Consider the following 144,179-nt stretch of genomic DNA (forward strand, 5'->3'; position numbering starts at 1 on the left):
TTCATTGAGGTTAACTCAGAACTGGTTATTTTCCAAAGAACTTAAGGCTATAGAGCAAATAAAAGATAGCAAAACATCTAATATTACATGTAAAGTATTTCTTCATCATGGTACTAGGCAATAATTGAGTATATATGACTAAAGTGCCTCTATTCTTCCTGCAGAATTTCTTTTTCCAGCTTTAAATAAACCTCTAATTTTAGAATAGTTTTACATTTGCAGAAAAGTTGCAAGGATAGTACAGCGAGTGCCTGTATACTCTTGCTCATCTTTTCTTTTTTCACCTTACATTATTATGGTACATTTGTCAGAACCAATGAGCCTATGATGATACATTATTAATTAAACTTCTTATTTTATTCAGATTTCACTAGTTTTTTTCCCTAATCTCTCCCCACCCGAGTCCATCCAGGATACCATACTATATTGACTTGTTGACTTGTCATGTCTTCTTGGTTTCTCTGGGTTTTAACAATTTCTTAAACTTTGTTTATGATGACCTGCCAATTTGGGTTATTAATATTAATATTAATATTGTAGAATGTCCCTCAATTTTGGTTTGCCTGATGTTTTTCTCATTGTTAGACTGGAGTTATATGCTTTAGGGATGAAATCACAAGATAAAGAACTGTTTCAGCCCTTCATATCAAGGGTACATATCAAGATGACTTATTACTGATAGTGTTTAACCCTGGCTAAGATAGTATTTGCTAGTACTTTCTATTGTAAAATTATTTTCCCCTCTCTTTCTAAACTGTGCTCTTTGGAAGCAAGTCACTAAACATAACCCACAGGTAAGAGAATGGAGAGTTTTATTACATCTCCTTGAAGAGGGAATATTTACATCAACTATCTAGATTTCATGGAGATTTATTTCTTCTCCCCTGGTCCCTTGCCATTAGTATGGATTTATGGACATTTATTTATACTTTGGGTTATAATGTGATATATTCCAGCCTTGGCCACTGACTTTACATTCATCTTTTATATTTTTTGGCTCAGTCTTGTACTTAGTCATTTCTTCAAGGAGCTCTAGTTTCTTTTATTGGGGAATGATATTAGAAATCAAAATCTGAGTGCTGCATCTATCTATAGAATTTTGGTCTGATAGTGTCAGGCCAGTTCCTGGACGTCAGGGGATCTGCTTTTCTTGGTCAGAAGCATCCTTGGCATTTTTTTTGACTGTCAACTAAATACAAGCAATAATGAAACATGGTTATTATTGAAACGAATGTAATTTTTATATACTTGGCAGAAAGTGTGCAAAATCAGCAGGGGCTGGTCTCCTTACACTCTACATGGATCCTGCTATACCTGGAAATCTTTGTTTAGTTTAGCAAGTTACAGTTTTTATAAATATTAACAAATTGCAGCACTTCAGATGGGACTAGCAACATTCATAAAGTTTGGAAACTGCATTATCAGAATGTAATTAGAAAATGATGAAATTAACTGTATATTAGATCTGAAAAGGCATGGAGTAGATATCAGAGATGGTTCCTGTGATATAAAATGGACTCTGGTGCTCCAGGAGGTAGACCAAGGACCAGAGGAATTTAAGTTATTCACCTATTACTTACTGGTTTTCACCAGGAGGCACTAACTACATTTTAACCAAGGAATGAACTCCCTCTTTACTGAGTTTTTTGAAGCCATTTTATCCGTGTTCACTGAATTCCATAATTTTTATTCTTGTTTTTCTTTTAATTTAGTTGATTGGTAAAAGTTTCAGTCTGAAAGCTTATCAAGCACAAATATCTACACTAAGAAATATTACTGCTCTCTATCAACCTATATTTCTTTAGCAGTTTGGCTACTAGATAATTATGTGCCCTGTTTTACCTCCTCCCTACCTAAAGGGTAAAGTCTACATTGCAGTGGAGAGGTCCATAGATATCAAAGATTATCTTGATGACAATCCTAATCAATCTGGAGATATCAGGTGTACTATATACAAAAAGTTATATGCAAGCAAGTCATATCAATTTAATTTCTACACCTTGATTATGTTTATGTCACAGTATGTATGCTTCATAATTCTGGAGAAAGTCAATCACTATTATGAAATAAACAAATCTGAACTATTTTTACATTTTGTCTGTGTTCAATATTACTTACATAATATTCAGTTAGCTGATAAATCTTCTGATTGAATTCAAAACTTTACTGAATTGCAGAGTTCCAGGTAAAGCCAACCATTACATTTACCCAATAATTAATTGGTGAGGTTTTGATGACAATAATAAAGGAAATATGGTGTCTACTTTATCCTTGGTGAACTTAGAGAGTCTGGGGGAAGGAGCTTATAGTTTATAAAATGGGGAAGAGATTCACTGTTCTCTGACATGGACACTTCATGGACACTTTGATTCTAGGTATATCTGAGGCATGCCTAAGCTGTGCCTGGTGCTTTTTGTGTGGGCTCCTCATCATGTATGCCCCTATCCACATCCATTCTTGCATCTCATTAATTCTCCTTTAGATAGAATCTTTTTTTCTGAGGGATTTCTGTGCATTCTTATCTCTTTTCAAGGGTGATGATAATTGAAAAAAAAAAGATTCTAGAGAGAACAAAACTCACTGATAATATCTACTCCTGTGGCCACAGGGAACTGGACAGTTAGGACAGGGTGAGAGACCACCAGCCAAAGGTGAACTGGTAACTCATTCTTACCAGAGCAATAATGATCTCCCCTCACAAGTAAGATAATAAAAAAACATTCTAAAGGAATGTGAGGTAGGAGAAGATACGAGAAGGAAAAGGAGGAGTAAAAAAGAGGCCCACTGCAGTGATAGGGCCTGCTGTTATGTGGTCACGTAAGTGGAATGTATGCATCTCTTCCCAATTCTGCATTCAACAACATCATGTTAGTAGCTTGACCAACCATGGCTGGTTATAGTAGAGTATTTACAGGGCTGGGGCTGTAGTTTAGTGGCAGAATGCTTCCCTAGCATATGTGAAGCACTGGGTTCAATACTTAGCAATGCATAAAAATAAACAAAATAAAGGCATTCTGTCCATATACAACCACAAAAAATATTTGAAAAAAAGAGTATTTACACCATGCAAGTTGGCAAATACTACTAAAGAGGGCTTTTTCACCAGAGAAAACCAGTCATCATAGCTTTACCATTACACTGCTGAGTGTCATATGTACCAAGAATGTAGACTCAAATTCCAGTTACTTTCTTGCTTAAGAAAACAGGTTTTTCTCTCTCCTAGTCCCAGACATGAACTCAACTTTGTGGATTTTTGGCTGGAGGAGTAGTTTAATAGGGATTAAGACAAGAGATGAAAACCTCATAATTGCATTCAGGGACATGGATACTTGGCTCTATGCCCACCATTATGGTATCTACCACTTATTTATTTATAAGATAACTCCACCATCAAAGGAAGGAACACACTCCCCTCTATCTTTTCCTTCTCCAATACAGAAGAGGAGGACTATTAGACTTTGATTTGCATATTTACAAATTAAGAGTAAAACCGTATGTATTTTTATTTTTATTTTCACTGTTTGATTCACAACTAACATTTGCTTTTTATAACAGATAAAACTTGTGTTACTTTGACCAACATATTTGTTGCTGCCCAGTATTTCTATACACTTCTGATAACAGTACCTAAATTCTCTACTCTATCCATATATGTTGATGGTATCTGCCTACTTCTGGCTCTGCGATAGGCTGTACTCAGATCTGATCAAATTTATAGTAAATTGTTCAAGAGTGGACATGTGACAAATCAAAGGTCCCAGAATGCAGAAGCAGTTGTGGAAAATTGCTGAGAAACAGACATATATTCTTCTCCCCTGGATACGAACCTGAGAGAATGTAAGCCAGGAGTTGCTAGAAGATGATGCTACAAATACACTGTCAGTCCTAGATCCAAAAAAGCTTGCAGTCTAAATGACTCCCAGATTTGATAGGTACAGACCCTACATAATTTTTTTTTGGCTCAACTATTTAGAGTAGTTCACATGCAAGCAAGAGTCCTAGTAAGCTATGTTTACAATTTAAGTTAAGAGAATTAGCAGTCTTTCCAAAGAAATTGATGATAACTTTTCTGATATTATGCTGATGTTTTCAATAAAAATAAATTATATGGCCTTATTTTTATTTATAGAGTGTTTTACTAAATACTATAAATTATATTAAAATATTTGTTTAGCATATAAATATACTAAAATATTTATTCTAAAATATTTGCTTTACATTTGTGTATAAAGATATATTTAGCTAAAATTAGAAGTAGAATTTATTTCATAGACTCTTAAGTATGTTAGGAAGGAATACTCTTGTTTTGCCCATTCCCAATTTTAATTGCTTTCACCCTCTGCAATGCTCCTCCGCGAATAGGCAGCTTTTTAAGAGCTAAATCTGTATCAGCCAGAGGTCCTCCGAGTAATCGGACAGGAGTGCTTTCCACTGTTACTACCCCACCAGAGGGCACCTAAAAAAAGCAAAAGGTAAATATCTAGAGTCTGTTTATAAAATTTTCAATAAAAGAAAAACCCAGTCATCCTTTGGAAAAGATACAAAATGTAAATATAAGTAATTAGGAGGCAGTATGACATTGTGGAAAAGATAATGGCTTTGGAGCTGGAAAAAGTGGGTTTGAATTCTTCTGTTGCTCATGAGCTTTGTAATTGGTGGCAGATTATGTCCAAATGAGGTCACCGGGAACAGTGGCATATGACATGAATTTACTTGTCAGGCTAAGTAAGTACTGCACATTGCCTGTCAAAAATATGTAAAGATATACAATGACTAGTTTTGGTAGAAATTTCATAGGAAACTAAGAGGGCTGGATCTGCTCTAAACCAGTACTTGGAGATAAATGAAATGTACCTTAATGGTGTGAACATTTGAACAGCAGAAAAAAAAAAAGATAAAAAAAAGAAAAAGAAAGATTCCATAGAAATAACATTTTGGGACCCTAAATTTAATATCTATTAAGCAAAAGAAGTGGATAAAAGTAATCTTACCGTTGTGTTAAGGCCTTTAATAACTGTCCGATGAAGTATTGTGTTTTGTGGTTGCCCTTTGTATTTAGAGGATTCTATAGCCTTTTCCTGAAGCCTTTTTGCTTTCTGAAGATTTTTAAATTAGAAATAAAATGCTATTAATTGCTATTGAAGCATTAACTATGGTAGTTATAATAAAGACACAAAGTACATTAAATTCTGTTTAACTCTTTGAATGTTTATTAGGCGGCCCTGGGATCAACATTTACTCATTTAGACCAAGAAGACAGTTACTACTGAGGGTTGAATACTTTGCGCATTGAAGAAAACACCATGCATCTAAAAAACACTCTGGTTATTTCCAGAGGTACTGGTCATATGTAACCAAGGAATAAAAAAATGTCCTGAGGAAATAAGATTTAGTTTGATATAATATAATAAGCTATTATTAAATAGTACAATTTATAACTTACTAAATTTATATCAAGCTATGCACATTTCGAAATATGTTGAATAAATATAACTCAGAATAATTTCAAATATTCAGAATAATATAAATTATATAATTTGTTGCAATTACATTCAAGCTCAATATTAGAGGTACTGACAGGTGAAATGTGAGGATATAAGGTCACAAATGATCAACAGGAAAGGAGTTTCTTGTCATTAACTCTTCTTAAAAATACAAGCAGTTTTGAGGATATTTTCAAGTAAAGTTTGGAAGAACTTTCAGTGAAAGGGGGATAATCTGGGACTCAGATCTTATTTTTAACTTATGTTTTGCTATCTTACTTTTCCTGTATTTTCATGGATTAACTAAATATTTACCAATTTCATATCTACAGGAAGAACCAGGACACTAAATATAAGTATATTAAAGATATTAATGAAAAATATAGGAAAAAAATAGACATTTTTATAATGCATGGTGCGTCTCACAAATGTCAAGAGAACAATTAGCAGTGTAAAATTTTTAGATTGGTTTCTAGTTAAAGTAGCTTATCATATTTTTTTCCAAAGGGATATTTATCTCAAATTCCCATTTAAACTGTAATATGTTTCTTTTGGTAATCACAGAGGGGAAAAGCTCTTTGCGAAGAGGGTAAATCAGAACAGTTACTTTTTCTGTTCTTCACTCAACTTTTTACGGAAAAGAAATAATTGAATAAGAAGGTTCAGAATGGAAAGTAGAGCACATTTCTTCAGCTCATTCCTGTCTATCAGTGGTTTTACAAAGGCCAAGAACACCACCCTTAATTCCCCCTGCTAAACCAAATGAAACTCAGAGTAGCATCACCTGTAGCTGTGAAAAGGCAGTTTCAAGCTAAAATGCATACAAGCACCTAATAGTGTTGGTATTCTATAGAAAGGTAACCAGGAAAAAGTAAATAACTATTCACTTCTGAAAAAATTCTGTTCTTAAGAGTTGGTTATTTGTTCTATACATGATAAAACTTAAAAATCCTACCTTTAGTGTTTTAGCATTTGATGTTCTAGCCAGAAAATTTTCCCATGATTTATTAGCTAGGTCTCTTTGCTTGTGAGTAGCTTGTATCTGAAATGAAAAAGGTAAGGGGGTTTCAGTTTCTATGAAAGAATACCAAAGGGCTTGAAAGCATCTATTTGGAAGGAAGCACCTACCCTTTGCTAAAGTAAATTTTAAGGCCCATTAGCAAAAGGATTAGAATATTCATAGTACTTAATTTTAAAAACAAAACTCTTAAAATGAAAAAAAATCTTTTACTCATATATGGCTAAGGTTTAAACCGCTTTCCATGAAATGTAATGCAAAATTGCTTTTTTTAAAAACAAAATAAAAAATAATCAGCAAGATTGATTGTTTTACATGATTGCCATTTGTTTTTGTTTTTAATTTTTTTATTGGTTGTTTAAAACATTACAAAGCTCTTGGCATATCATATTTCATACATTAGATTCAAGTGGGTTATGAACTCCCATTTTTACCCCAAATACAGATTGCAGAATCACATCGGTTACACATCCACCTTTTTACATAATTGTGAATTGTGCTGCTATAAACATAGATGTGGCAGTGTCCCTGTAGTACACTCTTTTAAGATCTTCAGGGAATAGTCCAAGAAGGGCAATAGCTGGGTCAAATGGTGGTTCCATTCCCAGCTTTCCCAGGAATCTCAAACTGCTTTCCAAATTGGCCGCACCAATTTGCAGTCCCACCAGCAATGTACAAGAGTACCCTTTTCCCCACATCCTCGCCAGCACTTGTTGTTTGACTTCATAATGGCTGCCAATCTTACTGGAGTGAGATGGTATCTTAGGGTGGTTTTGATTTGCATTTCTCTGATGGCTAGAGAAGGTGAGCATTTTTTCATGTACTTGTTGATTGATTGTATGTCCTCCTCTGAGAAGTGTCTGTTCAGGTCCTTGGCCCATTTGTTAATTGGGTTATTTGTTATCTTATTGTCTAATTTTTTGAGTTCTTTGTATACTCTGGATATTAGGGCTCTATCTGAAGTGTGAGGAGTAAAAATTTGTTCCCAGGATGTAGGCTCCCTATTTACCTCTCTTATTGTTTCTCTTGCTGAGAAAAAAACTTTTTAGTTTAAGTAAGTCCCATTTGTTGATTCTTGTTATTAACTCTTGTGCTATGGGTGTCCTATTAAGGAATTTGGAGTCTGACCCCACAATATGTAGATCGGATCCAACTTTTTCTTCTATCAGATGCAGAGTCTCTGATTTGATATCAAGCTCCTTGATCCATTTTGAGTTAACTTTTGTGCATGGTGAGAGGAGGGGATTCAGTTTCATTTTGTTGCATATGGATTTCCAGTTTTCCTAGCACCATTTGTTGAAGATGCTATCCTTCCTCCATTGCATGCTTTTAGCCCCTTTATCAAATATAAGATAGTTGTAACTTTGTGGATTAGTCTCTGTGTCCTCTATTCTGTACCATTGGTCCACCCGCCTGTTTTGATACCAGTACCATGCTGTTTTTGTTATTATTGCTCTGTAGCATAATTTGAAATCTGGTATCACTATACCGCCTGATTCACACTTCCTGCTTAGAGTTGCTTTTGCTATTCTGGGTCTTTTATTTTTCCATATGAATTTCATGATTGCTTTATCTATTTCTACAAGAAATGCCATTGGGATTTTGATTGGCATTGCATTAAACCTATAGAGAACTTTTGGTAATATCACCATTTTGATGATGTTAGTTCTGCCTATCCAGGAACAGGGTATATTTTCCCATCTTCTAAGATCTTCTTCTATTTCTCTCTTTAGGGTTCTGTAGTTTTCATTGTATAAATCTTTCACCTCTTTTGTTAGGTGAGATTGATTCCCAAGTATTTTATTTTTTTTTGAGGATATTGTGAATGGGGTGTTTTTCCTCATTTCCATTTCAGAAGTTTTGTCGCTGGTATACAGAAATGTCTTTGATTTATGCGTGTTGATTTTATATCCTGCCACTTTCCTGAATTCATTTATTAGTTCTAGTAGTTTTTTTGGAGACCCTTTTGAGTCTTCTAGGTATAGAATCATGTCATCCGCAAATAGTGATAATTTAAGTTCATCTTTTCCTATTTTTATGCCTTTAATTTCTTTCGTCTGTCTAATTGCTCTGGCCAGTGTTTCAAGAACTATATTGAATAGAAGTGGTGATAGAGGGCATCCCTGTCTTGTTCCAGGTTTTAGAGTGAATGCCTTCAATTTTTCTCCATTCAGAATGATGCTAGCCTGAGGCTTAGAATAGATAGCTTTTACAATGTTGAGGTAAGTTCCTGTTATCCCTAGTTTTTCTAATGTTTTGAACATAAAGGGATGCTGTACTTTGTCAAATGCTTTTTCTGTGTCTATCGAGATGATCATATGGTTCTTATCTTTAAGTCTATTGATGTGGTGAATAACATTTATTGATTTCTGTATATTGAACCATCCTTGCATCCCAGGGATGAATCCTACTTTGTCATGGTGCACAATTTTTTTGATGTGTTTTTGTATCCGATTCGCCAGAATTTTTTTGAGGATTTTTGCATCTAGGTTCATTAGAAATATTGGTCTGTAGTTTTCTTTCTTTGAGGTGTCTTTGTATGGTTTCGGAATCAGGGTGATGTTGGCCTCATAGAATGAATTTGGCAGAGCTCCCTCTTTTTCTATTTCCTGAAATAACTTGAAAATTATTGGTATTAATTGTTCTCTAAAGGTTTTATAAAACTCCGCTGTATACCCATCTGGTCCTGGGCTTTTCTTGGTTGGTAGTCTTTTGATTGCTTCTTCTATTTCATCCATTGATATTGGTCTGTTCAAATTGTGTGTATCCTCCTGACTCAGTCTGGGCAAATCATATGACTTAAGAAATTTATCGATGTCTTCACTATCTTCTATTTTATTGGAATATAGGTTTTCAAAATAATTCCTAATTATCTTCTGTATTTCTGTAGTATCTGTTGTGATGTTGCCTTTTTCATCCCGTATGTTAGTAATTTGAGTTCTCTCTCTTCTTCTCTTCGTTAGCATGGCTAAGGGTCTGTCGATCTTATTTATTTTTTTGAAAAACCAACTTTTAGTTTTGTCAATTTTTTCAATAGTTTCTTTTGTTTCCATTTCATTGATTTCCACTCTGATTTTAATTATTTCTTGCCTTCTGCTACATTTGCTGTTGTTTTGCTCTTCCTTTTCTAGGGCTTTGAGATGAAGTGTGAGTACTCATTTATTTGTTGGTTTTTTCTTTTTTTGAGGAATGACCTCCAGGCGATGAATTTCCCTCTTAAAACTGCTTTCATTGTGTCCCATAGATTCCGATATGTTGTGTCTGTATTTTCATTTGTCTCTAAGAATTTCTTGATTTCCTCCTTTATGTGTTCTGTAACCCTTTGATCATTCAGTAACATATTGGTCATTTTCCATGTGATGAAGTATTTTTCCTTCCTTCTTTTATCATTGATTTCCAGTTTCATTCCATTATGATCAGATAAAATGCATGGTATTATCTCTACCCCTTTATATTTACTGAGGGTTGCCCTATGGCATAATATATGGTCTATTTTTGAGAAGGATGCATGTGCTGCTGAGAAAATAGTATATCCACTTGATGATGGTTGATATATTCTATATATGTCAGTTAAGTCTAGGTTATTGATTGTGATATTGAGTTTTATAGTTTCTTTATTCAACTTTTGTTTGGAGGATCTGTCCAATGGTGAGAGAGGTGTATTGAAGTCACCCATAATTATTGTGTTGTGGTCTATTTGATTCTTGAACTTGAGGAGAATTTGTTTTATGAACGTCGCAGCACCATTATTTGGTGCATAAATATTGATAATTGTTATGTCTTGTTGGTGAATGGTTCCTTTTAACAGTATATAATGTCCTTCCTTATCCCTTTTGATTAACTTAGTCTTGAACTTGATTTTATTCAATATGAGGATGGCCACCCCTGCTTGCTTACGAGGACCATGTGCATGGTATATTTTTTCCCAACCTTTCACCTTCAGCCTGTGTATGTCTTTTCCTATCAGATGTGTCTCCTGGAGGCAGCATATTGCTGGATTTGTTTTTTTAATCCATGTTACCAGCCTATGTCGCTTTATTGGAGAGTTTAAGTCATTAATGTTTAGAGTTACTATTGATATATGGTTTGTACTTCCAGCCATGTTTGATTATTTATCTTTTTTTTAAATTTAGTTTGTTTCTCCATGATTAGCTTTCCCCTCACCCTCTGTCTTTACCGAGGCACTTCCCACTGATGGTTTTGGTTATTGTTTTTAATTTCTTCCTCGTGTAGTGTTTTGCTCAAGATGCTTTGCAATGAGGGTTTTCTGGCTACAAATTCTTTTAACTGTTGTTTATCATGAAAGATTTTTATTTCATTGTCATACCTGAACCTTAATTTTGCTGGATACAGAATTCTTGGTTGGCATCCATTGTCTTTCAGTGTTTGAAATACATTGTTCCATGACCTTCTTGCTTTCAGCATCTGTGATGAAAAATCCGTTGTTAACCTTATTGGTTTACCCCTGAATGTAATCTGCCTCCTTTCTCTTGTAGCTTTTAATATTTTCTCTTTGTTCTGTATATTGGATATCTTCATAACAATGTGTCTTGGCATTGGTCTACTGTGATTTTGTATGTTCGGTGTCCTGTATGCATCTTCAATTTGTATATCCGTTTCCTTTTTTATTTCTGGAAAGTTTTCTGTAATTGTTTCATTCAGCAGGTTACTCATTCCCTTGGTTTGAGTCTCTATACCTTCCTCTATCCTGATGACTCTTAAGTTTGGTTTTTTTATGTTATCCCATATCTCTTGGATATTTTTCTCGTGATTTTTTACCAGCCTTTCTGAGTTGGCTAGACTCTTTTCAAGATGATATATTTTGTCTTCATTATCTGACGTTCTGGCTTCTACTTGCTCCACTCTGTTAGTGATACTCTCAATTGAGTTTTTAATTTGGTTTATCGTTTCCTTCATTTCTAGAATTATTGTTTGATTTTTTTAATAATCTCTATCTCCTGATAAAGATGCTTAACTTCTTCTTTTATCTGTTTATGTAATTCATTCTCAATGTGTTCTTTCACTGTTTGAATTTGCTGTCTCATCTCCTCTTTAAGGTTCCATCCCATCTGTCTAAGGTATTTCTTAAGTTCTTTATTTGACCATTTTTCTGATGACTCTAGGTCCTCCTGAATATTTAGGCTGTCCTGCATTGTTTGTACTCCTTTTCTTCCTTGCCTTTTCAAGTTGCTCATGTTACTTCTTGTTCTGTTAGACTGCTGAGTAACTGTTTACTCCCATAAATTTATTTGATGCTTGGGAGGAAAGGTATTAGAAGGGAAGGAAAGAAGTCACTGTCGCCGCTGGTTTCAATGAAGCTTTCTCCTCCGCCGCAGTCTGGTGACGTCAGTTCTCTGCCATGGTGGTATCCCATGCAAATGGCGACAGTTCGTTCCCTTTGCCGGGTGACCAATGCAACGGGTAGGTTCTGACTGGCTCTCCCAAGCCCCGTTTCAATCCTGTGGCCACTGCCTATGAAGGCTCAGTTGGCATTAGCCTCCGTAGGTTCAGAAGGGCTGACCAGTTGTTTCAGCGGGATCATTTAGTGCTGACTCATAGCAGTTTGTCTTCTTTATATGTCCTAGGCTTCCTTGGTTCTCCTGTCCTCTTCTCTTTCCTTCTCTCCTTCCTGCGTACTTGACTAGGCCCAGGAGATGATGATTGCCATTTGTGAAGATAGATTATAATCCACAGTCAACTAAATACATGATTTAACAGCAAATTCACAGGGGAAAATAAAGAAATTCCTGCTGGCCACTGATAATTAGTTTAGTCAAAAATATATTGGTGAAATTATTTTTAATATATGACTGCAACAAGACAAGCAATTTTGCGAGAGCACTGAGTTTGTTGTGTTAATGAAGTCTAGGGAAGGAACTACTAACCAACTGCAAAGTATATAGTTCTCAAAAGGCTATTCATTGAACATATAATCAGAGGACACAAGTCCTTGGTTGCTATACATTATACTATGAAGATTAAATTATGAGCTGGGCATGGTGGTGCATACTTGTAATCCCAGCAATTTAGGAGGCTGAGGTAGGAGGATCACAAGTTCAAAACCAGCCTTAGAATTTAGCAAGGCCCTAAGTAACTTAGTAAGGCCCTGTCTCAAAATAAAAAATAAAAACAGCTGGGGATGTGGATCACTAGTTAAGCACCCCTGGGTTTAATCCCTGGTACCAAAAAAAAAAAAAAAAAAAAAAAGAAAGAAAAAAAGAGATTAAATTATGAACCTAAGAATGGTTAATTAAATAACTGCTAAAAAATGGGATCAGAACTATGATAATAAGTCAATAATAATCAGTAAGTCAACAACATTTAGTTAATATAGCAAATATTCTTCTGTTTGAAAGAAGTAATGATAAATAGGTGACATAAATAAATTCCAATTCTGCTGCTCCATTTCAGAGAAAATAAATGGGTTAAATGGCAGCATTTATGCAAAAAAGTGAAACAAACAAAAAACTCCCAGCAAACAAAACTTTCAAGCAATTGGTTGTATAAAATGGAATGGAATTTAAAGACGAACCCATACAGAGTTCCTACAGCTGTAGATGTTAACATTTAATAGGCTACATGGAAAGGGCAGGCAATAGAAAACACTTTGGAAATCACCTTAAGAATTTCAAATATTTAATTGTAGCTACAAAGGATCACAAAGAAAAGTGGGGAATCTACATCATCTTTGTATCTGTGAATAATTTAATTTAAATAATCACTTACTTGCTCAAAAACACATGATGTGTTCAGTTTTTGGAAAAGTGGCTATTTTTCTGACAAGTCTTTTCTGATTGAGTCAGAGAACAGTATACCTCAGGATTTACAGCATGAATGCTCATAGCAAGCATTCTGCACTGTAGTGAAGGTGAAGCTGATGGACTGATAAACTGATAGTTGGCATACCATTAAGGGCCTATCAGAATGAGAGATAGGGCCAACACAAGTTACAGATAAACTATCAGATAGAATTTGTTAAATGTATTCATTTACATAGGCCACAATCTTTGTAACCTTGTTCAGCACTTCAAAAATGAAATTGTTTCAGATATCTCTTTGCCTTTTAAAAATGTATAAATCAAATTATGTTAATTATCCATAAAATGTCATTAAAATAGTAATTGGATCTAAAACTCTTAAGTCCATGATTTCTTTTAAGAACAAAGACACTGAAAATAACTATGAGGAAAAAAAAGGCTAAAACAATCACAGTAAGTATGTATCCTAGGAATAACTTCCTCTAGTTTATACATTGAAATTAATATGTTGTGCCTCAATGGTATTGTGGCTTACTTTTGCATATACTTTTTGTTCACTTTGTGCATCTTGGCGTGCTTGGCTTTCAATCATCTCATTTTGCAGAGAAACCACCATCTTTCCAATATTTTCTGATGCTGTTGTAATACCTTCCAAAATTTTTTTATCTGCAGTGACAGGTCTTAACTTTTCTAATTTTATTTCTTCATATATTTCATTCCATATTTCCCCAATCTGTTGTAACAAAGTTTAACAGAGTTAAATTAACCAAAAATAAATGATATAATTTTAGGTAACCCTTTATGTGGATGTTCACTCCTATTTTGCTAACCCTTAAGCTTTCCCTAACTTACCTCTGGGGAATAAGTTAAGTGCTTTGGGAATGATTCAGGGCACCAGTTATGTTTGAGTACTCAGAAGTAGTTTACCAAATATTTTTTATGATTCAATGTGTTCATGGAATGGGCTGCACCACTTATGGCTTATAATTATTTTGTTTTCACAGCTGCAGAAACTGATGACTTATTCTCATCTATTTAAATTATTGCTGCTTTCCTCCCTAAAACCCTGAACTGAAGGCTAGGTCAAGCTGAACTTATAGGAACAATCTGGGGACTTCTGGGACACTAGAGCAGATTCAACTTGAGGAATTGGGCCCTGCCCCTCACCTCCTCACTAAAGTAAAGTATAACTGAATCTTAGACTTTTAATTATGTGGCTCCATATGCCCAAAGCTCCATCTCATATTCTGTGTTGTTTAGAAATTAATGTGCTTCAATATATTTAAAACTAGAATAAAACTTATGTATCTAAGATAGGAATACAATTCAGTTTTACTTTCATTTTAAGATACGGATTTATTAATTCACAACATTCAATACATAATACTGCTGGGTGCAGTGGTGCACACTTGCAATCCCAGCTACTTAGAAGGCTCATGCAGGAGGATCGAAAGTTCAAGATCAGCCTGGGCAAATTAGAGAAACTATGTTTCAAAAATTAAAAAAAAAAATAAAATGAAAGCACTGGAATGTAGCTTAGTGCACAAGATGCTGGGTTCATTCACAGTTACCAAAAAACAATGCAAAACCAACTACATTAGCATATAGTACTAATAATATCAGTATAAGGCAAATGTTTACTTAATAAGATTTTTTTCAAACTTCAAAAACATTTATTGACTGATTAAAATATAACCAGTAAAATAAGCATCCTAATATCTTTTGAGATTTGGTCATGATATAAGCTAATAATAAATGAATACTTTGACAAGCATTAATAAGTAATAACTTATTAATCCTAATGCTCTTCAAAGAGAAGAAATTATATTAGTAAACTTCTGTCAGGCTTTTGAATAGCTCTATGTCAGTAATATCCATCTTCTTTTATAAGCTAATAGTTCCATGAAATTTCATCCCTTGAGGGAAATAACTAATGATATGTTTCAACAGTATCAGATGCAAAACAGGAAATAAAAAAAAACCCAGCAGAGATGACTGCTCACAGCTATGTATAGATATTTTATTTCCCAATTTATTTTTTGACATAACAAACACACATTTTAATAACAGTTATTAAAACAGTACTTACTTTGAAATCAAGGTATCTATGTATGATACAGAGAGTGACAAAATCTTCAGCAGATAGGCCAGGTAAATTTTCAAAATCTAAACAAAGTTTATAAATAGAAAATTACTTCAACAGAGCAAGTGACTTCAAGATGCATATATGTGTCATAAAAACGAATGCAAACATTTACGTTTGATTTCCTAAAAAAGTTTTTCCTGTGTCAGTTCCTCCTACAACATGACCTCTGCCAGGTGATCCTAGTCATTAGCAGAGAAATTATTCTTTCTGTTTTGTGGTCAGACAATGATAGTTTACTTTCAGAAGCTGAAGAGTGAAGACATCTTCCTTAACAAGAAGCAAAGACTTTAAAAAAAACAACTTAGATGATTCTGAATGCTAATGTTTAAGCCTAATCATCTAGACTAAGCCCTTAATCCAGGCTACACACTGGAATTGCCTGGGAAAATTTAAAATTAAAATTTTTAATGCTGGGGGTCCCACATCCAGAAATTCTGATTTATTTGTTCAGTGTTGGAGCCTAGGCATTGAGGTAACAATGGAACATGCATGCATTTGTGTTAAAGGGAATTTTGAAAAATGAGTTCCAAAGCAAAATCTATGTGCAGTCACACTCAGTATAACAGAAAGGTTCTTGCAAATTTGAGGAACAGCTTCTTACCTAGTTTGCCCAACACAGCATAAATTTTTGCTCTGATATTCTCTGCAATATCCATAACTGCAACTGATGGGCAGTTGGCGGGCAGTGGCATGATTTTTTGCTCTTCTTGAAAACTAGTAAATAGAGGTTTCTTTGTATCTAATAATTGGAAACCATGAAATAAAAAAAAATTGTAAATAAATTCTTGAGACTTTGATCTAACCAACATAAAATATATAAAAATACTATAGTGATTACACTTAGTTACTTTTTTTAAAGCACAATCAGTAATTTCTTCCCTACTCTGTGACAAAACATAAACCTTCTATTTGTATTATTTATGTGAAATACATAAACTTTACATAATTCCTTTTTAAAAGTGAAATTTTTATGTAAATAACTTGGAAAATTTTGAGATCCAGAAACTGAATATCAGATTAATGATGATGTAAACGATTTCATTTTTGGTTTCTAATACTTTGTTGTAAATATAAATTTTATTTTATGATGTTATAGATCAAAACTCAAATAACAAAAATGGGTCAAAGATAGAAATCACCAGAAGTGGAAATATTATCACCTAAAAATAAACAATAGGGGCCTGGGGTTGTGGCTCAGAGCGCTTGCCTAGTTTGTGTGAGGCACTGAATTTGATCCTTAGCACCACATAAAAAAATAAATAAACAAAATAAAGGTATTGTGCCCATGTACAACTAAAAAAAATTTTAAAAAATAAACAAATAAGCAATAGGGGCTGGGGTAGTGGCTCAGTGGTAGAGTGCTTGCCTAGCACCTGTGAGGCACTGGGTCTGATTCTCAGCACCACATAAAAATACATAAAATAAAGGCATTGTGTTCATCTATAACTAAAAATATTAAACAATAAAACATTACTAACAGTTTTGACAAAACTATAGTTAGAAACTAAAAGTATTAAAAGTTATAATATAGCGTTAGAGAATATAAATGAATTGTAAATTCTGATGCTGTTAACCTCATCATTAAAGTATAGTAATTAAAACTTTGAACATTTATTTTCATTTAGAAAATAATTTCTTCACATAAAAAGTAAATTGTATAAACTTTAGAGTACAAAATGCTACAAAGATTGTTTTCAGACACTACTTATATCCCCAAATTTTATTGGTAAATAAAATATTACTGGATCTATTTGTAAAATCAGAGAACCCAGGGCTGGGTTTGGGGCTCAGCAGTAGACAGCTCACCTAGCACATGCAAGGCACTGGGTTAGATCCTCAGCACCACATAAAAATAAATAAATAAAATAAAGGTATTCTGTCCAACTACAACTAAAAAAAGAAAAGTATTAAAAAAATCAGAGAACCTAGATAAGCTTCTTTAGGAAGTAATGTTAAAGAAAATATAGTTAAATACCATTTTTTGTTTTTTTTTGTTTTTTTTACACAATGGATAATTTATTTCTTTAGTTTTTTCACATGCATTTGATGAACTAATCTTCTTGAAAAAAACAGACTGTATGTTATAATTATGAGCAAAAATCAATCTTTTTTACTTTTTTTTCTTATGATCTCTTTTATTTTAGAGACTGCCTAATATAAGATGATAAGTTTATTAAATCATGGCAAATTTGAAAACATATACTGAAAGACATGGTTATTTTAGACTTACTGATGTGGGTATATACATGACTGCATGACCAATGTAATTCTGTAACCTGTACACTCAGAAAAATGAGAAATTATATCCCATCTGATTCAAAGGTATGATATGTCAAGATCATTGTACTGTCATGTGTAACTAAGTAAAACAAATTAAAAAAAACCAATAGGTGCATAAATACATTGTGTGTTGATAGTTTTAAAAATTCACTTGGCTTTTGGGAATCTCTTTTAAGTATTTTAAAGATCAATTTTAGGTATGGAAATACCATTTTTTAAAAAAAATTCTATAAATATATGAACCTCCTACTAGTTTACTTGCCTTTATTCCAATCATTCAGAATTTAGAATAGCAATTTCTTTAAATACTTGCGAAAAGAACTTTAGAAAGTGTGTAAGTCCTCATATTTCACTATACCTTTTAAAGATCCCTTTTTAAAAATATACATCTAATTGCTTCTTCTAACAATTACAAAACACTTACCAATGATCTTCCCATTTTTATCTCGTTTTACTCCTAGTTCTTTTTCTTCCTTTCTCCACAATTTAATTAAAAGACTAGCAGCTGTCTGATCCTTCTTCCCTCGCCAAGCATTGACATGAGCCGAAGTTTTGGGATTATCACAAAATTCAACCATTATTCCAAGTATTAGGTTACAAAATTTTTTTTGGTTTAACTGTGGTAAGGAAATAGAAAAGATAAAACATTGCAATAAATATTAAGAATGATTGCCTTAATTAAAAAAGATAAAACACTTTTAAGTTCCTTTTCAACTCAATTTCCTGTTAAGAGATACCTATTTTAATGAGTGTTTTCAAATATTAGAAATTGAAAAAGATAAAAAGAAAAAAAGATTTACTATTATTCTGAAGTAGCCATAATCACATGTCATGGCCAAAAATGTATTAATTTGATTGAACTGGAAAAGGGAGAGTGTCAAAAAATAAGTGAAGATGTTCATTTAAAGTGAAGCAAGGTCAGCAGTGACATGGTCCACTGCAATTACATGATCTTTCCATTTTACATGCTTTATTAAGCTTTAAAAAGATTTATTATTAGTGATAATCTCTTTGTTATCAAGAGAACAACTGATGGTAACTAGGTAAAAAATCTGAAAATAAAAAATGTGATATAACTTTGTATTTTAACAATTGTATCCATAAAAAGTGTATTTAAGCATTCGAGAAAATGTTCTTGTTACCAACCATATTTCATAGCAACATTTAGGTTAGAAAATTCCATTAAGACCAATGGCCTCCACACAGTAATTTTCCTATGTGACTTTGTTTTTGGTTCCAGGGATTGAACCCGGGATGTTTAGCCACTGAACCACAATGCTAGCCCTTTTTGTATTTTATTTAGAGACTGGGTGTCACTGAGTTGCTTAGGGCCTTGCTAAATTGCTGAGGCTGGCTTTGAACTTGTTGATACTCCTGCCTAAGCCTCCCAAACCGCTGGGATTACAGGCGTATGCCACCGTACCTGGCTCCCTATTTTGTGTTGATTAACTTTACAGAATTCTGCTAGCAGAATAGAGAAAAGGAAATATAACTTGTTTTGAGTTTGCAACATAATTAGTTTTCATTTTAAAAAGATAATAATATTACCTGCAAAGGTTATTATGAGTTATATGAGACTGCTTGGCACACGATAAGCTCTCAATAATATTTAAACATTATTAGTTATTATTATTACACACTGAATAAATATTTTAGCAGAACTGCATCAAGCAGAACCCTTAACAGCATTCTTTTTTTTTTAATTTCTTATACTTCATTTTCAGGAGAAAGGCAATGTCAAAGGTTGAAGTTGAAATAAAAATTAAATAATATTTATTATTTGTAATGAACTTTATTGGTTCAATGCACATTAAATAAAATCTAATAATATTTATAATAGCAAACAAATAGCAATAATATGTGTCAGGAACTGTTTTAGCCAATGTATTTATGTATATGCATATATGCAGGCACATTCACTAGAATATGCATGGGCACACACATATACACAATATAACTCATTTAAGCCTTCCAATACTGTGCTGATTGTTATCCTTATTTTATAAAGACATAAAAATGGAATTATTAGCCAATTTTCTTTTAGGGTCATGAAAGGTCACAAATAATTCTAGCATGTTTGTTTTAATCAAAGTAGGTTTATTATACTACTAATAAAATCAAGAATGGTGACAATCATAGATAATGACATTGCTAGAATTCTACATGAGACTCTCTCTCAAAATTTCTCTAAATAGAATTGTAATTTTCCTCCTATATCATTTTGACTATGAACCCCATTTAAAATGAATCTAGGATTTAGGTTTATATTCTTCACAGTTGCTTGATGGCTTGATGGTGACTATTTACTGGAAGGAAGGTTTACTATGCTCACTCCTGCTCATCCTGCAAAATGGTGGTTTGTGACACATCAGACTTCCTCATATCACCTCCTAACTACACAGCACTCGGGTTTGATTCCCCAGCATTGCAACAAAAGCAGCAGCAGCAGCAGTAGCAACAACAACAACAATAACAACTCTTATCTTTGTCTTGTGGCTCTTAAATATAATACTATGAGAAAAGCTAGAAGTTATTGATAAAAGACTAAATTTTGATAAGAGTCTAACTTTTTACATATTGTTTCTCAGCAGGTGGATGGTGTGCAAAGAAATAAATTTTCTGCTTATATGTATTTGGGAATACTAATCTAAGTAAACTGATTTCTTAACTGGAGACATTTTCAGAAGCTTTAATATGATAGTGCTTTATGAATCTACAGGAAGGTTTCTGTTTAAAAACAATGTATTGAATATAATTTGGGGGTATGTTTCTTTACAAAATAGTGTTCTGTGGTATTTGGTTTGGGAAAAAATCAATAAAGACATATTTAATATTTGTTTTACAGTTGTTGTAACCATACTTACTGCCAATACATCCAAAAGGAGAAAAATACCTTCCTTTTCAAGAAAGTAATCTTCTGAAGAATAACATCCCAAAATGCAGCACCTTAAATTAAAAGCAATTCATTTGATAAAAATTTATTATTAAATTCCAATTTGTAGAACTTTCTATCAAAGCATTTTCAAAGAATATTTAATATTTTTCTTCATTCCCTAAATCAAATAGTTAATACTTTTACTTAAAAATAGAACTTTGAAGAATCCATATGAATGTAGTTTAATTTCAACTACTTCTTAAAACCAAAAACAATCATTTCTTCTTTATAACTGCCTATTTCTTTTCTGCAAGTGCAACATTCTCTTTTGCTTTCATGAAATGACTCGTTCTTAAAGTTCTCCTCCAGGGCTATTTTTATAGCTTTCTTCAGTGGGGAATATGGGCTGAATAATCTGCTGGTGCCAGTGGTGGTGGTGGTCAATAGTAACAAAGACTAACCTCCGCTCCTCTCGGGCATTGCAAGCTTGCTGGGATCACCTCCCTGTGTCCCCTTCCTAACTCTGGCCCCCTCTTGAACATAGGGGACCCTGTTTCTACTGCTTATTTCATGATGATGTTGTTGGGGGTAAGGTAGGGGAGCTGATGCCCCAAATGCCAAGAACTTGACCTCTTCCATTTAAGCAGTAGGTTTTATTTATCACCTCTGCGATGGCCAGACATTTAGCCAGTTAGTTTGTGAGGGTGATTATGAATGAGATAAAAAGTTCAAGTAGCATGAATAAAGCAGATGTCCCTCCTAATGTGTATCTTTATCAATTAATCAAAAACCTACATAAAATACAAAGTGTGAGTAAATGGGAACTCCTCTGCCTGACTGTTGAGTTGGCACATAAACCCTGAGACTCAAACTAAAAACTTGCTCCTCTTAGGGAGGAGCCAGGGCCTAAGTCAGGGCCTAAGCCTGGCAAGCTTTATGACTGGAACCTAGAACATTGGCTCTCTTGGTCCTCAGGTCTTCAATCACCAAACAGAACTACACACCAGCTCTCCTGGGTCTCCAGCTTGCAGACATTCTCCCCCAGCTTGGGACTTTTCAGCTTTCATAATTATGTGAGCCAATTCCTTAAAACAAATCTCTTTTATATTATTCTATTGATTCTGTTTCTCTGAACAACTTAGACAATATCTAAATGCAAAGGATCAAAAAATACTAACACACTACTGACCACTAGAATAAACAGAGAGGCTAAAAATAGAGGCAAGATATAAGAATAATGTTGTATAAATAACAGTGAATCATTCTGCTTTTTTTAGACTAGGCCAATGTGGAGTGGGTTTAAATCAGAAAAACAAGGATTTAATTTTAGATAAAAAAGTGGTTTACTGTTTGAGTGATGAATGAGATTACTTTCCAAAAGATATTGGTGTGATTTTTGGACTATCTTAAAGAAAAAGGCATAGCATAAGATATCTGTGTGGTGTGGTTTTTTTTTTTATTATTTTATTGTTGGTTGTTCTTAATATACCATATTTCACAGATTGATTCGAGTGTGTTATGAACTCCCATTTTTACCCCGTATACAGATTGCTGTGTCACATCAGTTACATTTCCATTGATTTACAAATTGCCTTTCTAGTGACTGATGTATTCTGCTGTCTATCCCATTCTCCACTGTCCCTTCACCCCTCCCCTCCCCTCCCCTCCCCTTCTCTCTTTCCACCCCCTCTACTATAAATCGTTTCTTCCACTTCTATAATTTTCCTCCTACTCCTCCTTTCCTCTTATATGTAATTGTGTATAACCCTGAGGCTCACCTTCCAATTCCATGCAATTTCCCTTAACTCTCACTTTCCCTCCCGCCTATCATCCCTGTTTAATGTTATTCTTCTTCTCCAGCTCTTCGTCTCTACCCTGTCCTTGGTTACTCCCCTTATATCAAAGCAGACATTTGACATTTGTTTTTTAAGGATTGGCTAGCTTCACTTAGCATAATCTGCTCTAATGCCATCCATTTCCCTCCAAATTCTATGATTTTGTCATTTCTTATTGCAGAGTAATACTCCATTGTGTATAAATGCCACATTTTTTTAATCCATTCATCTATTGAAGGGCTTCTAGGTTGGTTCCACAATCTTGCTATCGTGAATTGTGCTGCTATGAACATCGATATAGCAGTGTCCCTGTAGCATGCTCTTGTTAGGTCTTTAGGGAATAGACCGAGTAGGGGAATAGCTGGGTCAAATGGTGGTTCCATTCCCAGCTTTCCAAGGAATCTCCATACTGCTTTCCAAATTGGCTGCACCATTTTGCAGTCCCACCAACAATGAACAAGTGTACCCATTTCCCCGCATCCTCGCCAGCACTTGTTGTTGTTGGACTTCTTAATGGCTGCCAATCTTACTGGAGTGAGATGGTATCTTAGGGTGGTTTTGATTTGCATTTCTCTGACTGCTAGCGATGTTGAGCATTTTTTCATGTACTTGTTGATTGATTGTATGTCCTCCTCTGAGAAGTGTCTGTTCAGGTCCTTGGCCCATTTGTTGATTGGGTTATTTGTTATCTTATTATCTAATTTTTTGAGTTCTTTGTATACTCTGGATATTAGGGCTCTATCTGAAGTGTGTGGGGTGTGGTTTTAAGGAAAGAAAATTGTTGTATATAGCTATAGATTTAATTTTCTTATACTGTGATTCTACCTAACTTGATTATAGTAATACTTACCAAATGCTGTCCAATGTACTAAAAAGAAGCACATTATAGCCTAATCCACTCTGTATCTTCTTGGGGTCTGTTTTCATTACATGAAGAACTATATCTACTCCTTCAGTTCCAAAAATTTCCTATTTAAGAAATTTGTTAAAAATTATTTCTTGAAATAAAAATGTGATCTCTTCCTCCCAACTTCACCCTGTCCCCTGAAATTACTTTTTATCATGTAAATATTGTTAGCAACACTGTTTGGAAAATAGTATATTTAATATGATTAAAAAATTATACTCATTTGTTCTCAGGAATTTAAGACAGATTATTCTAAATCATTTTAAGAGAGGATATTAATCAACATACCAATTTAATATCCCTTTATATTTTTTATTCTCTCCTCTTTTTATAAAAATAAACCATGGTGGGGGGCTGGGGATGTGGCTCAAGCGGTAGCGCGCTCGCCTGGCATGCGTGCGGCCCGGGTTCGATCCTCAGCACCACATACCAACAAAGATGTTGTGTCCGCCGAGAACTAAGAAATAAATATTAAAAAAAAATTCTCTCTCTCTCTCCTCTCTCACTCTCTCTAAAAAAAAATAAAAATAAAAAATAAACTATGGGGTGCTCTCCTTGAGAGCTGTCTAGAACTCAGATGAATACTAGATAGTAATAACTATCATAGAAGATTTTAAAATGCTCCCAACAGAAAAATTACTATATAAATAGTAGTTAAATCTTTAATAATGTATATAAAATTACTACCATTTAATAGTTTTCCTTTACCAATTACTTTTCTCATTACCTTGTTCTATTCTATTCATAAGCAAGACTATGAGTCTGTTTCTAAAAGAGTATAGGCACATGGTATAGGCATAAGAATACAGGTTTGGAGAATCAAGGTTTGGAGCTAAAATTACATTCACTATTTCTGTTGCCTCTTCCTAAAATCACTCTATCTAAACCTTCATAATTTTTGATTTTTATATTTTTAGTTTCATCTATTGTTATTTAAGCTGTCAAGTTCTAAAACTCAGAATTTATTGTGTAGCTAAAAGAGATCAAAGGAAATCAAGCTCCTATTCTAACTTTTGGTTTGAGGTATGAACCTAATTCAAACTTCCAAATAACATGTATAACAAAACAGTTCTCTGTAGAAAATTGGCAGTTTCTTATAATGATAAAGATACAACATTATGTTTATCAATTTTACTGCTACGTATTTACTCAAGAAAAATGAAAGAATTATATGCACAAAAAAGACTCATTTAAGACTTTTCATTAAAGCTTTATTCATGATGCCCCAAAGGAAACAACCCAAGTTTCTATCAATAAGGTAATAAATAAAAAGGTTTAGATATATTCATATAATAGGATATTATTCTGTAATAAAAAGAAATGAACTACTGATATATTAAACAATATGTATATATTTCAGAAATATATATGTTATTTCTTTGGGATGACAGAAAGCAGACATAAAAAAGTAAATACTGTGTGATGCCACTCCTATAAAGTTAAAGAATAAATGAAACCGATATACAGGGATATAAATCAGAACACTGGTTGTATGGAGGTGCATGAGGGGGATGGCTACTAAAGGGATAAGCAATTTTTATAGGGAGATGGAAATATTAAATGTTTGAATTAGAGTATTAGAAATAAACCTAATGAAATATATTTAAAATCTGTATATTATATTGTTTGTAATTAATTATAAAGAAGAATACTAAATTAAACCAAAATATTAAAAAAAGAAAAATATTTTAAAGAATTCATATGATTGGGAGATCTCAACAAAATTTTGATTTATAGGATACATACCTTCCTTTGAATATGGTGTTCACAAAGTCCAGATAAGATAAGTAATATATCAGACTGAATTTCTAAAATAATGGCCTCTTCCTTTTCATTAGTCTTACTTATAATATTTTTAAAGATTCCTGGAATGAAAAAAATTTAAAAATGTAAAGTTATTGCATACCATATTTTCATTTTATTCAGTTAATATTTGGAAATTCTTCCAAAAATCTTATTCAGCTAGAGAAACTATTTTAGAAGGGCCTGTTTTCATTGCATAGAAACCTAGAAGCTGTAGACAGAGGGTAATAAATGGACTACTTATGCTCTCAATACAACCAATCAGTAGCCCACCTGCATAGATTTCCTATTTATACACATATAAAAGCCCCACACATACATAGAATGTCTCAATACAATCATTAGTCTCACATATATAGAAATTCTAGTACAGAATTAATAGTGTCGCTAAAAGATGCCCTAACAACTTGATACTTTACCCAACACATTTTGTTTAAAAATATGTAGAATTTTAGCTAGACACAATGGTGCACTCCTGTAATCCAGCAACTTGGGAGGCTGAGGCAGGAGGATCGTGAGTTCCAAAGCCAGCCTCAGCAACTTAGCAAGACCCTAAGCAACTTAGCAAGACACCATCTCAAAATTTTTAAATAAATAAATAAATAAAAGGACTGGGGTTGAGGCTTAGTGGTTGAGCACCTCTGGGCTCAAATCCTGCTACCCAAAAGAAAAAAGTATGTAGAATTTCATGAGATAGAAATTAATACTTTTGCAAATATATGACCAAAATATCAAGATTATAGTTTGCCTCATCTCTTCCTCTTCTCATGGTTTATAGAGCCAATTTTTTAAAACAAACATAGAAGATCTAAGGATGTTTTCTGCTATTTTTTAATATGTAATTTTTTTAGTTGTAGATAGATCTTTATTTAATTTAGTTATTTTATGTGCTGAGGATCAAACCCAGACCCTCACACATGATAGGCAAGTGCTCTACCACTGAGCTATAGCCCCAGCCCTCTGTTATTTCTTGCTGCTTCTCCTCAACTTTAGGTAAATGAATTCTATGTCCTTTAAAAACTCTTCCCACCTAATCAAAACTGAAAATTACTTTAAAAACCAGACATTAATACTGATAAAATGACATTCAGAATAAAATTTTGCCTCAAACAGGAATTTCCTTTATGGCTTAAATATTGAACCAAAGTAATTTTTCCTCTGTTAAAGGGATGACTGTCTTTAGTAGGAAGGTATAGAACTATGTTTCCAAAGAAATCACAGCTACTACCATAGATGGCTCCAAGCAGCTATTGTTGGACCTATGAGGATGAATTACAGGTGTGGCCTCAGAACCTCTGGAAGACAGCTGAACCTGCTGGAGGGCCAGTGCAGGGACATGCCATGAACAGAAGGGCCTAAATTCTGTTATCAGGATATCCTGTAACTGGCTGGCCACAGGTCTGTTATTCTTTTCTTGATTATCTCATTCTCTTTCCTATTGGGGTATAGTCCTATAACTTTCCCCATGATCTGTAACACACAGTACATTTATACTGAACTATTTTCCTCATATATACTACCCTTCGAGTCCCTGCCTTTATTCTCTCCTTATTCTATTCTAAATCATTCTATTTTTTCCAGGCTTTTCTTCCTAAAACACAGAATTATATATGTAGCCTCATCTGATCAAAATCATTAAATTATTCCCAGGAAGGATGAAGTTCAAACTCTGTTGTCTACCACTGTAGCTCAGTGGTAGAGCACTTTCCAGCTTAGTCCCTGACTATACAAAATACCTTATCTCACAGCATTTGTCTTCACAAAACTTTAGCTCTACTTAAACTATTTCTGAACACATAACTATGCACATTTCAGCACTATGTCTGTCCATGCTATCTCTCTGCTGAAAGACCAACCTTTGTTTTAAATCTTGAAACAAACTTTACTCTCATAGGCTCCTATTAAGCCTGCCCAATCTTGAAAATTACCCATTCATCTTAGTTTCTGTGATATTTTCTCTTTATACTACTCATTAGGTACCTAAATTGATAATGCAGGGTAACACATGCTTTTATATTTTGCTTTCATCAGGGACAAGATCCCCAGTGTCCTCATTTATACATGTCTGTAATCCCAGTGTCTACACAGAAAGTATATTTACATAGAAATTGCATTCATAATGCAATTACTTTTTTTTTGCTATTGGGGATTGAACGGGGTTGCTTTGTTACATCCTGAGCCCTTTTTAAATATATATATATATATATATATATATATATATATATAATTTTGAGACATTGTCTTACTAAGTTGAGTAGGACCTTTCTAAATTGCTTTGGCTGGTCTCAAACTTGCAATTCTCCTACCTCAGTCTCCCAGGTCACTGGTATTATTGGCATGCACCACTGTGCCCAGCTTAATTACTATTTTTTTGATCATGTTACCACTACAAAGCCCTGTTAGATTAAAAAAGACAAGTTTACTGCCTCCTAGAACTCACGTGATAAAGATAAGCTTCTTTTTAGATAAAGGGAAAAAGTTCTACTAAGAGAAGAACTCTTATTATTTGCTTTCTTTTTCCATAATCCATTCCTTCAGCCCAGGTAGGATTAAGACTTCTTCCTATATATGCAAAACTGTACTTCCTGTTAGGTTGGGGCCTTAATATTGAAATTTGCACAACAGCATGAACATGGGTGTGATAAAAATAAACTTTCAAATTTGGTCATCTTAGGCAAATTTTTAAATATTTTTGCTTAGTCCCTTTTTGGTATATTCCTTTATCATTACTTGCATTATAATTGGAGGGCACCAGTGCTCTCCAGTAATGATGGATATGAAGGTACTTTATGAGAAGAAGGTTTTGAGTAGGCATTTATAATTAATCAACATCCATCAGGGCTATAGTTTGGATCTTGAATGTCTCCCAGAGGTCCATATATTGAGGACTTGGTCCTAAGCCTGTGGTGTGACCGACTGGGAGGTGCTGGAACCTTTAGGAGGTAGTGGAACCTTTAGGAGGTGGCCTGATGTAATGAAGTTAGGTCACTGGGAGGCCTGCCATTGAAGTTGATATTGAAACCCTGGCCCCTTCTTTCTCTTCCTAGTCACCAGGAGATGTGCAGCTTCCTCTGCCAAGTGTTCCTACCATAATATATTGCCTCTACAGGCCCAGAAGCAACAGATCAACTGACAACAACTGAGACCTAAGAAATCATGAGCCATACTCAACCTTTGCTCTTTATAAATTGATTTATCGCAGGTATTTGTCACAGTAAAGGAAAGCTAATTTAGCAGATTATAGTTGTCCATCTGTAATTTTGAATGATTGGTTCCAGAATTTGCTGGGATCCTAAAATCCTTGGATGCTTGCATTAAATGTTACAGTATTTGCATTAAAACTATGTGTATCTTGCTGCATACTTTAAATCATCTCTAGATTACTTATAATCCCTAATACAATGTAAATGCTATGTTTGGGGAGTAAAGACAGTTGTTGTTTGGGGACTAATGACAAGAAAAAAGTCTGTATATGCTCAATGCAGACATAATTTTTTCTTTTTTGAGTTAAGAGATATTTGTCATCCTCTAGCTGGGGTTCTAATCCTAATGTCGCAGTAGAACATTTAGAACATCACATAAATGATATTTTCTGTCACTGACTTGAGTATAGACAGCATGAGTAGAATTTCTGGATCATTTAGAGATTAGAGAGATGATGCTAGTTTTCTTCCATGGTGATTATACAAACTCATACTCTTGCCAGAAGTATACTATGGGTTCATTTGCCCCAAAACTCACTAACAATGCATATTCCAAAAACTTTAATATTTGTTAAGCTTAAATTACGGAAAACAATATACTATCTCCTTGAAATTAAACATCTATTCTCATGTTTACAGGATATCAGGGATTACTCTTCTGTGAACTGCTTAGTAATGTCCTTTATTTTTTCTAGTAGGCTATTTTTATTATTGATTTATTGAGGTTTCTATTTAGGAAATCATCTCTCTCTCTCTCCCCCCCCCCCAGCCCCCGTGTGTGTGTGTGTGTGTGTGTGTGTGTGTGTGTGTGTGTTGTAATAATACCCAGTTATTCAGGAGTTTTATAATCTAATATTCTTTACAAATGCATTTTAATTACAAAATATTTGAGATAATATTAATTTAAGAAGTACTATAAGAAGTTATGCTAAATATTATTAATCTTAATTGGTTTTGTTTTTTAAGTTGTTTTTATTTATTTACTTGTTTGTTTGTTTATTTATTTATTTTGTGGTACTGGAGATTGAATCTAGGGCACTGTGTTTGCTAGGCAAGAGCTCTACCACTGAGCTACACCTCAAGCCCTGATAATTGCATTTTAACAACTATTGGTGCTATGGAATGTTTGTGTCCCTCCAAAATTCATCTTGAAACTAAATCTTAAAAAAAATTTATTTTAGTTGTTGATGGACCTTTATTTATTTTTACTTATTTATATGCAGTGCCGAGATTCAAACCCAGTGCCTCACACATACAGGGCAAATGCTCTACAACTAAGCCCCAACCCCAGTCCCTCAAAACTAAATCTTATACTATAGTATTAAGTACTAGTACATTTGGGAGTGATTCAGTACTAAGGACTCCTCCCTGGAGAATGATATCAAATGTCTTATAAAGGATACTTCACACAGCATTTTCTTTTTACCTTTATGCCTAGCATCTTGATCTTGTACTTTCCAGCCTCTAGAATTGTTAGAAGTGAATTTGTTCTTTATAAATTATCCAGTCTTAGGTATTTTGTTATAGCAGCACAATCCACCAACTATTCCTGCGGCTTCCTATTTTTCTTTATTTTGCAATTTTCTATACTTTGTAATATTTATATGAAGATACAATGTTTCATGAAAAATAATGTATTTTACACAAAAGACTCTATGGTAACTATGTGGCTATTCAAAGGAGGAATGAGTACTGATTCATTTTAGAAGGATCTGTTGAATGTCAATTTAAAGATGGGAAGAGTTTCTTGCTTAAAGGGTGTGTGTGTTCAAGGTCCAGTTAAATTGAACAGTGTTGGTGGATGGGGGAATTCCTTGGGAGGGTGGGAAGTTAAAGTTTCAGATTGGATATTAAATGGGTCACTTTTAATTTCTCTAATTTTCAGAGTCAATGATTGATGGTGGACTGGGATGATTACAACCCTAGAGTAGAGGAAAAAGTCTGGTATGAGATGGATTTGTATTCATCCTACCCAATTTGAGATAAATGAATCTTCTTTTCTTGGTTGTTTTGTGTAAGAGCTGGTCTTGGTTGTAGAAGGGGCACCTAAGGGTATTGTTGGGAATAACCAATGATTAGTCACATTAATTTCACTATAATGATGAGAACAGGATAGAGCTCTGATAGTGGTTAGTCCTAGCAATGAATGGGGCTTAGGGGTTTCGGATTTGGCATACATCTCACCCCACATTCTCACCATCCTAACTCAAGATCTTGTGAGGAAGAGGACACACTTAAGGGGAGGAGGGACTAAAGCAACTCGTTTTGGATCATTGCTTCTGGGGTTTGGGCACAGAAGACAGACTTAAACACAGTCCAAAGGATATGCCAAGACTGGAACCCATGGGCAATATACAAGTATAACAGGGACTTGTCGACGCCTTCCTTGCTTCTATTGAAGGCTAGAGAAAACTCTTCCCAGAGTTAAAGGTATATTTAGGTGGTAGGGAGGGTATGTTTGTGCGCGTTTTAGTGTTAGTAATTTAAACGGTGCTTAGTTGGAGGTGAGAACCCTTCCTGGACGATTAAGACTGTTAACAGGTCCCCACACTTTGCAGAGTTTTTCTTTGGATAGAATAGGGGTGGTGGCTGGGTGCAGAGAGAGAAGATAGCTTGGGAGTGTTGACTGACTACTGCCAAGATGGATATTCTCAGCAAAGAGAAAGAAAACAGGAGACAGGAAGAAAGACCCTGGGGCTTTAAGTGCAGCAGGAGCGGCAGGAAAGGCAAGGGTGCTGCACGTGGCGAGCCCGCTGGTCCAGGGTCTGGTGGTGGCAAGGTGAGGGCGGGGCCTCGGGAGCGTGGCCACCCACTGGTGCCCCGTCGCAAGGTCCCTAGAAAAGAAGCGCGGTTCTGGCTGCGATTGGACTCCGGAGCTGCACGCGGCTGGAGTGGACCCACAGCGCAGCTTTCCGCTAGCGGAGGCTCCCAGCGCCCAAGCGCCGCGCCGCCGAGAGGGTTCCCCAGAGCCACTGGGCGCCGGCGAGCACTCCAGGCAGGTCTCCGAGCTAGGTCTCCCGCCTTTCGCCTGGCTCCGGGGGTGGGTCCTGAGACCTCGTTCCTCCAGAGTCCGAGGCTCCGCGTCCTCCCAGTGAGGAGCAGCTCGCGACTGGACACCGACGAGAGGTACTCGATTTCCGCGCGGGTTCTCTTTTTTGCGTCCCAGAGAGGCGACACAGGGCGGAGGGTGCTGGTCGGGAAGCTAACCTGAAATCCAGGAGGAAGAAAATTCGTCGATCCCACCTCTCTCTTTTTAGAACTCAAATCATAAACTGGCCACTGTCAGCTCAGTTTGAGGAATCTGCACAATTTTCGAGGGGTAAAACGACCTGAATATTCTGTTTAACTTTGTTTCGTCTGTTTTCTCTTTGACCTAACTTTTTGGAGGGAGGAGGTGGAAGGCAGTGAAGGAAAGGAGGCGAGTCCTAGGGTTCTGGATCTGCTGTCCTCCCTCCAAGTCTCTGAGCTAGCTGTCAGGGTTGTATGCGGTCAACGGCATTTTTAAAGCCAGCTTGGAAAATAGTAGCTCTGTAGCAATTCATTGCCAACTTAGTCCTTGTTTTCCACTTATGTGCTTAGTCCGAGTTACTGAGCGATCAATTGGCAGGAAAACTTGTGCAAAGAAGCATTAGAAAATGTCAAGATTTTGCTAAACCTAAGTGCCTTGCATCATCTCATACTAGCACATGTCTACCTTGGTTTTCATGCTCCTTTATGTATGCATGTTAATCTCCAGCCAGCTACTGAACAACCTAAGAGAAGCCACAGATTCACCAGGCATTTATCTTTAATTAAAAAATGGAAGCAGCAGTACCTTTGAAACTTAGAATGGTGTTTGAGAGATCCAGTATCATTTCGATTAATAGATTTGTAACAATTGGATTAAAAAATAACTCCCTGTGGTTACACATAGAATGAATGGACTGCATTTTGATCCACTGACTTAAAATGTATTCTGGTAGGAGCCTTCAATAGGGTGAGAAGTTGCCAAGCCATATCACTGAGCATTTTTATTAATCTGCAAAGGGAGAAGGTTTCTTCCAGATGTAAAAGTAAGGAAATGAACCTACCACATCTTCATAAATGTGTTGGCTTTCAATGGCTCCCAAAGACTGTTTATCAGAATCTTGTATCAAGTTGAATTGTAAAATCCTTTCAAAGAAAGGTCTAAAAATCAGCAACTTAGAGGAAAACCAAGAAATACACAGAATTTGGCTCTATCAAAAATATGCTCACTTATTTATAATTTTTTAAGTTTAAATAGATCACTGAGTAATTGAATAATTTTCTTATTAAGTTAAAATATCCCCCCTCATATTTTTTTTTATATAGAATATGGGTTCTGCCACAAGAAGATGGTTCTACCTACTCGGCTGCATTATGCTGATCAATCTGGTTAATGCTGACTTTGAATTTCAAAAGGGAGTGCTTGCCAGTGTCAGCCCAGGGATCACAGAAGACATTGATCTCCAGTGTTGGAATGCTTGCTCTTTGACATTGATAGATCTCAAAGAACTCAAGATAGAGCACAATGTGGATGCTTTCTGGAATTTCATGTTGTTCTTGCAGAAATCCCAGCGGCCTGGACATTATACTGTCTTCTTAAATATAGCTCAGGATTTTTGGGACATGTATATAGACTGCTTGCTTTCAAGGTCTCATGGAATGGGCAGAAGACAGGTGACACCTTCCAAGTATAGTTTTCCATAGAAAATACAGGAGGTAATTTAAATGTGCATTTAAGAGAGTAGCAGTTTAGCTTTATTAAAAATTAAATATCTCATCCTTCTGATTTTTTTCAAGTTTATCAGACAAACTAGCAAATTTGACATGTTTAGCTTTTTCCTAATAAGGGTCTTTAATGTTCATTTTTATTGATTTTTATATTATTTAGAAATCACGAGAGCTCTGATATATAAATGTTTGATTCTAAATAATGTTGGAATATAATACAGTTTGATAGATCATTGAAACTATTTTATTTTCACCTACAAATAGCTTATAACATTGTAATTATTCATATTAAATTAATTGATGAAGTTTTAAACACCAGACATACTTTGTCTTTTTAAATTACTTTTTTTCAATAAGGTTGTACAAAAGAATAGAATCTCATGAGTAATATTAGAACAAATACTAATTTATCCTTTCTAATCTTACAGGATTGGATTTTATAAAATGTGAGTTTTACATTTAAGTGGGAAAACACAGAAAATACCTCAAACAAGATGCCACCAAATGAAAGCTTAAATATGTCAGTACTTGTGAGGTCAAATATTTCCTATAGTTATTATCAAGATTATAATTTCTAATTCCTTAATTTTGAAGGTTATATTTTTTTCTGATGTGCAATTGCTTTTTTGATATTATCATTCCCCTCTTTTCAGGTACTTTGTCAATTCTTTTTTATTTAGAAAGCATCTTTGTAAAGTATCTTTGTTTTAAAGAAAATGCTACTTAAAATGCAAATGTGATATATGTTTTAATAGTAAATGTAATAAAATTGTAACCAATTTTATAAGGTATTTTATACCTTAATATTGACTTTAAAATTGTGCCAAAATTAATTCCAGTATTTTCCTAAAGTGTAATATTTAATTTTGATGTAATGTACCATGTGGCTTCTAAAATGTGCATTTCCTCATCTTCTCTTATATATTAAAATATTTTTCTATGCATTAAGGACTAAAACCATTTTCCTTTTTATTGTCTGAACTTTTAAAAAAGAACAAAAACAAAAAGGCAGTAAGGAATTTAATTTTAGTAGAGTGCAGTTTATAGAATTTTTTCTAGGTGTTAGCTCAGTTGATTTTTATATTACTATTTATAATTTACATTTTATTCCAAATGGATATGAAGCTTTATCATGAGATAATTCTAAGTAGGAACTTATAATGATGGGAAATGGCAATAAGAAGTTAATAATATGCAGTTATGGTTTAGATTAATACTTTGATTACCTTTGGTAAGGGGTACCTACAAATTTGGCCCTAGTTACTTACTTTTCAAAGTGAAGAGGGACTTATGCACAGTTTCAAGATTCACTTGTTTACAAAAAACAAAACCACACATTCAGGAGAAGCCCAGTCTTTCCTAGGACTAAGAACCAATAGAAATCTGTCCTATTGGTTTTTATAAAGGCTATCCTAGTGTAGAGCACTATTATCAAGTATCATTATAATGACAGATCTCGTCTATGCAAGCTGAATAGGTACACCAAAACCAACAAAATATGAAAATTTTAAAACAGCAAAAATAATACTGAATAAGTTTATAACTATTTGATAGTTTGACTTGATTCAATAATAAACTTTGATATAAAGGAGGGGGCATTTTCTGAATTATGGATCACCCTGAAATTCCAATGAAGTTACACTAGAGTATACTAGCAGTTTTGTACACACACAAATGAGTGCACACACATTTCACACTTTATAAAAACCAATAGGTTATGTGAACCCCAGGCTAACAATCTTCAATGTTAATGAATAAGCTGACTTCATGGATTTCAGGCATTCTTTTAAAAATGCAATTCCACATAACAAAGCATTGCATAGTAACTGGGTAGCAAATAATATAAGATTGTAGGTCTAATAAAGTCCTATATTGAAAATATTTTATTTTACCAATGAATGGTGGATCCCTAAGCTGAAAAAATCAACTGGTTGGAGAGCAGGTCCAATGTTCTCTTAACAACGACCAGACACATACCCAAGAAGATGCATAAAATTTATTTCCTACAGGTGGGCTAAAGAAGTACCTAGAGGCACAGTATCATGATTTTCCTTAGAAAATAATTTGCTTTTATAACCTGTGGGCAGATGATTAAAACTCAGAAGTTTAGTACCATAAATCAAGACTGTATTTTTTACCTAAAACTGTCCAATCAGTTGTCATCATTTGCTTATAGTTACATAATTTTATTGCATCAATCATAAAAGTTCTACCTTTAATCAATAAAATTAATAGTTAGCCTTCCAAGCTAAATTAGTTACAAATGGTTTCCTGGTTCTCCTAATTTAATATAATACTCTACTGTACTGGACTGTTAAAAATAATGACTGCTGCTAAAATATGCATTCTGTTTTTAGAACAGTTCATCTTAAACCTTTTTGACAGTGATTGGGTATGTTAAAATTCTTTCCAGTTTCTGGTACCAATCTTCCCATCAGTTTATATAAAATCTTATCTTTTTGTTTACCCTTCATTCATTCATCAAATATTCAATGAATTTGAGGAAACATTGGTGAGCAATCCAAACATAATCCTTGATATTCCAAGTAGTCATTGAGGTGGGATGAAGGTAGGGGTAGAGAAAGATAATGTAACTAATTAAAAAGCAGTTTTATGATGGGCATGGTGGTGCATGCCTGTAATCCCAGCAGATCTGGAGGCTGAGGCAGGAGGATCGCAAATTCAAAGCCAGGCTCAGTAGCTAAAGTGTGTCCTTGAGCAACTTAGTGAGACCCTGTCTCAAAATAAAAAATAAAAAGGGCTAGGGATGTGGCTCAGTGGTTAAGCACCCATGGGTTCAATTCCCAGTATACAAAAAAAAAAAAAAAAAAAAAAAGGCGGTTTTATGGATTTCAAATGTAAGTTTACAAAGGAGGTGCCAAAAGATTTTGGGTGGAGACCTTATCTATTTTTATTTTGCCTTATTCAAAATCTGACTGGAACAGTTAAGAGATCTTAAAAATACCCACCAATTCTTGTAGGGTTTTTTTTTTTTTTTTGAGGGTGGTGGTGGTACCTGGGATTGAACTCAGGGGCACTCAACCACTGAGACACATCCCCAGCCCTATTTTGTGTTTTATTTAGAGACGGGGGTCTCACTGAGTTGCTGAGGCTGGCTTTGAACTCGTGATCCTCAGCCTCTTTTGAGCTGCCGGGATTATAGACATGCGCTACTGCGCCCAGCCTTGTTTTACTATATAGTGAAAACTCAAATCAGTTCCACAGCTTTGGGTTTATGCAGAATTCATTGAGGTTAACTCAGAACTGGTTATTTTCCAAAGAACTTAAGGCTATAGAGCAAATAAAAGATAGCAAAACATCTAATATTACATGTAAAGTATTTCTTCATCATGGTACTAGGCAATAATTGAGTATATATGACTAAAGTGCCTCTATTCTTCCTGCAGAATTTCTTTTTCCAGCTTTAAATAAACCTCTAATTTTAGAATAGTTTTACATTTGCAGAAAAGTTGCAAGGATAGTACAGCGAGTGCCTGTATACTCTTGCTCATCTTTTCTTTTTTCACCTTACATTATTATGGTACATTTGTCAGAACCAATGAGCCTATGATGATACATTATTAATTAAACTTCTTATTTTATTCAGATTTCACTAGTTTTTTTCCCTAATCTCTCCCCACCCGAGTCCATCCAGGATACCATACTATATTGACTTGTTGACTTGTCATGTCTTCTTGGTTTCTCTGGGTTTTAACAATTTCTTAAACTTTGTTTATGATGACCTGCCAATTTGGGTTATTAATATTAATATTAATATTGTAGAATGTCCCTCAATTTTGGTTTGCCTGATGTTTTTCTCATTGTTAGACTGGAGTTATATGCTTTAGGGATGAAATCACAAGATAAAGAACTGTTTCAGCCCTTCATATCAAGGGTACATATCAAGATGACTTATTACTGATAGTGTTTAACCCTGGCTAAGATAGTATTTGCTAGTACTTTCTATTGTAAAATTATTTTCCCCTCTCTTTCTAAACTGTGCTCTTTGGAAGCAAGTCACTAAACATAACCCACAGGTAAGAGAATGGAGAGTTTTATTACATCTCCTTGAAGAGGGAATATTTACATCAACTATCTAGATTTCATGGAGATTTATTTCTTCTCCCCTGGTCCCTTGCCATTAGTATGGATTTATGGACATTTATTTATACTTTGGGTTATAATGTGATATATTCCAGCCTTGGCCACTGACTTTACATTCATCTTTTATATTTTTTGGCTCAGTCTTGTACTTAGTCATTTCTTCAAGGAGCTCTAGTTTCTTTTATTGGGGAATGATATTAGAAATCAAAATCTGAGTGCTGCATCTATCTATAGAATTTTGGTCTGATAGTGTCAGGCCAGTTCCTGGACGTCAGGGGATCTGCTTTTCTTGGTCAGAAGCATCCTTGGCATTTTTTTTGACTGTCAACTAAATACAAGCAATAATGAAACATGGTTATTATTGAAACGAATGTAATTTTTATATACTTGGCAGAAAGTGTGCAAAATCAGCAGGGGCTGGTCTCCTTACACTCTACATGGATCCTGCTATACCTGGAAATCTTTGTTTAGTTTAGCAAGTTACAGTTTTTATAAATATTAACAAATTGCAGCACTTCAGATGGGACTAGCAACATTCATAAAGTTTGGAAACTGCATTATCAGAATGTAATTAGAAAATGATGAAATTAACTGTATATTAGATCTGAAAAGGCATGGAGTAGATATCAGAGATGGTTCCTGTGATATAAAATGGACTCTGGTGCTCCAGGAGGTAGACCAAGGACCAGAGGAATTTAAGTTATTCACCTATTACTTACTGGTTTTCACCAGGAGGCACTAACTACATTTTAACCAAGGAATGAACTCCCTCTTTACTGAGTTTTTTGAAGCCATTTTATCCGTGTTCACTGAATTCCATAATTTTTATTCTTGTTTTTCTTTTAATTTAGTTGATTGGTAAAAGTTTCAGTCTGAAAGCTTATCAAGCACAAATATCTACACTAAGAAATATTACTGCTCTCTATCAACCTATATTTCTTTAGCAGTTTGGCTACTAGATAATTATGTGCCCTGTTTTACCTCCTCCCTACCTAAAGGGTAAAGTCTACATTGCAGTGGAGAGGTCCATAGATATCAAAGATTATCTTGATGACAATCCTAATCAATCTGGAGATATCAGGTGTACTATATACAAAAAGTTATATGCAAGCAAGTCATATCAATTTAATTTCTACACCTTGATTATGTTTATGTCACAGTATGTATGCTTCATAATTCTGGAGAAAGTCAATCACTATTATGAAATAAACAAATCTGAACTATTTTTACATTTTGTCTGTGTTCAATATTACTTACATAATATTCAGTTAGCTGATAAATCTTCTGATTGAATTCAAAACTTTACTGAATTGCAGAGTTCCAGGTAAAGCCAACCATTACATTTACCCAATAATTAATTGGTGAGGTTTTGATGACAATAATAAAGGAAATATGGTGTCTACTTTATCCTTGGTGAACTTAGAGAGTCTGGGGGAAGGAGCTTATAGTTTATAAAATGGGGAAGAGATTCACTGTTCTCTGACATGGACACTTCATGGACACTTTGATTCTAGGTATATCTGAGGCATGCCTAAGCTGTGCCTGGTGCTTTTTGTGTGGGCTCCTCATCATGTATGCCCCTATCCACATCCATTCTTGCATCTCATTAATTCTCCTTTAGATAGAATCTTTTTTTCTGAGGGATTTCTGTGCATTCTTATCTCTTTTCAAGGGTGATGATAATTGAAAAAAAAAAGATTCTAGAGAGAACAAAACTCACTGATAATATCTACTCCTGTGGCCACAGGGAACTGGACAGTTAGGACAGGGTGAGAGACCACCAGCCAAAGGTGAACTGGTAACTCATTCTTACCAGAGCAATAATGATCTCCCCTCACAAGTAAGATAATAAAAAAACATTCTAAAGGAATGTGAGGTAGGAGAAGATACGAGAAGGAAAAGGAGGAGTAAAAAAGAGGCCCACTGCAGTGATAGGGCCTGCTGTTATGTGGTCACGTAAGTGGAATGTATGCATCTCTTCCCAATTCTGCATTCAACAACATCATGTTAGTAGCTTGACCAACCATGGCTGGTTATAGTAGAGTATTTACAGGGCTGGGGCTGTAGTTTAGTGGCAGAATGCTTCCCTAGCATATGTGAAGCACTGGGTTCAATACTTAGCAATGCATAAAAATAAACAAAATAAAGGCATTCTGTCCATATACAACCACAAAAAATATTTGAAAAAAAGAGTATTTACACCATGCAAGTTGGCAAATACTACTAAAGAGGGCTTTTTCACCAGAGAAAACCAGTCATCATAGCTTTACCATTACACTGCTGAGTGTCATATGTACCAAGAATGTAGACTCAAATTCCAGTTACTTTCTTGCTTAAGAAAACAGGTTTTTCTCTCTCCTAGTCCCAGACATGAACTCAACTTTGTGGATTTTTGGCTGGAGGAGTAGTTTAATAGGGATTAAGACAAGAGATGAAAACCTCATAATTGCATTCAGGGACATGGATACTTGGCTCTATGCCCACCATTATGGTATCTACCACTTATTTATTTATAAGATAACTCCACCATCAAAGGAAGGAACACACTCCCCTCTATCTTTTCCTTCTCCAATACAGAAGAGGAGGACTATTAGACTTTGATTTGCATATTTACAAATTAAGAGTAAAACCGTATGTATTTTTATTTTTATTTTCACTGTTTGATTCACAACTAACATTTGCTTTTTATAACAGATAAAACTTGTGTTACTTTGACCAACATATTTGTTGCTGCCCAGTATTTCTATACACTTCTGATAACAGTACCTAAATTCTCTACTCTATCCATATATGTTGATGGTATCTGCCTACTTCTGGCTCTGCGATAGGCTGTACTCAGATCTGATCAAATTTATAGTAAATTGTTCAAGAGTGGACATGTGACAAATCAAAGGTCCCAGAATGCAGAAGCAGTTGTGGAAAATTGCTGAGAAACAGACATATATTCTTCTCCCCTGGATACGAACCTGAGAGAATGTAAGCCAGGAGTTGCTAGAAGATGATGCTACAAATACACTGTCAGTCCTAGATCCAAAAAAGCTTGCAGTCTAAATGACTCCCAGATTTGATAGGTACAGACCCTACATAATTTTTTTTTGGCTCAACTATTTAGAGTAGTTCACATGCAAGCAAGAGTCCTAGTAAGCTATGTTTACAATTTAAGTTAAGAGAATTAGCAGTCTTTCCAAAGAAATTGATGATAACTTTTCTGATATTATGCTGATGTTTTCAATAAAAATAAATTATATGGCCTTATTTTTATTTATAGAGTGTTTTACTAAATACTATAAATTATATTAAAATATTTGTTTAGCATATAAATATACTAAAATATTTATTCTAAAATATTTGCTTTACATTTGTGTATAAAGATATATTTAGCTAAAATTAGAAGTAGAATTTATTTCATAGACTCTTAAGTATGTTAGGAAGGAATACTCTTGTTTTGCCCATTCCCAATTTTAATTGCTTTCACCCTCTGCAATGCTCCTCCGCGAATAGGCAGCTTTTTAAGAGCTAAATCTGTATCAGCCAGAGGTCCTCCGAGTAATCGGACAGGAGTGCTTTCCACTGTTACTACCCCACCAGAGGGCACCTAAAAAAAGCAAAAGGTAAATATCTAGAGTCTGTTTATAAAATTTTCAATAAAAGAAAAACCCAGTCATCCTTTGGAAAAGATACAAAATGTAAATATAAGTAATTAGGAGGCAGTATGACATTGTGGAAAAGATAATGGCTTTGGAGCTGGAAAAAGTGGGTTTGAATTCTTCTGTTGCTCATGAGCTTTGTAATTGGTGGCAGATTATGTCCAAATGAGGTCACCGGGAACAGTGGCATATGACATGAATTTACTTGTCAGGCTAAGTAAGTACTGCACATTGCCTGTCAAAAATATGTAAAGATATACAATGACTAGTTTTGGTAGAAATTTCATAGGAAACTAAGAGGGCTGGATCTGCTCTAAACCAGTACTTGGAGATAAATGAAATGTACCTTAATGGTGTGAACATTTGAACAGCAGAAAAAAAAAAAGATAAAAAAAAGAAAAAGAAAGATTCCATAGAAATAACATTTTGGGACCCTAAATTTAATATCTATTAAGCAAAAGAAGTGGATAAAAGTAATCTTACCGTTGTGTTAAGGCCTTTAATAACTGTCCGATGAAGTATTGTGTTTTGTGGTTGCCCTTTGTATTTAGAGGATTCTATAGCCTTTTCCTGAAGCCTTTTTGCTTTCTGAAGATTTTTAAATTAGAAATAAAATGCTATTAATTGCTATTGAAGCATTAACTATGGTAGTTATAATAAAGACACAAAGTACATTAAATTCTGTTTAACTCTTTGAATGTTTATTAGGCGGCCCTGGGATCAACATTTACTCATTTAGACCAAGAAGACAGTTACTACTGAGGGTTGAATACTTTGCGCATTGAAGAAAACACCATGCATCTAAAAAACACTCTGGTTATTTCCAGAGGTACTGGTCATATGTAACCAAGGAATAAAAAAATGTCCTGAGGAAATAAGATTTAGTTTGATATAATATAATAAGCTATTATTAAATAGTACAATTTATAACTTACTAAATTTATATCAAGCTATGCACATTTCGAAATATGTTGAATAAATATAACTCAGAATAATTTCAAATATTCAGAATAATATAAATTATATAATTTGTTGCAATTACATTCAAGCTCAATATTAGAGGTACTGACAGGTGAAATGTGAGGATATAAGGTCACAAATGATCAACAGGAAAGGAGTTTCTTGTCATTAACTCTTCTTAAAAATACAAGCAGTTTTGAGGATATTTTCAAGTAAAGTTTGGAAGAACTTTCAGTGAAAGGGGGATAATCTGGGACTCAGATCTTATTTTTAACTTATGTTTTGCTATCTTACTTTTCCTGTATTTTCATGGATTAACTAAATATTTACCAATTTCATATCTACAGGAAGAACCAGGACACTAAATATAAGTATATTAAAGATATTAATGAAAAATATAGGAAAAAAATAGACATTTTTATAATGCATGGTGCGTCTCACAAATGTCAAGAGAACAATTAGCAGTGTAAAATTTTTAGATTGGTTTCTAGTTAAAGTAGCTTATCATATTTTTTTCCAAAGGGATATTTATCTCAAATTCCCATTTAAACTGTAATATGTTTCTTTTGGTAATCACAGAGGGGAAAAGCTCTTTGCGAAGAGGGTAAATCAGAACAGTTACTTTTTCTGTTCTTCACTCAACTTTTTACGGAAAAGAAATAATTGAATAAGAAGGTTCAGAATGGAAAGTAGAGCACATTTCTTCAGCTCATTCCTGTCTATCAGTGGTTTTACAAAGGCCAAGAACACCACCCTTAATTCCCCCTGCTAAACCAAATGAAACTCAGAGTAGCATCACCTGTAGCTGTGAAAAGGCAGTTTCAAGCTAAAATGCATACAAGCACCTAATAGTGTTGGTATTCTATAGAAAGGTAACCAGGAAAAAGTAAATAACTATTCACTTCTGAAAAAATTCTGTTCTTAAGAGTTGGTTATTTGTTCTATACATGATAAAACTTAAAAATCCTACCTTTAGTGTTTTAGCATTTGATGTTCTAGCCAGAAAATTTTCCCATGATTTATTAGCTAGGTCTCTTTGCTTGTGAGTAGCTTGTATCTGAAATGAAAAAGGTAAGGGGGTTTCAGTTTCTATGAAAGAATACCAAAGGGCTTGAAAGCATCTATTTGGAAGGAAGCACCTACCCTTTGCTAAAGTAAATTTTAAGGCCCATTAGCAAAAGGATTAGAATATTCATAGTACTTAATTTTAAAAACAAAACTCTTAAAATGAAAAAAAATCTTTTACTCATATATGGCTAAGGTTTAAACCGCTTTCCATGAAATGTAATGCAAAATTGCTTTTTTTAAAAACAAAATAAAAAATAATCAGCAAGATTGATTGTTTTACATGATTGCCATTTGTTTTTGTTTTTAATTTTTTTATTGGTTGTTTAAAACATTACAAAGCTCTTGGCATATCATATTTCATACATTAGATTCAAGTGGGTTATGAACTCCCATTTTTACCCCAAATACAGATTGCAGAATCACATCGGTTACACATCCACCTTTTTACATAATTGTGAATTGTGCTGCTATAAACATAGATGTGGCAGTGTCCCTGTAGTACACTCTTTTAAGATCTTCAGGGAATAGTCCAAGAAGGGCAATAGCTGGGTCAAATGGTGGTTCCATTCCCAGCTTTCCCAGGAATCTCAAACTGCTTTCCAAATTGGCCGCACCAATTTGCAGTCCCACCAGCAATGTACAAGAGTACCCTTTTCCCCACATCCTTGCCAGCACTTGTTGTTTGACTTCATAATGGCTGCCAATCTTACTGGAGTGAGATGGTATCTTAGGGTGGTTTTGATTTGCATTTCTCTGATGGCTAGAGAAGGTGAGCATTTTTTCATGTACTTGTTGATTGATTGTATGTCCTCCTCTGAGAAGTGTCTGTTCAGGTCCTTGGCCCATTTGTTAATTGGGTTATTTGTTATCTTATTGTCTAATTTTTTGAGTTCTTTGTATACTCTGGATATTAGGGCTCTATCTGAAGTGTGAGGAGTAAAAATTTGTTCCCAGGATGTAGGCTCCCTATTTACCTCTCTTATTGTTTCTCTTGCTGAGAAAAAAACTTTTTAGTTTAAGTAAGTCCCATTTGTTGATTCTTGTTATTAACTCTTGTGCTATGGGTGTCCTATTAAGGAATTTGGAGTCTGACCCCACAATATGTAGATCGGATCCAACTTTTTCTTCTATCAGATGCAGAGTCTCTGATTTGATATCAAGCTCCTTGATCCATTTTGAGTTAACTTTTGTGCATGGTGAGAGGAGGGGATTCAGTTTCATTTTGTTGCATATGGATTTCCAGTTTTCCTAGCACCATTTGTTGAAGATGCTATCCTTCCTCCATTGCATGCTTTTAGCCCCTTTATCAAATATAAGATAGTTGTAACTTTGTGGATTAGTCTCTGTGTCCTCTATTCTGTACCATTGGTCCACCCGCCTGTTTTGATACCAGTACCATGCTGTTTTTGTTATTATTGCTCTGTAGCATAATTTGAAATCTGGTATCACTATACCGCCTGATTCACACTTCCTGCTTAGAGTTGCTTTTGCTATTCTGGGTCTTTTATTTTTCCATATGAATTTCATGATTGCTTTATCTATTTCTACAAGAAATGCCATTGGGATTTTGATTGGCATTGCATTAAACCTATAGAGAACTTTTGGTAATATCGCCATTTTGATGATGTTAGTTCTGCCTATCCAGGAACAGGGTATATTTTCCCATCTTCTAAGATCTTCTTCTATTTCTCTCTTTAGGGTTCTGTAGTTTTCATTGTATAAATCTTTCACCTCTTTTGTTAGGTGAGATTGATTCCCAAGTATTTTATTTTTTTTTGAGGATATTGTGAATGGGGTGTTTTTCCTCATTTCCATTTCAGAAGTTTTGTCGCTGGTATACAGAAATGTCTTTGATTTATGCGTGTTGATTTTATATCCTGCCACTTTCCTGAATTCATTTATTAGTTCTAGTAGTTTTTTTGGAGACCCTTTTGAGTCTTCTAGGTATAGAATCATGTCATCCGCAAATAGTGATAATTTAAGTTCATCTTTTCCTATTTTTATGCCTTTAATTTCTTTCGTCTGTCTAATTGCTCTGGCCAGTGTTTCAAGAACTATATTGAATAGAAGTGGTGATAGAGGGCATCCCTGTCTTGTTCCAGGTTTTAGAGTGAATGCCTTCAATTTTTCTCCATTCAGAATGATGCTAGCCTGAGGCTTAGAATAGATAGCTTTTACAATGTTGAGGTAAGTTCCTGTTATCCCTAGTTTTTCTAATGTTTTGAACATAAAGGGATGCTGTACTTTGTCAAATGCTTTTTCTGTGTCTATCGAGATGATCATATGGTTCTTATCTTTAAGTCTATTGATGTGGTGAATAACATTTATTGATTTCTGTATATTGAACCATCCTTGCATCCCAGGGATGAATCCTACTTTGTCATGGTGCACAATTTTTTTGATGTGTTTTTGTATCCGATTCGCCAGAATTTTTTTGAGGATTTTTGCATCTAGGTTCATTAGAAATATTGGTCTGTAGTTTTCTTTCTTTGAGGTGTCTTTGTATGGTTTCGGAATCAGGGTGATGTTGGCCTCATAGAATGAATTTGGCAGAGCTCCCTCTTTTTCTATTTCCTGAAATAACTTGAAAATTATTGGTATTAATTGTTCTCTAAAGGTTTTATAAAACTCCGCTGTATACCCATCTGGTCCTGGGCTTTTCTTGGTTGGTAGTCTTTTGATTGCTTCTTCTATTTCATCCATTGATATTGGTCTGTTCAAATTGTGTGTATCCTCCTGACTCAGTCTGGGCAAATCATATGACTTAAGAAATTTATCGATGTCTTCACTATCTTCTATTTTATTGGAATATAGGTTTTCAAAATAATTCCTAATTATCTTCTGTATTTCTGTAGTATCTGTTGTGATGTTGCCTTTTTCATCCCGTATGTTAGTAATTTGAGTTCTCTCTCTTCTTCTCTTCGTTAGCATGGCTAAGGGTCTGTCGATCTTATTTATTTTTTTGAAAAACCAACTTTTAGTTTTGTCAATTTTTTCAATAGTTTCTTTTGTTTCCATTTCATTGATTTCCACTCTGATTTTAATTATTTCTTGCCTTCTGCTACATTTGCTGTTGTTTTGCTCTTCCTTTTCTAGGGCTTTGAGATGAAGTGTGAGTACTCATTTATTTGTTGGTTTTTTCTTTTTTTGAGGAATGACCTCCAGGCGATGAATTTCCCTCTTAAAACTGCTTTCATTGTGTCCCATAGATTCCGATATGTTGTGTCTGTATTTTCATTTGTCTCTAAGAATTTCTTGATTTCCTCCTTTATGTGTTCTGTAACCCTTTGATCATTCAGTAACATATTGGTCATTTTCCATGTGATGAAGTATTTTTCCTTCCTTCTTTTATCATTGATTTCCAGTTTCATTCCATTATGATCAGATAAAATGCATGGTATTATCTCTACCCCTTTATATTTACTGAGGGTTGCCCTATGGCATAATATATGGTCTATTTTTGAGAAGGATGCATGTGCTGCTGAGAAAATAGTATATCCACTTGATGATGGTTGATATATTCTATATATGTCAGTTAAGTCTAGGTTATTGATTGTGATATTGAGTTTTATAGTTTCTTTATTCAACTTTTGTTTGGAGGATCTGTCCAATGGTGAGAGAGGTGTATTGAAGTCACCCATAATTATTGTGTTGTGGTCTATTTGATTCTTGAACTTGAGGAGAATTTGTTTTATGAACGTCGCAGCACCATTATTTGGTGCATAAATATTGATAATTGTTATGTCTTGTTGGTGAATGGTTCCTTTTAACAGTATATAATGTCCTTCCTTATCCCTTTTGATTAACTTAGTCTTGAACTTGATTTTATTCAATATGAGGATGGCCACCCCTGCTTGCTTACGAGGACCATGTGCATGGTATATTTTTTCCCAACCTTTCACCTTCAGCCTGTGTATGTCTTTTCCTATCAGATGTGTCTCCTGGAGGCAGCATATTGCTGGATTTGTTTTTTTAATCCATGTTACCAGCCTATGTCGCTTTATTGGAGAGTTTAAGTCATTAATGTTTAGAGTTACTATTGATATATGGTTTGTACTTCCAGCCATGTTTGATTATTTATCTTTTTTTTAAATTTAGTTTGTTTCTCCATGATTAGCTTTCCCCTCACCCTCTGTCTTTACCGAGGCACTTCCCACTGATGGTTTTGGTTATTGTTTTTAATTTCTTCCTCGTGTAGTGTTTTGCTCAAGATGCTTTGCAATGAGGGTTTTCTGGCTACAAATTCTTTTAACTGTTGTTTATCATGAAAGATTTTTATTTCATTGTCATACCTGAACCTTAATTTTGCTGGATACAGAATTCTTGGTTGGCATCCATTGTCTTTCAGTGTTTGAAATACATTGTTCCATGACCTTCTTGCTTTCAGCATCTGTGATGAAAAATCCGTTGTTAACCTTATTGGTTTACCCCTGAATGTAATCTGCCTCCTTTCTCTTGTAGCTTTTAATATTTTCTCTTTGTTCTGTATATTGGATATCTTCATAACAATGTGTCTTGGCATTGGTCTACTGTGATTTTGTATGTTCGGTGTCCTGTATGCATCTTCAATTTGTATATCCGTTTCCTTTTTTATTTCTGGAAAGTTTTCTGTAATTGTTTCATTCAGCAGGTTACTCATTCCCTTGGTTTGAGTCTCTATACCTTCCTCTATCCTGATGACTCTTAAGTTTGGTTTTTTTATGTTATCCCATATCTCTTGGATATTTTTCTCGTGATTTTTTACCAGCCTTTCTGAGTTGGCTAGACTCTTTTCAAGATGATATATTTTGTCTTCATTATCTGACGTTCTGGCTTCTACTTGCTCCACTCTGTTAGTGATACTCTCAATTGAGTTTTTAATTTGGTTTATCGTTTCCTTCATTTCTAGAATTATTGTTTGATTTTTTTAATAATCTCTATCTCCTGATAAAGATGCTTAACTTCTTCTTTTATCTGTTTATGTAATTCATTCTCAATGTGTTCTTTCACTGTTTGAATTTGCTGTCTCATCTCCTCTTTAAGGTTCCATCCCATCTGTCTAAGGTATTTCTTAAGTTCTTTATTTGACCATTTTTCTGATGACTCTAGGTCCTCCTGAATATTTAGGCTGTCCTGCATTGTTTGTACTCCTTTTCTTCCTTGCCTTTTCAAGTTGCTCATGTTACTTCTTGTTCTGTTAGACTGCTGAGTAACTGTTTACTCCCATAAATTTATTTGATGCTTGGGAGGAAAGGTATTAGAAGGGAAGGAAAGAAGTCACTGTCGCCGCTGGTTTCAATGAAGCTTTCTCCTCCGCCGCAGTCTGGTGACGTCAGTTCTCTGCCATGGTGGTATCCCATGCAAATGGCGACAGTTCGTTCCCTTTGCCGGGTGACCAATGCAACGGGTAGGTTCTGACTGGCTCTCCCAAGCCCCGTTTCAATCCTGTGGCCACTGCCTATGAAGGCTCAGTTGGCATTAGCCTCCGTAGGTTCAGAAGGGCTGACCAGTTGTTTCAGCGGGATCATTTAGTGCTGACTCATAGCAGTTTGTCTTCTTTATATGTCCTAGGCTTCCTTGGTTCTCCTGTCCTCTTCTCTTTCCTTCTCTCCTTCCTGCGTACTTGACTAGGCCCAGGAGATGATGATTGCCATTTGTGAAGATAGATTATAATCCACAGTCAACTAAATACATGATTTAACAGCAAATTCACAGGGGAAAATAAAGAAATTCCTGCTGGCCACTGATAATTAGTTTAGTCAAAAATATATTGGTGAAATTATTTTTAATATATGACTGCAACAAGACAAGCAATTTTGCGAGAGCACTGAGTTTGTTGTGTTAATGAAGTCTAGGGAAGGAACTACTAACCAACTGCAAAGTATATAGTTCTCAAAAGGCTATTCATTGAACATATAATCAGAGGACACAAGTCCTTGGTTGCTATACATTATACTATGAAGATTAAATTATGAGCTGGGCATGGTGGTGCATACTTGTAATCCCAGCAATTTAGGAGGCTGAGGTAGGAGGATCACAAGTTCAAAACCAGCCTTAGAATTTAGCAAGGCCCTAAGTAACTTAGTAAGGCCCTGTCTCAAAATAAAAAATAAAAACAGCTGGGGATGTGGATCACTAGTTAAGCACCCCTGGGTTTAATCCCTGGTACCAAAAAAAAAAAAAAAAAAAAAAAGAAAGAAAAAAAGAGATTAAATTATGAACCTAAGAATGGTTAATTAAATAACTGCTAAAAAATGGGATCAGAACTATGATAATAAGTCAATAATAATCAGTAAGTCAACAACATTTAGTTAATATAGCAAATATTCTTCTGTTTGAAAGAAGTAATGATAAATAGGTGACATAAATAAATTCCAATTCTGCTGCTCCATTTCAGAGAAAATAAATGGGTTAAATGGCAGCATTTATGCAAAAAAGTGAAACAAACAAAAAACTCCCAGCAAACAAAACTTTCAAGCAATTGGTTGTATAAAATGGAATGGAATTTAAAGACGAACCCATACAGAGTTCCTACAGCTGTAGATGTTAACATTTAATAGGCTACATGGAAAGGGCAGGCAATAGAAAACACTTTGGAAATCACCTTAAGAATTTCAAATATTTAATTGTAGCTACAAAGGATCACAAAGAAAAGTGGGGAATCTACATCATCTTTGTATCTGTGAATAATTTAATTTAAATAATCACTTACTTGCTCAAAAACACATGATGTGTTCAGTTTTTGGAAAAGTGGCTATTTTTCTGACAAGTCTTTTCTGATTGAGTCAGAGAACAGTATACCTCAGGATTTACAGCATGAATGCTCATAGCAAGCATTCTGCACTGTAGTGAAGGTGAAGCTGATGGACTGATAAACTGATAGTTGGCATACCATTAAGGGCCTATCAGAATGAGAGATAGGGCCAACACAAGTTACAGATAAACTATCAGATAGAATTTGTTAAATGTATTCATTTACATAGGCCACAATCTTTGTAACCTTGTTCAGCACTTCAAAAATGAAATTGTTTCAGATATCTCTTTGCCTTTTAAAAATGTATAAATCAAATTATGTTAATTATCCATAAAATGTCATTAAAATAGTAATTGGATCTAAAACTCTTAAGTCCATGATTTCTTTTAAGAACAAAGACACTGAAAATAACTATGAGGAAAAAAAAGGCTAAAACAATCACAGTAAGTATGTATCCTAGGAATAACTTCCTCTAGTTTATACATTGAAATTAATATGTTGTGCCTCAATGGTATTGTGGCTTACTTTTGCATATACTTTTTGTTCACTTTGTGCATCTTGGCGTGCTTGGCTTTCAATCATCTCATTTTGCAGAGAAACCACCATCTTTCCAATATTTTCTGATGCTGTTGTAATACCTTCCAAAATTTTTTTATCTGCAGTGACAGGTCTTAACTTTTCTAATTTTATTTCTTCATATATTTCATTCCATATTTCCCCAATCTGTTGTAACAAAGTTTAACAGAGTTAAATTAACCAAAAATAAATGATATAATTTTAGGTAACCCTTTATGTGGATGTTCACTCCTATTTTGCTAACCCTTAAGCTTTCCCTAACTTACCTCTGGGGAATAAGTTAAGTGCTTTGGGAATGATTCAGGGCACCAGTTATGTTTGAGTACTCAGAAGTAGTTTACCAAATATTTTTTATGATTCAATGTGTTCATGGAATGGGCTGCACCACTTATGGCTTATAATTATTTTGTTTTCACAGCTGCAGAAACTGATGACTTATTCTCATCTATTTAAATTATTGCTGCTTTCCTCCCTAAAACCCTGAACTGAAGGCTAGGTCAAGCTGAACTTATAGGAACAATCTGGGGACTTCTGGGACACTAGAGCAGATTCAACTTGAGGAATTGGGCCCTGCCCCTCACCTCCTCACTAAAGTAAAGTATAACTGAATCTTAGACTTTTAATTATGTGGCTCCATATGCCCAAAGCTCCATCTCATATTCTGTGTTGTTTAGAAATTAATGTGCTTCAATATATTTAAAACTAGAATAAAACTTATGTATCTAAGATAGGAATACAATTCAGTTTTACTTTCATTTTAAGATACGGATTTATTAATTCACAACATTCAATACATAATACTGCTGGGTGCAGTGGTGCACACTTGCAATCCCAGCTACTTAGAAGGCTCATGCAGGAGGATCGAAAGTTCAAGATCAGCCTGGGCAAATTAGAGAAACTATGTTTCAAAAATTAAAAAAAAAAATAAAATGAAAGCACTGGAATGTAGCTTAGTGCACAAGATGCTGGGTTCATTCACAGTTACCAAAAAACAATGCAAAACCAACTACATTAGCATATAGTACTAATAATATCAGTATAAGGCAAATGTTTACTTAATAAGATTTTTTTCAAACTTCAAAAACATTTATTGACTGATTAAAATATAACCAGTAAAATAAGCATCCTAATATCTTTTGAGATTTGGTCATGATATAAGCTAATAATAAATGAATACTTTGACAAGCATTAATAAGTAATAACTTATTAATCCTAATGCTCTTCAAAGAGAAGAAATTATATTAGTAAACTTCTGTCAGGCTTTTGAATAGCTCTATGTCAGTAATATCCATCTTCTTTTATAAGCTAATAGTTCCATGAAATTTCATCCCTTGAGGGAAATAACTAATGATATGTTTCAACAGTATCAGATGCAAAACAGGAAATAAAAAAAAACCCAGCAGAGATGACTGCTCACAGCTATGTATAGATATTTTATTTCCCAATTTATTTTTTGACATAACAAACACACATTTTAATAACAGTTATTAAAACAGTACTTACTTTGAAATCAAGGTATCTATGTATGATACAGAGAGTGACAAAATCTTCAGCAGATAGGCCAGGTAAATTTTCAAAATCTAAACAAAGTTTATAAATAGAAAATTACTTCAACAGAGCAAGTGACTTCAAGATGCATATATGTGTCATAAAAACGAATGCAAACATTTACGTTTGATTTCCTAAAAAAGTTTTTCCTGTGTCAGTTCCTCCTACAACATGACCTCTGCCAGGTGATCCTAGTCATTAGCAGAGAAATTATTCTTTCTGTTTTGTGGTCAGACAATGATAGTTTACTTTCAGAAGCTGAAGAGTGAAGACATCTTCCTTAACAAGAAGCAAAGACTTTAAAAAAAACAACTTAGATGATTCTGAATGCTAATGTTTAAGCCTAATCATCTAGACTAAGCCCTTAATCCAGGCTACACACTGGAATTGCCTGGGAAAATTTAAAATTAAAATTTTTAATGCTGGGGGTCCCACATCCAGAAATTCTGATTTATTTGTTCAGTGTTGGAGCCTAGGCATTGAGGTAACAATGGAACATGCATGCATTTGTGTTAAAGGGAATTTTGAAAAATGAGTTCCAAAGCAAAATCTATGTGCAGTCACACTCAGTATAACAGAAAGGTTCTTGCAAATTTGAGGAACAGCTTCTTACCTAGTTTGCCCAACACAGCATAAATTTTTGCTCTGATATTCTCTGCAATATCCATAACTGCAACTGATGGGCAGTTGGCGGGCAGTGGCATGATTTTTTGCTCTTCTTGAAAACTAGTAAATAGAGGTTTCTTTGTATCTAATAATTGGAAACCATGAAATAAAAAAAAATTGTAAATAAATTCTTGAGACTTTGATCTAACCAACATAAAATATATAAAAATACTATAGTGATTACACTTAGTTACTTTTTTTAAAGCACAATCAGTAATTTCTTCCCTACTCTGTGACAAAACATAAACCTTCTATTTGTATTATTTATGTGAAATACATAAACTTTACATAATTCCTTTTTAAAAGTGAAATTTTTATGTAAATAACTTGGAAAATTTTGAGATCCAGAAACTGAATATCAGATTAATGATGATGTAAACGATTTCATTTTTGGTTTCTAATACTTTGTTGTAAATATAAATTTTATTTTATGATGTTATAGATCAAAACTCAAATAACAAAAATGGGTCAAAGATAGAAATCACCAGAAGTGGAAATATTATCACCTAAAAATAAACAATAGGGGCCTGGGGTTGTGGCTCAGAGCGCTTGCCTAGTTTGTGTGAGGCACTGAATTTGATCCTTAGCACCACATAAAAAAATAAATAAACAAAATAAAGGTATTGTGCCCATGTACAACTAAAAAAAATTTTAAAAAATAAACAAATAAGCAATAGGGGCTGGGGTAGTGGCTCAGTGGTAGAGTGCTTGCCTAGCACCTGTGAGGCACTGGGTCTGATTCTCAGCACCACATAAAAATACATAAAATAAAGGCATTGTGTTCATCTATAACTAAAAATATTAAACAATAAAACATTACTAACAGTTTTGACAAAACTATAGTTAGAAACTAAAAGTATTAAAAGTTATAATATAGCGTTAGAGAATATAAATGAATTGTAAATTCTGATGCTGTTAACCTCATCATTAAAGTATAGTAATTAAAACTTTGAACATTTATTTTCATTTAGAAAATAATTTCTTCACATAAAAAGTAAATTGTATAAACTTTAGAGTACAAAATGCTACAAAGATTGTTTTCAGACACTACTTATATCCCCAAATTTTATTGGTAAATAAAATATTACTGGATCTATTTGTAAAATCAGAGAACCCAGGGCTGGGTTTGGGGCTCAGCAGTAGACAGCTCACCTAGCACATGCAAGGCACTGGGTTAGATCCTCAGCACCACATAAAAATAAATAAATAAAATAAAGGTATTCTGTCCAACTACAACTAAAAAAAGAAAAGTATTAAAAAAATCAGAGAACCTAGATAAGCTTCTTTAGGAAGTAATGTTAAAGAAAATATAGTTAAATACCATTTTTTGTTTTTTTTTGTTTTTTTTACACAATGGATAATTTATTTCTTTAGTTTTTTCACATGCATTTGATGAACTAATCTTCTTGAAAAAAACAGACTGTATGTTATAATTATGAGCAAAAATCAATCTTTTTTACTTTTTTTTCTTATGATCTCTTTTATTTTAGAGACTGCCTAATATAAGATGATAAGTTTATTAAATCATGGCAAATTTGAAAACATATACTGAAAGACATGGTTATTTTAGACTTACTGATGTGGGTATATACATGACTGCATGACCAATGTAATTCTGTAACCTGTACACTCAGAAAAATGAGAAATTATATCCCATCTGATTCAAAGGTATGATATGTCAAGATCATTGTACTGTCATGTGTAACTAAGTAAAACAAATTAAAAAAAACCAATAGGTGCATAAATACATTGTGTGTTGATAGTTTTAAAAATTCACTTGGCTTTTGGGAATCTCTTTTAAGTATTTTAAAGATCAATTTTAGGTATGGAAATACCATTTTTTAAAAAAAATTCTATAAATATATGAACCTCCTACTAGTTTACTTGCCTTTATTCCAATCATTCAGAATTTAGAATAGCAATTTCTTTAAATACTTGCGAAAAGAACTTTAGAAAGTGTGTAAGTCCTCATATTTCACTATACCTTTTAAAGATCCCTTTTTAAAAATATACATCTAATTGCTTCTTCTAACAATTACAAAACACTTACCAATGATCTTCCCATTTTTATCTCGTTTTACTCCTAGTTCTTTTTCTTCCTTTCTCCACAATTTAATTAAAAGACTAGCAGCTGTCTGATCCTTCTTCCCTCGCCAAGCATTGACATGAGCCGAAGTTTTGGGATTATCACAAAATTCAACCATTATTCCAAGTATTAGGTTACAAAATTTTTTTTGGTTTAACTGTGGTAAGGAAATAGAAAAGATAAAACATTGCAATAAATATTAAGAATGATTGCCTTAATTAAAAAAGATAAAACACTTTTAAGTTCCTTTTCAACTCAATTTCCTGTTAAGAGATACCTATTTTAATGAGTGTTTTCAAATATTAGAAATTGAAAAAGATAAAAAGAAAAAAAGATTTACTATTATTCTGAAGTAGCCATAATCACATGTCATGGCCAAAAATGTATTAATTTGATTGAACTGGAAAAGGGAGAGTGTCAAAAAATAAGTGAAGATGTTCATTTAAAGTGAAGCAAGGTCAGCAGTGACATGGTCCACTGCAATTACATGATCTTTCCATTTTACATGCTTTATTAAGCTTTAAAAAGATTTATTATTAGTGATAATCTCTTTGTTATCAAGAGAACAACTGATGGTAACTAGGTAAAAAATCTGAAAATAAAAAATGTGATATAACTTTGTATTTTAACAATTGTATCCATAAAAAGTGTATTTAAGCATTCGAGAAAATGTTCTTGTTACCAACCATATTTCATAGCAACATTTAGGTTAGAAAATTCCATTAAGACCAATGGCCTCCACACAGTAATTTTCCTATGTGACTTTGTTTTTGGTTCCAGGGATTGAACCCGGGATGTTTAGCCACTGAACCACAATGCTAGCCCTTTTTGTATTTTATTTAGAGACTGGGTGTCACTGAGTTGCTTAGGGCCTTGCTAAATTGCTGAGGCTGGCTTTGAACTTGTTGATACTCCTGCCTAAGCCTCCCAAACCGCTGGGATTACAGGCGTATGCCACCGTACCTGGCTCCCTATTTTGTGTTGATTAACTTTACAGAATTCTGCTAGCAGAATAGAGAAAAGGAAATATAACTTGTTTTGAGTTTGCAACATAATTAGTTTTCATTTTAAAAAGATAATAATATTACCTGCAAAGGTTATTATGAGTTATATGAGACTGCTTGGCACACGATAAGCTCTCAATAATATTTAAACATTATTAGTTATTATTATTACACACTGAATAAATATTTTAGCAGAACTGCATCAAGCAGAACCCTTAACAGCATTCTTTTTTTTTTAATTTCTTATACTTCATTTTCAGGAGAAAGGCAATGTCAAAGGTTGAAGTTGAAATAAAAATTAAATAATATTTATTATTTGTAATGAACTTTATTGGTTCAATGCACATTAAATAAAATCTAATAATATTTATAATAGCAAACAAATAGCAATAATATGTGTCAGGAACTGTTTTAGCCAATGTATTTATGTATATGCATATATGCAGGCACATTCACTAGAATATGCATGGGCACACACATATACACAATATAACTCATTTAAGCCTTCCAATACTGTGCTGATTGTTATCCTTATTTTATAAAGACATAAAAATGGAATTATTAGCCAATTTTCTTTTAGGGTCATGAAAGGTCACAAATAATTCTAGCATGTTTGTTTTAATCAAAGTAGGTTTATTATACTACTAATAAAATCAAGAATGGTGACAATCATAGATAATGACATTGCTAGAATTCTACATGAGACTCTCTCTCAAAATTTCTCTAAATAGAATTGTAATTTTCCTCCTATATCATTTTGACTATGAACCCCATTTAAAATGAATCTAGGATTTAGGTTTATATTCTTCACAGTTGCTTGATGGCTTGATGGTGACTATTTACTGGAAGGAAGGTTTACTATGCTCACTCCTGCTCATCCTGCAAAATGGTGGTTTGTGACACATCAGACTTCCTCATATCACCTCCTAACTACACAGCACTCGGGTTTGATTCCCCAGCATTGCAACAAAAGCAGCAGCAGCAGCAGTAGCAACAACAACAACAATAACAACTCTTATCTTTGTCTTGTGGCTCTTAAATATAATACTATGAGAAAAGCTAGAAGTTATTGATAAAAGACTAAATTTTGATAAGAGTCTAACTTTTTACATATTGTTTCTCAGCAGGTGGATGGTGTGCAAAGAAATAAATTTTCTGCTTATATGTATTTGGGAATACTAATCTAAGTAAACTGATTTCTTAACTGGAGACATTTTCAGAAGCTTTAATATGATAGTGCTTTATGAATCTACAGGAAGGTTTCTGTTTAAAAACAATGTATTGAATATAATTTGGGGGTATGTTTCTTTACAAAATAGTGTTCTGTGGTATTTGGTTTGGGAAAAAATCAATAAAGACATATTTAATATTTGTTTTACAGTTGTTGTAACCATACTTACTGCCAATACATCCAAAAGGAGAAAAATACCTTCCTTTTCAAGAAAGTAATCTTCTGAAGAATAACATCCCAAAATGCAGCACCTTAAATTAAAAGCAATTCATTTGATAAAAATTTATTATTAAATTCCAATTTGTAGAACTTTCTATCAAAGCATTTTCAAAGAATATTTAATATTTTTCTTCATTCCCTAAATCAAATAGTTAATACTTTTACTTAAAAATAGAACTTTGAAGAATCCATATGAATGTAGTTTAATTTCAACTACTTCTTAAAACCAAAAACAATCATTTCTTCTTTATAACTGCCTATTTCTTTTCTGCAAGTGCAACATTCTCTTTTGCTTTCATGAAATGACTCGTTCTTAAAGTTCTCCTCCAGGGCTATTTTTATAGCTTTCTTCAGTGGGGAATATGGGCTGAATAATCTGCTGGTGCCAGTGGTGGTGGTGGTCAATAGTAACAAAGACTAACCTCCGCTCCTCTCGGGCATTGCAAGCTTGCTGGGATCACCTCCCTGTGTCCCCTTCCTAACTCTGGCCCCCTCTTGAACATAGGGGACCCTGTTTCTACTGCTTATTTCATGATGATGTTGTTGGGGGTAAGGTAGGGGAGCTGATGCCCCAAATGCCAAGAACTTGACCTCTTCCATTTAAGCAGTAGGTTTTATTTATCACCTCTGCGATGGCCAGACATTTAGCCAGTTAGTTTGTGAGGGTGATTATGAATGAGATAAAAAGTTCAAGTAGCATGAATAAAGCAGATGTCCCTCCTAATGTGTATCTTTATCAATTAATCAAAAACCTACATAAAATACAAAGTGTGAGTAAATGGGAACTCCTCTGCCTGACTGTTGAGTTGGCACATAAACCCTGAGACTCAAACTAAAAACTTGCTCCTCTTAGGGAGGAGCCAGGGCCTAAGTCAGGGCCTAAGCCTGGCAAGCTTTATGACTGGAACCTAGAACATTGGCTCTCTTGGTCCTCAGGTCTTCAATCACCAAACAGAACTACACACCAGCTCTCCTGGGTCTCCAGCTTGCAGACATTCTCCCCCAGCTTGGGACTTTTCAGCTTTCATAATTATGTGAGCCAATTCCTTAAAACAAATCTCTTTTATATTATTCTATTGATTCTGTTTCTCTGAACAACTTAGACAATATCTAAATGCAAAGGATCAAAAAATACTAACACACTACTGACCACTAGAATAAACAGAGAGGCTAAAAATAGAGGCAAGATATAAGAATAATGTTGTATAAATAACAGTGAATCATTCTGCTTTTTTTAGACTAGGCCAATGTGGAGTGGGTTTAAATCAGAAAAACAAGGATTTAATTTTAGATAAAAAAGTGGTTTACTGTTTGAGTGATGAATGAGATTACTTTCCAAAAGATATTGGTGTGATTTTTGGACTATCTTAAAGAAAAAGGCATAGCATAAGATATCTGTGTGGTGTGGTTTTTTTTTTTATTATTTTATTGTTGGTTGTTCTTAATATACCATATTTCACAGATTGATTCGAGTGTGTTATGAACTCCCATTTTTACCCCGTATACAGATTGCTGTGTCACATCAGTTACATTTCCATTGATTTACAAATTGCCTTTCTAGTGACTGATGTATTCTGCTGTCTATCCCATTCTCCACTGTCCCTTCACCCCTCCCCTCCCCTCCCCTCCCCTTCTCTCTTTCCACCCCCTCTACTATAAATCGTTTCTTCCACTTCTATAATTTTCCTCCTACTCCTCCTTTCCTCTTATATGTAATTGTGTATAACCCTGAGGCTCACCTTCCAATTCCATGCAATTTCCCTTAACTCTCACTTTCCCTCCCGCCTATCATCCCTGTTTAATGTTATTCTTCTTCTCCAGCTCTTCGTCTCTACCCTGTCCTTGGTTACTCCCCTTATATCAAAGCAGACATTTGACATTTGTTTTTTAAGGATTGGCTAGCTTCACTTAGCATAATCTGCTCTAATGCCATCCATTTCCCTCCAAATTCTATGATTTTGTCATTTCTTATTGCAGAGTAATACTCCATTGTGTATAAATGCCACATTTTTTTAATCCATTCATCTATTGAAGGGCTTCTAGGTTGGTTCCACAATCTTGCTATCGTGAATTGTGCTGCTATGAACATCGATATAGCAGTGTCCCTGTAGCATGCTCTTGTTAGGTCTTTAGGGAATAGACCGAGTAGGGGAATAGCTGGGTCAAATGGTGGTTCCATTCCCAGCTTTCCAAGGAATCTCCATACTGCTTTCCAAATTGGCTGCACCATTTTGCAGTCCCACCAACAATGAACAAGTGTACCCATTTCCCCGCATCCTCGCCAGCACTTGTTGTTGTTGGACTTCTTAATGGCTGCCAATCTTACTGGAGTGAGATGGTATCTTAGGGTGGTTTTGATTTGCATTTCTCTGACTGCTAGCGATGTTGAGCATTTTTTCATGTACTTGTTGATTGATTGTATGTCCTCCTCTGAGAAGTGTCTGTTCAGGTCCTTGGCCCATTTGTTGATTGGGTTATTTGTTATCTTATTATCTAATTTTTTGAGTTCTTTGTATACTCTGGATATTAGGGCTCTATCTGAAGTGTGTGGGGTGTGGTTTTAAGGAAAGAAAATTGTTGTATATAGCTATAGATTTAATTTTCTTATACTGTGATTCTACCTAACTTGATTATAGTAATACTTACCAAATGCTGTCCAATGTACTAAAAAGAAGCACATTATAGCCTAATCCACTCTGTATCTTCTTGGGGTCTGTTTTCATTACATGAAGAACTATATCTACTCCTTCAGTTCCAAAAATTTCCTATTTAAGAAATTTGTTAAAAATTATTTCTTGAAATAAAAATGTGATCTCTTCCTCCCAACTTCACCCTGTCCCCTGAAATTACTTTTTATCATGTAAATATTGTTAGCAACACTGTTTGGAAAATAGTATATTTAATATGATTAAAAAATTATACTCATTTGTTCTCAGGAATTTAAGACAGATTATTCTAAATCATTTTAAGAGAGGATATTAATCAACATACCAATTTAATATCCCTTTATATTTTTTATTCTCTCCTCTTTTTATAAAAATAAACCATGGTGGGGGGCTGGGGATGTGGCTCAAGCGGTAGCGCGCTCGCCTGGCATGCGTGCGGCCCGGGTTCGATCCTCAGCACCACATACCAACAAAGATGTTGTGTCCGCCGAGAACTAAGAAATAAATATTAAAAAAAAATTCTCTCTCTCTCTCCTCTCTCACTCTCTCTAAAAAAAAATAAAAATAAAAAATAAACTATGGGGTGCTCTCCTTGAGAGCTGTCTAGAACTCAGATGAATACTAGATAGTAATAACTATCATAGAAGATTTTAAAATGCTCCCAACAGAAAAATTACTATATAAATAGTAGTTAAATCTTTAATAATGTATATAAAATTACTACCATTTAATAGTTTTCCTTTACCAATTACTTTTCTCATTACCTTGTTCTATTCTATTCATAAGCAAGACTATGAGTCTGTTTCTAAAAGAGTATAGGCACATGGTATAGGCATAAGAATACAGGTTTGGAGAATCAAGGTTTGGAGCTAAAATTACATTCACTATTTCTGTTGCCTCTTCCTAAAATCACTCTATCTAAACCTTCATAATTTTTGATTTTTATATTTTTAGTTTCATCTATTGTTATTTAAGCTGTCAAGTTCTAAAACTCAGAATTTATTGTGTAGCTAAAAGAGATCAAAGGAAATCAAGCTCCTATTCTAACTTTTGGTTTGAGGTATGAACCTAATTCAAACTTCCAAATAACATGTATAACAAAACAGTTCTCTGTAGAAAATTGGCAGTTTCTTATAATGATAAAGATACAACATTATGTTTATCAATTTTACTGCTACGTATTTACTCAAGAAAAATGAAAGAATTATATGCACAAAAAAGACTCATTTAAGACTTTTCATTAAAGCTTTATTCATGATGCCCCAAAGGAAACAACCCAAGTTTCTATCAATAAGGTAATAAATAAAAAGGTTTAGATATATTCATATAATAGGATATTATTCTGTAATAAAAAGAAATGAACTACTGATATATTAAACAATATGTATATATTTCAGAAATATATATGTTATTTCTTTGGGATGACAGAAAGCAGACATAAAAAAGTAAATACTGTGTGATGCCACTCCTATAAAGTTAAAGAATAAATGAAACCGATATACAGGGATATAAATCAGAACACTGGTTGTATGGAGGTGCATGAGGGGGATGGCTACTAAAGGGATAAGCAATTTTTATAGGGAGATGGAAATATTAAATGTTTGAATTAGAGTATTAGAAATAAACCTAATGAAATATATTTAAAATCTGTATATTATATTGTTTGTAATTAATTATAAAGAAGAATACTAAATTAAACCAAAATATTAAAAAAAGAAAAATATTTTAAAGAATTCATATGATTGGGAGATCTCAACAAAATTTTGATTTATAGGATACATACCTTCCTTTGAATATGGTGTTCACAAAGTCCAGATAAGATAAGTAATATATCAGACTGAATTTCTAAAATAATGGCCTCTTCCTTTTCATTAGTCTTACTTATAATATTTTTAAAGATTCCTGGAATGAAAAAAATTTAAAAATGTAAAGTTATTGCATACCATATTTTCATTTTATTCAGTTAATATTTGGAAATTCTTCCAAAAATCTTATTCAGCTAGAGAAACTATTTTAGAAGGGCCTGTTTTCATTGCATAGAAACCTAGAAGCTGTAGACAGAGGGTAATAAATGGACTACTTATGCTCTCAATACAACCAATCAGTAGCCCACCTGCATAGATTTCCTATTTATACACATATAAAAGCCCCACACATACATAGAATGTCTCAATACAATCATTAGTCTCACATATATAGAAATTCTAGTACAGAATTAATAGTGTCGCTAAAAGATGCCCTAACAACTTGATACTTTACCCAACACATTTTGTTTAAAAATATGTAGAATTTTAGCTAGACACAATGGTGCACTCCTGTAATCCAGCAACTTGGGAGGCTGAGGCAGGAGGATCGTGAGTTCCAAAGCCAGCCTCAGCAACTTAGCAAGACCCTAAGCAACTTAGCAAGACACCATCTCAAAATTTTTAAATAAATAAATAAATAAAAGGACTGGGGTTGAGGCTTAGTGGTTGAGCACCTCTGGGCTCAAATCCTGCTACCCAAAAGAAAAAAGTATGTAGAATTTCATGAGATAGAAATTAATACTTTTGCAAATATATGACCAAAATATCAAGATTATAGTTTGCCTCATCTCTTCCTCTTCTCATGGTTTATAGAGCCAATTTTTTAAAACAAACATAGAAGATCTAAGGATGTTTTCTGCTATTTTTTAATATGTAATTTTTTTAGTTGTAGATAGATCTTTATTTAATTTAGTTATTTTATGTGCTGAGGATCAAACCCAGACCCTCACACATGATAGGCAAGTGCTCTACCACTGAGCTATAGCCCCAGCCCTCTGTTATTTCTTGCTGCTTCTCCTCAACTTTAGGTAAATGAATTCTATGTCCTTTAAAAACTCTTCCCACCTAATCAAAACTGAAAATTACTTTAAAAACCAGACATTAATACTGATAAAATGACATTCAGAATAAAATTTTGCCTCAAACAGGAATTTCCTTTATGGCTTAAATATTGAACCAAAGTAATTTTTCCTCTGTTAAAGGGATGACTGTCTTTAGTAGGAAGGTATAGAACTATGTTTCCAAAGAAATCACAGCTACTACCATAGATGGCTCCAAGCAGCTATTGTTGGACCTATGAGGATGAATTACAGGTGTGGCCTCAGAACCTCTGGAAGACAGCTGAACCTGCTGGAGGGCCAGTGCAGGGACATGCCATGAACAGAAGGGCCTAAATTCTGTTATCAGGATATCCTGTAACTGGCTGGCCACAGGTCTGTTATTCTTTTCTTGATTATCTCATTCTCTTTCCTATTGGGGTATAGTCCTATAACTTTCCCCATGATCTGTAACACACAGTACATTTATACTGAACTATTTTCCTCATATATACTACCCTTCGAGTCCCTGCCTTTATTCTCTCCTTATTCTATTCTAAATCATTCTATTTTTTCCAGGCTTTTCTTCCTAAAACACAGAATTATATATGTAGCCTCATCTGATCAAAATCATTAAATTATTCCCAGGAAGGATGAAGTTCAAACTCTGTTGTCTACCACTGTAGCTCAGTGGTAGAGCACTTTCCAGCTTAGTCCCTGACTATACAAAATACCTTATCTCACAGCATTTGTCTTCACAAAACTTTAGCTCTACTTAAACTATTTCTGAACACATAACTATGCACATTTCAGCACTATGTCTGTCCATGCTATCTCTCTGCTGAAAGACCAACCTTTGTTTTAAATCTTGAAACAAACTTTACTCTCATAGGCTCCTATTAAGCCTGCCCAATCTTGAAAATTACCCATTCATCTTAGTTTCTGTGATATTTTCTCTTTATACTACTCATTAGGTACCTAAATTGATAATGCAGGGTAACACATGCTTTTATATTTTGCTTTCATCAGGGACAAGATCCCCAGTGTCCTCATTTATACATGTCTGTAATCCCAGTGTCTACACAGAAAGTATATTTACATAGAAATTGCATTCATAATGCAATTACTTTTTTTTTGCTATTGGGGATTGAACGGGGTTGCTTTGTTACATCCTGAGCCCTTTTTAAATATATATATATATATATATATATATATATATATAATTTTGAGACATTGTCTTACTAAGTTGAGTAGGACCTTTCTAAATTGCTTTGGCTGGTCTCAAACTTGCAATTCTCCTACCTCAGTCTCCCAGGTCACTGGTATTATTGGCATGCACCACTGTGCCCAGCTTAATTACTATTTTTTTGATCATGTTACCACTACAAAGCCCTGTTAGATTAAAAAAGACAAGTTTACTGCCTCCTAGAACTCACGTGATAAAGATAAGCTTCTTTTTAGATAAAGGGAAAAAGTTCTACTAAGAGAAGAACTCTTATTATTTGCTTTCTTTTTCCATAATCCATTCCTTCAGCCCAGGTAGGATTAAGACTTCTTCCTATATATGCAAAACTGTACTTCCTGTTAGGTTGGGGCCTTAATATTGAAATTTGCACAACAGCATGAACATGGGTGTGATAAAAATAAACTTTCAAATTTGGTCATCTTAGGCAAATTTTTAAATATTTTTGCTTAGTCCCTTTTTGGTATATTCCTTTATCATTACTTGCATTATAATTGGAGGGCACCAGTGCTCTCCAGTAATGATGGATATGAAGGTACTTTATGAGAAGAAGGTTTTGAGTAGGCATTTATAATTAATCAACATCCATCAGGGCTATAGTTTGGATCTTGAATGTCTCCCAGAGGTCCATATATTGAGGACTTGGTCCTAAGCCTGTGGTGTGACCGACTGGGAGGTGCTGGAACCTTTAGGAGGTAGTGGAACCTTTAGGAGGTGGCCTGATGTAATGAAGTTAGGTCACTGGGAGGCCTGCCATTGAAGTTGATATTGAAACCCTGGCCCCTTCTTTCTCTTCCTAGTCACCAGGAGATGTGCAGCTTCCTCTGCCAAGTGTTCCTACCATAATATATTGCCTCTACAGGCCCAGAAGCAACAGATCAACTGACAACAACTGAGACCTAAGAAATCATGAGCCATACTCAACCTTTGCTCTTTATAAATTGATTTATCGCAGGTATTTGTCACAGTAAAGGAAAGCTAATTTAGCAGATTATAGTTGTCCATCTGTAATTTTGAATGATTGGTTCCAGAATTTGCTGGGATCCTAAAATCCTTGGATGCTTGCATTAAATGTTACAGTATTTGCATTAAAACTATGTGTATCTTGCTGCATACTTTAAATCATCTCTAGATTACTTATAATCCCTAATACAATGTAAATGCTATGTTTGGGGAGTAAAGACAGTTGTTGTTTGGGGACTAATGACAAGAAAAAAGTCTGTATATGCTCAATGCAGACATAATTTTTTCTTTTTTGAGTAAATTCTGATAAGTGTTTGGTTGAATCCATGGATGTAAAGGATCTGGAGGACCAACTGTATATTATTTGCATGAAACAATCACTGCATATGAATGAAACAGCTTTTACTTTTGAAAATCAGGAAAGATAAGGGCTGGAGAACTGCTTATTTTTAAGTAACTAAAGGTAAAACAACTTTGGTTTAGAAGTTTTTAAATTTCACTCTGGGATTACATGTGTATGGTTTTAGGGACAAAGTGACTTAACACAGTTAATTCTGAGTAGAAAATCAAAGATATTCTGATATTTCATTTCAGAAAAGAAACTCATGTATGCTTTTTAACATATACAATATACCAGTGTTTCAGTATGTCAAATACTTCTTTAAAATGGCTCTAAAAGGCTTGGCCAAACATGATGATCTCATTACTAGAAGAATGAAACAACAATGGTCCATTAAAAAAAAGAGAGAGGGGAATCCTAAATGAAATGGTTTCTTAATTGAGGAAACAAATGTTTAAAGGATTAGTGATTATTATGTTTTATCAAGAAAAAAATTGATTTATAGCAAAATATAAAACAGAAATCAAGAAAATATTCAGGACTTTCTCAGCCATAAAGACAAGACAAATGTGTAGAAACATTTCAAACTAAACCTCTGGTATTATAAATGACCTACTTTCAGGAGAACAATGCCATGTTATATTTTACCTATTAGTTGTTGAATTGTTCCCTTTTCACAAAGATCTGTATTTACAGTCTCATCTTCAAGGTAGACCATGGCTCTCAGGAGTCTTAAACTGTAACGCATCTGGGCAAACTTGTTGCCACGGCCACCTGCACCATGAAAACTGTTACCTTGACTAATGAAGGGATCTGTGGAGAAAAATTAATAATTTAATTTACATCAAGAAATTTAAAACATAAAACATTTCAAATAAACAATATATTTGATATGTATCTATATCCAAAGGACTTAAAAACGGCATACTACAGGGATACAGGCACATCAATGGTTATAGCAGTACAATTCACAATAGCTTAACTGTGGAACCAATCTAGATGCCCTCCAGGAGATGAATGGATTAAAAATGTGGCATATATACATAATAGAATAGTAGTCATCAATAAAAGAGAATAAAATCATGACATTTGCAGGTAAATGGATGCAGTTGGAGAAGATAATGCTAAGTAAAGTTAGCCAATCCCAAGAAAACAAATGGAAAATTTTTTCTCTGATATAAGGTGACTGACTTGACTCATAGTGGGGTAGGGAGAGGGAGCATATATAAATTTAAATAGTTGTTAATATTTTGTCATACTTATTTTCATTCTTTTCAGAAAAATAAGCTACTGTCCCTTCTTCCTCTCCTTAAGAACTCCCGAATAGAAATATGTGCTTTAAAATTTTACTCAAATGTATCATGTTGTATGTATCTTTTGCAAGTTTCTTCCATTACTTAATATTATGTTTTTGACATTATTCATACTGTAAAAAGTATATGTAAATGATTAATTTTAATTGTGTTCAGCATTCAATTTATAAATGAATCATTTACTAGTTAAAACTGCCATAATGAACATTCTAATTCATGTCCTCTTCTTCCCTCAGAGAACAGCTTCATGAGACAATGGAATCACATGGGGTATATTCATTAAATCTTTTTTTATATTTATTTTTTAGTTTTAGGTGGACACAATATCTTTATTTTTATGTGGTTCTGAGGATCCAACCCAGTGCCTCATGCATGCTAGGTAAGCGCTCTACAACTGAGCCACAACCCCAGCCCATCATTAAATCTTATCTAAATTTCCAAGTTACATAGATTCAATTAATTTTTTCAAATCTGTAAAATGTAAAATGGTAATGAATTTTAATCTTAATTTGCATTTCCCAGATTACCAATAAGGTTGAGCATTTTAGATTCTTTTTTTAATTTGAGGTTTTCTGTGACATGGAAGTCCTTATACCTTGAATATGTCTCTAATAAATTATCTTGTTAATATGTAGGAGTTCTTTTTGAATCTCCATTTTAATAGTTATAGGAGTAGAAAATATCTTCAAATTGTAGGTTGATATTTATTTTATACAGACTTTTGTCATTCAGCCATTTTGAAACTTTTATAATTGTCAAAATATCATCCTTTTCCTGTATAGGTTAAGTTCATGAGTCTTTTCAAAGACATCTTTTCCTTTGCTAATACTATCATATTTTCTAAGAGTGCTACAGTTTAACTTTTCATATTTATGTCTTTGATTCATTTTACAATTGTTTTTTTTTAACTAAGTATCTCAGGTAATAAATCTACCTGTTTTTGAGGTTAAAAAAAAAACTAAGTAAAGGGAGCTAATTTTTACTTTTCCACACTGAGAATCAACTCTCTAGTATCATTCTTCTTTCACTGCTTGGCAATATCATTTCTGAAAATGCCAACTTTCCATATATTCCATTCCTTTAAACTATCCCTGACCCAGTACCATATAATTTTAATTACTATAGCTTTATGATATGTCTTGATAAAAATCAAGGCAAGTTCTCCCTTCTTTATGCTTTCTTTGAAAGTTTCATTTAGAAATAGCATTATAGTTTAAAAAAATGTTTAGAATACTGTCCTGAGTATTTTGTGTTGGTTATAAGTGTGAGCTCTGGAGCCTGAGTTAAATTTATTTTGCCACTTATTGTATGGCCAAAAACAATCAATTTAACTTCTCAGTTCTACCCAAACCAATTAGGGATCATAACAGTAACTATATCTCCTGAATGAAAGCATTAAAATATCACCAGGATTTATCTCTTTCTGAAATATATTTTTTGAATATAAAAATTTTAAAAAATTATAAGTATTATTTCTTTTAGGTATGTATCAACTATCATTATGACTTTTACTAATGTCCAAGTTTGAAATCTCAGGATTTTTCTGAAAATATGTACCTACATATTTTTATTTCTCTTCACTTTAATTAACTTCATTGTTTCTTCTATGAATATGTTGAGAGTACAGGTGAAATGTGTAGATTTGATCTTTGACAGGACTCCTGAAGGGCCACTCACCTTCACTGTCACACCATTCTAGAAATGCCAGTACTCGAGCATTTCCCTGGCATGACATGTATTCTTCTATTAATAAAGGAGCCACTGATGACAAAGTGGCAATTGCATGCAGTTGTAACTCTTCATGCTGTGCTGCAGACCATTCAATTATCTTGTGTTTCTCAGGCTTTTTAATATAGGTGAACAAAGCCAAAACAACTTTGCCATCAATTAATAGCTATGAGAAAGGGCAAAAGGTAACTTTGTTAGAAGTATAACTCAAATAACATTATTTAATCTAAGAAAATTAAATAAAACATTTCAAATATGATGTTTTATTGATAATTCCGAAATAATACCTTTCCAAATATCACATCTATGACAGATATTTTAAAAACTCCAAAAATATAACAACAAAAGCCTCAACAGTAACAGCAGTTGGTTGGGATCCCCTTTTCTGAGTTATGCACTCTTTAGGTGACAATAATATATGTACTAATTTTTTGTCTAGGCTGCTCATATATGTAGTTTAGTTCTTGATTCTAATGAAACCATACAAATAGAAAAACTTAGGGCATTAATAAACTGTTGACATTTCTTTCCTCATTCCCTTCTTTCAAAGGAAACTTTGTTGTTGTGTTAGGGAGTAGACCCAGGGCCTTGTGCATGCCAAGCAAGTGCTCCACCACTATATTACACCTCACCTCTCAAAGGAAAGACTTCAGATTCAGTTGTTTAGCATAAGTAATTTTTGTCTTAAATAATGACTAGAGCTAATATTTAGTCTTAGATACCAGAATTTATGCCAACACCAACATTTTATCAATTCTCAAGTCACAAGCCATACTTAATTGCATGCTTAGTATTTTAAAATTTCATTGAATTTAACGTTTTGATAAAAACAAAATATGCATAGATATTGTAAAATGACAACAAAATTAATATTATAACTGACTCTACTTAATGCATATTTACAGTTCACAAGACTATAAAAGACTATATGCTAGGCTATATTTAATACTCTATTAATTTGGAATGTTCTATTAATTTTTTTCATAACAATTATGAATTTTCTAAACTCTAATTCATCTGCTTTATAGTTTACATGAAGAGTATGCAAGATTAAGAGTTGAGAAACCAGAGATAACTGTTCTAGCATTTTTGTTAGAATTAAGTGGAGAATTTTTTTTGAAATATATACATTATCACCATTATTACTGGGCTACAAGTATATAACATAAAAAATAATTGATTCCATTGCTTATAAAGTGCTTTAAGAACCTCATTATAACCTTTATGATATTTGATTCTTTTTTCTATAAAATGTTGTTCAATCAACTAAAATTGGTTTGTAAACTATAACATAAATTTTGTTAACTGTCTTCATTTTACTGTTATCATCATTTAACAATGATATAATCCTCTACTGTAACAATGGGCCATATTTTATGGAATGATTTTCTATTTGACATTTCAGAAAATATAATTAGGTTCTACACGCTATATATTTTTGATACAAACAATAAAGTTATAATTATAAAAATATATTTTTCTGAAAATTTCTAACATCTGTGTGTATGTGTATTTGCATATTCCTCAAAGTGACATTAACTAAAAAATGCTGAGGCTCATTTAAGTCCTCATAATAATTCCATGGGGTAGGTGTTACCTCTATGCTGAAGCTGGATTTAGAGAAACTAACTAACCTGTTGAAGAACATAATTATTTAATTTCTCTAAGTCCCAGGTAGCTGGGATTCCACCTGACAAAAGCATTAACTTCTATACTATACCACATTTACATCATTAATGATAGAATGAATTCCTACTTCTTTTTCATGAAAAGAAAAAAGTGCTTGAAAGAGTTTTAGAACTAAAAGAAAATTTATCTAATGCAGTAACTTAACTAATAGAATTATTAGTAATATATTTTTCTATCACTTTATAGTTTATAAAGCCTTCATCCTAACCTCACGAGAGACCCATGAGTAGGGCAGAAATATTATGATGGTTCCTTTATAGAAGGGGAACTAAATCTCATGAAGTTAAGTAGTTTTGCCAAAGCCACTAGCTAGAAGGTGATAAGACAGAAGTGAAATTCAGTTTCAATATTTTTAAAATTATATAATCTTGTTACAAGGAAATAAATTAATATAAATTAATGGATACTAACAAAAACTAAAGATGTTAGGTTTGTGTGGTGAAAAGCAGGTTCATAGGTTTGATATTGGCATCACAGAGGGTAATGATTTTCTTCAGCATTAAATGATTCTCTGACATTATGGCCAGAGCCAGGTTGGATGGGTCTGTATGAACTTCTTTTATTTTATTTCTCTAGTTCAGGAAAAATAAACATATTAAGTCTCTTAACTTCTAAATTGAGGTACTTGCTATTTATTTATTTATTTATTTTTTAAGTTTATTTGGGTTAACTCAGGAACTCAGGTTTTTTTTTTAATTTTTTAATGTTTATTCTTTAGTTCTCGGCGGACACAACATCTTTGTTGGTATGTGGTGCTGAGGCTCGAACCCGGGCCGCACGCATGCCAGGCTAGCGCGCTACTGCTTGAGCCACATCCCCAGCCCCTTGCTATTTATTAATAGATAATTAAAGGAAATGTTTAGAAGCTGAAATTCAGGCTAGTAAGTTTTTTTTTTACTTTCTATGATAAAGATATAAATTAAGGAAAGATTTTTTTAAAAAGTTATACTATAAGATGAAATGATTTTTATTGTTTCCTATTTTTACTACTCTTTACCTGTACAGTAGGTAAATCTTTACATAAGATCACAATTATGTTGAATAGCAATTTCTTCAACTCAAAATCTTCACAGGAATTAGAAAGCTTAAGGCCTTTTACCAAAGGATTTTGACTTTTAACTGTAAGGGGAAACAAAAGCGAGTAAAATTATATACAAAGATTCATCAAGGCAATTACAAGACATTTAAAGATTTATGTGTTTTACCTTCATTAAAGGTTGCAAATAGTATCAAGTCCCTGGTAAAGCCACATTCCTAATACAAATACACAAAATAAGCAGAAAGATGAATTAATCAGGATGGAAGATAAGATATAGATGCCTATATTTACCTAGTATTTAAATATATTTATCAATTTCTCCTACTGTAATTCATTTGAATTTGTAAGTACTATTAATATTAGGAATGAAAGTAAGAAATTAAGACTGTAGCTAGATAGACTTACAATTTACTTAATTTAAACTTGCTTTTGTAGGTTTTAAGTATTTTATGTTATTCTATGTATATTTTACAAGATATAGTTTAAAATTTAGTAAGAACTCAAAAAACATATTAGGCCTATTTTACTTCTATAATTGTCTATACCTTTGTTATAGTTTGGATATGTGACACCAAAAGCTCATGAGACAATGCAAGGTTTGGAGGAGAAGTGATTGAGCTATAACCTTAACCTAATCAGTGAATTAATCCTTAATGGGATTAACTGAGTGATAACTGGTTGTAGGTGGGTGTGGCTGGAGGATGTAGTTCATTGGGGGCGTGGCTATGGGGTATATATTTGAATCTGACCAGTGGAGTCTCTCTCTCTGTTCCCTGATCACCACTGAGTTGCTTCCCTCTGCCACACTCTTCCTCCATCTTGAGCCCCAAGTAATGGAGCTGGCCTTCTATTGACTATTAAGACCTTGACTAAGACCTTGACTATTGACTAAGACCTTGAGCCCTAAAATAAACCTTTCCTCCTTTACAATTGTTCTGGTTAGGTCCTTTAGTCATAGCAGTGAAAAAGCTGACTAAAACACCTTATTTGACACAATAAGGGAGGAAAATCCAGTTATTTAAAATAGTTTCTCTTTTTAAATAATCCTGTCCCAACCACTCTCACTTTCATTATATATATGTAATAAAATTAGTTTTCAACATGGAAAATTAATTTTAACATGAAAATCCCCGAAGAATGACTAGAAGTGCAAACATTTCATAGTGAGGGAACTAATTCCTGACAGTGATAACCTAGTTGAACTTTACATATTAGGGAAAGTTTACAGGGCAAACCCTGGGATTTTAAGCTTATAGCTTTATGTTCTTACTACTTTAAGATCCATATGATTTCTTTAAATATGAGGATGCTATTACTCTGATTCATGTTTATGAAACTCACCAGAATGTTTACAAGGACAATGATGAAAACTTACTGATTGACCAGTGTCCTAGATAAAGATACTTATCTAGACATTTATCAGATTGCAGCCTTAATTATGATGCTCTGTAGGTTCTAAAGTTCCCCAAATCAATACATAAAACAAGCAGAAAGATGAAAAGGGACTGTATTTGCCCATTTGCACAGGATGAATTCCATAACTCCTTTTTTAAATTTTTTTTTAGTTGTTGGTAGACCTTTACTTTATATATATATATATATATATATAATATATATATATATATATATATATATATATATATATTATATATATATATATATGGTGCTGAGAATCAAACCCAGTGCCTCACACATAACAGGAAAGTGCGCTACCGCTGAACCTCAGTCCCAGTGCCCCTATGTCTCCTCTTTTATATTGGGAACATTTGACGTCTACTGATAAGGGTTGAGGCCTTCAAGCCAGTTTCTTGACATAAAATTTACAGATGTGTGAATGTTGTTGACAAAGATTCTATTTCAGAATTTCAACCATTCAATAATTTTTTACATTATAAAATATGGGAGGGGCTGGGATTGTGGCTGGGTGGTAGAGCACTCGTCTAGCATGTGTGAGGCCCTGGGTTCGATCCTCAGCATCACATAAAAATATAAATAAAATATTGTGTCCAACTACTTCTAAAAAATAAGTGTTTGAAAAAACAAATAAAATAAAATATGGGGAGGCTCAGTGTCTGGTATGATCAAGTAGTTCCTGACAAATCCTCCTGCAGTTAACAATTATAAACTTTAACAACAACAAAAAGATCTCATAGCCAAGAGCAAACCAACATTGAAAGGAAGGTAGTACTCTGAAGAAGGTAATAGTACTGTGTAAATTTCTACCCATATCCCCTTTTAGATGACTTTTAGCATGAAAGCAGGCCCTATTCTGCACCTGGAGGATTCTCCCATTCACAATAAACCTGTGGCCTGAGAGAATCAGAAGAAAGAGGCAACCACAGCCACGGAAGAGTGAAAGGTGAAATCCCATAAAGAGGAGAGTCAGAGAGGCAGGAACCTCAAATTTTGTGTATAAACTCTTCCCAAATCTTTAGCTCATGCCTGAACCATACAAGTGCAGAGATTTCTCAAGCATCCCACACATAGATAGAAGAGTTGAATTGGGATTTGAACTGTCATTTACCACAGGCTTGCTTGCTAGCACCCTACTCCTGAGCTATTCCTCCGGCCCCTAAAGATATTTTCAGATAAAAGGAAACTAAGAGACTCTGTTGATGGCAGCCAACATATTTGTACCATATGGAAGTACCAAAGGAAGTTCTTCCAGTGAGAAAGAAATGATGCCAGATAGAAACATATCAGGACAGGAAGGAAAGAAAACATCATAAATGGTAAATCTGTGTACACACGATAAAACATGAGGAAGATCCCAAGCTCCCCAAAATATGCAAAGGATTGGTAGAGTATAGTGGTGACCAACATAACATTATAACTTGGCACTTCAACAAAATACATAAATATTACAACATGATTCGAGATTCCCTTTCCATATGCCCACCACTTACACAATTAAAATTAATGTAATTTGACTTATACTTATACTTACAATCATTGGTGCTCCAGGATTTTGAGCTATAATTGTAGTGATCACTAATATATCATTTCTAAGCTGACGATCATAATGACTAAAACCTCTTGTAAACAGATTTTTAAATACTTCTTTCAAAGTCCTAGAAAATAAAACAATATTTTATTTTATTTTTTTTTTATTTTGAGACTAGGCTTCACTAAGTTGCTGAGGCTGGTCTTGAACTTGCAATTCTCCTGTCTCAGACTCCCAAATTACTGGGAATTCAAGGTGTGTGCCACTGCACCTGGCTAAAACAATATTTTTTTAAAAAATATTATATGAACTACATGTTTGTGGTCCTCAAAATTCATGTTAAAAATGCTAATCCCCAATATGATGGTAGGAGGAGGTGGTGCCTTTGGGAGGTCATTAGGCCATGAGAGTTGATCCCAGAGTACCCTCTTGCTCTTTCTTCCATGTAAGGAGACAGTCTGTAGTAGTCTGAACCTGGAAGTACATCCTCACCAGATCTTAACCATGCTGACACTCTGAGCTGTGAGAAATAAATTATGGTTGTTTATAAGTGACTCACTCTGTGACAATTTATTACAGTAGCCTGAACAAAGACACATTTTCCAATGGAAATATTATGTTTATAACAAATCTTATTTTTTATATCACACTATTCATTTCCAAGTATTTCTAATCTTTCCCACAATTTCCAATCTGCTTCTATTTCTTTGTATGCCAGATAAGAATCCACTAATCCAATTTATACAAGGTTGTCAAAGTGACTGCTCTAAAAGATTTAATCATGTCAAGTTAAAACTATTAAAAGGCTTTTTAAAAACCACTTAAAGGCTTCTCTTTGTTCTTAGGATAAAGTCCTACTCTCCTTAACAAAGCTTATCAGGTCTTTCCTGTTATGTCCCTGGTGACCTTGTTAGCCTCATTCTCATTCCTTACTGTTTTACCCTTTCTTTCTGCTCTTGCCATACTGAATTTCTTTCAGATTTTTTATTTTGCTAAATTCTGTTTTCAGTTCTGTTTACCCATCTAGGATGATCTCTGTATGCATAATTTTTCTGTGTTTGCCAATTTCTATTTATCATTCAGATATTGGATCATGGTTCATTAGAAAGTATTTATTAATTCTTCAAGTCTGGGTCAGGTTCTCTCTCAGTAGACACTTGTTGTTTTGTCTCTTGGAACTCAATTTGAGCTTTTAATAAAGTATACTTATTTTTGTTTAGTCATTAACTCATCCCCAACTTTTGGCTTTGTGATGCTCCCTCCAGCTGCCTTTTAGCCAGTCAGAGCATTCCTGATTTCTGGCATCGATAATTCACTCTGGAATGGGCACTGGCTAACATTAAACCAATCAGGGCCAACATGGACTCAATTTGAAGACTTCTTTGAGCTTTCTGATAGCAAGGCTCCTTTTGTGCTTGGTTTGGGGTTGAGATGTTATAAACATTCACTTCTTAGGTCTCACCATGTGGAGCCTGGGACAAAGTCAATACAATGGAAGATAACTCAGAGAGATAAAGAAGGATCACATTCTGATTCTGCTGAGCTTTGAATAATGTTGCACATGAAACTATTATTATTAGTAGTACCAGAGATTGAACCAAGGGGTGCTCAACCACTGAGCCACATCCCCAGGCTTTTTTAATATTTTAATTTGAGATAGAGTTTCACTGAGTTTCTTAGGGCTTTACTAAATTGCTGAGACTATCTTGAACTTGCAATCCAATCCTCCTGCCTCAGCCTCCTGAGCCACTGGCATTGCAGGCATGCACCTGGAATGAAACTAGTTTTATCCTTTCATTTTGTAGTTACATGAGCCCATAAATATCCTATATTGCTTAAGTCAGTTGGTATTTCACCTTCAGATGTGCTAATTCACCTTCTTTTAAAGGTATATCTACTACCCTGTGATAATCTCTTTCCTAACATTACACTTTCTTTTAGTTGCCTATTTACTTGTTCTTCTAGCATAATGTAACTTTTTTGTTTTTTTAGTATTGAGGATTGAACCCAGAGGCTCTCAACCACTGAGCCATAACCCCAGCCCTGTTTTATATTTTATTTAGAAACAGGATCTCACTGAGTTGCTTAGGGCCTCGCTAAGTTGCTGAGGCTGGCTTTGAAGTCAAAATCCTCCTACCTCAGCCTTTTGAGATGCTGGGATTACAGGCATGTGCCACCATGCCCACCATAATGTAAATTTTATGAAAGTAGATATTATGTATACATTGTTTCTAGTTGTATGTTATGGCCTAATATTGAACCCGGAACAGAGCAGGCAATAATCATTTGTTGAATGAAGTAAGTAACTTGAAGGCTAACTCACATTTGTTGCCAATTTTTATTGCAGGATCTGGAAGATAGTAAGCATTCTGTAAGAGTGAATATGTGAAATAATTCTAAATGTCTAATGTCTCATTTTAATTTTTATATCTGCAAAGGCATAATTTGGCCTTAAGCTACTTTAAGAGCCTCCCACATAGAAAAGCATGATATTTTTATTGTGGAGATTCATTTATACAATTGTACACAAAAAAAGTATCTTGAAACACAGCTATTACAGAAATCAAAAACTTAATTGAATACAGATTCAAAGATGTTAGTCATATCATTGACTATTAAGATTAAACAACATTCCTACTAGCCACGTATACTTACAGCAAACATTCCAAATTACTAAGCTGTTGTATGATTTCTTCTTTTGAAGACTTTTCCAGTAAGTTCCAAAGTATTTCTGAAGAACGAAATAGAAGCTGTCCAGAGGGATCTGGGTCATTGAGGTGAACACAAATTCCACTGGCTGCCTGTGCTTTCATCATTAAAGTACAATTAACTTCTGAAAATAAATTTCAAAAATTACTTATAATGTGAAGTCTTAACATTGTTAGATGGATTTAAAAAAATAAGTGACAATGAATCATTCACATTTAATAATACTGTACAAACCAGAAGATGAAAGATGCTGCAGAACTTTAAGGACCCAAAGTTTCTCAATAAGTTGATTTTCAAGCAAGGTCATTGACTGAACCATTGTTTTTGCCAATCCTCCAACTTCAGCCATTTTAATCTTGTATGATGAACTGGCTTGCTGGTAACCTGACACAATCAGTTAGCAAATATGTATGTTATTTTACATAAGATTCATCAAGATAAATGAACATTTATCATTCAACAATATTAAAAATAAAAATATTTTAAAATGAATGTATATGACATTTAAAATTGTATAGCACAGAAATAAAAACTGTATAGCATAGAAATGGGATTTTTTTCTGTAAAGGATCAGATTGTATGTATTTTAAACTTTTAAAGTTATAAGGTTTATGTCTGAACTATTTGACTCTAGCATGTTGTAGTAAAAAGACAGCCATGAACAATAAATGGGTATGACTGTGTTCCAATAGCATTTTATTGGCAGTAGTCCAGTTTGGGCCTAAGGGCCACATCTTGATAATTTCTAATTTTGCATTTGAAATGAGACACAAATTTTGGAAGCATGTATTAAGTTCTAAAAAGGAATGATATTTTTTATATTTGTCAGTAGATACAACTTTCTGTGAAGGAAAATAGCATGAAAACAAATACTGAATGTTTTCACTAGTAAAATTAAGGCTCATAGACTTGATTCCTATCTCCAGAGCTATTTCTCTTCCAGCAGTTATACTGCAGACTTTCCAGCTGTGGTCCCAGATGCCCAATCATGTTCACCATTCAAAAGCAACTGTGAAATGTTAGTGAAAGTGCCGTTCACAACTTCAAACTTTCAGAGTTTTATCAAATTAAACTAAGCTCACTCTGTGTAACTCAACAACTCTGTTTTCACTTGTGCACCATTATCTTCCTTTCTTTAAAGGGTGTCTATATTTTGCTAAGGAGAACTCTAAGCTTGTGTCCTAATTTCATCTTCTCATGCTTTCCTTAAGTATGTTGCCTTCCCATTTTCCTACTTAGTAGCTTCATGACCCTACAAACTTCATTTCTCCCATCCTAAAAAAATGTAAAACCCAAGTAACTCTTCTTTGACTTTGCTATCAGTTGGACTGTTCTCCATTAACCTTCTTCCTCTTCACCTTTGGAATTTAAAATATAAGTCTGTATTCATGAACCGCCTCTATTCCCTCATTCTCAAACACACTGCCTCTGTTCTCACAATCCTCTCATTCTTTAATCCTGCAACTGCCATTGTAACTTTATGTAAACAGACTTGTCAAATATTAACTATAATTCTTTAGATATCATATCAATTTGGTCATTCTGTCTTCCATCACAAAGGCCTTGTCAGCATTTGACACTGAAATCACTTGTTTCTTCACCAAACATTCCATTCATTGATACTCAAGACATGGCAGTCTTTAGGTTTTATTCCTTCCAATTCCCTATCCAATTTCTTTAATTCATTCTTTCCAAACCTCATTCCAGGCACTCTCAATGATGTCATTCTTGGTCTCTTACTGTTTATATACTTTATCTCTCCAAACTCAACCACTTTGATGGCTTCCATTTTCATTTCTATTTGGATGAATTCCAAAACTATATTTATGGTCCCTGTGGGTTTTAGTAGCCAATATACCACAAATTTGGTAGTCCATTTGAACTACCAAAGGCTCTTATTTCTACATATATTAAAGAATATGTAACTTGAAAAGTATATCTATATCTTCTCTTCCTGAGTAGATTGACAATAAGTTATACAAGCTATGAAGAAGTATGTCTTAAATAAAATTACATCTGCACAATTCAAGTGTCCTCTGACTTGATACCATCCATCTTAGTGTGGTTCATTTTACCATTATGTATTAGAATCCCTTAGCTGTGATATACGTACATATATACTCTTCACAAACATGGTGGAGAATGGGTTGATAGATATTATGATTAATTTAAAAATATGTAAGAGAAAATATTTTTATTAAGGATATTAAGTAATAATTTTATTAGCATTAAGTAAAATTAATAATTATAATAATTATATTAATATAAATAATTATACTTATGGTTATGATTTTACAAATCATATTATAAGTATTTATATAAATTTATTTGTTTATATAAATGTTTATGTAAATAAATAAACATAAAAATCTTATTCAAATCCAAAAACTGGAAAAAATACATATATAATTTTTAAGATGACGAACGAGGTCAAGACTACAAAAAAGTTATGTTTAAAATGCGTTGCATTTGTGAGCCCACTGTGTCTTTGAAGTTTAGAGAGAAGTAAGAGAATTTTCTGTTTTCTAAAGACACAAGTTATTATTAAAAGATCATTGAAAACTTCACCTGGAATATGCTTCTTTGGTTCTGCATGATAAAAGTCAACGATACACTTACAAATTTGTATCCTCAGTTCAGAACTTGGTATTTTCATTAAGTCACCTGCCAGAAGGATAAATGAATTCTATATAATAACATTGTTATATTTTACTTGAAAACTTGAGCATAAAATGTTAATATTACAATTATTTAGATCAGAGATTAAAACTGGATCCTGTAATTTTATACACACAAACACACATGGTCATGCATCACTTGATGATGGGAATATGTTCTGTGAAATGTGTTATTAGGCAGTTCATTATTATGTGAACACATAATGTCCTTCCACAAGAATGAGATTAAATCAAGCACAAGAGAAAATGGTACAATCAGGAGATACGCTAAACATGAGATGTAGGAGGTTGCTACAAGTATAACATAATATACTGTTTTACAGCTTTTTTTCTAATAAGTAGAGAGTATACTGTAAATGATAAAAAGATATAGAAACTACACAAACTGTAACAGCAATTTATTATCATCATCAAGCATTATGTACTTTTAATATAATTGTATGGGCTATATGTTTATATAACTGGCAGTACAGTTTTATGTTCCAGTTATCTGGACTGGGGAGGAGGTTCTCTTTAGTCATATCTAAACTACTACTGAATTGGCCTTAGTCCATACAGTAATTCAAACTAGACTGCATTTACTCCATTGAAGTCTTATATGTATGATATCCAAGGGAATATGAAGATAATCTGAGGAACTCTGCTGAAGAGTCATGTGCTCTGGATGCCTGAAGACAACTGGATTCCTTAGCATCAGTTTTAGGATTAAATCAGATCTAGTTGGATACTCTGAGAACAAAAAATTGATAAAGTATCCTTGGGTTTTGGGTTAGGTTTTTCATTAGGTCTTGCATAATATGCATATCTAGAGGTGGTCAGAGGGTGAAAAAAACAAGGAGACAAAAGGAGAGGCACAAAGGAAAGCCTCACCCTTGCTTTAGAATATGTTTGCAAAAATATCACTTTAAAAATGTCAAGATTTTACATTAATTTTATGTTCTGGACCTTTATCTTGGAGTTAGAAAAGTCACTATTGAGGTTTTGAAAATTTGTAGACAAGAGGAACAACAAAACTTTTCCAACAAAACTACCCAAACATGCAACTTTATGAGAAATATTGTTTTTTTCCCCCATCTGTTTCTCCACCTTTTTAGTTCCTGTAAATTTAGATCTTTTCTCACAATTTCCTGTTTTATCATTATTGGGCAGAATACTAGCTTCTTCTCTTATGCATTTCCAAAATCCTGATTCTGAATCACATATATCTATATACCATTGAGAAGAAAATGTAACATAACTTACTAGTCTGTAGTAGAAACTAGAAACTCTTAGTAACAATCATGACTAGCCTCTGTTCAATGCTTTATACAACTATTTTAGTTTAAACTCATGTTTCTAGCAATTTACAAATAAGGTACAGAAGAGCCGTAGAGTAAATAAACAGTCAAAGAAGTTCATAATTAATGAAGAATTTACACTGCCCTCATATGAAACAGTAATGTGTTCTATTGGTAGACTGCCATTAAGCAAAGAGTGGGCTGACAAAAAGAAATGGCCCATGTATTTATCATATGAATATCTGCCAACACTCTTAGAGGTAATATTTTTAAATAATAAGGACAACAGGAACATTTTAAAAATAATGTTACCAACAAATATCCTATATAATATATGCTTTTATCTGTTAATACTACCATGTCCTCTTTTGGGTTAGATTCCCATGGTAAAATTTGTAAAATTTCCACTGGTGACAGAGATTCACAGCATAAAAATGTCCCATTATTTCTCAGCCTGACTGCTTCTTAAAGTCCTCTTCAGAGTCTCATGCTAAATGTAATCTCTATGACACTTTTATCTACTTTGCACCAAAAAGGAAGTGAATTCTAAGTAGTTGTCCCAAAGTAACTAGAGATGAAGTCTATGAAACATATTTTGGCATAAAACAAAATAAACAAAAATACTATACTAAAAAACAAAACGTTAAAATAAAACAAAATAACATATCAAAAATAAATATGTGTTTTGCTCATTGCAATTGAATCTCTGAAGTCTTTCTATATGGATAATATAATGCTGAGAATATAACTTCAGCAAAATCCTTTAAAAAATTACTGAGTCAATAGTTTATCTTTTATTTCTTCTTTAGAAATAAAGACCTAAATTAATAAGTACAAACTTAATGTAGGATGTATTTTGGAAACATGTTCTCCTGTCTCAGGGGATGAATCAAAGAGCCAGTATTTTGTTGATCTTATTTCCTAGGAAGTTATTTTCTTTCTCTAGAAAAGTTAAGCAATAATCCAGATATAAATGCCAACTCTTTTATGATTTTTTTTTCATATTTCTGTGTACAAAATACAACTCTCACATCTATATGTGCATTATTTAAAAGTCTGTAATATTCTACTATTTTATTATTTCATTTAAAATTTTAGTGCTCAGCAATTCTAGAAATTCAGTATGAATTGAAAATATTTTTGTGATTACTGATAAAAAGGAACATATATTTTTTGTTATGGTTTAGGTATGAGGTATCCCCTAAAAGGTCATGTGTGGGACAATGCAAGAACATTCAGAGGTGAAATGACTGGGTTATAAGAGCCTTAACCGAATCAGTGAATTAATCCCCTGATAGGATTAACTGAGAGGTAACCAAAGATGGTTAGGGTATGGCTGGAAAAGGTGGGTCCCTGCAGGCATGCCTTGAGGGTATATATTTTATATCTAGTGGGTAGAGTCTCTCTGCTCTCTGATCATCATGTAAGCTACTTCCCTCTACCATACTCTTCTGCTTTGATGTTCAGTCATACCTCGAGCTCTGAGGGATGGAGCCAAAAATCTGACTAAAACACTTTGCTGATTAACAAATAAAGTTTTTAAAAAATCATCAAACTAAATAACACAAAGTCAAATAAGCACAACAAAGTATCCTCCAGGCTTTGCTTTTAAGGAATAGAACATTTTGTTGGTATCATGAAACACCTGAGTAGAAAATAATACCAGAATATAAACAAGCAAACTATGATTAAATTCCAACTAGAAAATAAGAACCCAGATACAGAGAAGAAACACATTAAGTGAAAGCTAGTCAAAACAGACAATACCTTTTTTTTTTTATCAGTAGGGACTGTCATATGTTATACCCTTCTAGCTTAGGGAACTTACCCAGAAGAGCAATTGATATTGCAGTATCTTCCGCATAAGTTATTTCATCCGATACTTTCTTTTTCAAAAATGGCAAGCTTCAATAAGAATGAAGAATGTCAGAGTAATTTTTAATGAAGTCTTTGAAGCTTCATTTGTAAGGTGTAGAAAATTTCCTTTCTAAAGAATAAAACAAGGATGATATTCTATTCTTTAGCCATAGGGAATCAACAACTATGAAAAAAAATTGTATTTCTAACTAACAAGAAGAAAATAAACTAGGTTTGTAAAAATAAAGGGAGGTCTATGTAAAAGGCACAAGCTAAGAATGTAATTTTGTATCACTGTAACTAAAAACTTAGGATTCTCTTTCAAATGGCAAAATAATAATGAATTATAGCTGTGATTCTATCAAAGTTAGGAAAATCTTGGATAATCTGATACAAACCAGATCTATGCTCAATTAAAACTTAACTATTTAAGGGAGCTTTCTGAAGTCTTTAAAACTCTAGTTACTAGATCAGTGGTCTATTTGTTTTTAAGGTCAGGGCCTTTTTCTTCATTAGTGAGATTAGTTAGGTACTATCCACAAAAAAAAAAAAACATAATTCTTTTTGGGAACTAAAATTTAGGTTTTAGGTTAACAAACACTAGTCATATTAGAATTGCATTTCACAGGTACTATAGCCAAAGTTATCTTAAAATAGCTTATTTACAAATCATCAAATATAAGACACACGAATTTAGGTCATTAGTCTAAATTTCAAAGGAGAGACAAATCTATTTCTTAAATACAAAATATAAACTATGTTGGCATTTACAAATTCAAAATTATAACCTCTTGTAATATTTAATATATAATATATTCTACATAAAGGACTTTTCACTCATTTTTTTCAAAAACAATTAGCCAAGTGGTTGAAAAATGGCATTGAGAATTATCATATATCCATATAAAATGCATAGGTCAACATGAATTTTAAGATATTACTATCAGGGCAAGCAATGAAAAGGACATTTTTATAAATCACACAGAGGTTTATTTTGGTTGTTCATTGGAACTGTCATTTGAAAAAAAAACAAAAACAAAAAACAACTTATTACCTGTCATCCAGTTGACTACTGGATCTCAAAAATCAAAGAGCTCTAAAACTAGCATTTATTGCCCTTAAACCTTTTTTCCTTTTTCTTCCAAAGGATCTATATGATAAAGCATTAGAATGGTTTTCAACCAAAGAGACTATGAATAAAAATAAGCATGTACTTCTGAAGTAATGAGAAAAACATACTACATGCCAAAACAGAAAGACTTAATTTTATTTTTTTCTCAATGTTTATATCTCACAAAAATATCTTGAAAGGAGATATGTGAATCAAGTCAGAATGAGGTTTGGAAAAACAATAGGACATAAGCAGAAATTAATAAAGTATAAAAATAATAATGTGAATAATACAAAATGAGGGATAGTGAAAAGTAAGGTTCAAGAGAACCTATTATGTAATGAAAACTCAGTTACAAGCTTTCAGAGAGAACCAATTTTTGGCATAATTCTATAGGAACATTGATATGGAAAGTAATACTTCTGAACTCTGTATTCTAGGACTTGAAATTTGAAAGTGGTATATATAATATAATCTCATATTAATAAAATAAAAATTTCCAAATAATTCCTTGAAAGCACCAGAACAATCATTTTAAAAATATTTTCAATGGTCTCTTGAAGACCCAATAAATGCCACTAGAAAACTTCTAATTAAACTTAAATTCATAAATGAATTCAGCAAAGTATCATGATATAAAATTAACACCCATAAATCACTTTCATTTCTATATATCAGTGATGAATCAACAGAAGAAAATTAGGAAAACTATCCCATTCACAATAGCCTCAAAGAAAATTAAATATTTGGGAATCAATCTAACAAAAGAGATGAAAGACCTCTACAATGAAAACTACAGAACACTAAATAAAGAAATTAGGGGCTGGGGTTGTGGCTCAGAGGTAGAGTGCTCACCTAGCATGAGTGAGGCACTGGGTTCGATCCTCAGCACCACATAAAGTAAAATAAAGACATTGTATCCACCTATAATTAAAAACAATAAATATTTTTTTAAAAAGAAATTAAAGGAGTCCTTAAAAGATGGAAAGATCTCCCATGCTCTTAGATGGGCAGAATCAATAAAATGGCCATACTACCAAAAGCCTATACATCTGTAATGCAATTCCTATTGAGGTTCTGATGACATTCTTCATTGAAATAGAAAGAGCAGTCATGAAACTTATTTGTAAAAATAAGAGACCCAGAATAGCTAAAGTAATCCTCAGCAAGAAAGGTGAAGCAAGAAGCATCATAATACCAGACCTTAAATTATACTACAGAACTATAATAACAAAAAGGCATGATATTGAACCAAAACAGATATGAAGACCAACTGTACAAAATAGAAGACAAAGACCACCTCTCTGACCCACAGACCCATGCTGGAGCCCAGCCCCAGGCCTTGGACAGCCCTGCTGACCTGTGCTAGAGCCAAGGCCAATATTAGTCCCAGGACCATCCCCTCCCCCACTGACCTGCAGACCCACGCCTCCATCTTGGGACACTGAAGCCATCTCTACAGCCCTCTCCACACAGTAGCCCCTACCTTGGGACAACAGATAGGGCCTAGAGGCAGCTGCATATGCCTCTAGATCACCCATTCAGCTTCATCTCTGAAAGTGGTTGCATCCACCTTGGGACACTCCTACTGCTATCTTGAGTTATCTCTGCTATTGCTACCACCACTTTAGTTGCAGTAGCATTCATGGGTCACTGGCCGGGGTCTAGAAGCCCAACATGAAGGTGAGGTACAGGTAATCTGCAGTGACACTATAAGATAGGGTAGAAACTGTAATACCTCAGATCCTCACTGCAAGAAAGGAAGACACATAGACACCATGAAAAAGTGCCCCAAACAAACCGAGATACTACAGCAATAGAACCCACGAACAGTGCAATTGATGAAATGTCAAATAAAGAGTTAGGAATGTACATAATTAAAATGACCTATGAATTAAAGATTGACCTAAGGGAGCAGATAGAGGCAAAAATCGATCACTCCAACATAGAGATAAGAGAGAAAATACAGGCAACCGTGGATCAGACCAACAAAGAGATAAGGGAGCAAATACAGGGAACCATTGATCACACCAACAAAGAGGTATCAAGAAAAAGATATTCTAAACAAGAACAATCAGAAATCCTTGAAATGAAGGAAACAACAAACAAAATAGAAAACTTAGTAGAAAGCATCACCAACAGATTAGATCACTTGGAAGATAGAACATCTAATAATAAAGACAAAATATACAATCTTGAAAATAAAGTTGACCACAGTGAATATGGTAAGAAACCATGAACAGAACATACAAAAATTCTGGGATAATATCAAAAGACCAAATATAAAAGTTATTGGGATAGAGGAAGGCACAGAGATTCAAACCAAAGGAATGCGCAATCTCTTCAATGAAATAATATCTGAATATTTCCCAAATATGAAGAATGAATTGGAAAATCAAATGCCAGAGGCTTACAGGACACCAAATGTACAAAATTATAACAGATCTATACCCACTGACATATTATAATGAAAATACCTAGCATACAGAATAAGGATAGAATTTTAAAAGCCACAAGAGAAAGGAATCAGATTACAAATAGTGGGAAAACAATTAGGATATCTGCAGATTTTTCAACCCAGACCCTGAAACCTAGAAGATCCTGGAAAAACATATACCAAGCTTTGAAAGAAAATGGATGCCAACCAAGAATCTTATATCCTGCAAAACTAAGCTTTAGATTTGATGATGAAATAAAAACCTTCCATGGTAAACAAAAGTTAAAAAAATTTGCAACTGAAAAGCCTGCACACAGAGCACCCTTAGCAAAATATTCCATGAAGAGGAAATGAATACAACAAAATCAGAAAAGGGAGATATAACACTGAAGGAAAAAACCAATCAAAAGAGAAACCAAGTCAAGTTAAATAACCAAAAATAATAAAAAATGACAGGGAATACAAATCATGTCTCAATAATAACTCTGAATGTTAATGGCTTAAACTCACCAATTAAAAGACATAGACTAGCAGATTGGATTTAAAAAAATGCCTAACAATATGTTGCCTTCAAGAGATTCCTCTGATAGAAAAAGACATCCACAGAACTGAAGGTGAAAGGTTGAGAAAAAACATGCCACTCACAAGGACTGCAGAAACAGGTAGGCATTTCCATTCTCATATCAAATAAAGTAGACTTCAAGCCAAAGTTAATCAACAGGGATAAAGAAGAACATTTCATACTGCTTAAGGGAACCATACATCAACAAGACATAACAATTATAAATATATATGCCCCAAACAATGGAGCATCTATGTACATTAAACAAACTCTTCTCAAGTTCAAGAGTCAAATAGACCACAACACAATAATCTTGGGTGTCTTTAACATACCTCTTTCACCACCGGATAGATCTTCCAAACAAAAGCTAAACAAAGAAACTATAGAAATCAATAATACAATCTATAACTTAGACTTAACAGACATATATAAATTATTTCATCCATCAACAGTGAATACACTATCTTCTCAGCAGCACATGGATCCTTCTCTAAAACAAACTATATATTATGCCACAAAGCAACTCTTAGCAAATACAAAAAGTAGAGATACTGCCCTACATTCTATCAGATCATAATGGAATAAAATTAGAAATCAATGATAAAATAAAAAATAAAAGCTACTTCAACACTTGGAGATTACATAATATGCTACTGAATGAACAATAGGTTGCAAAAGACATCAAAGAGGAGATTAAAAAACTCTTAGAGGGGCTGGGGATGTGGCTCAGCGGTAGCGTGCTCGCCTGGTATGCCTGCGGCCCAGGTTCGATCCTCAGCACCACATACAAACAAAGATGTTGTGTCCGCCGATAACTAAAAAATAAAATATTTAAAAAAAAAACTCTTAGAGGTAAATGAGAACACTGATACAACATATCAAAATCTCTGGGACACACATAAGGAACTACTAAGAGGGAAAGTTCATTGCATGGAGTGTGTTCCTTAAAAGAAGAAAAAGTCAACAAATAAATGACTTAACATTACATCTCAAGATTCTAGAAAAAGAAGAACAAATCAACATCCAAAGCAGTAGAAGGCAGCAAATAATTAAAATTAGAGCTGAAATCGGTGAAATTGAAACAAAACAAAATTGAAAAAATAAAAAGTTGGTTCTTTGAAAAATAAGTAAAATTGATACACCCTTAACTATGCTAATAAAAGAGAGAGAAAACTCAAATTACCAGCATACATGATGAAAAAGGTAATATCACAACAGACACTATAGAAATAAAGAAGATAATTAAAAATTATTTTGAAAACCTGTACTCCAATAAAATAGAAAATATCAAAGGCATTGACAAATTTCTAGAGTCATATAATTTTCCCAAATTGAATCAGGATGATATACACAATTTAAATAGATCAACTTCAAGTGACAAACTAGAAGACACCATCAAAAGTCTACCAACTAAGACAAGCCAGGACCAGATGGATACACAGCTGAGTTCTATAAGACCTTTAAAGAAGAACTAATACCAATACTCTCAATTTATTTCAGGAAATAGAAAAAGAAGCAGCACTTCCAAACTTATTCTACAAGGCCAACATCACTTTGATTCCAAAACCAGGCAAAGACACATCAAATAAAGAAAACCTCAGACTAATATCTTTAATGAACATAGATGCAAAAATTCTGAAAAACATTCTGGCAAATCAAATAAAAAAACATAATAAAAAGATCGTGAACCATGATCAAGTGGGATTCATCCCAGGGATGCAAGGTTGGTTCAACATATGGAAATAAATAAATGTAATTCATCCCATCAATAGACTTAAAGATAAGAACCATATGATCTTCTCAATAGATGCAGAAAAAGCAACACCCCTTTATGTTCAAAACACTAGGAAAAAAACTAGGGATAACAGGAACATATCTCAACATCATAAAGGCTAACTATGATAAGCCTCAGGCCAACATCATTCTAAATGGAGAAAAATTGAAAGCATTCCCTCTAAAAACTGGAATAAGACAAGGAAACCCTCTTTCACCACTTCTATTTAACATAGTTCTTGAAATTCTAGGCAGAGGAATTAGACGAAAGAAATTAAAGGGATGCAGATAGGAAAAGAAGAACTCAAACTGTCAATATTTGCCAACAACATGATTCTATATCTAGAGGATCTACAAAATTCCACCAGAAAACTTCTAGAACTAATAAATGAATTCAGCAAAGTAGGAGAATATAAAATCAACACCCACAAATCAAAGGCATTTATGTATACATCAGTGACAAACCCTCTGAAAGGGAAATGAGGAAAACTACCCCATTTACAATAGCCACAAAAAAATTGAAATACTTGGGAATCAACTTAATGAAAGATGTGACAGACCATTACAATGAACATTACAGAACACTAAAGAAAGAAATTAAAGAAGAACTTAGAAGATGTAAAGATCTTACTTGTTCTTGGTTAGGCAAAATTAATATTTTCAAAATGACTATTTTCCCCAAAGCACTACACAGATTTAATGCAATTCCAATCAAAATCCCAATGACATTCCTCATAGAAATAGAAAAAGCAGTTATGGAATTCATCTGGAAAAATAAGAGATCCAGAATAGCCAAAGCAATCCTTAGCAAGAATAGTGAAGCAGGTGGCATCTTTATACCAGACATTAAACTATACAGAGCAACAGTAACAAAAATGGCATGGTATTGGCACCAAAATAGACTGGTAGACCAATGATACAGGATAGAGGGCACAGAGACAAAATCACATAAATACAGTTATCTCATACTAGACAAAGGCACCAAAAAACATATATCAGAGAAAAGATAGCCTCTTCAACAAATGGTGCTGGGAAAACTGGAAATCCATATGCAACAAAATGAAATTAAACTCCTATCTCTCACCATGCACAAAACTCAACTCAAACTGGATCAAGGACATAGGAATTAGACCAGAGACCCTGAGCCTAATAAAAGAAAAAGTAGGCCCAAATCTTCATCATGTTAGATTAGGCCCCAACTTCCTTAATAAGACTCCCATAGCATAAGAAATAAAATCAAGAATCAATAAATGTGATGAATTCAAACTGAAAAGCTTCTTCTCAGCAAAAGAAACAATCAGTGAGGTAAAGAAAGATCCTACAGAGTGGGAGAAAATTTTTACCACATGCACACCAGCTAGAGCACTAATCTCTAGAATATATAAATAACTCAAAAAACTTAACACCAAGAAAACAAATAACCCAATCAACAAATAGTCCAAGGAACTGAACAGACACTTCTCAGAAGATGATATCAATCAATAAATATATGAAAAAAATGTTCAACATCTCTAGCAATCAGAGAAATGCACATCAAAACTAGTCTAAGATTTCATCTCATTCCAGTCAGAATGGCAGCTATTAGGAATACAAACAACAATAAGTGTTGGGAAGGATGTGGGAAAGAAGGAACACTCATACATTGCTGGTGGGAATGCAAATTGGTGCAGCCAATCTGGAAAGCAGTATGAAGAATCCTAGGAAACCTTGGAATGGAATCACCATTTGACCCATCTATCCTACTCCTTCGTTTATACCAAAGGACTTAAAAACTGTATACTACAGGGACTCGGCCACATTGGTGTTCATAGTAGCACAATTCACAATAGCTAAATTGTGGAATCAACCTAGATGCCCTTCAGTAGATGAATGGACAAAGAAACTGTGGCACATATACATAAACATAGTGGAATATTACTCAGCATTAAAAGACAATAAAATCATGGCATTTGCAGGTAAATGGACGGAGTTGGAGAATATAATGCTAAGTGAAGTAAATTAATCCCCCAAAACCAAATGTTGAATGTTTTCTCTGATTTGTGAATGCTGATCCATAATGGGGATGGGGCAGGGGGAAAGGAAAGTAATGGAGATAGGGCAATGGGAGGGAGGTGAAGGGAGAGAGCATGGGGGTAGGAAAGAGGTGGAATGATATGAACATCATTACCCTAGGTACATGTACAAAGACATGAATGATTGATTCTACTTTGTGAACAACCAGAGACATGAAAAAGTGTGCTCTATATGTGTACTAAGAATTGAAATGCATTCTGTTGTCATGTATAAAAAATAGAATAAATAAATTTTAAAAATGCAATTGGACCCCTATCTTTCACTCTGCACAAAACTCAGCTCAAAGTAGATCAAGGATCTAGGCAAGCATTAGACCAGAGACCATGGACATACTAGACATACATGTCAGCTTAAGAGCCAAATTCCTCAACAAGACTCCTAAAGTGCAAGAAGTAAAATCAAGAATCAATAAATGGGATGGTATCAAACAAAAAAGTTTCTTCACAGCAAAGGAAACAATAATGTGAAGAAACAATATAGAGAATGGAAGAAAATCTTTGCTACCTGTACCTTAGAGAGAGCATTAATTTCTAGGATATATAAAACACTCAAAAAACTTAATAAAACACACACACACACACAAAAAAAACCTAAATGATGCAATCAATACATGGACAAAGGAACTGAACAGATACTTCACAGAAGAAGAAATACGTGAAAAAATGTTCAACATCACTAGCAATTAGAGAAATGCAAATTAAAACTACACTGAAATTTCACCTCACTCCAGTCAGAATAGCAAAATTATCAAGAATACAAGTAACAATAAATGTTGGTGAGGATGTGAGGGGAAAGGTATGCTCATACTTTGCTGATGGGACTGCAAATTTGTGCAACCACTATAGAAAGCAGTATGGAGATTCTTCAGAAAACTTGGAATGAAACAACCATTTGACCCAGTTTTCCCACTTCTGGATACCCAAAGGACTTAAAATCAGCATACTATAGTGATATAGCCACGTCAATGTTTATAGCACTTTAATTCACAATAGCTAAGGTATGGAACTAACCTAGGTGCCCTTCAGTAGCTGAACAGATAAAGAAAATGTGGAATATTACTCATCTATAAAGAAGAATGAAATTATGGCATTTGCTGGTAAATGGATGGAAATGGAGACTATCATCCTCAGTGAAATAAGCCAATCCTCCAAAACAAAAGGCCAGTGGCTAGGGAGGCAAAGACAGGAGGATTGAGAGTTGAATGCCAGCCTCAGCAATGGCGAGTCTCTAAGCCACTCAGTGAGACCCTGTCTCTAAATAAAATACAAAATACTGCTGGGGTTGTTGCTCAGTATTGAGTGCCCCTGAGTTCAATTCCTGGTACAAAAAAAAAAAGAAAAGAAAATGTTTTCTCTGACATGTGAATGCTGACTCACAATAGGTGTCTGGGGGTTCCCACCAAATTGGACAGGGTGGAGTGAGGCGGGGGAGTTTGGGAATGGGAAAGACAGGAATAAATTGGACATAACTTTCCTATGTTCGTATATGAATACACGACCAGTGAAACTTCACATCATGTACAACCACAAAAATGGGAATTTAGACCCCATGTATATGTGATATGTCAAAATACATTCTACTGTCATGTATAACATAAAAAGAAAAAAAAATTAAAAATAAAAATAATTTTCATGGTCTCTATTAGAAAGTAAGTCCTGCTGCAGGCATTAAATAAATTATTTTTATTAATTTATCCAGGCATCAAAACAATTAAATGTGAGTAGTTACAATATTTTAAATATTGCTGCGAAATTAAGAGTGAGAGTTAGAAAGTACTATGTATATATAATCCAACTAATAGTATTATTTTTATACTAAAAGAAACAATGTTATTTTAAAAATTAAGTTGGTGGAGAAGTTTACAACACAAAACTTTTGGTTTATTCTCACTTTAAGAAATTTCCTATACTATATTATATTGAACAACTAAAAATGGATAATGTAATATATATCTAGATTGGCCACTGTGTGGCAGCAAAGAAGCATTATATATGTATAGATTCCAGAATAGTAGAAAGGATAAGACTTATTAACTTTATAATTCTTACCACTAGTATATATTTAAAAATATGTACCAAACATAACTGGTGATATATTATTCTTCATTCAAAATTGGAAAATAGAAACATGACATGGAACCTAATATATCTTTGAGAGCAAAATTTCTAAAGGGGGAGGAACTAGATTGAAACAAAGTATTATCCATACATATTACTCAAGGATCCTCTAAATATGCTACAATTTCTTGTTTCATCTAACATTTATCATTCATATGAGAGCAACTAATTACAAAGATATTTTGTACAGAGTTTAATCTCTTATAGCTAAAAATCTCAGACTACAATTAAATTGACTGCATTTGAAATATCAACTACTAGAATCAGGTGATCAACTAAAGTTTTCTGATTTCTGTTTCATTCTGCTACACTATATTTCCTCATGTCTTTATAATGCAAATTAGAACACACAATAAAATACTACATAATAATATAAAATAAAGAAAAACAACTTACCCACATAATTTTAATATGTCACATGCAGGTTCTATAAATTGGGGTTGGTTTTCAATTTTTCCTGCACACAAATTCAGAATTTTAAATATCTGTGCTAAATCCCTTAAGGGCTTTAAGATTTTTAGTTAAGAAATAAAATTAATATCAATATCTTTATCATCATGTTCTTTATAGTATTTTGTCAAGAAAATCTATACAATTCCATCTATTTTATTAAATACGGCAGACACTTAATTTTTATTATTTTGAAGTCTGAAGAGGAAAATTCAGAACTATATTTTTAGCAGTACTATAGTTTTCATCTCACTAACTTTAAAAAAATTTTTTTTAGTTGTAGATGGAAACAATACCTTTATTTTATTTTATTTATTTTTATGTGGTGCTGAGGATCAAACCCAGTGCCTCACACATGCCAGACGAGTGTGCTACCCTGAGCCACAATCCCAGCCCCCTCACTAACTTTTTATTCAAAATTATTTTCTTCTCATCACAATTTTAGAATTAAGATTATCAACTACTAACCATACATCCAGTTGATCAATAACTTACTACTGGCAATGAATGAAAATAAATTGAAAAATTAATGATCAGGTTCATGTATATCCTCCATTTCCCAACAACATGCACATAAACATACTGCTCTGGAACAAGCAATCCAAAATTTACTTTAGTGTATGAATTTATTAACATTTCTTGCATTCAGGGTTTAAAATGGTTGGGATTTTAGTTCATTTAAAACTAATATGAAAGTAAAACATAGCCTCTATAGATCTTTAGGCAAAAACACCTTTTATTTTTCCTGTTTAAAAACCCCTATTGGTGTAAAACATGTTTCATTTATTTTTTTTTACCCCTAAGAGATCAAAGAAGTTATGACTTACAGTTCTTGGTTGAGTTCTATTATTTCTAGGTTTTTTCTAGGTACCTCTAAGAAAGAGATGGGGTTACTGAGTATACTAGAAGTATGCATTTCCCTATCTTTGGGAAGTTTTGCAACTTCTAAAGCCAGCCTATTACTTTTAAAGGCATTCAGAAATAGAACCATTTGCCACCAAATGTCTAACATGAAAGGGCGGAGGGGGGGGACACAAGAAACAAACAAAAGAACAAAACAACAACAACTACAACAACAAAACCATGAAAATCTGATGGAAGTGTTGAGGTGTCAGGTTAAAAGGAAAGGAATCACTTGCTAGCAGACTTTCTTGGCTCCCAGAAGAAATGCTTAATATCCACAAGTCTCTAGACTGATTCAATAGATCCATATAAAACCAACTCATTTAAAATAAAGAAAAGACCTACATAAAATTACACAACACATTTCTTTCACTGGGAGACTTAAGTTGTTTTCACCTGGGACACGTTAATATTAGACTGATATCTTCTTTAGATCATGTTACACAATTATCAGACATGGTTTAGGTCAATTCTACTCAAAGAGGGGTCTATGTATCACTTGTTCTTAAATCATGTTACCAAGTCCATTAAAAGATGAGTACAGAAAATGACAGTGGATATTCAAAAACTTTCATAGCAACCAAATATTCCTGTGAAGATTTTCTGTATTTTACAATAGATTTTAAAAGATAACAACTACTCAGCAACAAAATGGTTCTTATACACAGATAGATTTTGGGTTTTGAGACACACTGATCAGGGTGGTATAGTCATTTAGGACAATGTATTCATATAATATTTGCCAGATTATCAAGCACTTGCATGAATGTTATAATATTTGATCTTCACAACTTCATGACATACAATTATCTCATTCTAAAAGGGTAGAGAAGTTAAGAAGCTTATCAAAGGTACAATGCTCAGGTCAATTGGTAGAAAAGAGACTTGAACTTGGCACTCCTATCATCTACTTCTTCCTGAATCTATAGAAACTGATATTATCCATAGATAATAAATAGTACAATGGACAGAATAATGATTTCCCCAAAGATGTCCATGACCTAATCTTAGGAACCTGTGAGTATGTTACCTTAGATAGCAAAGAGATTTTCCAAATGTGATTGAGTTAAAAATCTTGAAGTGAGGAAATTATACTAGATTATCCAAGTAGGCTCAGGGATAGTTTAATGGAAAAAGGGAGGCAGGAGGTCAGAGAGATGAGGATGAGATATGATGACTACTGCAGCGGTAAGAGTGATATCACTGGGAGGAGGGAGGTCCTGAACCAAGAAATTCATGAAGCATCTAGAAGGTGGAAAAGGCAAGAAAATGACTTCCCCCCTAGAACCTTGAGAAGGACCCAGCCCTTGCAAACATCTTGACTTTAGGCAAATGAAATTAATTCTGGACTTCTGACCTCTATAAGATAATAAATTAAGGTAGTTTTAAGTCACCAAGTTTTAAGTCATCAATAATAATTTGCTGCAGCAACAAATAGGAAATTAATACACTTTCTAATGGAAATTCTCCTGTTTCAAAATAAATGAACACATGAAGATATATAAAGGATACAAGTCCATTCTGATAATACTGCACCAGTTTCTTGACAGATTTAAGTTGTTTTTCTTCTAAATCATCCTAAAACAAATGTTCCATTTAATTCTTTTGAACTATTAAATCTGTTGAAAGTTTTAAAAATTTCTTCAAAAAGAAAAAAGACACTTTAAAATGATCAAGGAATTCTTAAATTAATATAAGCATTATAAAATGTTTTCTGAAACAGTAAGGGTAAAAATAAAATTCCATTTAAATTTGATTAGGAAATGGAACTAAAATTAAGTTAATGTCAGAGTTATAGTTTTTTCCAGAAATAATAATAGTTGAAATATGTTGAACATTTTTCTTTGTCATGTATCATACAGGCACTATTTACATGTCTCTCATTAATCTTTAAAATATCTCTATTACCAGGATATTATTATCCTTCTTTTCAGAGTAAGAAACACAAACTGAAGTAATTTATTTATCCAAAAACAAAGCTTAAAAGTGGTAGTATTAGAAATTAAATTTGGCAATCTGAACCCAGAAATTGTATTCTTAACCTATAAAAACTGCCCAGCGTAATGTGCAAACCAAACATCTTTCATATACTAAAAACTAAAACAAAAGCAATCTCTATATAGTGATGTGTCTTCAAGATAAATGCCTTCTTCCCTTTTAATCTTCTTAAACTGATTGTGAAAGCTGTGGCATTACCTATATGTTTTGGGGCCAGCTTTATTTAACAGCTAATAGGAGCTATCTGTAGTTGGATTTTTCTCTTTTAAGGAAATGTGGATACATTCACAATTTTTAAAAATATTTTTATTTTATTTATTTATTTTTATGTGATGCTATGGATGGAACTCAGTGCCTTATGCATGCAAGGCAAGTTCTCTACCACTGAGCCACAACCCCAACACCTACATTCACATTTTTAAAAGAACTTTTTACAAAAATCACAGGCAACAACAACAACAACAAATTCTTACTTTTATTTTGCCTGTATGTAAAACATAGACCAAAAATATTAAAACAATTACTAAATTTTTGTGCTTACTATTCATAAGACATTGATTTGTTTTGATGGCTATGCCATGGTCAACCCTACTTATTAAGAATGTATAATCTTCCTTGGGAAAGGCTACATAAAGTTTTACAGTGCATGCTGGCTTTTAGGCATTCAGTCAAAATTCTTGGATAACATCAGGAGGTGTGGTAATGAGTATGTGTGCATACACATTTGCTATCCTTTTTCTCAATTACTAAACTCTCAGCCTTGAGTCTTTGGTCTGAAATAATTTTACTTCATTGCATTTTAGGTAAGATTTTTCTCAAAATAAATTATCTATGTTCATGTACGAGTGTGTATAGAAGCTGTAATTTCAAAACAGAAAATTTTTACTGGTACATTAGGAACACCTCACCACCACTACTCCCCATTTTTTTTTTTTTACTACCTCCTCCTCCAATCCTGTTTGGTAACAAGCAATTTACAGAGGCTAGATAACACTGTCTCTACTCTTATGAATCCTTCGGTTATTAGTGACCATGGGTTTGTTCATCCCCCCAAAGCAAATCTGTTCTCTAGCTTCCCTATCTGGTTAAATATATTCATGCTAAACAATAGTCCTTGAATTTTAGAATATATATGGTTTGAAATTTCAACAAAAGGTGATAAATGAGACATTTGTGGGAATATGAGTTACCTGTCAGGGAAATAAATTTGTAAGTGTTGTAGTAGAATAATTCTTTATCAAAACATACTTACTTTATCATTATCTTCCAAGAGTTTCATAACACGATTAAGGTCCATAGGCTTGAAAGCACCCTAAAAAAATACAACTCTTAGTATTCTACATCATGGGAATTAAGAAATCACATCAAGAGCTGGGGCTATAGCTCAGTGGCAGAGCACTTGCCTAGCATGCGTGAGGCATTGGGTTCAAACCTCAGCACCACATAAAAATAAGCAAATAAAATAAAGAATTCTGTCCATCTACAACTATAAAATTTTTTTTTAATTTTTAATATTTATTTTTTAGTTCTCGGCGGACACAACATCTTTGTTGGTATGTCGTGCTGAGGATCGAACCCCGGCCGCACGCATGCCAGGCGAGCGCGCTACCGCTTGAGCCACATCCCCAGCCCGATATAAAATTTTTTTAATCTCATCAAGCACACTATTTTTATATGATATTTTCCCTTAGTAACTTAAAAATATCTATGACAATAAGACAGCAAGAGGAGAATGAAAAACAGATGAGAACTTACAGGAAAAAAGAATAAATTTTGGAGTTAAAACCACCACCAAAGATCTCTTCTGAATTATAGTATTGCCTTATAACCTTAAAGATTTTAAATTTAATCAGCCCTAAAAGGTCCAAGAGAGCATTTGGAATAATAGCCCTTATATGTTATGGAAAACAAAATCATATGGTGCATGCATAAACATTACACTAAGTTTGCCTGTGTAGATATATGATAAAACTAGCTTCTAAACAACCTGTAGATGACCTTCTTGAACTCACTATTCCCCTCTCAGTTGGTACCAGCATTCTTCTGGTCATCCACGTTAGAAAACAAGAACCTCAAAGTTCTACAGATTTTTTTTACATTTTAGATTTCTTGAGCTCATTCCAATGACTTATTCGGTTGCATCTCTCACCCAGTTGAGTAGGGTTACTGCTATTCTCCCTGCTCCCACTCTTGCATCTTTCAACACTGTTCTCCATGGTCAGAATAAAATGCAAATTTGAAATAACTACCTAAGTCACTCAATGATTCCCCACTGATGCCTCTTATCCCATTCTGTTTTTCATTTATGTTGTTGCAATTCTATTTCTTTTCTTGATGAATTCCCACAAGTTCTTCAAAATGAGGCCCATTTGTCACCTCCCCAAGGCATTAAAAAAAAGATTAGAAAAGTGTCTGTCCTCCTCTGTTCATCCATAAGCCCTAAGTATATGTCCATTACAATTCCGTTACACTACTCTGAAAGGATTTACAAGCTTACCCCACACCACTTCCTTCCTTGAAATCTGTCGAGGGCACAGACTTTTGTTTCTGGCATTCCCAGCACACTGTATCTGGCATGTAGTAGTGTATTAGTTGTTTAATACATGCTCATATGCAGGGTCTTTTGGTAAATGCTTGAAATCTCAGAGACTCTAGTGGATGAGGGAGGAGGAACCCAATTCAAGACCAGCCTGGGCCACCTAGCAAGACCCTATCTCAAAATAAAAAATTAAAAAGGACTGACTGGGGATGTAGCTTGGTGGTTCAATCTCTAGTATCAAAAAAAAAAAAAAAGCTTTTAAACTTAACCAAGAAGTTATTTTATAATAAAGTTGTTTGCAGGTAAGTGAAGAAGAAATCAGGAAGTGTTATCATCCAGAGTTTAAGCACTGAACAAATAGTTTCTATTCTCTTTAGGGTAGTCTTCATTTATGTCCACAAGATTTAACCAACAGAATATAATAATAGGAAGATGGTCTTGCCTACTGTGTGGAGACTGAACTGGAGAATACTAGACTAGAGGTAGGAAACCAATCTGAAACTTCAGGCTTTGATAAAAGTTTTGGCAACTGGTATAGGCAACAGTGAATAGAGATCAAACATCATGATGATGTTGATATGATGATACAAATTTTAAATACAGTTTTGCAATGTTTATCTGGAAGATTAATGTTTTGTTGAGTGGCATTTTCTTTTCTTTTTTTAACTATATACAATTTTATGTGATAAGTATATTACTTTTTTAAATTTTATTTTATTTTTTATACAAATGAAGTACAACTTTTCATTTCTCTGGTTGTATATGATATAGTCACCCCATTTGTGCAATCATACCCATACACAGGGTATAATGCTGTCTCATTCCAACATCTCCCACTCCCCAGCCCCCTGCCTAATTCAAAGTTCCTCCATTCTTCCCTTGTCCCCTACCCCAACCACTATGGATTAGCATCCACTTATTAGAGAAAACATTTGGCCTTTGGTTTTTTAGGATTTACTTACTTGGCTTAACATGGTATTTCCAACTTTATCCATTTACCTGTAAATGTCATAATTTCAGTCTTCTTTAAGGCTGAGTAATATTCCATTGTTTTAATCCAAATGTTATGCTAATGTTGCGTATTCCCATTACAAAAGTTAAATTATTCCAGTTTCCTTTCTCATCCTTTTCCCCACTTCTTATTTTCATACTTCTCTGCTTTAAAATGTTTAAAAAGATGATGTAATCATGATAAAGGGGACACACTCCTATTATATAAATATATCTATTTTTATTTTTTTATATTTTTCTGCTTTTGTTTATATGTATAAACACATAATTTTACTTAGTGTTAACACTACTACATTTTTTACTTTAAATCTAAACATGTTTTTTGTATTTCTACATATGCAATATTACATTGCATCTTAAGTTTAGAATTTCCTTGTCATTCACAGATATAAACTCATATATCCTCATCTCAAGATATTTCTTTCAAAAAATTTTTCAATTGTACATAACTTTAAATCTGTAAAATAGGTTTTTTTTTTACTAAAATGTCTTAATCCTTTACAATAAAAAATTTACTGAGTACTTATCTGTACTTGGTATTATAGTTACAATTAAAAAATCCAAATTTGTTGTTACAAAAATTTGGTAAATAGAATTTTGCCTTTTAAGATTTGGAGATTTAACAGTGCCATCTGCCACTATGATGGATGTCATTTCTCTTTTCCTTCTATGTACTCAGATTATAGATAGAGTGGGGTTTTATTTTATGATTCACTGTAATATTTGCTTTTGAGGATTAGACAAATATAATGAAATTAAAAGTCAATCCAGGATTTTCTTTTTAATACCTGTATTATGTTAAAAAATTTCCCCTAAGGAGTAAGTATAATTTTTTATAGGAAATAGAGAATAGATTCCTTTTGGATTTATCTTACATTGTCATTTCACGATACTCAGTGCTACTCGTGTGACATATTTTTAAAGTACCTTTCTTAGCCTTTTCATGCTTCCACACATATTTATTACAAAGTTCTATGTTTCAGGAACTGTGCTAGGTATCAGGAACACATTGCTGTGACTCAGGTAGCTATTTGTTTGCAACTGAATTTTACAAAAGGCCTTATATATTGTACTAAAGATCTTAAGAAACCATTGAATGGTTAGAGAGTGAATACATAAATGAACAATGGCCAAACTACATATGAAAAAAACAAAAAAACAAACCACGAACCACAACCTCTGTAGCAAGCAGCCTGGGAAACTAGCCCACACCATCTACAGCAATTGACTCAGAAAATCAAGGTTCTGTCAATGACTGCAGTTTCCCCATTTTTTGCACCCCTGCTTCCAACTCAGGAACAACTTGAGAAAGCCAAACATAAGTCAAATACAGAAAAAAATGCTTATAGAAAAAAAGGCAATATTAAAAAAAGAAAAAAGTCAATATAAAACATGTAATAATTACGCTTCCAAAATCAATCAAATAGGATGTACAGCTTCTAACCAACCCAGCTCTGGTTTCCCCAGGGAAATAACCTGCAATCTCAGAATAACAGAAACTCTATCATCTCCCACCCCATACCCACACTATAAAGTTTTCCTTCCTGGAGTCTAGGCCCAAAGCAAGTGATGGTGAATAACTCCCTCTCCATAGCAAGTCTTGAACAAATAGTCTCTAATCTCTTTAAGGTAGTCCTCATTTATGTCCACAAGATTTAACAAACAGAATATGATAATAGGAAGATGATCTTGTCTATTGTGTGGAGACTGAACTGGAGAGTATTAGACTGGAGGTAGGAGACCAGTCTGTAACTTCAGGCTTTGATAAAGTTTTGGCAACTGGTATAGGCAATAGTGAATGAAGTTAAAACACCAAGGAGCTGGGATTATAGGTGTGTGCCACCTGTATTGAGTGGCATCAGGCAATGTTCTAGTTGCAAATAATATGGCGTGAATAACACAAAATGTGCTTTTATAAAGGATCAGCAGAACATAGTAAGTGATTAGATGCAGTGGAAGAGAGAGAGGAAAAAAAGTGAGGATGACTCCCCAGCTTGAGGAATTATGTAAATGGTCTGACCATTTACTGAGACAGGGAATGGAGAAGAGGTTTGGGTTGGTGCTGGAGATGAATTAAATTTGGGGCACAGGTTTCTGAATCATGGATTTAAAGTGATAATTTAAGATTTGGGGTAATTTAGATGAACCAATCATAACCATGCATTTATTCCACAACTATTTTTCACGTATTTATTTAGTTAATTAGTTAGTTTTTGGTACCAGGGATTGAACTCAGGGGCACTTGACCACTGAGCCATATCCCAGCCCTATTTTGTATTTTATTTAGAGACAGGGTCTCACTGAGTTGCTTAGCGCCTTGCAGTTGCTGAGGCTGGCTTTGAACTCATTATCCTCCTGCCTCAGCCTCCTAAGCCACTGGGATTACAGGTGTGTGCTAGTATACCTGGCTCATTTATTTTTTTTAAGAGATGGGGTCTCCAAATGGGTGTGGTAGCACACGCCTGTAATCCCAACAACTTGGGAGGCTGAGGCAGGAGGATAATGAGTTCAAAACTAGCTTCAGCAAAAGTGAGGCACTAAGCTACTTATTGAGACCCTGTCTCTAAATAAAATACAAAATAGGGCTAGGGATGTGGCTCAATGCTTGTGAGTGCCCTTGAGTTCAATCCCTAGTACTCAAAAGAGATAAAGATAGAGATAGAGATAGAGAGATAGAGAGATAGAGAGAGAGAGAGAGAGAGAGAGAGAGAGAGAGAGAGACTGTGTTGCCTAGGCTGGCCTTGAATTTGAGATCTTCCTGTCTCAGTAACGTGACTCCCCAGCCATGAAGTCATGCAGCCAGCCCACTGGTCCCTCTGCTTTTCAGAATGGAGAAGCAGCAGAATGGCAGTGTGGATGGGCTGAAGCACAGGCAGCAAGCATGGGCTGCTGTGTGGGGACTGCCATGGTGGTGGAGGCCAGGCCAGTGCCAATATGAGCTGTGGCAAGTGACCTGTCACCTGGCAGCAACCTGGCCTGCACATAGTGGGGATGCCTACTGTAGAAATGCACTCTATGTGGTACTACAGCTCCATACAACTCAGTGAGTGTGTACAATTCAATGACTTCAATTTCCTGCTTCTAGATGTGTCAAGAAAATGGAAGTAAGGCAAACCTGAATGGGAATTAGGACTAATCAATATGTTATTACTTTTCTAAACCCTAATTATCTAATTAGCATAAGTTTGGATCATTAGTGTTATTAGTTTTACAAACCCTAATTAGCATAAGTTGGACCAATAGCAGTGACCCAAGTGTGATATAAATGCCTAGACAAACACACTCAGTAGGAGAAAACATGCTATCGAGTCCTCTCTTGGACTGCAAGAGTTCTGTTCCTGTTTCTATTCTTCAATAAATCCTATTCCTATACTCACTCATCCTGGTCTGTGGATTTTATTCTCTGAATTCATGACTCAAGAAAGAAGAAGAAAGTGATGGTGAGCTCTTGGGGTCTGTTGCAATACTGGAGGGTATAGCCCACCATTAAGAGCTGCAACACTTCATGGCTACAGAGGCCTGTAACCTTATGGAGACACCACCGGCCAGCAGAAGCAGAGAAAGTCCAGTCTCATCTGCCAGCAGAAGCAGGGAATCAAGTTTCATCTCAAAACTTCAGCTTTCCCTTTTGCTGTGATTGCAGGCATACCCAACTCCACAAATATTTCCTGAATGCCTATACTGTGTTAGGGAATGTTCTAGGTGGTGATAATGGTAGTAAATAATGCAAAACCCACTGCTTTCATAAAAAACTGATACACTCTGGTGGGGACAAAATCAATAAGTTGTATAGAAAGGGACAAGATGATACTGATCTGGAGAAAATAAAAGGGATAGGGAGTACTAGAATTCTTGAAAAATATAATTTTACATCCAGTAGTCAGCAAAGGACTCACAGAGAGGGTAACATTTCAATAAAGGCTTGAAGGAGATAAGAGAGAAAGCTGTGGATACCAGAGGTAGAACTTCCACACAGTGGGCATAGTAAATGTAGAGGCCTATAGGCTGGTACATGCTTGAATGCTTTGAGGAGAAGCCGGGAGGTTAGGTGGTTACAGAAGGCTTTGTTGACCTATAACTTCAATTTCTATTCCAAGCTCAGAGTAAAGGAGTCCTAGGAAGTATATAAAACTTCTAATATAAATTTCTTACTTTGCAGGAACACATAGTAGGAGAAACAAAACTTATACAAATGAAGCAATGACCAACATAAGACAAGAAATAATTAGGTAAGAAGTTGTATGATTTTGACCTACAACTATACTCATTGTGAGTTCTATGAGGATGGAAATAAATGGGAGACACTTTCTATTGGAGGAGTCCTTCATGTTAGAGAGGCAGGATTTAAAGGTAGGACAAGATTTAGGGAAATTCAGAAAAGAAAGAAGGGCATTCATTTAGTAAGTATTTAGCATCACCTCCTGTGTACTAGATATTGTGCTTGGTGTTACACTGGAAAATACTTCAGAAAAAATAGTCATATTTCTGCTCTCATGGAGATGGCCTTAAGAAGAGCATGCAGCACAGATGGTTGACAGTGGCCTCAGACATCATCTGGTTCAGTGATTCTGAGGCTAAAAATCACTTAGGGAACCCTTTAAAAGAGTCCAAGGCTCCACACTGGTGATTATGACTGATTAAGTTTATAGTAGGGCCCATCTATGCCTGTTTTTTCTAAACACTCCTCAGAAGTCATCTGTACACTCACATAGTACAGGCTGGTTTTATAGAGAAGGGAACAGGTCTAGAGAAGTTAAGTAATTTTGTCAAGATAATTATATTTAACGAGGTAAGGAATGGAATCCTGAAAGGAAGAAAGGGTGGGACTGAAGACGAGGAAAGAGGATAAAAAGTGAAGTGGTATTTAAAGAAAACAGAGTGGGCAGAGGAAGAGATATGAACCACAAGGCTGACTAGAAGGATGTGACAACAATCCAGGATTGATTGAGGCACTGTGGTTACAGGAGTGAACAAGTAGTTCTTTTAAAGCCCTATTTGGGTGTTTGCTTAGGCAGCACATATAAAGAACTCAAAAAAAAAAAAACTTAACACTATAAAAAAATCAAATCAATAATTGTGCTAAGGAACTGAACAAACACTCCACAGAAGAAGAAATACAATTGATCAACAAATATATGAAAAAGTATACAACATCTCTAGCAATTAGAGAAATGCAAATCAAAACTACTCTAAGATTTCATTTCACTCCTGTCAGAATGGCAATCATCAAGAATACAGGCAACAATAAATGTTGGTGAGGATGTGGGGGAAAAGATACACTTATACATTGCTATTGGGACTGCAAACTGGTGCAAACAATATGGAGATTTCTGAGAAAATTGGAAATGGAACCACCACATGACCCAGCTATCCCACTCCTTAGTTTATAACCAAAGGACTTAAAATCAGCATACTATAGTGATATAGCCACATCAATGTTTATAGTAGCTCAATTCACAATAGCTAGACTATGGAACCAACCTAGTTGTCCCTCAATAGATGAATGGATAAAGAAAATGTGGTGTATATACTCAATGGAATATTAGTTCAGCTTTAAAGAAGAGTAAAATTATGGCATATATAAATTATTAGCATATGTAGCTTTGGAGAATATCATGCTAAGTGAAATAAGCCAATCCCATAAAATCAAAGGCTGAATGTTTTCTCTAATATGCAGATACTAATTCACAATAAGGCAGGGGCACTAGGGAAGAATAGTGTTACCATAGATTAGGTAGAGGGAAGTGATGGGAGGGGAGGGGAGGGGATGTGGGTATAGGAAAAATAGTAGAATAAATAGACATTATTACTGTATATATATTTATGACTGCATGATCAATATGATTCTGCAACATTTACACTAAGAAAAATGAGAAATTATAATCCATAATCATATCATACACCATATCCATCTATGTATGATATATCAAAGTGCATAAATTCATTCTACTGTCATGTATAACTATTTAAAACAAATTAAAACTTTTTAAAAAATAAATAAATAAATAAATGAAAGCCCCATTTGGTGCCTCTTGTTTTTTGCTACATAATCTGATCTAGTGGGGAGGATTAGAATTTTGTTTTGTTGTAGTTTATTGTTTTATATTCTGAATGTACTTGAAACTGTCTCATCCAACTTCTATGAATTCTCTGTGAAACTCTGTAGTAATGTTCACACCATCCTACAGCTATAATAGACTCAGCATTGCTACTTAAAATGGGAAGTGAACTAGCAGCACAAGCATTACCCGTAAGCCTATTTAACAGGCAGAACTCAGGGTCCACCTCAGACCTACAGCTCAGATTTTGTATTTTAATAAGATTCTGAAGTGCTCTATATGCACACCAAAGTATGAGAAGTGCTGCTCTACAGGGCTTTGCAATTTTTCAGAATGAGAGGAGCCATACTAAATAGTAAACAGAAGGTACTCAATTTGTACTTTGTGATTTTAGTATATGATTGAGGTAAATTTCACTGCCTATCATCCTCCCAGAGGAGAAGTACTCTAGCTTTAATCTACATTACCCATCCCTTCCAGTAGAAAGCCACATAAGCACTGGGACTAATCCTAGATAAACAGTCTGAAAACTATCTTTCTATTTGTTTTCCATAGAAACAAATCTCATAAAGATTGAGATACCGTGTAAATAACATCTGAATTTAATAATAACTATTATTATTATAAAAGTTCTATAATAACAATAATAATAATTATTATTATTATAAAAGGCTGTCACAATTAAAGTCACCAATAATAATCAGCTACCATTTATGGAGTACTTAACAACCTGCATGCTTCACACTGAGATAAATACCTTACAAATACTTTAAACTTTAATGAGGGAGGCATTCCTAAAAGTCTTCCATGGATGAGGAAAATAAGACTTAGAAAGGGCAAGCAACTTGCCCCAAGTAAACAACCAGAAAATTACTATCCAAATTCTGGTGCCATTTAGTTATCTTAAACCTGAAAAATATAATAAATAAGTTTTCTAAAAGGCTTTAGAATCATTACAGTAGGCATTATTAAAATTTTTATGAAGAGAAAATTTGAAGAGAGAGTGCTCAAGTAGAGTAACTTTCTGTGAAAATCACAACATAGGAAAAAAATGCAATTTAATGCACACTTGTAATCCTAGCTACTCAGAGGATGAGGCAGGAGGATGGCAAGTTCAAGGCCAGCATGAGCAACTTAGGAAGACTCTGTCTCAAAATAAAATAATGAGAAAAAAAAGGGTTGGGGACATAGCTCAGTGGTAGAGCACTTGTGTGAGCCCTGGGTTCAATCCCTAGAACCACACACAGAAACATACACAAATACAATTCAAAATCCCAAATTCCTAAACTATTCTTTTCCCTATTTACCATTATTTTTGAACTCATAATCTACATTCATATTTTCTAGAATTCATCTATAAACATTTCAAGGTTAATAAAGTTTTAAAAATCTAATATACTACAAGTAGCATTTGTGGTAGCTTTGATAGTATTCAGAGTAGTTATTGCCTTCTACAAAGTTATTTATGTGAAAAAATGCAGAAAATAAATACTACTTAAGGCAGAAGTAAAGCATACATAGAAAACATGTACAAGAAAACTTGCTTATTTTACTTGCTCCCTTAAGTAACAATAGATACGCCTTCACTACAAAACCTGATTAGGGTAACTGAAATGCTTCCATATAGTAAAGAAAATGATAGAAAACAGCTATCAAAAACACAGGTAGCCTAAGGGGCATTTCTACATAAAGAAATCTCCAACCACCAGTGTAGAATTCCAAAGAATCCATTAGCTTTAAGGCAAAAATAATTTTAGAAGCTCTTGCTCCCTGGATAAAGAATAATAATAATGATGTCGACTACTGCATATTTTAATATATGACACTGTGTAAGTTCTCTATGTGCATTATTTCACTTAATCTTTACTATGGAAATCAGTACTACTATCATCTCCATTATTACCTTCACTGATTTAGGATATCCTTTGGTCACATAATTGGTAACTGATGGAGTAAGCTTAAAAAATTGAAGTAGACTCCACTTGCTTTTAGCCAGTAAGATATACTGTCTCTAAACCATAGGAATAGGACAAGGTTGCAAAGGTAGAATAGTTTGAAAGGACTGAAAACATTTAGAGTTCCAAAGGTCTTTTCTTCCACTGGCCTGAGGCAGAGGTCTGAAAGGTCATTTTGACTACTTATTGGGAACACCAGAACCCACTCTGTGAGTAAAGAGATTGAGTAACTGTCAGTTAATTTCTTATGACCTTAGAATCTTCATTTATAAAAGCAATCACAAACAAAACAAAACAAACCAACAAGAAGAAAATAATCACTAAGATTTCTCCCAACTCTAATAAATATCTATTCTATTGCCTTTCTTTGGGTATAAACTCCCCTTTTCCTTTGTACTTTAAATATGTTAATACACCTAGAAGTAGAGGTAGAAACACAAATTGATACAAATTGATTTTTTCCTGAAAGAGAACCCTATACTCTGGAAGGAGATGTAATAATGAAAGAAAGCAAAACAAAAGGAAAAGACAAGAGAGAAATACACATATATACCTCACAGGTATACTTGTTTCTTATATCATGGACTTCTTATAAGTACTTCTTATATTATGGACTATTTTGGCAATAGCCTATTAAAAGTATTTCTTTTTTTTTTCTTTTTAACCTATGCCTTCCTGCCTCATATAACCTGCCCAATTTTTCTTAAACCAAATAAAGGAGGAATGAGAGTCATCAGTTACCAAATTCACCTACTTCTCAGTTTTGCCTGGTGTATATGAATATAGGAGTAGTGCTGAGCTTCCATGCAGCCTTGGGAATGGAGAGCTACCTTTGCTCAAAGTTCTTCTCCCCACTTAGATTGGAATACTTCTACAAACCGATTAGGACAATTCCCCTGACATCTGTCCCTCCTCACGTGAAAGTACTGTTGCTCTGCAGGTTACTGTGTAAATGTCTGATCATCCTCAGAGAGCTCAACTCTATTCCCACAGAAGAGGTCCCCAGGAAACTGGCCACTCCCAAGATACTCTCCAAGGCTCCAGGATGCAAACGCAGAAGTTGGATTCCTGACGCAGCCTGAGACTTGTAAAGCCTCAAAAGGAATTCCCATAGTGGCCCCATAGTATTATTAGCATAAGGCAGGACATGATTCCTCCTTAGAATTCATGGTTTTAAGAACTATCACGGCTCTCTGGGGGGAGCGGGAAATCAATGGAACCATGGTATGAAACAAACGACCTGGGATATCTCAACACCCCCAACAGGAATGTAGATCCAAGAGAGGATCCCAAGGTGAAATTTCTCAGCACAACTTAAAAGAATTAATTTTGTATTGATAACAAAAGCAAACTCAAAACCAAATACAAGCACGTTGTAAAACAAAATCAATTTTCCCAATTCTCTCTGATGCACCCATAACAACCACTTTTAAATTTCTTATAAAAACGATGCTTAATTTTTAATTTCAGGAGCATTTTCCTTTGCTCTGAGTTCAGGCTTTAGTAGGAGAAAATTTAAGCATAGGAGGCTTTATACTTATATCAAGAACATCATTTAAAATCCCAGTGCAAAATGATCTATCAAATTAAATGTCACTAAGAAGGATTCCTCCCCCTCTTGGTCATTTCGAAGAGCAGCAAAGATTTTACCACTCAGGCTAGAGGGACGCTCCAGGAGGACAACGCGGCTTGACTCCCCAGGCAGGTTGGTTGACGACAGCCAAACCCCCTCGCAAGCCGAGAAGCTCCCGGAGGATCTGCTCTACGTGTGGAACTTCCGTCCCGCGGGTTTCCTCAGTCTCCACTCGGGTCTTCATTTCTACTCCTGCTGTCCCCGGGCCTCGTCCCTGCCCCAGGACCTCACCCCATTCCCCGCCTCCCAAGGCACAGGCACCTGCCTATACCTGCTTCTCCTCGTCCTCAGTCACCGAAACTTGGCGAGGAGTGATGGACTTATTTCTGCTGCCGGGTTCCTGGGCCTCGGCCGTTACCGTGGCCTCCACTGCGGACATGGCTAGAAGCAAGGGGCTAAGGGGATAAGTGGGGGGTCCTTCGGTCCTACGCTGTGCCTGAAGTCGCGAGGCCCAAAGAGGTCCCGCCACGAAATACGGAAGGCAGTCTGACAGCCGCTAGAGTCGCAAGAGGCCCCAAGGGACTGGCCGTGGCTTTGGCCACCACAACTCTGCCAACATAGCGCTGCTGCCGCCAGCCAGCGGAGCAAGGCACCTGCCAGCCAGGCAGTTGTTAACACAAGCCAGAGCGTTGCTAGGGGTGGGGCCGAAGGTGGAGGCCAAGGCTCCTACGGAAACCCAGAGAGCCAAACTACTCCAAAACGCAATCTGTTCCTCTACCCGCGAGGGATGAATTTGCAGGTGAGCGGGAGGGAGACCCGTGACAGAGACCTCGGTGCGTAGCGAGGAGGTACAGGTACGTTCGGCACCGAGAATGTGTTTCATTCTTGACTGTTTGCTTGGGGCTCTGGGTGTGTGGTGGAGGGGCGGGCACTAGAAATGGGATGCGTTTGGGCGATATGATGGACAGGTAGTTTTGAAAGCTGAGCAGTTTATCTCACCCCAGAAATATGACCAAATTTACCTAAATTTCCCAGAGAAGAAGAAATAAATTTTCTTCTGTCTTTAGTGGACCCAACGGTTAAACAAGGCTTTTGCATACAACGATAAGCTTTTGAGTCGATTTATTGAGTCTAGAGCGAGTTAACCTTTGAAGCTCTGCTTTTCTCACCTGCTATCAGCCCTCTGTTCTCATAGAATTGTTTTGAGGATTGAATGAGAAGGTAGTGTTTGTTAAATGGTGCTTGGCACATAATAAGCACCCAATATGGTCAGGATTATCACTATCTTAACTATTACTATAATCTGTCCATTGTATCCTGAGTGATGATGCAAGTTTCAAAACTTGAATAGAAAACTGTTCATGATAATCATCAGTGTAACTTAACTTCAAACACGACGGCTTTGAAAATTTAAAAAAAAAATTTCTTTTAACTTTTTTTTTTAATCTCCAGAAAGTCTTCAAGATTTAAGTATGTGTGTCTATATGTGTGTGTTTTTTCTTCTTACCTGGAATGTATACATAATAAACTCAATGAAAATAAATGTTACTTGTTACTTTTTTGGGCTTCTCTCCTCATTTTTAGACTTTTTTTTTTTTTTTTTGGTGGTGTGCTTCTGTGGATTGAACCCAGGGCCTTATAACATGCCAGGCAAGTACTCTATCAACTGTGCTATATTCCTAGCCCCTCTCCTCATTTTTAGAATGAACAAGTTGATCAGTTATTTCTAAGTTTCCTTCTGACTGAAACACTACATATCTGGCCAGAAAGTGGAAATGGAAAGGGTAGGGGGGCGGGGGGGGGGGGGGTGGCACCCTGGGGTTGTGCCTCAGAGATAGAGAGCTTGCCTAGAATGCCTAAGACACTGGGTTTCATCCTCAGTCTCACATAAAAATAAAATAAAGGTATTGTGTTCACCCACAACTAAAACTAAATGTTTAAAAAAATGGAAATGGAAAAAGTAGACTGGATATGGCAGCACTTGGTATAAATCACAGCTGAAGAAAACAAGTTTCTTTGAAGGATTACTAAGCAATATTGTTCCTATTTCTACACTCTGGTCTTCCACTTTCCTCATCCTCAGTCATTGCAAGCTGCTTTGAAGTCACCACCACTTGTCAGTCTTAACACTTTTCTGTCCTCATCCTGCCGTTTGTCTGTAATGTTGTACATGTTCACTTCTCATCTCTTCTTGAAACACCCTTGCCTGGTGTTGCATATTCTTTTTATTTTTCTTTTGTCTTTCAGCTACTCATTAGAATCTTTAGAGCTACTCTCAGGCCTTGCACTTAGAGGCTATTTCACTAAGATTACTATCACTTGAAAAGTGCAAAGGGTATGTCTACTATTTTGTTCACATGATTTTAATTGCTGTTGAACAGTGTAATTATACCAATTAAAAAAAAAGGCTGAAGCACAGTGGAATCCTGTGGAAATGGCACCCCAAAAAAATAGAGCAGTGGACAGCTGACAGTTGGATCAGTTGCTTGTCCTTTTGGGCCATCTTGGCATCTCAGGATAAAGAAAGCAAGGAGAGATTGCAAAGAAATCTTTTTCACTTAAAGGAGAGTTTGTCTAGGAGATACCAATTGGCTTTTGTGTTCAGCAACAGCTGGGACTGATAAGGATTCTTAAACTTTAGTGACCCTGAAAAGTCAGATTTTACTTACTGGGCCTCACACTTTCCTAACTGATGGACAATGTGATATTTTGTGTTAACCAATTGTTTACAGACCTTCATATTCATTTTGTCATATATCCAGAGTGCCAGTTTCCAATGCTTAGCATAACTCTTATGAACTCCCTCTTTTTAGCATTTATAAAGCCCTTACTTTTTCTCCTCACTGAATGGTGAAGTTCTTTATGGAGTGGATTCCCTTATCTGGTAAGTTAATAGACCCATCTTTGTAAAAAAAAAAAAAAATTTTGTTCTGGTGGTACATTTTAGTTATTGATAAATGAGAAGCTATAAGGATCACAGTTCTCAAATGCCCCATGTTCAGTCACCTTGATTTACTTGCAGTTTTCCAAGCGTGTTTAACTTCCTGACTTGCATTACTTTTTAATTATGTTGTACAGTCATCCTCCTGAATCCATGGGGTATTGGTTCCAGGTATCTGTCCACACCAAAATCTAAGGATGCTCAACTCCCTTATATAAATGGTATAGTATTTGCATATGACCTACACGTATCTGTCCCATGTGCTACATTACTTATAATATTAATGTAGGACAGATGAGGTGGGACTCAAGAGAAATTCTCAGGAAGTAGGTTTAATTTAAGCTGCAGAAGTCCAGAAGGGCTAATGCCTAGAAATCTCTGGACCCTGGATCTGGAAATTCTTTGAAATTTTTACTGGGGTAGTGGGTATTTACATAACAGCAGGTGGTTACATGTTGGGTATTCTTTGTTCCATATTATTAGGCTAGACAGAGGTTTCACAAGTTTTTTCCAAGGAAAACAGAGACAGTAACTTTCTGTACAAAAAATGTCTCTTTGAGACAGAGTCCATCACACCTTTTGTCTGCAAACTTGGCATTTACAAGAAAGAGGAAGCTTCAAACCACAGTGAGCTCTCTGCAGAACACCTGTGAAATCCTAAATTGATACTTTGTAAAATCTTGCTGACAAGGATCTTAATTAAACTCCCTGGAGGAGATTATCTTATAAAGAGGGTCTCTTTGGTGGGCATACCTGGTGGTTGCATCAATAACTAATACTATTGTAAGTGTTATATAAACAGTTATTATAAGCATTGGTTAGGAAATGGTGACAAGGAAAAAAGTGTGTGCATGTTCAGTACATACTTTTTTTTTTTTCTGAAAAATTTCGCTCAATGGTTGGTTAAAACCACTGATACGAAACTTGCAGATGCTGAGAGCCAACTGTACCTATCACTATTTTCAAATGGCTAACTCCCTATGAGACTCACCTGACCTTTTCTAAGAAATCTTTATATCCTGGACTATGTGACATTCTTTTTTTTTTTTTTTTTCATACTGACTACATACTTGATGGTATTTACTGATTTAGCAGCCCAGCCCCCTTTCTACTATTGAGATTCTTAAAAAAACAAAACAAAACAAAAAACGATTGAGATTCCTAAAAGCAAGGAAGAATTGCTTAATCATATTTGCACCCAAACCCTTATGTCTTAGTGGCAGAGTGCACACCTTGCATGTGTAAGGCATTGGGTTCTATCCTCAGCACTGTGTAAAAATAAATAAAGGTATTGTGTTCATCTACAACTAAAAAAATATTTTTTAAATTAAATGTATGAGAATCATCTGAAGAACTAGTTTAAACAGACTCCTGAAATCCGGCTCCAGAATATCTGCTTCAGTCATCACTAAGTGTGGGGTGAGGCACAAGGGTTTATAAGTTTCCAGGTGATGCTGACCAGACTTTGGGACTTTCTGGTCTTAATTATATTAGGTACTCAATAAATGTTCATTAAAGAGTTCAAGGATTATAAATTACTTTTTTATTTGATTTTAGATCAATCTCAAGCATTTCACATGTTACCCAGAGTAAGGTAAATATTCTAGGTCCTTGCTACTCAAAAGGGTGTTCTTGGACCAATTACCTGCGTAAGTATTACTAAGCCTGTTAAGAATGCAGAATTTGGAAATGGATAAAGAACAAGTGGTACATGTACACAACTGAATGGATGGAACTGGAGGTTATCATGCTAAGTGAAATAAGTCAATTCCCCAAAAAACCAAAGGCCAAGTGTTCTCTCTGATAGGTGAATGCTGACTAACACTAGGCAGGGGGAGAGAGGCGTGGAGGTTTACAGGATTGAACAGGAGAGAATGGGGGGAAGGAAGGAGGGATGGGAATGGGAAAGAGAGTAGCATGAATTGGACATAACCTTCCTATATTCATATATGATAAATACAGAACCAGTGTTAACTCCACATCGTGTACAATAAGAATGGGAATTATACTCCATGTATGTATGATATATCAAAATATATTTTACTATCATGTATAACTAATAAATAAATAAATAAAACTATTGGGATGGCAAAAAAAAAGTGCAGGATTTGGAGCCTTATGGTGAAGCTGCTGAATCAGAATTTCCTTTTTAATAAGAGCCTCAGGTAATTGGTATTCACATCAGAATTTGAGAAGCACTGTGTGTGTTCATTATTATTATTTTGGAGTAGTTTTAACAGTTTACATAAAACTGACTTTCACTAATTATTCCATTTGTGAATTTCTCATATCTTTTTTCCCCTTACTGATGATAACACTGGGTTTATTAAATTTTCTTCTTGGTAAGTGCACCAAACTTAAGCTTTTTTAAAAAGCTTTCTCTGTTTAAATTAGTCGTGCAGACTTAATTTTAATTATTACTCATTGATTGTTTTGTATGACACCAAAACACAGAATAAAAGGGTGAAATGATTATTGAAATGGTAAATTAGTTCACCAAAATGGTAACATATAAGTAGAGAAACACAGGAAAAGACTTATAGCTCAGAGAATAGGAATGCTTCAATCTGATAACAGTTCTGCAGAATTTAAGATATATTAAGAGACAAGTTGCAATTTTCTAGAAGCACATGTAGACAGAAAGATTAAATTGAAGACATAATATATTGACCAACACACAATTTTTACTTTTTAAATTTGTTTTTACTTGTCAATAGACCTTTATTTTATTTATTTATATGCAATGCTGAGAATTGAACCCACTGCCTCACACAGCTAGGCAAGCACTCTGCCTCTGAGCCACAATTCCAGACCCAATTTTTACTTTTAAAAATAACAATGAAAGCAAAATATATTTTAAAATGAGTGTAATACTAATGTAGTTTTTATTATTTTTTTGTTCTGAATTTTTTCTTGTTTGAACTCTAATTAGTAATGTTTAGTATAATTGAATTCATTAGCATAAATTAAGAGCATTTCTAAAAAGTGTTTTAAATTACATATGAATTGGTAGTCTCTAAACTAATGCCTGTGAAATGTTCAAGCAAATCTTATTCCTTAGGGTAATTAATTTTCAATAAAAAATTTTTGTAGCATATATAAAATATAATTATAGTCTTAGGTTAGCTTTAGGAAAATTATGTTAGAAGAAGAAACATATACAAAGCTGCAACTTAATCTACTTCAGTGTTATAAGCAATCTTTTAAGTTGACTTTTACAGAAAGAAGACCTAATAAATAAATAAATTTCCTCTTTCCAACAGAATCATTAATGTAAATTCAAGAATAGTAACCATGTGGAACAGAAAATGAAAATAAAATAACAGTCACACTTGAAGTCAACCTCTCTAATGAAAAGTATACCAGCAATAATCCAAATTGCAAGTGATTTTTAAGTGGAAGCTGGAAAAACCATTCATGTTTAGTGAAAAAACTAAACAAATGGAAAAAACTAAACTTGTGGGAAGTACCCACAAGATAGAATTGCCTTTGTTGTGGAGCAGGATTAATCAAATTTATTCCAAAAACATTATTTGGGTTCTGTAACTAACTCGACTTGTTCTGAATTCATGGACCTGGAATTCTTTGCTGTGGTGGCTGTAACAAATACCACCGAATGGGTGGTTTAGACAGAAAATTATTTCCTTACGTTTCTGGATCAAAATTTTCAGCAGTTTCATTTTGAAACTATCTCTTCTTGCCTGTGTCTTCTCCCTTTTTCTTCACATGGTCTTCCCTCTGTGCATGTCTGTATGCTAATCTCATAAGGATACTAGTCCTATTGGATTAGGGTCCACCCATATGACCTCATCTTATCTTAATTACCTCTATAAAGGCCACATTTCCAAATACAGTGGTATTCTTTAAAGTTCTGTTTTAAGATTCAACATTTGAATTTTGGGGGACACAATTTAACCCATAGTGGATCCCAACATCCTTTATAGATTATCATTTGAGTTCTTATAATAAACATTGGATTTAGGAATAGAATACATTTGGTTACGTCAATACAGGAATTCTTGACAAAGGACCCACTGAAATTTCTCACAGTAGTGATAAATTAATATTCTGACTAAATGATTTATCAATACATATTTGATCAATGTGAATATGTCCTTAGGGATTGCAAACAAATCTGGATGTTGAACTTACTGGGTCCCTTGCCTGATTTTTTCACAATCATCATTGACTTCTTGCTTTACCATCCAGTGAAATAATCCACTTTTACCAGCTTAGGTTCCCTTGAGCCTGCCATGAACACACAAGAAATATAGGTGTTCCTGAGCTACTCATGGATTTGTAGCAAGTTTAGTTAACTCCTTGGTCATTTGGGATATTTTCCTGAAGTTCTTATGAACCACTAAACTTTGGAACAGCCCATCTGGAAGAAATTAAGGGAGAATTTATCTAATATCTTCATTACGTGCTATACCTCTTTGGTCAAAGTTCATCCCTCAAATAGGGTTGTAAGATTTAGCAAAAAGAAAAAAATACTTATAACATAGTAAAAAGTTATTCATTGTTTGCAATCCAAATTTAACTGAAAGGCCTACATTTTATGTGGTAATCCTGCCATCAAGACTAACACATGTTTTCAGGCAGAGCCTCCACAGGCCCTATGCACAGGCTGGTGGGTTTCTCCCCATGCTGCAGCAAACAGAACTCAACATAAAGCAGTGTGGTGGTGATGGTGGTGGTGGTGGTGGTGGCAGCGGTGTCTCCTTGCTAGTAGAACAGGGCAGCTCCAGGCCACTGGCCAGGAGGCAAGGCAAAAGGTGGAGGCAATGTTGGGGAGGAATGTGGGCAAGAGACAGGAAGAAACAGACACAGTGTCACAGATGTGAGGCGATAAATAATTTTCTATAAAATGAGTCATGATTCACTGTAACATCTCTTTTGTATCTATCTAGACTATACTGCACTAAGTGCCAGGGATTCAATAGTGAATAAGACAACATCCCTGATACCAGGGAGCTTATAGAATACCTTGAATATAGTGTGTATTTTGATTTTAAAATGCTTAATGAAATTAAATATTTTTTAAGAGTACCACCTCATTAAATATGGAGGTTGTCCTAAGTGACTACTTGGATTAAAAAAAAAATGCCCTCCCACCCAATAAGACCATCACACAGATTTCTTTCTGGATGCTTCTTAAAGACACAGAAAAGTAGTAACTTCAATCAAATACTGATATTAGGTAAGATAAAACAATCCATTTGTACACAATAACATTTCAAAAGAGAAGTTAATACCTCACATGTGCAAGGACCTGGGTTCGTATCCCCAGCACCACCAAAAAGAAAAAGAAATTAAAACATTAAATAGTACTTTTTATTTAAATATGTATAAGGCAGATCTATGAGAATGATATAAAAACATGGCATGTAACTTGATAGCAGTATATTAGAGATTACATAGTTTTAGCAAATGTGAATTACACAATTACAAAGAAATCCATATTTTCCAAGCAGGTACAAAACATCAGATGAAAAAATCAAGGCAAGAAAATGAGTAGTTGATAACAATGGAAAATCACTTTTAATGTGAATTGCATATTATCCTTTAACAGCTTTTAAAAGAATTATTGCAGTCTATATTAATCAACAGTATTAAATGCCATTAAGATAAAGAACTGAGACCAGAAAAATTAATTTTGACTCCATCTAACAAAGAAACCCAAATTTATAATACTTAATGCAGGGAAAAGCTGTGGAAGTAGTGAAATTGTTATAGTCTTTTTGGTAGTCTCTAATCTATCTTCCTTAGGGTATAGCCTTGAATTTTGGAAATAGTTGCCCAAGATCCTGTTGTATCCACAATCCCAGCAGCAAGATGGAGGGATGATAAAGAGCGGTGACCTTCCTTGGAGACTTCATCAGCACAGACAGCCAACTGCAAGGGCAGCTGAAAACTGATGATTGGCTGCTTTTATAGAATAGAAATAGGGTAAATAGACATTGGGAAACAAGTTCCAGTCCCTGTTCATGCTCACCATCTGCAATGCTATGAAAGACCTTGGAAGAAAATCTCTGAGAGAATATTTCCTTGAAGTTTGCAATTTGGAAATCATAGAAAAGCAGATACTTTTAGTCCATCTAGCAAATGGAAGAATTTGTAGTCAGCCTTAATTTTGGAAGAAGGGACAATGAAAATTCAATGATTTGTAAAGTTAAAAAAAAATCAGTATTTATGTATATTAGGATGAACAAAAATATTTTTGATATCAGATGGACAAACTGAAAATTAAGTACTTTATAATTTCCTCACACTAAAAAACCTAAGAACCTACTCATTCCTGTAAAATTCACTGTTTAAAGTCCAAACAGATTGTGTTTCCACTAAAATTATTATGATTTCATTTAGAGCTATTTGCCTATACTGAATGTATACCACAATCTCCTTTACTGACTTATGAACAATTGAGGGTGGAGCATCTCATTTTCATGATGACACATTACAAATATAAACCTTAACACTAGACTGAAGTGTACTATGATAGCATTACTTTGTTCTTTCTTTCTTTTTTTTTGTACCGGGATTTAAACCCAGGGGTGCTTTACCATTGAACTACATCCCTTTATTTCAAGACAGGATTTCACTAAGTTGCTGAGGCTGGCCTGGAACTTGCAATCCTCCTGCCTCACTCAGTCTCTGAGTCGTTGGGATTACGGGCATGAGCCATCGCACCCTGCCAGCACTGCTTTAAGTTGTGAATTTATGAAAGAATTAAAACACAATCTTTTAGGCTGTTTAAATACTTATTTCAAAACAAGGATTTTATGGCTAGACATAGGTATAACTAGCTCAGTGTTTACAGTTTTCCTAAGGAAATACTTTTGAATTACACTTATGGTACAATTATTTAAAACCAACAAACAAAAGTTAAATATCATAAATAAACCTCTTTTTGGAGCAGGGGATGTTCTCTGAACAGAATTTTTTATGGAGTAGTTTAATGGCAAAAGACAATTAAAATAAGTAAGGTTGTTTTCCATAAGAGATAAATAATACAAAAATTGGATATGATATATTCTTGAAGCCCTTTTACACAAGTAATTTTCACAATTTGGCTATAAGTATTAATATATCTAATATTACTATTATTAAATTAATTTTGAAAGTAAAATTCTTTAGTCAACTCAAGGTTGTAATAATTTAGAAGAAATTAATTAGACATCTAACACTAACCCTGTATGTAGCACAAAATAATTACCTCTGATAAACAACTATAAATATAATTTATTCATATGTCTAAATATTTTTAAATTTAAATAAAAATCTCATATGTAGACAGTCTGGGCTAAATTTCATGTACACTTTGAAAAATAAATGTTACCATGAATATAATTATATCTAAATGTGATATTAAATATTCTTAAAAGGAGATATGAAATCTGTATACAAAAGCTAAGTAGTTTGATATAGCTCATGGTTGGTTTCCTCATAGGAAAAAAATTGATTTTCATTGCATAGGATAAAAACTGGGAATATATATGTTCTACATTCTTACGATTTTCTCAGGGCCACTTCTCAAACACAGATCAGGAAACAAATCTCTACTCTTCTAAATGTGCCTACCACCACCTCCTCACATCTAGCAACAGCAAAATTTAGTTCTACTACTGAGGCCAAAAAAATGATTCCAAAAAGTAAAAGATATGAAAAATAAGGGGAAAAAACTCACAGAAACAGTAAAATAAAGCAATTGAAAATCAACAGACTTGCACTTTTAGAAAGGCCATTAAATGTTAGAATTACATTTATTCTAAAATTTCAAAATTATTCTGTTTTTGTAGCACGCAAAAGAAATACTGTCATGTGCAATAATATTTGCTTCGTTTACACATGTTCATCAGTTTGTTTTTCACATTTTCCACGTTCTCAATTATCTGTACTAGTGATAATTTTATTCATATCATTGGCTACTTAAAATATACATATGACAATAAACTTTACTTTTGGAAATATTTCATTGTATTTTCACATTAAATCGGTAAAGCATAGTCTTGAGAATGAAATTTAAGGATCAAGAAAAGCATTGAAAATATGCTATTTTCACTAGTTCACAATAATAGCATGGTTAAGTAGTTATCCTTAACAGTTATCACCCAACTGAATTCCTACCAAGAACTAACAAGAAGGGGATTATTTAGAGGGGAGAGATGTAATTAACACAAAGAAAATGGAGAGCTCAATTAGGAAGTACAAGATAATAAAATTCACCAAAAAGAGAACATCGAAGAAGGTTGAGAGATTTACCAGACTGACAGTACAGTCGTAGGAAAAGAATCATTGGCAGGAAAGGTAGACTACACTAAGTAAGTCCTTTTATTTTTGGCAACTGGATTCAAGTCAATAGGTAAGTTGAGAAATGACATAATTTCAGGAAGAGGAATGGATATGATTGTATCTCGTCTGCAACTTCCTATTTTAATAAGAAAGAGAAAATGAGGAAAATGTAGGATATTATAAGGTTTGAACAAAATGCAGTTTACATGTGGAATGTCAGCACTGAGAAATTTTATGAATAATATGATTATATGCTTCTAGATGTATAATTAACCACTTATCTTAATATCCTTCATGCTAATAAGTTGTTCCTTAATGAATGGTTGTACAGGCAGGAGGCCTTCTCAGGAAGAGAAAAGGAGATATCCAATTTTTCAGGGATTTTTTTTTTTTTTTTAATTCTGCAAGATTTCAGTAATTTCATTATCACTGCTGTGGTCCTCTCTCTGCTTGAGTCTTCACTGCAGAGGTGGGTACATGCACTATCGGGGGTCTCTAGGCTCACGCTCCAGGCCAGGTAAATAACTATGGACTTACTTGCAAGCAATAATAAATTTACAATTGGCAGATTTTCATACATCTTTTGATGTACACGACCTACTCTAAAGAATGCTGCTGCCTTTATACAGAGAGAAGGCATCTAGGCTGGCATCATAAATGTAATGTGTGGGGATGGAGCAGGGGCTGTAGAGCCTTGTGATTAAAGCCTGGCTTCTGGAACATGTCTGCCTGGACTTGAATGCTTACTGTGCCTCTGTGTGACCTTGGGAAAATAACTTTTCTATCCTTCAGTTATGTAAAATGAAGATAACTGTCTTTCTCACGTTTTTGAGCTTAATGTTTGTAAGCATTAAGTGGGATAATACAACCATGCCTAGTACTTAAAATCCCAGAATGAGCATCAGTAATATCCCCTATCACAGAGAGTGGTGATAACTAGGTGCAACAGCAAAGCTCATCTGAGAAATAACTACTTGTTTGTAATGTGTAAAACTACACTTTTTTTTTTTTTTTTTTTTTGCTTTTTGGTACTGGGCATTGAACACAGGGGCACTTTACCACTGAGCTTCATCCCCAACTTTTTTTATTTTTAAACAGGGTCACTGCTAAGTTGCTTAGGTCCTCACTGAATTGCTGAGGCTGAACCTGAACTTGCAATCCTCCTGCCTTGTCCTCCCAAGTCACTGGAACTATACATGAGCATCACCATACATGTCTAAACCTGTACTTTTGCTCTAAGAACAATATCCAATTTCCAGGATAGATTATATATATATATATATATATATATATATATATATATATTATAAATATACATATATATTTATAATATATATATGTGTGTGTGTATAATATATAATATATATGAGTATATACATCAGTTTTGGAGGCCAAATAGTTCTGAGTCCTTTCCCTGTTCAATTTAATTAAGATGAAAATTAAACTGCTCTGTAACATGATAAAAAATAAAATCTTTCTTGAGTTGTATGTTATCAGTTGTATTTCATGTCTACAGTGCATTTTAAATATAATTTCAAGTTTGTCTTTTTAATTTGTGTTTGTTTAATTAAACACATTGCTTCATACAATTAATTACATTCTTCAACTCATATCTTATGAGAAAAGTATATGGATGTTACCATGTACCATTACCTAGATATTAACATAATTGTCCTTTTCTAATAATGTATAATTACCCAATTTTGTTTATTAAATTGGATAATAATTAAAACCTTACTTAAGCTTCAGAAAAAAGTATATCCATTGAATCATATTAAAGCTTCAGATTCTGCTGGTTTGCATATTGTTTTAACCTATATTTATATTATTAATTATATATATTTTGCCTGATTATGAAATATAGATAAAACAACAATAGTGTTACAGTTATGCAAAACAAAACAAAACATACCTACATTTCAACAATATGTTGACTACAAAAATTCATATTGGCAAAATAGGACATTTGTGAAAGCTAACTTGGAGAAAATTCTATTACTAATTCAATTGAAATATTACTTAACAGATTTCAAACCATAGTTATTTGACAGCACATGTACAACCGAACACAGAGGAAGTCATAAAAATAATGATGTGAGTAACACTTGATATGGCGGGGTGAGCACCATTTATCATCACATTACTGTAACCCTCTCTGGGGAAAGATGAGGAATTGTTCCTCCAGTGCCTTCTTCTAGAAATTGGCTCTTTTCCCAGCCCTTTTTAATTCTTTTCAGCTTTCTGCTTATACATGGAAGAAATAAGACAATTTTACCCAGAATTACAATTGAGGGCAAAACGAGAGCAAGAACAAAGTTTGGTGGTGTGTAAAACCTGTAGTACTCTTCTTCAAAAGCTCGCTTCCATCCATAAATTAAAACATGGAAAGTACTTATGAGCAGAGCAACATATCCAAGTGTAGACTTGGGGTAGAAGAAGAAGAAAGAGAAAACAAAAAAACAATAAGATAACAAATATTCAGACTCATGAATTAACCTATTCAGATATACCATGATTATATCTTGATAAAACTATTTTGTCTTTTTAAATTACTGAACTACTCTTTGTCCTCTCCAAATTAAACAATCTTCAACACTTTCATATTTTATACATTACATGCTCACTATTTACATGCACACCTTATTTTACATAAATAGGGCCAAAATCAATACATTATTTTAATAGTCTATTGTATCAAGAACATGTTCATGTAATTAAAAATAAAAACAGGACATTTGGGGGGGGGTGGAGAGTGGGGGGTGGGGAGTGTTACTGAGGCTTGAACCTAGGAGTTCTTTATCACTCAACTACATACTCAGCCCTTTCAATTTTTTATCTTGAAATAGAGCTTTGCTAAATTGCTTAGGGCTTCACTAAGTGACTAAAGCTGGCCTCGAACTTTGAATTCTCCTGTCTCAGCCTCCCAAGTCTCTGGGATTACAGGTATGTGCCACAGTGCCAAATTGGATGTCAATATTATTTGATTGAATGATGTCCATAATTTATTTAATAATTCTTTTTTGTTGCTCATTTACTCCATTTCCAACATTCTTCAACTATAAATAATATAACTTTAGGTCATTTTCTATATTTAGGCTTATTTCCTTAAGAATGATCTCTACTAGTGTCATTATTAGTCAAAACACCTTACTTTTCCTTAAGAATACTGATACACAATGCTAAACTCTTATTTATAAAGGTTATCCACATTCCCACCAGCTATGTATACAAAGTGTGTATTTGTATGTATTACACACACACACACACACACACACACACACTTGAATACATGGAACATAAATGATAAAGAGTGCACATACATATTATATACATACTAGTTAGTAGGAAAATATGAAAAATCTTATAATATTGATATGTAAATAGAAATACCAATTCAAACGTTAGCTTTATTGACCATAGTGAATGTAATTATTAAGAGTACTGTAGTTAGGCAGTTTATAGGTTAAATTCTAAAAGATCAGCATTCTTCAGTTCCCTAAATTAGTATGTATAAGATTGCTTACTTTGAGAAATGGTTTGTTACATAAAAGTAATATTAAATCAGTATAATGATGTAATGTCTGACTTCACCAGGAAAATATCAACTCTGGCAGGCAGGATGTTTGCAATTACTCATCTAAATTTATGATAATATGCACCTGTCTAGCATAAAAGGTGGGCCTTTAATCAGAGGGTCTTCTATTTCTTTTCATGTATGATTAACCAAAATTGGGAAAGTTTTCACATTCTCTTCAGAAAGGAAAGATGAATTTAGACAAAGGTTATGTTCTTAATTTGAATATAGTTTTTTTACATGACTTTAAGAAAAGTTCAAATATATTGGCAGAGAAACAAAACTTACTTTGTTTTATGGCACTTATTTTATAGCACTGATCCATATAGTGTGCTATAAACCATTTGTATGCAACCAGTACAGATTTTGTGATCCTATAGGTAGAGTTTAAATTTGGCTTATATATTTTTAAAATGTGCAAATTCATTATATAGATGTTACTGGAAAAGAAGAATGGTTTTTTAAAGAACACAATGGTGTTTTAAAATTCCTCTACAGATACTCTTATACATTAGTATATGAAGATATGTTAAATACATATACTAACTAGATTCACAGGGTTGTTTGCTTGTCATAATCATTAACCTGGTTACCTAATTTGACACATTTCTTTAAAATATTCAGACTTACTTTCTCCACACTTGTATTCAAATTAGTAAGATTTTTCCCCCAGAAACATCAAGATGACTCAAAATATAATTTTCATTCATTTGGCTAATAATAATTGACTTTTAGCACTAAATGTGATCTATATTCTTCCACTTTCATTTTTTTCTTTCCTAATAAAGTAACCTTTATCCTTCACATAGGGGACAGTGCTATCAAAGTCTTCCAGTACAAGGATGTACTGGTTTTTCACTTATTAAATCAGAGTGGTACTAGCTGGATTCTAGCATTATGAATTAGATGCATGAATATAACCCCAAAAGCACTTTTAATAAGAAGTATATTTAAAATTCAAATTTGTTTAACAATGAAATTCTATGCTGCACAATCCCCAACAAACAAAACTCCACATACATACCTGAATAAAACTGAATTCCCTCCAGTTTAAAGCACTGCTCACAGAAGGGATGGAAGTGACAGCCAGGAGGGAAAGCAAGCCAAGGCTCATTATGCCAAAGGAGATGTACATTTCAATTCTCCAAACCTCTTCCTCATTCCAAGAGTTTTCAATATTTGCATGAACCTAACAAGAAAACAAACGTGAATTTCCTTTTTTTTTTTTTTTTTGGTAGTACATTAACTGATTCAGCATTGAGTTTACTCTTGGCTTAAGAATCAGGTCATATATGGACACACTTAAGTTGTATTATTTCCATTTAACAAACCATTTGGAAAACCTATTATTGTTTGGTATTGTTTCTGGTATAAGGGAAAAGAAAGGGTATGTTAAACAAAAACAGGACTGACACTTTCTCCTCCTTGCACATGTGCAAGCCGAGGGTGGCAAACAATTGCCACCACGTGTGCAGGGCATGTCTGTTACTGGGACTCTGGAATCCAAGATTGTGAAATGCCCCCTGGTTGCTTCCCCCAGGAACACAAAAGAAGTACTGGCAGTTAGACTTAATTCAGAGGGACTCTTACAAGTTCGTTTATAGTTGTTTGAGTATTTTATGTACATTCTGGCCTTATAACATAGAATCCAGGCAGGGAATTTCTAAACTACTTTTGCGTCTTCATTCCCTACATGCATATCTGTGTTTGTCCATCTTTTTCTTCTTACCTTTCTTGCCTAGGAAAATAGGATTTCCTGAGGATTCAGCTCTATGAAGCTGAAATATTTATCCACTTGAATCACCTCATTAATATAATTTTCAAAATCTAAATGCCTCATGCATATACAGTATTTTTCCAAACATCTTTCCCTTACATTGATAATTAATGTATAATCAAGTCAGACATAACTATGAATTTGTGGTAATTTGCATAGAAACTGCTTTTAGAATTATCTATTTATTCGAAAACAATATAATTAGAACATAAATCAGGGGTTTAAAGATAAGCTGCAGTTTTGACTTGCATATCTACTCATGGAAAACACATTCTTACTCAATAGCTTTTTAACTTTGTCTAGTTTTAATTAACAAAACAGATGTGAAATTAAAAAAAAAAAAAGAAAAGAGAAAAAGAAAGGAAAAAAAGGCTAATTCTTAGCCCTGAGTTCCATGAAGCAATCATACCAGAAAAAGGCTCCTAGCATCTTGTTCCATATTCCTATGATACAATAAATGTATCCTGGTACATTGAGAGACTACAACCCAGATCTACCTCCCCTCCCAGTTCATTCCATAAATAAATAAACACACACACACACACACACACACACACACACACACACACACACACATATATATATATATATATATATATATATATTTTTTTTTGGTACCTGGGATTGAACTCAGGGGCACTCAATCACAAATCTTAGAGGCTCTCAATCACTGAGCCACACACATTCCCAGCCCTATTTTGTATTTTTTTATTTAGAGACAGGGTCTGAGTTGCTTAGTGCCTTGCCTTCATTGAGGCTGGCTTTGATCCTCCTGCCTCAGCATCACCCCCGCCCCATCTGCTGGGATTACAGGCGTGAGCCACCACACCTGGCTCACAAATAGACTTTTTGAGCATATACTGTGTCCAGGCAGAATTCTGGGAATCAGCCATACATTACAGAACAACAAGGGACAAAGATCCCCCCTCTCATGAACTCACATTCTGATGGGAGAAAGCAGACAACAGAAAATATAATAAACAATGAAAACAAAAGTGTGTTATGGGGTGGTAAGTGCTATTGGAAAAACAAACTTAGAACAGGATTAAGAGGGCCTGTGAGTATTGTGCCTGGGTTGGAGGCAAGTGGCGGAACTTAAAAAGTGTCCACTGTAGGCCTCATTGAGTTAAGAGCTGAGCAAAAATTTGAAGGAGGTGAGGAAGCTGGATGAGCAGATATCAAAGCCTTAGTATTCAGTTAAGAGAAGTGGTACTTTCAGAGAGCACATGGCTTGAAGGATATCCATCTGCTAACTCAAAACAATTATTTTAGGTTCTATTGTTGAAACAAGCTGAAGTAGTAGATGCTACATACTCAGACTATGATGTCTTGGTTTCTTATAAAATATAAATACTTTTACACATTTGTTTTGGTGCAGTGATCTTGACTTTCTTTGAGAAATGCTACACCAAATAGCTTCAGTGAAATCCCTCATTTTACATTTGTGGAATGGGAATTAGTGAGATCAGTCAACCTCATCATCAAGTTTCTCCCATGAAGGTCTCCCTGTGATTTTCTGGGAGAGCTAAGCACTAGAAAAGCTTCACCAAAGGAACTAGCATATTTTTCTGCTCTTTGACAACAAGAACCAACAAGACATTGTTAACAATGTCTCCTTTTTTACTGTATCCGAAATCTCAAAGCCAAAACAGAAGCTGCATAGAAATTCTTAGCCAGCAGAGGTACATACTACTTTTTTCTCCTGATCTGAGTACCTATTTTGTTTTATATATTCACTGGTTCTAATTTCATTGTATAAGTTTACCACCAGTTGCATTATTTTGTAGACCATGGTTGATTATAAAACATTACAATAATTAATGTTATTTTAAAATTAATGTTAGAAACAGTCATTACAATCATAATATTAAAAGGGGGGGGGACCGCCCAAATAACCCTCAACTTCCCGGCTTGTATTCTGTAAAGGAGATGGTAGTTGTTTTTACCTGAAATGATTTTGAATGAGTCACATAATTCTTATGCAAAATAACTGTTTAAAGAACAATTCTTTCCCTCCCAAAATATACCAGCAGAATATTTCCATGACAAGGTATATAAAATATTACACTATTTTAAATCTTATGTTTCACAATTTATATTGATAAAGTTGACTAGCATCAGATAAATAATAAGCACTTTCAGTACCTGCTGATAAGCCATGTTGAGAAACAAGTATCTTTCTGACCTTCTCATGGGCAAGCAGAGGCTGTAGGCAACATGGACAACAGTGAAGAAATAACTTAGTAATCCGAGTTGTTTCCTGCACTGTAACCAGGTCTCCAGCCAAGGTGGAAATCTCCTATACTTGGTGCCATAATAAAGCTGATATGCAGCTGCCAGGAGACCTGCTAGGTATACCAGAGACAACAAAGTAATGGCAACTATAGGCAAGGTTTTATTCACAATCTCAATAGGAATCTTGTAAAAGTCACTCTGCTGATTTCTTGCATATGGATGTATCACATCTCTGACAAAAGAATAAAGAAAGAAAAATGTGGACAAGCTTATGGCTACCACAACTGGCCCCCTCCAGAGAGTAAACAGTCGCAGGGGTAAATTTTCAATCTCCCTGGCTGATGATAATGATCCCAAGTCAACAGGAATGAAATTCAACTGGCGGGCAAGTTCAATAACCTGTTGTCGAGCTTGAATATTGTTGCTGCATATGTAAACCTGCAGGAAAAACAAAAAACCTCATTATTGGTTTATAAAAGTTGCATTCATCACATGCTCTACTTAATCCATGATGCATCACTTGTAAGGGCTTTGAGCAATGCAAATGATTAAAATTCAGGAAATAAAGCACTGATTAATTTACCAACCTATTATCAATAGATTTTAAATAATGTCATTAAAAACAAACACACACAAAGTCCTTATCACCTATGATAACATGAGAATAAAGTATAAAAAAAATCTAGTGGAAACCTGGGATCCACACAGGGGAGTCCTCAGGGCAAGGGAGGCAGCTGGAAGGAAAGGTGCACTTTTCTAGGACCCTCAGTTTAACAGCAGCAGCAAAGTGTCCCCTTCAGGCACAGGTGGAATATGAGCTGCTGGCAATCTCTGCTCCTCCCCAGCTCTATAACTCTTGTAGAAAACAGGGTGGGGCTGGCTCTTCTTGATTTTGTGGACAATATTTAGTTCTGGATTGTAGTGATTCTGACTCGTAGGTAATTATAAGCACCACCTTTTACAGATATTCAGCAAGAGTGAATGTGGGCATGAACTTTGGATAGTGGCATTTGCAATTAAAAACCTCTAAATTATGTTATGATGCTGTACGATTTATAAAATTTAGGTTTAGAACCCAATTCAGCAAGTATCTGAAAAACTATGGATAATCTCAGGTATATTACTTCATTGGTAATTTTATAAAATGTTTTCTTCTTTAAATAATGATGCTATTCCTGACAAAATAAAAATAGTTAATTTAAATAGGAAAGCAACTTCCATTTTATAGGACTAAGATATTATCTCTATAGGAAACATAATAATAGTATAGGTGATGTTGAGGCTAGACTTTCAAATGAACAAAACCTGACTGGTACTCTAATGGAGTTAAAAAATTCAACAAATATTTGTTAAGCACCAAGTTCATTGCAGGAGTGAGCTACTGTTACTAATGGGTAAGTCATCTCACTTAGGGCTAGAAAAATATTGGTATAAAGTCTCCAGTAATGTTTGGGGAAAACAAATTTCTAAATATATTACCAAAAATGTTTGTATAAAGGCTCTGAAATAAGCCACACTGCAACATTTGCATGCTGAGTCTATATACACAATGGTAGCTATGTAGAGCTCTTTGGACCATGAATTTCAGCTAACATTAGCCAGTAGAATTCTATACCATTATACAAACATTCATGAACTTCTAACATGGAGATCCTTTTATACCAAAGAAATAAGAAAAGCATTCTAAATTAATTCATTATAGTTGCGACAATGGAGTAAACCTTTTTTCTCATAAGTGATAAATATTATAATAAATCTAAAAGTATAAACCAAACACTCCAAAAGGGGCACACCCACTATGAAATTACAAATTAAACTATTCCTGTAGCTCAGTTTGAATTTAACCATTGTTCCACATTTTTTTTTCCATTAAAAAATTTAAATAACAAATATGAATGAAGGATTAAATTCAGGTTTGACTCTCAGGTCCTCGCTCTAATTTGCCTTATGTTTATCCACTGCAAAACTTTGGTGGATATGCAACAAAACAAAAAGGACTAAGAAATAACTTCAAGAAGTTGGGGGTGTAGCTCAGTAGTAGAACGTGTGCTTAGCATGTTTGAGTGAGTCCCTGAGTTTGATCCCCAGTATTGAAAAAATAATTTAAAAAAAGAACAGAAAAAAAGAAAGAAAAGGAAATAGGCTCTGGGAAAATATGTATTGTTTTGCTAGTCTTTAAAATAAAGAAAGTAAATGACAGGGCTGGGTTTGTGGCTTAGTGGTAGTGTGTTGCCTAGCACGAGTGAGGCACTGGGTTCGATCCTCAGCACCACATAAGAATAAATAAATAAAAGAAAGGTATTGTATTCATATGTAATTAAAAAGATATTTAAAAAAGGAAACTGAATTATTATCATGACTCTGATATACACCATATAATGATATAATGCATTTATTTTCTAAGGAATGTTTAACAGCTATCTTTATGGACAAAAATCGTAACATCATTTTATCATATTTAATTTTAACACATAAGCACAACTTTTTCAAAGTACACTATTTTATGTGTTTACTTTTAGAAGTAAAAGTAAAATTCATTCCAGGGGCACCAACAGAACTTGCCATCTGTTTCAGTTTCAAATTGAACTAGATAAAGAACTATCTATCCATAGATGCTTGCTGAAAGTAAATGTAAGAAATCTAGTCTTTACCTGTCCTACACGGGTTGAAATCTACCCTTAAACTGTACTACTTTATATTCTATGAATATTTAAAAATAAAAAAAGTCCTTTAGTCTAAAATACTATTTAAAGGATCATATTGAATAGTATTTTATTCAGAGGTAAAATACTGTGTTACCCAGTAGCTTTTGCCATGGAGGAAGATGGGGAAGAAGAAGGAAGACAGGGAGGGAGAAGGGAGAGAAGGAAAGAAAAAGACTTGTCTGTTACTGTTTCTGTTTTGGAGGACTCCAGGAGAGAATCAATGCACTGTCACATTATTTATCAGCTAAACTTGCCTTTTCTTTAATTAACTAGTTATGACAGAAATGTCATATTTTTCAGCTTTCCTCATAATTTTTGGAAATAGAAATATGCCTTTATAAGGTCAGGACATTAATCTTAAAATGCTCATATACAGTTTTCAAAATAGTCATTGGAGAATGTCAGAGTTTGGTTTCAAAATATCTGCTATTTGTTAACCACCAAATACCAGATAAATAAGAATGAAGTTCAAAATTACATACCTGACGGCTGGCATCCTTAGGTCCTAACTGAAGTGCCCAAGCTGAAACAACGTTAAATCCTTTGACAATCAAGGAATCCGGGAATAATGAAGCCAAATATTCAGCATTGGATTCTGGGTATTGGTTTATCCTCATGTTATTGCTCACATCAATCAGGATTTTACCCACAAGCAGATGCCTCAGGTCCCATAGAGAGGTGTAATGTTCTCTATGTATAGCAACAAATATTATATTTGTTTTTGTTAGAGCATCTTCATGATGGGTGACATCTACCACGTGAGGAAAAAATTCAGATGCAAATTTAGGATTTCTACTTCCTATGACCACATGATAGCCACATCTAATAAGCCGAATGGTCAGGGATTTGGCAAAATCCCCACTTCCGATTACACCCACAGTGACCTTTCTTGCATCTTTGATACCATTTATTCCATTAGGCAAAAACGTTTCACTAAGGCTCTTAGGGCTTCCCATCATAGAGATGGATTCCATGATATGGACTCTTTCAGGGTCACCAGGAATATCCTAGGGGAGAGAAAATAAAATGTTCACCAATTACCTAATGCCAAACTTAGAACACTTCTAGACATCGTAATAATGTCAGGCATTTCTAGTGGTAAAATATTTTTGCATGCTGTATAACCTAGAATACAGCAAGATACCATTTTTAAGCTTTAAAAAAAAAAGGATTTTTTAGCATCTTTAATTTTATTTATTTATATATTTTTTAATGTGGTGCTGAGGATCAAACCCAGTGCCTCACATGTGCTAGGCAAGTGCTCTATGACTGAGCTACAAGCCCAGCCACTAAAAAAGGATTTCTAAATGGGAAAATTAACTGGCACACAGCTAATCTGCCAAGTAGGACTTCTCAAGCTTTAATGTGCATACAAGTTACTTGGGCATCTTGTTAAAATGTGGATTCTGATTTAATAGGTTTGCAGGAGGTGGGGAGACACAAGACTCTGCTTTTCTAATAAAGGTGCTGCTGATCTGTAGACCCCTTCCTGGAGCATCAAGGTACTGTACCGTACCAGGGGAAAGAGATTGAAGTTTCCGCTCAGAACGTCTTTACAAAAACATAGTCTAACAAGCACAGTCACTCTGCTTTCAGCAAATCAGACAGCACATCAGAAATGCAGCTAGAGGCAAAGAAAACAACCTTGATGCCAAGTAACAACTTAAAAGAGAAGACAGAAAAACCATAACAAACAAACAACCTTTTAAACCAAAATTGTCTAGACTCATTCAGGATGCAGTCTGTAAATTTTTCTATACATTTCATAACTAGTGATTATCATTAAATGAGAGTAAGATAAATCAGTCAATAAACAAACCCTTGGGCTGGGAATGTAGCTTAGTGATAGAGCACTTGCCTAGGGTGAATGAGACCCTGGGATCAATCCCTATTGATGCAAAAAAGAAGAAAAAATAAAACAAAACAAAAAACTCTGTCACTTAAATAATATCTTAAGAAAAATAGGATATGGAAATGGTAGGAGACCTTCAAGGATACATAAAATTATAAGAGGTTATGAGGGGCAAGGGGGAGGGAAAAAAAAAAAAGGGAGAGAATTGAACAACAGCAGGGGAGGTAGAGAGGGAAGATGGGAGGGGAGGGGAGGGGAGGAGGGATAGTAGGGGATAGGAAAGGTAGCAGAATACAACAGTCACTAATATGGCATTATGTAAAAATGCGAATATGTAACAGATGTGATTCTGCAATCTGTATTTGGGGTGAAAATGGGAGTTCAAAGCACAATTTGAGTCTAATGTATGAAAGATGATATATCATGAACTATGTAATGCGATAAATAATCAATAAAAAAAAAAAGAAAACTGAAAAAAAAAATAGGCATCAAAATATAAAAAGGGTTTAATTCTGTCATTTACCCTATCTATATCTTCCAACTTATTGAGAAAGATAGCTTCTCTATGAAAAAAAGGTTTAATAATGTATTTATGGTCTTAAATTACACAGTACTTAGGAAATATTTTTCTTCCCCTTTTATTCAATGGCTGCAAAGACTATGATGGAGTTATTTTTCCTGAAAAAAAAAGTTTGTTTTTTTTTTTCCTTCAGTACTGGAGATTGAACCCATTGTGCTCTACCACTGAGCTATGTTTCTAACCCTTTTTAAAATTTTTACTTTAAGACAGCATCTGGCTAAATTGCCCAGGCTGGCCTTGAACTTGTGATCCTCCTGCCTCAGCATCCTGAGTCACTTGGGTTATAGGCACATTCCACTGCACCTGGCCAAGTATTTTTTATTATTTGAGTGAGTAATATATTAAATGTCTATATTTGTAAGAACTTGCTCAATACAAATCAGATTGCCATGAATCAGTGTCACTGTCGAGTATGAACGAAAAATATCCCATTCTATCCCCATTGCACAATCTCTTTTACATTTGCAGCAGATGTTGATCACTTTAGAGGATTTAATGGATTTTACAGGCAGAGGTGGAATGTTTAAAAAAAAAAAACATGTTTTTTGTTCGTTTTGTTTTCACTAAATGAAATTTGAAATTACTGGAGTTAGAAAAATCAACTTCTTACCCTAGAAATGGGTCACATTCAATGACTACAAATATTAGTAAATTAAACTTTAGAAAAACAATACTAATAGTAATATTACCTAATACTTACATAGCAATATGGTTTCAACTCTGTCTTGTGCTTTATATATTAACAACCTACACAACTACCCTATGATATAGGTGCTACTGTCATACCCTTGACCACTTACCTACCCCTAATTATTACATTATCTAAGGGTGAAAGGGTTATTAGATTTGGACACAGAAAGCCAAGTTTCCTATATCTGGGTCCTGAGTATATATATGATAGCATCTCCTAAGATACAAGAATTGCAAAATCTTTTAATCTAATGATGATGATAATCAAAGTTGTCTTTTTTTTTTTTTTTTTTTTGGTATTGAACTCAAGGTTACTCAAACACTGAGTCAAATCCCCAGCCCTATTTTGTATTTTATTTAGAGACAGGGTCTCACTGAGTTGCTTAGCACCTTGCTTTTGCTGAGGCTGGCTCTTAACTTGTAATCCTCCTGCCCCAGCCTCCTGAGCCATTGGGATCACAGACGTGGGCCACCATGACCAACGATCAAGGTCTTTTCAAACTAAACACCAAACAAAAACTAAATAATATCAGTTATCTCTTTATTTTTTACAAAAATAGCTCATACCTCTTCTGTAGATCAGAATGTGAAGAGATAAAGAATATACTAGGACCTAATAACATCACCTATGGGTCCCCCATTACACCACACGTTTTATACATATGAACGGGTGACTCTGGTCTAACACGTTTGAACCTTATTCACATAAGAACCTAATGACATGTTCTAACTGGACCCTTTAATAGTGTAGCTATTGCTAAGTGAAGAAATTGGCCTATAAATGAGACTCTTTCATTATGGTGTTAAGAATACGAAAGCATGATTGAGAGAGCACAGGCAAACAACATCTTCAGTGAGTCTGAGATGGATTGTTTATTGCTGGGGCATAAACATATCATGCTTGTGTACGATTTCATGGTTCGTAGAGTGTTTTCACAAATAATATTATTTTATTTAATGCTCAGATGGTTGTAGAATATACAGTATGCCTTCCTTAAAAGAGGAGCAAATGGGCTCAAAGAACTTTAGCAGTTTGCCTAAGAGTGAAGTTTGTAGTGACACAGTAAGGATTCTAACCTATACTCATTCTGAGACTGCAGTGCGAATACTATATGGGGAATCTTAAAACTGTTTAGCATCTCCAAGTGTCATCCATAACTATGCTTTCTAAGAATAATACTAACTAAATAGCTAAAATATGAATCTTAACCAAGGACAGTTTTAGATACATCCACAATTACACCTTAGGAATTTAGATATGAAACTTAAAATACAGTCAAAATAATTCCCATGTTTTGGGGCTGGAGTTGTGGCTCAGTGGTAGAGCACTTGCTTAGCATGTGGTGAGGCCCTGGGTTTGATCCTTAGCACCACATATAAATAAAAGATCCATTGACAACTAAAAAAATATATTAAAAAATAATTCCCATGTTTTGGATCAAAACCAATGATATGAATGTATTAGTATTACAAAACAGAACATGATTGGTTGCTGTGTAACTTTTGAAGAACCCCAGATAGCAACCCACATATCATCTGGGATATAGTGAAGATACATAATGCTAAAGGGGAAGAAAGAAATGATCAGGAAGTATGTAAATATCCTTCTGGACTCACCTAGACCCAGACCCAGACCCAAGGGCAACCCATCTCCCATGAGCACTGGGTAACTATCTGATATTGATACTGCACAAAAACTTATCCATTTGTAATTTGCTAAGCTAGCATTTTGGATCAGCTGAGATGAAGTTATTAACACTTGTGTTACCCATGAAAACTAAGGTCAACATCTGTTTAAGAAAGCTTATGTTGCACATTTCCATTGACAAGGAATGAAGCAACTATAATCTCAAGGCAGATCTACCCAACTATGAAGCCACATGAATGTATCCAGGCCAGTGTGTGCTTTGTACATAAGAGATAAAAGGCAAGAGAAGTCACGGTGCTCACACTCAAGAAGTTTATGTTCTTATTTGGAAGAGACAGAAAGTACTTTTGTAAACAAAAGTATAATAAAATCCTCTCATCAGTATATAATTAGGAATTACACTGTATGGTCAGAGTGTACCCTAATATCACATGGTGTTTGTTGTTCCCTTTACTTCAAGTCATTCTTTCTTGTGTGTGTAAATAGAGTAATAAAATTGTATTTATGAACTAATCTCTAATTCACCCAGAGCTTCCATAAAATCATTTGATAACAGTGCACTTAAAACTAGAAGTAAAGCTACAAGTAATTTTGTGTGTGTGTGTGTGTGTGTGTGTGTGTGTGTGTGTGTGTGTGTGTGTGACGTGATCTTTAAAGTCCTAGGGCACTGGTTGCAATTAAAAATATATATGGAGAGGAGACAGCAGGAAGTTTTTCATACAATTATGCAACTTAAAGAATTATCCTTCACTTGGAGAGTAAGTCTTTATTCTTCTGGGTTAAAATGTCCTTTTTTCATAAAGGGATTGTGATAACAGTTGAGTTGGCGATCCTATGTAGCTCCCTTCCCTCCTTTGTATTTTATGCTCCATAAAACCAGGTCTGAGGGCTACTCTTCATAGATGTGAGGAAGCTCTAGGTGAAAGCTCTCCTTTAGCTAGAAAGAAAAACCTCTGGGGAGCAGGCAGGCGCTGTGGAGGGAGGCCCCTGCAACTGCAGTTACCTGCCTAATAATATGCAGAGGATAGGGGCACACTCTGCAGAAGGAATAGCAAACATCCCAAATTTTCTGTGACTAGATAGTGATTTACTCCTACATCCTTTGGGTTGCATTAAGATAATCCCTAAATTCTCTTGGTATTTGAATGAACAAAACCCAACTGTTTATCTATGACAATAACAAGTTTCTGTAGCGGGAAAGAGTGGTTTTGTTTCGAGGTTTACATTTTTTTGGAAGTTCTCAACCCCTGCAGAAAACCCCAAAGGCAAAGCTATAATTCTACTTGAAACAGGAATGTGATTTCTTAATGGAGTGGCTCTCCCAGTGCTGTCCTTGAGCCAGTGGCATCAAATCAGCATCACCTGGGAACTTGTAGTAATGTGAATTCTCAGGGCCCACCCTGACCTCCTCAGTCAGAGCCCCTGGGGGTGGAGTCTGGCAATCTGTGTTTTAACAAGCCTTCCTTATGACTCCATGCATGTTAAAGTTTCAGAACAACTACCCTAATGTAACACATCCAACCATTATTTGCTGTTTGCCTGAATAACTCAGATTATTAAATCTTTTGCCTCAGCTGAAACTTGGATGACTTGAAAAGCATTTTCCAAAAATTGTGAATGAGAGAGATTTTATGAAAACTATATAGATTTGCTCTTTGAAGTTCTGTTTATAAACTGTTGCGATTGCAAATGACAACATTTCAGTCTTAGATTTTAAGTGTCTTGTGTTCATATTTTATAGGAACAACTAAAGAATTTTCAGAAAATACAGTATAGTTAAAATCGACCGACCCCAAGCTTTTCAGTATCCCCAAATGACCAGAATTTTAATGAGACAGATTCAAAATAATAAGTAATTTCTAAACTAATTCTTAGGTTTGGTATGTTATTTCAATAAACCTTTATATGGGTAGGATTTTAAAACATTTCTAGGTCCTAAATCACCAAAACAAAATTTTATGTTCATTACATTATAACTACAAGGTCTGGAAAGAAGTCCAATTCATGTTAGAAAGATATTTCAATTAAAAAAAAAAGTTCTGAATATATCTAATTAGAAAATTAGAAATTTAGTTTAAAATTTCAGTAAAAATTAAATTTAGTAAATTTTTTAAAAAAATTTCCTATAATAATTTCAGCTAATAAAATTTTGTATCATCTTCAATAAATTAAAACAACATTCCCACTAGTGCCTTATCCATTTTTCTTTTATGTATGGGGCAGAGAAAAATACTGTATGCATCCCTACAACTCACAAGTGTAACTCGCTATCTCTAGTAGAACCATATTCTCCCTGTGCATACTTGGGATTTCATAACACTGCAATTACCACAGCCATGAGGTATGTCTAAATGAACCTGTGCATAGCATGTCACAGCATGGCTAAAATAACTTCCCATCTGATAACCTCCTTGTAGACAGTGCATAGAGATAAGGACACCTATGATTATTGGATAGTAAATACAGTCTTTTCTGTGTTGCAGTAATTCTCTTGCAAATAAACCGTTTAGCATTCTAGCCTCTCTGCAAACTCATTTCCATCATTTCAATGCCTTACCATGTCTCTGGTTACAAATGGTACCAGTACCCACTGACTGCTATCGGCTGTAGGTGTCTCTGATGATTGACATCAATGAGCAATCAGTCTACCACCAAACAGCATAATGATACCCATCCATCCACTCATCAATCCCCACCAACTCATCTATCCAACATCTTATTGAGTCCTACCTACAAGGCATTCAGTTCGGGATTGATACTCCAACAACACAAAACAGGCATTAGCTTCCTAGCTATCTAACCAACATAATGAAATTATAAATGCTGAAGCATACACAGCAACTTTAAGAAAAACTTTATTGCCGTATAATTTACACATACAATTTCTCCATTTTAGGTACACAGATAAATGACTTTGAGTAAATTTACAGAGTGATGCAATCATTTTCATCTCCAGTTAACTGTTACTATTCAGATTTTAAGAAAAGTGGCCAAGGACAAAATCCTCTTTTAAAAAATCCTACTTCCCTCAAGATTCTGAAATGCCACTGGCTAGCAAATGTGACCTGAGCTTCTCTGCTTCGGCTTGGTACTTTGGTAGATATGAAAGGGCCCACTGCTTCTGTAGGAAGAAGGATAAACTGCAGTCTTAGAACTACTGCCTGTCCTCACAGGGTATCAAAGGAGCTATGAAAGCAGTAGATCTCAACCTTAGCTGCACACTGGAATGACCTAGGAGACTGAAAACATAGTGATCCCAGGCATCGTTATTAATTAGTCTGGAGTTCAGCCTGGGCATCAGGACTTTTTAAAGAGATCCTCAAGTATAAAACATATACATCTGAAATTGAAAGCAACTCTACTGAAAGATTCAGGATTCAACTTAGTACTTATATGCTATTTGGAGACAGCAGGTGTGGCTTTTTGTCTCTCATTTATGTCCATTTTTACACTGCTGTTTGTAATAATGAAAAAGAACACTAGTGAGAACATAACTATTGGTCCTGAATACAGTAAGCTGAAGAATATGTAAGCAGTCCTGTCCCCTTTCCCACTGAAGCAGAAGCAGTACAGAAGATCCACTTACTATTTTGCAATCTTCTCTCTGTTCTGGAAAGGGCAATGCCATTCCTTAAAATGTGTCACCCCACCACACAAAATACTTTGTTCCTGTTGTTTCATAACATTCAAAATCCAGACAGTGTCTCTACTTTCTGTCCTGTAAGAGGGCTGTTATGGTTTAGATACAAGATTCCCCTAAAATCCCATGTGAGAGACAATGCAAGAAAGCTTAGATGTGCAAAGATTGAGTTAGGAGAGCCTTAACCTAATCAGTGCATTAATCCCCCAAAGGGATTAACTGGGTGGTAACTGAAGGCAGGCAGGGTGTGGATGGAGGAGGTGAGTCACTGGGGGCATGCCTTTGGGGTACATATTTTGTCCCTGGTAAGGGGAGTCTCTGCTTCTTGGTGGCTATGTCTTGAGCCACTTTCCTCCACGACACTCTTCTGCCATAATCTGTGTTACCTTAGACACAGAGTTATGAAGCCACCTATCTAGGGACCCAGACAGTGAAACTGTGAGCACCAAATAAACTTCTCTAAAATTGTTTTAGTAAGGTCTTTTGGTCACAGCAGTGAAAAAGCTGACTAAAATAAGGGGCTCCTCTTCTTAGTTCTCCAGACATCACAGGTCCTACTGACCTTAGCAGACTAGACTTTTCAAGTGGACTGACTTGCTCTGGAACACAGCTTCTCAAAGCTTAATACAAACGTGACTATGGGGAATCTTGCTAAAATGCACAGAGATTGTCTAGGTCTGAGGTGAGGCTGAGTTCTACATTTCTCACAAACTCCCAGCTGATACCCATGGTGCTGGTCCATGGTCACACTTTGGCTAACAAAATCTTAGTCTCTTTATCTTTTCATTTGACGTTATGTACAGGTAAACTAGATTAAATAATAAAGCAATGTCATTTACAGAAGGTTTTGTTTTTATGATGTCTAGGAAATAAACAGTTAAAGGTTTGTGAAATCACCTTGATTTTCTTTCTCTGAGTTTGTTTCCTTTGTTAAATGGAAAACAAAGAGGTTGTACTTGACTCCTGTGGTCCTTTCCAACAGTAAACTTCATACATAAAATAATCAATTTTCTTATCAAGATAAGAAAATTCAATTACACTCAGCTACATAACCTGCTAAAGCTTTCAGTTTAGGATTCCTTGACATTCCTTTAGCTGACAGGCAGCTGTTATGCTATGTTAATTTTGAAAAATAGAACTTAATTTGTTTTGTGAAGAAACATCTAGGGCATTAATTATTGGATAACAATAACTCAAAATTGCCCTCAGAGATTTTGATGACATTTGCAATCTGCTGGCTTAGATAGGTTATCAAGAAATGTAATCCTCCAGGGCCACAAGATGAGGTAATATATTCTTTGTAATTCTACATATGAACTTCTCTTCTTTGTCTCCGTGAAAACACCCTGCTCCTTTGCAGCTCATGGCATCTCATAATACCCTCTCAAGCTTACTCCTCATCACTGGAGACCATGGCCCCCAGTGCATATACAGTTGGTCTTTGTGATCCAACAACTACCGTCCCTCTCCAGGACTTCCTTATTCCTGGGGATGAACCATTCAACCTCAGGGCCTCTTATCTCCTTGACTTATGCATCAAAGGCAATGAATCCTTGCCTTCACTCCACCTCAGTCATTCACTTCCTGGTATCTTCAAGCATTATCTCTTAGCCTGCTGATAACCCCAGTTTAAATATTCATACTTATAATTCTAGACAGCAAAATAACTCTGATCTACATATCTCACATTTCTTTTTTCATTCCCCATCCACCGGTTCCTAGTTAAACCCAGCCTAGATTTCATGGTGCATATTAAAAGTCACTCCCTTGAAAAGATCCTTAACTCTGACTCTCCATCATATGTTGAGTATCTGTACCCACGTTGGTGAAGACTGCTAAGAAAAAAAAATCATAAAACCAAGTTTCTCACCTTAAATTCATGATCATCAGCTTCACCTACCAAAGGCCTGCCCTTTCTGTCTTGGAGACCATCCCTTTTTACTTCCCAAGGGGGTACGGTTATGACCTTCCTCAGTGACCTCCCAACCATAACACCATGAAAACTAAACTTTTCTCCCACCCAGTCCTGTTTCTATTCACCCCAAATACTATCTCAGTGGATGGTACCATTACTCACCAGTTGCTCAGGTCAGAAATCTGACAGCCACTCTCTACTCCTTGCTTTCCCCAACCCTTGGAATAAAATCCAACCCAACTCCTGTTCTTCAAAATATTTCTTCAATTCCTCTTCACGACATCATTCTAGTCCAGGTGCCTATCATTTCTTACCCAAATTCGTCATAACACTTTTCTTTCTTCTTCTTTTTTCTAAGATCGGCTCTTGCTATGTTGCTTAAAGTGGACTTACACTGGTGGGCTCCAGCAATCCTCCCACCTAAGTCTCACAAGAAGCTGGGACTAACGGTGTAGGCCACCCTGCTCAGCTTGCAAACATTTTCTAAAGAGTTAGTCCATCTTCTCCTTTGTCCTTTCAAACAAACCATTCTCCACATAGCAGCTGAGTTTTAAAACACACATCATAAAATATCTCTCCCTCCTAAAAATCAATGGCTTCTTCAACACACCACCTTCCTGACTACGATCTAAAAGGTCCTGAATGGGCTAGCCTCTTCTCACCTTTCTAATCTCATCCTGAATGACCCCAAATCCCTATTGCCTAGCCACAGCATTCTTTTCTGTAAGTAGAAAAGACCAGTCATTTTCCCATCTTAGGAACCTTGCATATGCTGTTCTGTCTTTACTACAATGATTCACCCCAGATTTTTACCACCTTTTCCTTTTCACCCTTATTAAACTTTCTTTGTAATAATTTTATGTGATTGCTTGTATACAATTTACTATCTCCCTCACCAGACAATAAAGCTCTTTGAGGGCAGAACCATGTTTGTCTTATCCATCAGTTCCTCCATACTGTCTGGCATATAGTAATTAAGCATGCAGTAAATATTCTTTGTTATTGATTGCATCAAAAATTCCAGGGCCAAAAGAGATGTAATAGGTCTCTAAGTCAGACCTCTCTTTAGGCTGATTTAAGACATGTGGGCCCAAATGGAGTGATACGTCAATGTCTTAGTTACTTTAATGTCATGGTTATGGGCTAAGCAGGGAGTAAAGGCACCTCCACAGCCTAGCTTTTCAAACTGTTGGTGCATCCTCTGTCTCACTACTTTCTTTTTGAAGATTGAACCCAAGGGCACTCTACCACTGAGCTACATCCCCAGTCCTTTTCTTAACTTTTTAAAATTTTATGATAGGGCCTTATTAAATTGCTCAGGCTGGTCTTGAACTTGTGTCCTCCTGTCTTAGCCTCCCCAATAAGGGATTACAGGTGTACACTACTGCACCCAGCTCTTTTTCACTCTCGTGTATGAATTATAATATTTTCTTTAAAAAGATGTCTTTATCTGTGCTGTTTTTTTCAGTATTAAAACACATTTTATGCTCATTCACCACAAGTACATTTTCCATGACACCAGTACACTAGAAAGTGATTTGGATAGATGTTTAAATTGCTATCCTCCAAAATTAGCTCTATTTATCATTATCGATATTGTCTATTTCCCCACCACCAACAAACTGCCTGGCTAAGAGGCAGAAGCTGCAACATTCCAATGGCAGCCAGTGTAGTTGCTCTTATGTTTCTACATATTTAGGATGGGCATTTTTCATTTTCCAAATATCCTCTCTCTAGGCTTTGAAGCAACAGAAAAAGAGATGCAGAGTGAAAACAATGTATATACACACATATAGTGTTTGAGAAAGAAGAAAAACAGATTAAGAAAATGAACAAATAAAGGAGGGGAAAGGAGGATAAAGAGGTGCTTTGGAGAGAACTAAAAGGTTCAAAACAGTCTTGTTAAGGGGACTAGATAGAATCTCTTCTAAGCCATGAGGGCGGGATGGGGGCAGGAGTCTGAATTTTGTTTCTCTCTAAATGATGAGCAATAATTAACCATGGCCTGGAATAAGTTTCTCCATCTAAAAAAACTATCTGCCTGAGGAGTGAAAACTGACACCAATCCTCCACAGGGTGGGGGAGATAATAAATGGAAATCTCCGGACAAAAATTCTCTTTATCTCTCTGCTCTATTTTAAGAGCAAGATTTTTAGGGCATAATTTTCAACAAGTTTTGGCTGAGGCTGAATACAGGGCTCAAAGATAATTTAGGACACTCAAAGAAGCCAATTACTTTCTAACACAAAATGGCCTAAACACACCACAATTACATTACTGGGTAATAAAACGACTCCTAGAAATACCTGTTCGCACAGCAGGGTGGCTTGATCTTCAATGAAATGCGCTGCATCAATCCAAAGTGGCAGGAGGACTAGCTGGGAGAGCAAAGTAACCTGCCTGTCCTTTCCCTTCCTGGCACATCCTACCTGGGACGAAGTCTCTGTTGGCCTCCCTTCTCCTGGGCCCAACCTCAGGACTTTCCGGGAGCTCCAGAAAGAGGAAGAGGAGTAGGGAGCGGAACTGGTGGAACAGACCCTTCTTCACGCATCCCACTCCCCTCCTCCAGCTGCCCGGAGATCAGGAACCCCGCCAGCCCAGGGCGGACGTCCGCAGAGGGCGCGGGATTCAGGTAGATGTCTGCAGCGCGAGGCGCTGACTGCATCGTGACCCTCAACTCCGCCGCAACCTCCTCTCCGGTTTTCCCCAGCCCGCTCACCTCTGCGCCTTCCGCGCCGGGCAGGGGCGAGCCCAGCGGCTCCCCGGGCGCGGCGCCGGCTACCCAAGGGCCCGGCCGGGCTCCAGGGCCTACGGACTGTTTCTCCGGCTGGCGGCTGAGGGTGGTTGCCGTGGCGTTCGCGCTCGGGCTGCTTCCCCGCCTCCCCGGGCTGGATAGCTCAGAGCCAGGAAAGAGGGAGGGAGGTTCGCCGGAGGCCGACCTCGCGGTGACGCGCCGCTAGGGGCTGCGCGTCCGCAGAGCGCGGAAAACGGAGAGGGCTGGGGGATGCCACTGGAGTGGAGGGCCAGGCAGCGCGGAGAGAAACCTGGCAGCGCGCAGGGCGCTCGGGAGTGCGTGGGGGCATCTGGGGCGGACTACGTGCATTGAGGGGGAGCAAGCAGAGAGCCTGGGTAACTCGGCTTCACAGTTTTGCTCCCCCAACTGGGCGCAGCGGAGGATCCGCTTTCGCCTGCGGGGTTCCCGTGGTCTCCTGGATATTCCTCTCCAAGCAGCTCTAGAACAATAAAGCCCACTTTTATACCTTGCTGATCCAGACTTTGCTTTTATTAGCATACCCCCACCCCAGTTCCCACCTCCCTACTCTTAGTTCCTAACAAGCCTCTAAAAAACTGCGCCTTTCCTTCACCTTTTGGCCGAATTGTGTCCTTGGAATAGAATATTCAGACGTGCCCTTTCATGAACCACATTTTAAAACTCCCTGGGATAGGAGGATCCTCACTCTCCTGGACTGCAGAGATTATTCTGTGGACTCTGACCTTCACTCTAGCTGGGGCCGCTGGAGCTTCGGTGTTGGGAAAAAGGTTAGACCAGCAGTCAGGAGACCTTCGTTCCTATGAAAGCCCAGTAACTCCAAGGAC

At 34.7% G+C, this 144,179-nt stretch overlaps 4 protein-coding genes across 4 annotated transcripts; 1 reads left to right on the top strand and 3 right to left on the bottom strand.

Annotated features, from left to right (window-relative positions):
• Positions 1 to 3,525: 3,525 nt before the first annotated feature.
• Positions 3,526 to 30,499, bottom strand: LOC308643480 (cilia- and flagella-associated protein 69-like; the record flags this gene model as incomplete). Its single annotated transcript, XM_081283311.1, has 11 exons — positions 3,526 to 4,456; positions 4,992 to 5,096; positions 6,439 to 6,525; positions 13,795 to 13,992; positions 15,349 to 15,425; positions 16,007 to 16,144; positions 18,110 to 18,302; positions 20,550 to 20,631; positions 23,246 to 23,364; positions 25,049 to 25,167; positions 30,493 to 30,499. 11 exons carry the CDS (start codon positions 30,497 to 30,499, stop codon positions 4,286 to 4,288), a joined length of 1,296 nt encoding a protein of 431 aa, XP_081139437.1. The 3' UTR covers positions 3,526 to 4,285.
• A 2,144-nt stretch (positions 30,500 to 32,643) lies between these two features.
• LOC308645040 (protein FAM237B) lies at positions 32,644 to 33,018 on the top strand (the record flags this gene model as incomplete). The annotated part of the gene is made up of 1 exon (XM_081286919.1): positions 32,644 to 33,018. One exon carries the CDS (start codon positions 32,644 to 32,646, stop codon positions 33,016 to 33,018), a length of 375 nt encoding a protein of 124 aa, XP_081143045.1.
• A 6,792-nt stretch (positions 33,019 to 39,810) lies between these two features.
• On the bottom strand, positions 39,811 to 109,369 carry CFAP69 (cilia and flagella associated protein 69). Its single transcript, XM_081288163.1, has 23 exons — positions 109,065 to 109,369; positions 96,849 to 96,908; positions 95,111 to 95,176; positions 92,642 to 92,751; positions 82,144 to 82,220; positions 78,929 to 79,024; positions 76,595 to 76,744; positions 76,307 to 76,484; positions 73,655 to 73,778; positions 70,874 to 70,922; positions 70,666 to 70,787; positions 67,929 to 68,145; positions 65,587 to 65,751; positions 61,334 to 61,452; positions 59,531 to 59,649; positions 56,835 to 56,916; positions 54,395 to 54,587; positions 52,292 to 52,429; positions 51,634 to 51,710; positions 50,080 to 50,277; positions 42,724 to 42,810; positions 41,277 to 41,381; positions 39,811 to 40,741 (listed from the first exon to the last, which is right to left on the bottom strand). Exons 1-23 carry the CDS (start codon positions 109,170 to 109,172, stop codon positions 40,571 to 40,573), a joined length of 2,811 nt encoding a protein of 936 aa, XP_081144289.1. The 5' UTR covers positions 109,173 to 109,369; the 3' UTR covers positions 39,811 to 40,570.
• Positions 109,370 to 121,341: 11,972 nt separating this feature from the next.
• On the bottom strand, positions 121,342 to 143,773 carry STEAP2 (STEAP2 metalloreductase). The gene is made up of 5 exons (XM_081285128.1): positions 143,302 to 143,773; positions 130,740 to 131,264; positions 127,463 to 127,990; positions 124,565 to 124,729; positions 121,342 to 122,389 (listed from the first exon to the last, which is right to left on the bottom strand). Exons 2-5 carry the CDS (start codon positions 131,229 to 131,231, stop codon positions 122,102 to 122,104), a joined length of 1,473 nt encoding a protein of 490 aa, XP_081141254.1. The 5' UTR covers positions 131,232 to 131,264; positions 143,302 to 143,773; the 3' UTR covers positions 121,342 to 122,101.
• Between the last annotated feature and the right edge of the window lie 406 nt (positions 143,774 to 144,179).

Source organism: Spermophilus citellus (genome assembly GCF_964194105.1).
Source record: "Spermophilus citellus genome assembly, chromosome: 3".
NCBI lineage: Eukaryota > Metazoa > Chordata > Mammalia > Rodentia > Sciuridae > Spermophilus > Spermophilus citellus.

Excerpts from the sequence above, each read along its gene's own strand:
- CFAP69 (XM_081288163.1), bottom strand. The coding sequence starts at position 109,172 with ATGTCCGCAGTGGAGGCCACGGTAACGGCCGAGGCCCAGGAACCCGGC. Across the intron at positions 96,909-109,064 it reads CTGAGGACGAGGAGAAGCAG|GGTGCTTTCAAGCCTATGGA; the intron begins GTATAGGCAGGT and ends GTATTTTTTTAG. Across the intron at positions 73,779-76,306 it reads AGTAATTTGGAATGTTTGCT|GACTTTGAAAGAAGTATTTA; the intron begins GTAAGTATACGT and ends TTTATTTTCTAG.
- STEAP2 (XM_081285128.1), bottom strand. The coding sequence starts at position 131,231 with ATGGAATCCATCTCTATGATGGGAAGCCCTAAGAGCCTTAGTGAAACG. Across the intron at positions 127,991-130,739 it reads CTAAGGATGCCAGCCGTCAG|GTTTACATATGCAGCAACAA; the intron begins GTATGTAATTTT and ends TTTTTCCTGCAG. Across the intron at positions 124,730-127,462 it reads TCAACATGGCTTATCAGCAG|GTTCATGCAAATATTGAAAA; the intron begins GTACTGAAAGTG and ends TTTTCTTGTTAG.